At 37.2% G+C, this 144,179-nt stretch overlaps 5 protein-coding genes across 10 annotated transcripts in view; 3 read left to right on the top strand and 2 right to left on the bottom strand.

The window, feature by feature from the left end:
- The window catches only part of LOC131966984 (uncharacterized), a 39,537-nt gene extending 17,786 nt beyond the window's left edge, over window positions 1–21,751 (top strand). The window contains exons 6-10 of the mRNA XM_059328613.1: window positions 6,204–6,324; window positions 13,192–13,265; window positions 18,744–18,858; window positions 21,153–21,235; window positions 21,327–21,751. Coding sequence (XP_059184596.1) covers window positions 6,204–6,324; window positions 13,192–13,265; window positions 18,744–18,858; window positions 21,153–21,235; window positions 21,327–21,445 — 512 coding nt within the window. The 3' untranslated portion in view covers window positions 21,446–21,751. The remainder of the gene's footprint in view (window positions 1–6,203; window positions 6,325–13,191; window positions 13,266–18,743; window positions 18,859–21,152; window positions 21,236–21,326) is intronic.
- A 3,474-nt stretch (window positions 21,752–25,225) lies between these two features.
- On the bottom strand, window positions 25,226–46,657 carry LOC131989902 (meiosis regulator and mRNA stability factor 1). Of its 3 annotated transcripts, none has more exons than XM_059355295.1 (27): window positions 46,608–46,657; window positions 45,332–45,542; window positions 43,675–44,544; window positions 42,961–43,123; window positions 42,537–42,751; window positions 42,318–42,435; window positions 42,052–42,224; window positions 41,186–41,710; window positions 40,039–40,193; window positions 39,350–39,511; window positions 39,023–39,209; window positions 38,686–38,864; window positions 38,494–38,574; window positions 37,458–37,694; window positions 36,716–36,835; window positions 36,431–36,609; window positions 36,108–36,328; window positions 35,393–35,535; window positions 35,132–35,265; window positions 34,768–34,970; window positions 33,239–33,466; window positions 32,123–32,362; window positions 31,185–31,439; window positions 30,465–30,525; window positions 29,734–29,847; window positions 29,374–29,538; window positions 25,226–28,060 (listed from the first exon to the last, which is right to left on the bottom strand). In XM_059355295.1, the coding sequence occupies exons 2-27, from the start codon at window positions 45,485–45,487 to the stop codon at window positions 27,870–27,872; spliced, it is 5,475 nt and encodes a 1,824-aa protein (XP_059211278.1). In that variant the 5' UTR covers window positions 45,488–45,542; window positions 46,608–46,657; the 3' UTR covers window positions 25,226–27,869. The 3 variants fall into 3 exon arrangements, with proteins under 3 accessions (XP_059211278.1, XP_059211415.1, XP_059211346.1); XM_059355432.1 differs by having other exon boundaries at window positions 44,332–44,544; window positions 46,608–46,650; XM_059355363.1 differs by lacking the exon at window positions 41,186–41,710 and having other exon boundaries at window positions 46,608–46,650.
- A 2,073-nt stretch (window positions 46,658–48,730) lies between these two features.
- Window positions 48,731–58,144, top strand: LOC131990387 (pannexin-1-like). Its single transcript, XM_059355646.1, has 6 exons — window positions 48,731–49,000; window positions 52,218–52,339; window positions 54,396–54,595; window positions 55,404–55,905; window positions 56,981–57,143; window positions 57,239–58,144. The coding sequence occupies exons 1-5, from the start codon at window positions 48,820–48,822 to the stop codon at window positions 57,131–57,133; spliced, it is 1,158 nt and encodes a 385-aa protein (XP_059211629.1). The 5' UTR covers window positions 48,731–48,819; the 3' UTR covers window positions 57,134–57,143; window positions 57,239–58,144.
- Window positions 58,145–59,001: 857 nt separating this feature from the next.
- Window positions 59,002–68,977, top strand: LOC131990104 (nuclear distribution protein nudE homolog 1-like). Of its 3 annotated transcripts, none has more exons than XM_059355634.1 (9): window positions 59,002–59,182; window positions 59,573–59,663; window positions 61,931–62,084; window positions 62,930–63,078; window positions 63,462–63,598; window positions 65,174–65,350; window positions 66,237–66,322; window positions 66,432–66,586; window positions 68,063–68,977. In XM_059355634.1, exons 2-9 carry the CDS (start codon window positions 59,578–59,580, stop codon window positions 68,154–68,156), a joined length of 1,038 nt encoding a protein of 345 aa, XP_059211617.1. In that variant the 5' UTR covers window positions 59,002–59,182; window positions 59,573–59,577; the 3' UTR covers window positions 68,157–68,977. The 3 variants fall into 3 exon arrangements, with proteins under 3 accessions (XP_059211617.1, XP_059211579.1, XP_059211521.1); XM_059355596.1 differs by having other exon boundaries at window positions 59,570–59,663; XM_059355538.1 differs by having other exon boundaries at window positions 59,545–59,663.
- A 1,652-nt stretch (window positions 68,978–70,629) lies between these two features.
- myh11a (myosin, heavy chain 11a, smooth muscle) lies at window positions 70,630–135,876 on the bottom strand. 2 transcript variants are annotated; one of them, XM_059355113.1, is made up of 42 exons: window positions 135,656–135,876; window positions 129,089–129,454; window positions 127,643–127,799; window positions 118,087–118,114; window positions 110,982–111,081; window positions 110,093–110,119; window positions 103,072–103,164; window positions 102,919–102,982; window positions 101,312–101,410; window positions 99,619–99,762; window positions 98,489–98,584; window positions 97,634–97,752; window positions 97,363–97,515; window positions 96,315–96,488; window positions 95,977–96,150; window positions 94,868–94,982; window positions 94,088–94,281; window positions 93,386–93,507; window positions 92,221–92,290; window positions 91,946–92,106; window positions 91,365–91,473; window positions 90,345–90,476; window positions 88,394–88,600; window positions 87,628–87,765; window positions 87,024–87,147; window positions 86,742–86,913; window positions 85,315–85,527; window positions 84,704–84,848; window positions 83,730–83,936; window positions 83,529–83,633; window positions 82,527–82,679; window positions 81,076–81,324; window positions 80,732–80,944; window positions 79,596–79,808; window positions 78,771–78,932; window positions 77,827–77,955; window positions 76,432–76,520; window positions 76,215–76,338; window positions 74,672–74,880; window positions 74,473–74,581; window positions 73,578–73,750; window positions 70,630–71,248 (listed from the first exon to the last, which is right to left on the bottom strand). In XM_059355113.1, exons 2-42 carry the CDS (start codon window positions 129,428–129,430, stop codon window positions 71,119–71,121), a joined length of 5,937 nt encoding a protein of 1,978 aa, XP_059211096.1. In that variant the 5' UTR covers window positions 129,431–129,454; window positions 135,656–135,876; the 3' UTR covers window positions 70,630–71,118. The 2 variants fall into 2 exon arrangements, with proteins under 2 accessions (XP_059211096.1, XP_059211169.1); XM_059355186.1 differs by lacking the exon at window positions 110,093–110,119.
- Between the last annotated feature and the right edge of the window lie 8,303 nt (window positions 135,877–144,179).

The following is a 144,179-nucleotide window of genomic DNA, read 5'->3' as shown; positions in this document are numbered from 1 at the left end:
CAGGGTGTGCTTTAGGACGTGGCTACTTAAAGGCCTTCTAAGGAGTCGACTGTTCATTTAGACCAGAGGTGTCAAACTCAAATATACAGTGGGCCAAAATTTAAAACTTGGACAAAGTCGCGGGCCAACATTGATATTTATTGAAAAAATTGACCTAAATAAGTTCAAACGAAATGGAACAAGCAAAGCTTGATATAACTTAATATTACAAACATGCAAAATCGAATATCAAATAAAACAAACAAACACATCAATGGCATTCATTTCTTAAATAAAATTTAAATAAAAATCGTATGTCCCTTTATTTTATATGCGGCCTTCTTTAAATTTAAATTTAACAGTAATCTTTTTCCACAGGCTAAAAATAAATGTAAGAATAAAATAACAATAATAAACCAAATGACTAATAATAATATCCTTCAATGAATTTGCAACCGTTCAAGCCTTGGACTAGCAAGAAAAAGTGCATAAAGACAACTTTAATTGTTGCTCAGTTTGCTACACACTGATCTACTGTGTTCAAGCAAAAACACCAGCAGAGCATTCTGGGATTTGTAGTATTATTTGCGCTGTATAATACCGGCGGGCCAGCTCTGGTTGTCATTTGGTATTTCCTCACGGGCTAAATATAATTATACTGCGAGCCAAATTTGGCCCGCGGGCCAGAGTTTGACACCCCTGATTTAGACTAATGGATGGCCCTCACTTACCAAGCTACGCAGCTAGCACTAGCAGTAGCATTAGCACTAGCTTTAGTGTCAGCATTAGCTTATATGCTACACAGGGTCATTCCAGCTTTTGAGATGTTCAACGAAAAAACAAGATGGTCAAAATGCCAAACCTGAAGTATCAACACCAGATAGGGCTGGGCGATATGGACCAAAAGTCATATCCCGATGTATTGAGGCTGAATATCGATATACGACATATCTGTTTGTCTTATCTTTGTATCGCAACGTGAGAGCAAATGTTCAGTCAAAGTCAAAGCCAAATATGACATGTCACAAGTAGTTTTATTGAAACATTTAATTTAACTTAATGTAAATACTGTATAACAACAGGAGTACCTTTTTTTCCAAACCAAAGCTCCATAAAGCACATTTAAATTAAAAAAATGTGAAATAAAACAGGCCAATCTTTTTCTGAAATAAATATATTTCTATGAGAAAAGAATAACGCACATTTCAAAATAACTAAATATGACAAACCCTAGTAAAGGCACCATTTATATATAAAGAAATACTTTTTTTAAACTATATCGATATATGCGATATGGTCTAATTCCATATAACATTTAAAAATATATCGATATATCTTTTATATATATACCAGAGTCCAGGGTTATTTTCTCAAGCTTGACAAAGCACCATTCAGAGCCAAAGAAGACATTAAACAACTGTTTTCATAGGCTGATTAGTACTCATCATGAGGAGTAAAATTAAATTGTGTAACATTAGTGAAGTGCTTCTCTGCAAAGGAGACAGATTGGGATAATGCATGCTTGATGACATGCAACAAAAAGATGCTAAAAAGGAGGAAAGGAGGACAACACGCTGATTTACAATCAAATCTTTCTCCACTTGTGGAATATATTTGTATCTGCAAATAAAGATCCATACTGGTGCTTGTATGTTGTAAAGGTTGTGGTAAAGGTCAGTCTGTTGAAAGAGCAGCAGCATTTAGAGCGGTCAGTGCATTGATCAGTGCAGTAAGTGATGGTCAGTGAGGTAAGTGTTTGTTATCGGCACATATGGAGAGTGTGAGGTCAGTGGTCCAGTTCAGGGAGGAGAAAAAGCCACGGCTGCTCATTGATCCATGCAGTGGCGGTTCTACACAGGGGCCTAGAGCAGTAGTTCTCAACCTTTTTGAGTCGCGACCCCCAATTTAACATGCATGTTGTCCATGACCCCCGCTCACTGGACACAATCTAACACGCACAGTTCAGATCACCCAAAAAAGAAACAAAATGACCAAAAAAGACACACAATGACCAAAAAAAGAAACAAAATGACCAAAAAAGACACAAAATGACCAAAAAAACCCAAAATGACCAAAATAGACACAAATTGACTACAAAATGATCAAAAAAAGACACAAAATGACCTAAAAAGACACAAAATGACCAAAAAAGACACACAATGATCCAAAAAAGAAACAAAATGATCAAAAAAAGACACAAAATGATCTAAAAAGACACAAAATTACCATAAAAGACACAAAATTACCAAAAAAGACACAAAATTACCAAAAAAGACACAAAATTACCAAAAAAAGAAACAAAATGACCAAAATAGACACAAAATGACCTAAAAAGACACATAATGACCAAAAAAAGAAACAAAATGATCAAAAAAAGACACAAAATGACCTAAAAAGACACAAAATGACCAAAAAAAGACACACAATGACCAAAAAAAGAAACAAAATGATCAAAAAAAGACACAAAATGACCAAAAAAAGACACAAAATGACCTAAAAAGACACAAAATTACCAAAAAAATACACAAAATTACCAAAAAAGACACAAAATTACCAAAAAAAAAGAAATAAAATGATCAAAAAAAGACACAAAATGACGTAAAAAGACACAAAATGACAAAAAAAAGACATTAAGTGACCAAAAAGACTAAAACACATTAACACACGCTGACTTCCAAAATGATTTGGCGATCCCCAGAAATCATCTCGCGACCCCAATTGGGGTCCCAACCCCAAGGTTGAGAATAGCTGGCCTAGAGGGTCAAATTACTAATAAAATGATCAATTTATAACAATGAATGACGGAACAATTTTTACCTATTTTTTGTTCAAACAACATCTCATTGTACACAAAATGAACCCAGAATGTGTACATTGTATAATTGATGAATTGTGTAATAAAATATTGTGTGTATATATATATATATATATATATATATATATATATATATATATATATAAAGATCATTCTCACTGTACTGCACTTTCAAAATAAAAAAAAGTAATTGTGCACAAAAATGAGAAATGTCATTGTCATACAAAAATAGTTATTATTGTTGGTAAGTCTCATTGTTTCAATCAATGTTTTAGTATCTTCCAAATATACTTAAATTAGATTTTTAAATAACCTAAAATAAAGGTTTTGAATGTTTAAATATCATCTTTGCTGTTTTTTAATGTGCCCCTCTGATTAAACTAGTAAAACTGGTCTAGAACCGCCATTTGATCCATGTCAATATGAAGCTGTTTTTTTTTTTTCAGCTTTGAAAAAGGATCTTAAAGTGGCTGTATTACATGCTCTAATCCTGCCTTTCTTCGTGTCACACACAATTTCTTGTTCATTTTAATGCCTGGTACAACAAAAGGTACATTTTTTTGGACAAATATAATGATAACAACAAAAATAACTCATAAGAATTTAATTTAGGAGCTGATATCTAGACATTTTCCATTGTTTACTTGTTAATTATTTTGGTTATTACCAAGAAAACCATGGAAAATGTCTAGATATCCGCTCTAATCCTGCCTTTCTTCATGTCACACACAGTTTCACATCAGTGATTGAAGCCTTTTATTCCAAAGCTGGTAATGTGTGCCTGAGGAGCTGCTGCGACTTTAAAGACACAAATCACCTCTCTCAATTACACGCGCCGCTTTCTCTCCAAATATCATGTTCTTGGCTCGATGTGCGGTGACACGTCACGGGGAGACGAGGTGACAAATGTGTTTGCCAAGACGCTGACACTGTGAGAAAGTTTTCAAGGATTAAAAAGACAGACATTAGGGAGTCGTGGTTGCACTAGTCGCACGAAATCAACAGAAAAGAAATTAACATCTTGAATTAGATACAGGCGTCGTGCCACTGGGATCTGTAATTTGGTCGTGTGCAGAGAGGTTTCTGTCTGTCGGTATCATTTTAGTAGGGCTAATTACCAAAAAAAGACACAAAATTACTAAAAAAAGACACACAATTACCCAAAAAATACACAGTTACTAAAAAAGACACAAAAATATTAGAAAAAAGACACAAAATTACCAAAAAAAGACACAGTTACTAAAAAAGACACAAAAATATTAGAAAAAGACACAAAATTACAACAACAAAAAAGACACAAAATGACAGAAAAAACGAAATTACTTATAAAAGACACAAAATGACCAAAAAAAGACACAAAATGACTAAAAAAAGACACAAAATGACCATAAAAAGACACTAAGACACACAATTACCCAAAAAATACACAGTTACTAAAAAAGACACAAAACTATTAGAAAAAGACACAAAATGACCAAAAAAAGACACAAAATTACTGAAAAAAAAGACACAAAATGACAGAAAAAACTAAATTACTTATAAATGACACAAAATGACCAAAAAAAGACACAAAATAACAAAAAAAAAGACACAAAATAACTTGAAAAAACACACAAAATGACCAAAAAAAGACACAAAATGACCGCTTTCTCTCCAAATATCATGTTCTTGGCTCGATGTGCGGTGACACGTCACGGGGAGACGAGGTGACATATGTGTTTGCCAAGACGCTGACACTGTGAGAAAGTTTTCAAGGATTAAGAAGACAGACATTAGGGAGTCGTGGTTGCACTTGTCACACGAAATCAACAGAAAAGAAATTAACATCTTGAATTAGATACAGGCGTCGTGCTACTGGGATCTGTAATTTGGTCGTGTGCAGAGAGGTTTCTGTCTGTCGGTATCATCAGTAGATTTTAGTAGGGCTAATTACCAAAAAAAGACACAAAATTACAAAAAAAAAAGACATACAATTACCCCAAAAATACACAGTTACTAAAAAAGACACAAAAATATTAGGAAGACACAAAATTACAAAAAAAAGACACAGTTACTAAAAAAGACACAAAAATATTAGAAAAAGACACAAAATTACTAAAAAAAAAAGACACAAAATGACAGAAAAAACTAAATTACTTATAAAAGACACAAAATGACTAAAAAAAGACACAAAATGACCAAAAAATACACAAAATGACCAAAAAAATACAGTTACTAAAAAAAGACACAAAACTAATAGAAAAAGACACAAAATTACCAAAAAAGACACAAAATTACTGAAAAAAAAAAGACACACAATTACCCAAAAAATACACAGTTACTAAAAAAGACACAAAACTATTAGAAAAAGACACAAAATGACCAAAAAAAAGACACAAAATTACTAAAAAAAAGACACAAAATGACAGAAAAAACTAAATTACTTATAAATGACACAAAATGACCAAAAAAAAGACACAAAATAAATAAAAAAAAAGACACAAAATAACAAAAAAAAAGACACAAAATGACCAAAAAAAGACACAAAATGACCGCTTTCGCTCCAAATATCATGTTCTTGGCTCGATGTGCGGTGACACGTCACGGGGAGACGAGGTGACAAATGTGTTTGCCAAGACGCTGACACTGTGAGAAAGTTTTCAAGGATTAAAAAGACAGACATTAGGGAGTCGTGGTTGCACTAGTCGCACGAAATCAACAGAAAAGAAATTAACATCTTGAATTAGATACAGGCGTCGTGCTACTGGGATCTGTAATTTGGTCGTGTGCAGAGAGGTTTCTGTCTGTCGGTATCATCAGTAGATTTTAGTAGGGCTAATTACCAAAAAAAGACACAAAATTACAAAAAAAGGACACACAGTTACCCCAAAAATACACAGTTACTAAAAAATACACAAAACTATTAGAAAAAGACAGAAAATGACCAAAAAAAGACACAAAATTACTAAAAAAAAGACACAAAATGACAGAAAAAACTAAATTACTTATAAATGACACAAAATGACCAAAAAAAGACACAAAATAACAAAAAAAGACACAAAATGACCAAAAAAAGACACAAAGTGACTAAATATTTTAAGTTTTGTTTTTGAGTTTCCTCAACTCTGAATTTCTCTGGCACGATTGTACCGGCGCTATGAATGTCAGCTAATGTTGCGACCACAATTTTGAGTTAGCATTGATACGCTAATGGCTACTCTTGTAGCTGTAACAAGCAGCACCGCTAGCACCATATTTGGCTTTGACTGAACACTTGCTCTCACTTTGCGATAAAAGTATTGGGATAAATATCGATATTCAGCCTAAATATATCAGATTTTGGCTCATATCGCCCAGCCCAAGATGTTAGATGTTTTTTTCTTCTCCTGGTATCTTTTGACTCACCCAGCTTCCTCCCTCTGCCTCCCAGGTCACTCAGATGTGTCCATGGCGGAGAGCACCATGGCTCCAGAGGAGATCGAGATGGAGATGGCTCGTATCCAGCGCCTGAGAGAGGTCCTGGTACGCCGGGAGTCGGAGCTGCGCTTCATGTGAGTTTATAAAAACAAAAACATAAACAACAACAACAACAAGTGCTCTCTATATTCACAAAGATATCACAACAGATAGAAAAATAAACCACCATCCAAACCAAAATGAGTTCAAGTACCTCACAACTGACCTCACTCCAGAAAAAAAAATTAAAACCTAAGAAAGGCAGCAATAAAAGAAAAGGGAGAATAAAAAGGAGTCTCAGTCACCCCCAGCTGTCGTATCGGAGTAAAATTAGAAATGATACAAATACACAAGACAATAACAGGGTGGATGATGTAAATAAGAATGAATAATTAAATTAAATTAAATAAAGGCAGATAAAGAGTCAAATTTATTTTAATTTACCTAAATAAATTTTATTAAACCATCAGTAAGTACAAAAAAAAATATATATATATATATAAAAAAAATATATATATACATATATACATATATATATATATATATACATACATATATATACATATATATATATGCATAGATACACATATATATACACATATACATACATACACACACATACATACATACATACATATATACATATATACATACATACATACATATACATACATACATACATACATACATACATATCTATATATATACATATATACATACATACATACATACATATATACATATACACATACATACATACATACATACATATATACACATACATACATACATACATACACACATATATATATACATATATACACATACATACATATACACATACATACAAACATACATACATACATATACATACATACATATACACATACATACATACATACATATACACATATATACATATATACACATACATACATACATACATACATACATATACACATACATATATACATACAAACATACACACACACACACACACACACACACACATACATACATACATACATACATACATACATACATATATACACATATATACATATATACATATATACACATATATATTTATATATATATATATTTATACAATTAAATAGACAAATACAATCAAAGCAAAAATATAGAAAATATAAACTGTCAAGGTGCCAGACTGTCCCTCTCTGTGTTTTTCTAACACCAAAGGTAATAGAGTGACACAGATGGAATCGATAAAGCTTCATAACAACTCCTGCTGCTCTCCTTGAGTGGATAATGAGGTTTCCTGTACTGACACTTTGATGATGCACTGCAAAGACGTTCAAGTGTCCTTTCCTTGTCGAAGAAGTTGGCTTTTGAAGTCTGTTCAATTCAGAGAGAGGCGGCCCATTTGTCCATTGATTATGCAGGAGGCCAGATATGCCAATAGCAGCTGAGTGAGTCACCATGATGGACTCATTGGCTCCTTATCAACGTTAGCTTCAAGGATTATGGCTCAGTGTTTGGGATGACATGCTGTGTTTATTTCTTCTCTGTTTAAACCATCTCGCTGCCTTTGTCCTGGGAATATTGTGTCTGACAAATACTGAGTTTAATAGCAGAACACATTCTTTTGCAGAAACAATATGGTGTCTCAGACTAAGGCTGCAAATACCAATTATTTTCACAATGCAACTGTGGCAAATAGACCCTTTCACAACAAAAGTCTCTTGGTGTTTTTCCGCTTTTCATTCATGCCAAATGTGCAGATTAATAAATAAATATCCAGCACAACGCCTCACATCCAGCATGTGAGCAAAGAGGAGTAGAAGGAGAATGTCGAAAGCGTTTTGCCAGAAACTGTAAAAAACAAGAATAATTCAATATCAAATACAGTCCAATAACTAAAATATTCAGTTCATTTCAGTATAAGACAAGAAATAGCACCACATTTTGCAGCTGAAACCTGAAACCATTAAATATGTGTTTTTTTGCTTGAAAACTGACTAGAATAATTCATTGATTATAATTGATTAGTCTATTGCAGCTCTAATACAGACTCTATTGTGTCAGAACATTACAGACAATGTTTCAAATCATTGAACATAATTAATGAATGAATTAATCAGCAATAGAATTAAATAACTTTTAAAAATGATTAGTCATTAGACATTTTTCCATGGAGGATTACTGATTACTCAGAAAAGTCATCTTGAATCAGGGCCCCATTGTTTCATAATCCATGAGTTTCAGAATCATATCTTGTTGTTATTGATAAAATGTGAAGCAAAGCTTTTTGTCCTGGTTAAATATAATACACTAAGCATTTCAACTCTTTAAATCAGGGGTCTCAAACTCAAATTACCTGGGGGCCACTGGAGGCAGTATCAAAATGACCAAAAAAGACACAAAATAACTAAAAAAAAATCACAAAATGACCAAAAAAATACACAGTTACTAAAAAAGACAGAAAACTATTAGAAAAAGACACAAAATTACAAAAAAAAGACACAAAATGACATTACATAACATAACATAACATAACATTTCCACTTCTTCCGGTAACAACAACACTGCAAAAAAAGAAAAGTTGGGTGAACTCAAAATTTCAAGGCAACAAACTTCGATAAAATTTTAAATTGGACAATTAAACTAAATATTTTAAGTTTTGTTTTTGAGTTTGCTCAACTCTGAATTTCTCTGGCACGATTGTAACGCTGCTATGAATGTCAGCTAATATTGCGACCACAATTTTGAGTTAGCATTGATACGCTAATGGCTACTCTTGTAGCTGTAACAAGTAGCGCCGCTTGCATCAGTTAGCCGCTAGCATCAGTTAGCCGCTAGCATCAGTTAGCCGCTAGCTTTCGCTAATGACCGAATTTCACAACAAAGAAATAAGAGTTAGCAGAACTATTGTCCCTTGTTGTGAACCCCAACTTAAAGATATAAGTAACAACAACTCACCAACTTGTTTTTGAGCAGACAACTGGCTTCCTTACCTGTGCTAACTTACATTAATACCCTAAATGTCAGTAATTTATGTTTCCAAGTTTTACCAACTTAAATCACTGTTTTAGGCCAAAAAATACAAGTTGGCTTTTTTGCAGTGAACACGGCAGATAATGAACAAGGACAAAAAAAATATTGCACCTTTATAAAACTGAATTGAGGGTGGAACTACAAGGCGCTGTTTATTTCTATGTGTTCATCATTGTCTCAGCACATTAACACAATGGGACAGAACAGTGTGTTTTGTGTTTTGTGGGTCATTATGCCGCTAATATCTGCTGCGTGTTGGATGAAGCTGATACACATCTTACACAGCTCACTCAGTTGATAATGTTAATTCACACGCCCACTTGAAAGGCTTCATTAGGCCGCCATGCTGCTTACTGCTTACGTCTCTGTTGTCAGGCTCCGTGTGACTCACAAACACACACTCACACAGACACACACTCACACAGACACACACTCACAGAGCAGCAGATGGAGTGTCAGAGTGCACTGTAATAAATTATTCTGTAGTCATTAAATTTTACTTAATATATTTGATAAAATGTATTAAATATAAATGCATCCTTGATTTTGAGGGTGTTGTTTAAGGCAGTAGTTCTCAACCTTTTTTGTGGCGCGACCCCCAATTGAACATGCATGTTGTCTGCGACCCCCGCTCACTGAACAGAATCTCACACGCACAGTTCAGATCACCCAAAAAAAGAAACAAAATGACCAAAAAAAGGAAACAAAATGACCAAAAAAGACTCAAAATGACCAAAAAAGACACAAAATGACCAAAAAAGACTCAAAATGACCAAAAAAAGACACAAAATGACACAAAAAAGAAAAAAAATACCAAAAAAGACACAAAGTGACCAAAAAAAGAAACAAAATTAGCAAAAAAGACACAAAATGACCGGAAAAGACACAAAATGACCAAGAAGACACTAAATGACCAAAAAAGACTCAAAATGACACAAAAAAGAAAAAAAAATACCAAAAAGACACAAAATGACTAAAAAAAGACACAAAATGACCAAAAAAAGGAAACAAAATGACCAAAAAAGACACAAATTGACCAGAAAATGATCAAAAAAAGACACAAAATGACCCAAAAAAATGACCAAAAAGACTAAAACACATTAACACATGAACACTTTAACACAGTGGAGACAGAGCTGACTTCCAAAATGATTTGGCGACCCCCAGAAATCATCTCGCGACCCCAATTGGGGTCCCGACCCCAAGGTTGAGAATAGCTGGTTTAAGTAACTTTAACATAAAAATGTTTGAGATAGAATCTACTTATTTTGATCACATTAAATATAATCTTTATGTGTATGTAATTCTAAATCAAGAGAATTTTGAATGAATCCAACACAATATAATTAGTCTGTTTTTAATTAACACTTAACACTTCCTGTTAAGTTGTTATTAACTCAACTTGTAACGTAGTTAGATTTAATTAATAATATTGTGTACAATCTATTGCCTCAATTTTATTGAGTAGCTATTGTTTATCTTTTTTTACAGTGTGCAGAAGCTGCTGGAATCCACAGATAGCTTTGTAAGAGTGAAACACAAGGCAGGAAAACAGAGAGAGGAGGACAAGAAGGAGCTGAAGGGAGGGGTCAATTGAGGGGTGGCGGGGGGTGTAAAACGGAGCAACAGAGATAAATGCAGAGGGAGGAGGAGGAGGAGGAGGAGGAGGAGGAGGAGGAGGAGGAGGAGGAGGAGGAGGAGGAGGCTGTGGATGAGTCATCGAGCTGATCTATCACAGACAGAATTAAATCTGTGGTAGCTGCTGTCACAGCTCCGCAGAGAGAGACAGAGAGAGAGAGAGAGAGAGAGAGAGAGAGAGAGAGAGATTTGGTTGTTTTGTTTTTACTTTTATTTTTTCTTCTTCTTTGCTTGGACAGTTAGATTGTATGAATGATGGATTGATTGTAATTCAATGATTGTAAATATTGTTTTCTTTTATTGTTATTTTAGTTTTTCTTTTCTTTTAAAATGAATGATAGAATTATAATATATATAATATATTGCTTTCCTTACAGTTTTTTTTTTCTGACGCTTGCTTTGGCAATATGTACAGTGTTACGTCATGCCAGTAAAGCCAATTGAATTGAATTGAAAATTGAGAGAGAGAGAGAGAGAGAGAGAGAGAGAGAGGGAGAAAAAGAGAGAGAGAGAGAGAGAGAGAGAGAGATTTGGTTGTTTTGTTTTTACTTTTTATTTTTTCCTCTTTGCTGGGACAGTTAGATTGTATGAATGATAGATTGATTGTAATTCAGTGATGATGATAATCAATGATCAATGATAATGATGTTATTTTAGTTTTTCTTTTCTTTTAAAATGAATGATAGAATTATAATAATTTATTGTAAATATTGCTTTCCTTACTGTTATCTTTTTTTTTCTGACGCTTGCTTTGGCAATATGTACAGTGTTACGTCATGCCAGTAAAGCCAATTGAATTGAATTGAATTGAAAATTGAGAGAGAGAGAGAGAGAGAGAGAGAGAGAGAGAGCGAGGGATTGAGGAAGGAAGAGAGGAAGTGTAAAGGCTGAGACTGGAGGGCTGCAGGGGGCTCAGAGAGCAGCTCAGATTGATTTATGTTGCATGTTTTCCATCTGTACCCTCTCCTGATGTGTGGCCCCCCGGGGCCCGAGGCTGTGATGTGTTAATGACAAGTACAAGAGAGGATTTTAGTGTACGGCTCCAGGGATTAGTGCTGGAAGGATTTTTCTTCACTGATCAGTTATTCACCCGACAGAATTAGTGATTAAATGATATAGTGATTTATTAAACATTCTCATTCAGTTTGCAAAAGTGATGACATGATGCTTTTTTCCCCCTCTGATTTGTATTAACTGTTAATTGAATGTCTTGGTTTTATGTTTTAGGATTTATTAGGGCTGCTGGATTATGGCAGAAAATCAAGATTTTGGTCATATTGAGATAACGATTATTATTATTATTAACACAAATACTCATCTCTTAACAGTGAACCTTAGATATAATTCAACTGAAAAATAAATAAAAATATTGTAAAAATAAATAAATAAATAAAATGAATGATATAAAATATACACATTTATATACAGTTATATATATATATATATATATATATATATATATATATATATATAAATTACATTTAAAATCAAATAAAAGCTAAATTAATAAAAAATAATTAAATAAAAATAATAGTAGAAAATAATAAATAAAATAAATAATATAGACATTTATATACAGTTATATATATATATATATATATATATATATATATATATATAAATTTAATTTAAAATGAAATCAAATTTAAATTCATTAAAAATAATAAAATAAAACTCATTGTAAAAATTATTTAATAAAACAAATAATATAAAATATACACATTTATATACAGTTATATATACAGTTTTATATATATACATATATATATGACATTTAAAATAAAATAAAATCTAAATTAATTAAATCAAATATGTTGCAGTGCACTGCCACTTAAATATTAAAGGCAAAACACCCTCCCAGACCAAGGCCATATTATATTACCTAACAATTAGATAAAATAAATAACAATATCTCACCTTGCTTACAGTGTATTGAGTCATAACGCCACTGTATCATGAGATGTATCGTATCGTCTTGTTGGTAAACAGCCTTAGTGGGTTAATGAATATAGCAAACAAAATATTTAATATTATCTCATTTCATTTGTGTTCTGCATATTTAGGGTCATATTCAAGTTTTAAATTAACTTCTGTGCTTTTGGAAAATGACTGAATTTTTCAGAAAATTACATAAAATTGGTGCCAAGATTCTTCCCACAGATTTTGGGTCTGCAGCACAATACATCTCTGCCAAACATCATTCCAATCAGATAAAAAGTCTAAAGTGGAAGCAGCTAATAACATCTGCTGTCCTTTAATCCGATGGAGGCAACTCATTTACTGTTTTACTGTCTTCCTTTTTCTAGGATGGACGACATTCAGCTCTGCAAAGACATCATGAGTTTAAAGCAGGAGCTGAGACAGATTGTCACAGTACCAGGTACAGTCCACACACACACACACACACACATTCTTGTACTTCTATCTTTGTGAGGGCCCTCATTGGAATAGTGAATTCCCTTGCAAGGTTATAGTTTTGAATTTTTCATTAGTTTTAGTTTTTATTGGTTTTAGTTTTTTGTAATGGGGTATTTGTTGGGTTGGAGATTAAAAGAGGTCACAGTAAATTTCTCCTTTATTTCCTTTGTCTGATCCATCTTCATTATGTATGAAAAAAGTTGACAAAGACAAAAACGAGTTTCAGTTAGTTCATTAATTATCTTTTTTTAAACATAAACCTAATTGTAACCTGAACCCTTAAAACAAAGTCTGAAATCTCAAAAAAGCCTTTAAAGAAGTGAGGACCGGCCAAAATGTTCTCACTTTGCAAAAAATGTCCTCACTCTGTTGGTTAAAAACGTGTTGTGGTCCTCTTTATGTAGGAAGCACAAGAACACAGACACACAGACACACATTCTTGTACTTCAATCTCAGTGAGGGCCCTCATTGGAATAGTGAATTCCCTTGCAGGTTATAATATTTTTGGATTTTTCATTAGTTTTAGTTTTAATTTTGTTGTGAATTTTTGTTTGCAAATTCAGTTCATTTTAATTCGTTTTTAGAGTGAGTTTGCTAGTTTTAGTTTAGTATTTATTTTTTTGAAATGCTTCAGTTTTAGTTTTAGTTTGTATTAGTTTTAGTTTTTTGTAATGGGGTATTTGTTGGGTGGGAGATTAAAAGAGGCCACAGTAAATTTTTGCCTTTATTTCCTTTGTCTTATCCATCTTCATTATGTATGAAAAAAGTTCACAAAGACGAAAATGAAGGACATTTTCACTATAATTTTAGTTCGTTTTGTAACCACACAATACAGTTTCAGTTAATTATCATTATCATGTAACCTTTAACCCTTAAAACAAAGTCTGAAATCTCAAAAAAGCCTTTAAAGAAGTGAGGACCGGCTGAAATGTCCTCACTTTGCAAAAAATGTCCTCACTCTGTTGGTTAAAAACGTGTTCTGGTCCTCACTATGTAGTAAGTACAAGAACACACAAACACACACACACACACCTCCTTTCTGCTGAGGAAACCCAGCTGTAAGCATATCAGGAAATAAACCTCTCAGAATTGATCCTCTGTGTGCAAACCTGTCCACGCTCCCTGTGTGGACTCGACCAAAAATAGAGTTTTTGGCAGAAAGTGCTTCTGTTTGCAGCTCGCCAGACTCCCATAGCCTCAGCAGCCGTCACGATGATTTATAGAAGGAGTCGTTGGGCTAAACTACGCAGGATTGATCGTAAATCTCTGGGATGTGGTGGAGTTATGAGGGAGAAATAATCATACACACACAGACATCGACACTGTGAAAGCAATATGAGCCGAGGGAAGCTTTCCAGGCAAGATGTCCAAAATGAAATTCAGTAAACATTCATTTTGACTCCCTGGATGTTTCTGTGGTTTTTGAGTATAGAAGCAGATTTTACACTGTAACAGATTAAACAGCCAAATTGTGACAGGTATTATACTGTAGAAAACAATGCATTCTGGGCAATATTTGTAGGTAGCTTGCCGTTTCCCATAAAATATTATATTATTATATTATATCATATATATATATATATATATATATATATATATCATCCTGCATCATCCTTCTTGTCTTCTTCCATTTTCTCCTCTGTATATATATATATATATATATATATATATATATATGATATTTTCTAAGTCTCTTCTCATCCACATTTTTAATGGCTGTATTAACTAACTCATTCAGTATATGGTTTATTAAAATTACTGAGGTTACAGTGAAGACAGTGCTTAATTCGTAGTAATTGGCTTCCAGACAGTAATATGCTCTATTTACAAAAAAATGACTGCATTGTATACTGCAACAATATTGCAACTAGCTTCAGCACTATACTGTGTTTTAGTCTACTGTAAAAATCAATGAAATGCAGGATTTTACTGTAATTCAGTATGTAGTTTTATCACAGTAACATGCTATAAAGTAATTAACAGTAGAATGCTGGAACCCTGCTGCCAGTATTTTACTGTTAATTTACAAGACAATTGTTTACAGTGTAGTTTACGTCCTCAGTCAGTAATAGTGTCGTCCTTATCTGAAATGTAGCGAGAATGTGCTGAGCTGGTTCAGTGACCTCACACAGTAACACATACTGTATATGAAGCTCTGCGTGTGTGTGTGTGTGTGTGTGTGTAGGAGGAGCTGGTGTCGTGTTCAAGGACACACATGGATGTCCATCAGCTGTTTTAGGAACCAGCCCAGCTGTCTGTCAATCACAGGGTTTTTTTTAACCATTACACTGCAAAAAAAGAAAAGTTGGGTGAACTCAAAATTTCAAGGCAACAAACTTCGATAAAATTTTAAGTTGGACAATTAAACTAAATATTTTAAGTTTTGTTTTTGAGTTTGCTCAACTCTGAATTCAGATTTTTGTCAACTCAACTGTAAGTTGTACTAACTTATAATATTACATTGTAATAACTTTTAATCCTTACTTCTGCTAACTTCAGCAATGTGCTGAATTGGCACGATTGTAACGCCGCTATGAAATGTCAGCTAATGTTGCGACCATAATTTTGAGTTAGCATTGATACGCTAATGGCTACTCTCCTGTGACAAGCAGCGCCGCTAGCATCAGTTAGCCGCTAGCATCAGTTACCTGCTAGCATCAGTTAGCCGTTAGCATCAGTTAGCCGCTAGCTTTCGCTAATGACCGAATTTCACCGCTTTCCCGCGTTTCACAACAAAGAAATAAGAGTTATCAGAACTATTGTCCCTTGTTGTGAACCCCAACTTAAAGATATAAGTAACAACAACTCACAAACTTGTTTTTGAGCAGACAACTGGCTTCCTTTGTTGTGCTAACTTACATTATTGCCCTAAATGTCAATAATTTATATTTCCAAGTTTTACCAACTTAAATCACTGTTTTAGGCCAAAAAATACAAGTTGGCTTTTTTGCAGTGTATGCAGTTGCTGGGGGTCCTGGCAGCCTTTTATTCACTCACACAATGAGAGTCATGTGACAAACACACACTGCGGCCTCTCCGGCTCCTCTGACATTGGGATTTCTACGCTGTAGCCATGCACCCCTCAGACTGTTCTGCCCCGGGGGATTCACACTGGAGCTGCACTGCTCCACTTTGTTTCCGGATGGAAGGAAGAGCTGATGTGTGCAGTCATTTTTCAAACTCTTTCTCCCACCTAAACCTAGATACCAGCAGAGTTAGACAACCTGCCTCTGCAGCAGTCTGCGCATGTGTGTGTGTGTGTGTGTGTATACCCCGTGTTTGTTCTGTTTGTGTGTGTTTTCTTTCTGTGCTGCAGAGTGTGAAGGTTAGGGAAGTTAAACCTCTCAAGTCCAGGAGATTTTAGTTCAAATTTGTCAACTTCCTCTGCATTCATTTCTGTCTCTGTTCAGCATCTTTCAGTCTGTCCTTACATCACATGCATGGCTCCTTTTTCTCCACACAAACTTGGCTATCAGTCAGATTTTTCATTTTATTTTAATTAACAAAGTATAAAGCTGCCAGGAACCCAAAATACAAACAAAAGACACAGGTGTCTATGGAAATGTACCATTTTTTAAAACCATTTTTACACACAAAAACAGCAGAAAAATAAATAAACTTAAAAACATTCTTAAAAACATATTTATTCTCTTTGGCGTTCAGTCCCAGCTAGGCAAGAATCCTTGGCTTTCTTTTTTTTTTTTTTTTTTTTTTTTTTAACTTTTTTACCCTTTTATTTGTCTTTTTTATCTCTAACTCTGTTTTGGATTGAGTTTTTATTACTATTTTATTTAATTATTTTACTGTTTTTAGTATTTTATTGTTTTCATTGTTTTTATTTATACCTATTTGTGTATTATTTATTCTATTTTAATAACTGTACAGCAACTGAGGTTGTTTTTAAATGTGCTCTATAAATAAACTTTGACTTGACTTGAATAAACTACAAAACATTTTATTTACATGTAAATTAAAAATAGTAATAGTTTTTTTATTGTAGAAAGAAAATTCACATTTTAAAAATGGTCTAGAAACATAAATGTCACTGTGAAAGCTCCTATGATTGAACTTTCAACTGGCTTTCTCAGCTTGTCTACATATCATATATAAATAAAGTTATTACTGTAAATAAAACGTGTGTATTTTCAATAAATAGATGGACTCCAGAAGGTTAAAAAACAAAGCAAAGACGACGTTGTGCTCCTAGATCTCTGACTGGGAATGCAAATGCCTTCACCACAAATGAAACAAAACTCACGAGCATTTGCATAATTAAGAATGTGCTTTATTTGTTATAAATTATACATGAGGGGAGAATTAAGGGTCTGTTTGTGATATGACTCAGTGTTTAAGAGCCAGACGACTTTGCTGTAAGGTCAGCTTGTTAAGGTCAGTTGAAAGAAACAAAATGTACAAATCCTACATTTATATTTAATGTGGGGAAGTAGAATAATAGTTTTTTTCTGCTCAGTCTGAGAATCCTTCTCGTCATCTATTTATTTATATTATTTGTTCGTGACTAGGCCTGTCAAGACAATTACTATATTGACTTATCGTTCGATATATAAAAATGGAGTTATCTTCTATATTATATTGACTTTTTGTGCTTTTTTGTGTTGGGTTTGAAGTAATGCTGCAGATGTTTGACAGCAGTATAAATTGCCCCCCCAAAAATGTTTCCCAAGCAGCCATTTCAGTTATTTTAATAATAAAATAATATAATACATAATGATTATCTCATTGAAATGTTTTGTTAGCAGAGCCTGAAAGTCTATTTTATTTGTTTAGGTTGTAGTTTTTTTAATCCCATTTAAATAAAACATAAATAAATATTTATGTTTTATTTATATGGGATTATTTTAATATTTCTTTTCCACATTTCAATTCCAATGTTTGATATTCTTGAGATTTAAAAATTAATTGCTGTGGAAAAGGATGCACTTATTATGCTCTAATATCTTTATAAAACTAAAACAAGATTGATACAATGATACTATCATTAATAGTTATTTTGTGTCTTTTTTTTTAATTTTGTGTCTTTTTTTGGTCATTTTGTGTCTTTTTTAGTTATTTTGTGTCTTTTTTGGTCATTTTGTGTCTTTTTTTTTTAATTTTGTGTCTTTTTGGGTCATTTTGTGTCTTTTTTGGTCATTTTGTGTCTTTTTTTTTAGTAATTTTGTTTTTGTTTTAGTCATTTTGTGTCTCTCTTAGTCCTTTAGTCCAACATAAAATTATTCCACTCTTATACAGTCTACGATGAATACTCAATATTGAATCATTGGCAGATCAGAAAACAAAATTGGCTTCATTATTGCCATGCTTTTTCTGGGCTATAATTGAATTATTGTAATAATACATCACATACATTTGCCCATTATTTATCAGCTAAGTTTATATTGTGCATCCCTAAATGTTAATTCTGCTTCTTCGTGTCTCCCAGAGAAAGAAAAAAACAAGAAGCACAAGCAGCGGGAAGAAGAGCTGATCCTGAAGATTCATAAGCTGGTGCAGAAGAGGGATTTCCTGGTCGACGACGCCGAGGTGGAGAGATTAAGGTAGGAGATCGCTCCCACATGCAGCCGCGGTTAATATCCGGAATCTGCTGCAGCTGACTGACGGAGTGTTTGTTTGTTCAGACGGTGTTGAGCTGAACTCCATTCACTGTTTGATTCTTCATTTGATAGACACAGGACGGTTGGGAAACAGTGGGAAGAAGTCTCATTAGAGTAAATGTGAGCGTGACTGAAGGCAGGGGACAGGATGACTCCATCATCACTCCACTGCCTGCTGTGTGTGTGTGTGTGTGTGTGTATGACTGCGTGTGTGTGTGCATGAGTGTGTGTGTGTGTGTGTGTGTGTGTGTGTGTGCATGAGTGTGTGTACGTGTGTGTTTGTGTGTGCATGAGTGTGTGTGTGTGTGTGCATGAGTGTGTGTACGTGTGTGTTTGTGTGTGCATGAGTGTGTGTGTGTGTGTGTGTGCATGAGTGTGTGTGTGTGTGTGTGTGTGTGTGTGTGCGCATGAGTGTGTGTGTGTGCGCATGAGTGTGTGTGTGTGCATGAGTGTGTGTGTGTGTGTGAGTGTGTGTGCATGACTGTGTGTGTGCGCATGAGTGTTTGTGTGCGCATGAGTGTGTGTGTGTGCATGAGTGCGTGTGTGTGAGTGTTTGTGTGTCTGTGTTTGTGTGTGTGTGTGCATGAGTGTGTGTGAGCATGAGTGTGTGTGTGTGTGTGTGTGTGTGTGTGTGTGTGTGTGCGTGAGTGCGTGTGTGTGCATGAGTATGTGTGTGTGTGCATGAGTGTTTGTGTGTTTGTGTGTGTGTGCATGAGTGTGTGTGTGTGTGTGTGTGTGTGCATGAGTGTATGTGTGTGTGCATGAGTGTGTGTGTGTGTGTGTGTGTATGCGTGCGTGCGTGAGTGTGTGTGTGTGTGTGTGTGTGTGTGTGTGTGTGTGTGGGAGGCTGACTGATGACCGTGTCCCTGCATTGTCATTTTATCCTCCCTCCTCCTGCTCTGCTCTCTCAGATAACAGAGTGTGACACAGAGATAACTTCAGATAGACGTGATATTAAACGATGTGAAGTCACACGGCTGGTTCTAAAACACTGGATCAACAAACAGTGAAGTATTTGTGAGCAACTCTAAAGATTAAGTTTAAAAGTGGCCTATCTGATATGCTTTTGTTGGTTTATCTTGATAGGTTTCATCACAGTTATTCATCATGTTGCACTGTAGAAATAAGGATTATTCCCTTATATTTTAATTACTGTTGAGTTGCTTAGTTGTTTTCCCCCCAACTTTGTTCATTGCTTTTCTCAACAAAAACAGATAAGACAGACCAAAACACTAAACTGAAAATAGTTACACACGTGATATTATCACATTATTTCAAGATAATATTTTTTAAATGTTATTTCAAGATATTTTCATGTTATAACGTGATATATAGCATTAGCCCGCTAACCCTTATCAATCACATTTCAGTTAAACAAATCAAACAAATGAATGATACACGTTTTAGTTGGTCTCTCTCAACGGCACAGAGTTGGTCTTGTTAGCCCGCTAACGCTAGCACGCTATCGACCGCTGGCTAACGATAGCACACTATGATCGGCCACTAACCAATAACGTGAAATTATCTTGAAATAACGTGATAATATTAAATCAAATCATCAAATCAAACTTTATTTATATAGCGCTTTTCATACATAAAAATGCAACACAAAGTGCTTTACAAAAAAAAAAAGAATAAAAAACAATAAAAATGACAAAACCCACCCCTCCCTCCCCCACATACACAAGTATACATACACAAACATGCACACACACGCATTTAGTCATGCAAGCACACAAACACACACTCAGACTCACACACAGCACATATTGATTGACAGTGTAGAGACATGGCAAGGCACCGAGGATCCAGATGAGGGGAGGGAAGAAAAAAAACAAAAAAAACACATGCAGACATGTGCATCACTTTTAAGGCTCCTCTGGAAACACTTCTGTTGTGTTGTGGTCTATTTGCATCGCTTTTTCTAAATGCTGCGTTCATGTTGTCAAATTGATGAAGATGTTTGTCAATTTGCTTGTGTTTTATGTATTTGCATGTGTTTTCTTGCTCTCTCAGGGCTACCGTACATAACAGTCAGCCAGTTTGTACAATAGCATGACCCTAACACATAATTTTAATATTTACACCTGTGCTTTTCTTACTGAAGACATGTCAAAACATCTATGAAAAAGACCTTTTAAGAGGCACAAATTGCAAATCAGACAAAGTAATTCAGAATATAAAACCACCCTCTGACTGTATTAAAAAAAAACTATGTGACTGTCTCTTGAACTCAGGGAGCAAGAAGAGGACAAGGAGATGGCTGAGTACCTCAGACTGAAGCTCATGCCTCTGGAGAAGAAGCTCAAAGTCACACAAAGTGAGTAAAAAAAAAAAAAAAGGCAGGATTATTATTCACTTTGACTTCCCCGGTGTGACAGTCTGTTTCTCCTCTCTTTCTTTATGTCAAGATCCTCCAAAGCCCAAGAGACAAATCCCCGAGCCGCCTCCGAACAAACCATCCATCACCAAGTCAGGAGTGGCCATCATCAAGGATTGCTGTGGAGCCACCCAGTGTGCCGTCATGTAACTGACACGGACTCTTTATGACCCCGTGTCAGAAACAACACACATCACATCACATTATGGAAGTAAATCTGTGTCTTCGGAGTTTAAAATAAAAAAGACGTTGAATTTCTAGCACTGAATATTTCTGCATTGAAATTATGTATCTGAATGTTTTTCAACGTTAAAAATTCAACCTCAAAAAATTCAACCGCAAAAAATTCAACCTTAAAAAATTCAACTGCAAAAAATTCAACCTCAAAAAATTCAACCGCAAAAAATTCAACCTCAAAAAATTCAACTGCAAAAAATTCAACCTAAAAATTTGTGTTTTAATTTTTTGCGGTTGAATTTCTAGCCCATGCATTGAAATTATGTATCTGAATGTTTTTCAACGTTAAAAATTCAACCTCAAAAAATTAAACCGCAAAAAATTAAACCGCAAAAAATTAAACCTAAAAATTTGCGTTTTAATTTTTTGAGGTTGAATTTTTTGCGGTTTAATTTTTTGAGGTTGAATTTTTAACGTTGAAAAACATTCAGATACATAATTTCAATGCATAAATATTCAGTGCTAGAAATTCAACGTCTTTTTTATGTCAAACTCCGAAGACACAGATTTACTTCCATATCACATGCCATACATCGTTTCCTGTGAGTCAGAGAAGCTCGATTGACTGCGTTTCCTCCTCGAAACTGTCCAGGAATCATACAGAAAATAAAGTTTCAGTGTAGGAGCTGATCCCTGATCAGTGGTCGAGGGAAACCGTCCAATAAGGAGCTTCTGTAAGTGAAGACACTTGTCCTCAGCTTTATGAAGGGAAAGGGAATTGTAAATAAAAAATCTGATAAATAAATGTCTTAAATTACAATCAGATTTGGTCATGTAACCTGCAGGTCTGGCATTTACAGAGCTACAAGCACAATGTCCATAAAGTGAAGTATAAATGCTGGAGTTCTCTGTCTGACAGGAAAAAAAACATCTGTTATCAGGTATTTATTTTTCCATTTCAGCCTCTTGCACTTTCAGCAGGCCCCACAACTCTGCCTTTTTATCAGGTGGGACGAACACATCAGTCTCAGAGAAACAATATGGCTGCCGATAAAGTGACTGGTATCTAAATAGTTTGTACTGGAGCTGAGCAATATTTTTGACTTCATGTATAAAGTTCAAACAGCAGTTTAATTCTCCATCTGTGATTCTGTAATATCTGCTGTACTGGATTAAAAGCTTCAGCAGAGTAAAAAAAAAAAAAAAATCTGTGGTGGTCGTTGAAAGTTAAAACAGAAAATAGATGAAAATGGACTTCAGTGATTTAAAATTCACTGCAACATTGCTACAGGGTCTGGTCATTTTAGGTGTGTGTCCATTTGCATTTCACCCTATAGAGATGGATGCTTCCTGGCATCGAATTTCATATGGCCCACTTTCACAGCTGTCCACTGGTTCACAACCCTGGCATTATTTTTGGTTAACTACGGTGGCCCTGAGAGCTCACAGCACTTAAGAAAACACATGCAAATACACAAAACACAAGCAAATTGAGAAAACATCTTCATCAATTTGACAACACAAACGTAGCATTTAGAAAATGCGTTGCAAAGACCACAACACAACACAAGTGTTTTCAGAGGACACATAAAAGTGATGCACACGTCTAGCCGGCGATCGATAGCATGCTAACGTTAGCGGGCTAGCAAAACCAAGACCAACTGTGCCCTTGAGACAAACTAATAATAATAAATTTTATTTGGAAGGCGCCTTTCTTGGCACTCAAGGACACCGTACAAAAAGATAGAAAAAGAAACAATATAATATACAGAATTAAGAATACAATAAAATAGATTAGACAGGGCAATTGTCATCTCAGGGAACAGGCAGTTTTAAACAGATGTGTTTTGAGTTGTGACTTAAATTGGGGGAGTGAGTCAATGTTTCTGAGTTGGGGTGGTAGTGAGTTCCAGAGGCGGGGAGCAACTAAAACATGTATCATTCATTTATTTGATTTGTTTAACTGCAATGTGATTTATACGGGCTAGCAGGCTAACGCTATATATCACATTATAACAGGAAATTATCATTATCTTGAAATAACTTAATATCACATTGGTGTCCAGACAGTTGCATCACTTATCAGGTGGAAACACTTCTGTTGTGGCCTTTGCATCACTTTTTCTAAATGGTGTACTTGTGCTGTCAGATTGATGAAGAGGTTTTCTCAATTTGCTTGTGTTTTGAGTATTTGCATGTGTATTTTAAGTTGCAGCGCTGTGAGCTCTCAGGGCCACCGTAGTTAACTCCTGTATATGCCATCACTTAACCCATTGAAGCCTAAAACGCCTGTAAAAAATGCCTGCAAAACCCTGGGCGATTTTAAAATAACCCCCTAAAACCTGAAGTTTTTCCGGAAATTCAACAGAAGTGTCAACGCTTCTACTAAATAGATTTTTTTTAAGAAATGAAATTCAAAAAGTATTTGAGAGCTTATACAAATACTACGAAACAACGTATCCGCTTTCCAGGCTTCAATGGGTTAAAGTAAGTAAAGATTTTGTTGAAGCACTATTGCTGAATGAGTGATTGAACCTATAGTCCAATTAGAAAAGCTCTTGCATTTACAGTGTTACAAACTGGGTGTCTGGAGACATTCCCAAGAAAAATACATAAATCACAAGAGTGAGTGACTGTTAATAATCCAGAAGTGTTTTGTCTGCCAGAGAGCGTGGGCGTAGTCACTTAGTACTGGCCAAATAAACAGAAAAGAGAGATAGCAAAGTGAAAGTAGGATCCAAAAACACGTGTAATTACCACTTATTGCCACAGGCGGCTCCAGAGAGAACGAAACAAAGCTGAGATTTCAACCTGAACCAGTTCATTCAACATGGTGGGGTGTTTTTATATAGTTCACTATGCTTGCTCATTCCTCAGAGTCACCACATCACCGGCCATACTAACATCATCTCAGCCATCAGCTACCGGGAATTGTTGACTGTGGTAGTGTGACATCATTCATAGTTATTATGGATATTGCTGACAAACAACCTGCATCCTCTGAATTAAGTCTTGCGTTTTTATGATAAAACACGAGGAAATTAATGCAACTCTTGTAAATGCCTACAATAGACGGTGTATGTTTGAGTTTATTTAGGACATTAGTGACTCCTGTCAAGCAAAGTGTTGCTCTTTGTCACTTTACCTTCCTTCTGATAACTTAGCGTTCTGTAGTAGTAGTGAATTTATGAAGGTCCTTATGTTAAATATTGAACAAATATGCAGAAAATAAGCTGAAACTACCTGTACATACATGTTTAAATAAAGAGCATCTTTCAGGAACACACTGGCTGATTTGATTCTCTCCACATAAAACATCGTGGTAACACTTTACAATAACCATCATTTATAGATGTAAATAGACCATTTATAAATGATAAACAGATAGTTTATTAATGTTTAATCATCATTAATCATCATTTATAAACTGTATATAGGCCATTGAGAATGGTGAATAGAAAATGTAATAATGTTGAACTATATTTTATAAATGCCAAATAGATTACCATAAACAAACATAAATTAGTTTAATAGCTTTACAGTCATAACATTTTTAACACCATATTAAGTATGTAAATGATTTCAAAATGATTCATATACCTTTAAGAAATTGCTTGAAAACATTTAAAGATTAAATATGTATAGAATTTTGTAAATGGTTAATAATAATTGGTTTATAAACCATCTATAAACATCACTTAGATGGTTATTGTAAAGTGTTACCAACATCGTAAACATTGAGACGAGGCAGAGTTGATGCTTGTGAAATTTATTAACGTAAATCTTTCTTGGTCCCTTCAACAACATTTAGACTGTTAGTGACGAGGCAGTAAAATGGTTGACAGAGCGGGGAGGTGAGACACATCAGTGAGACAGTTGTAAACAAAAAAATACATTTTAAGGACACTGCTGAATAAAGGAGACAGTTTCTTTGTGAAATGTGAAAAAAAACAACTGAATAAGCAGATACAGTTAAACAGAAACTGAGGTAAAGACACAAAACCATGTTTCAACCTCTCCCAGTCTGCTACCAAATTTCACATCTATATTTCACAAACCAAAACTATGCAAAAGTGCATATTTTGACAGGTACAATAGCTTCTCACTGATGTAAAAACAAAGAGAGCTAAACAGAGAAGTTAAATTAATTCCTCTGAGTTAGTTGCCACTGCAGTACTCTGAGGGAGAGCTAGGGTTTGCTCAAAGTCACAAAAAACATTACTGCCAAAGATAAATATAGACATTTCTTGTGAGCTCTTTTTTTTATCAATCATTAATCTAAATCATTAATGAGCCGCTCATTGTTTAATCAAAGAGGTTTCCAGACAGTCTGTAAAAGCAGGAGAGACCTGAACCCCAACAGTTCTAATTAAAAACATTTTGATTGGCATTTCAGACATGTTTGGCGAGTTGGCAGGTGGAATCTCTCAGCTTTAAAAAGGCTTTTCATAACAAGTCAAAATCCAGTCTGACAAAGGAAATTAATAACACTGGCTAAACACAGAAACTGGACAGAAACTGATTAAATGGGCTCTTTCCCATTTCTTTGAACCTTTTCTCTGAACACAAACACTAACTCTTAGACTTCAGCAGCGCCTCAGTCGTGCTAAACTTCATGGCAGCCGTTAATCGATGGCAGTTCAGCAGCCTTGTAACACTCGAGACGCAGTAAATAACAGAAAAAACCAACACATCAATAAGTAAAAACTCCTCTGTGTAAGACGTGAAGGGATGGGGAGATCCGATGGCGGTTTCCTTTGGCGCCGCGGCAAATACAAGCCATTGTAAAAGCCCGGCAGGTTCCAGAGAGCCGCAGAGGGTCCTCTGTGTTCACGTCACAGTCTGTACAGGAGTGTGCTCCTCCCACCGCCTCCTGACCCGTCTCTTTTCCCTAAAATCTCACAACCAATCACCTTGTCGTTTAAAAATCAAAAACTCAGGAGTGCTACTGCTCCCCTCGAACTCTTCAACTCAGGCAGTGGGCGTCGCCACGGACGCAGCAGTGCTAACGTGGAACAAGGTTAACTCTAAAAACCTTGAGCATTTTATGTGGCAACTGCAAAGGGGCGACGCCGACTCTAAGATCCCTAAAACATGGTGGAAATAAAAGACCGATCTTAAAGAATGTCTTACCATCATCATCTGTTCCAGTCTGCTCCTCCTGGGCTTACACCATGCATAAACTCATTTATGCACACCATGCATATTTCACACCACCTACTCCAGTGTAAACCACATACAGACATAACACAGCTAAAAGAACACAAACGCGCCGGCTGCTGGCTTTAAAGCCCAATATCTCAGTTCCTGCTGCCTGAGCACACATCTGGCCCGAGTATTAAAGAGCCCCCCTTTTCCCTTTCAGGCCTTCATTAGTGGCCCTGGAGAGACGAGCCAAAATCTTTGCAATAAATTAAGTCAAAGTACAACAAGAATAAAAATTCCTGAGAGCAGTGCTAGTCGCAATTTCAATCAAAACCTCACCATCGATGCCTCGTATGTCCAAAAACCTTTGGCTTCTGGTCACAAAAAGCCACAATGTGAACAGCTACACTAATGTTCAGTCCCGTCATTGAATTGCCACCAGACACACCACACATTGAGGCCAAACTCTTCCACAGACTACTAAATACTCTGCGTAATACAAAAGGAACTGAAAATCCTGTCCTGAGGCTAGTAAACGGAGACAAAAAGACGAGAATATACCTCAAAGAGAAGCTACCTCTTAAGAAATCCAAGAGAAGAGTGAAAGAATGAAACGGGCAGGTGTTCAGCGGACAAATTGGTCTACAGGTCTACAGTTATCTACAAAGCAAAACCTCACACAGTTTAAAAATTAAATGCTTCATCTTTGGGGATACAGCAAGGAAGTACACATGGAGGGTTCTAAATATGAACAAAACGTCTCTTTAAACCGTCGATTTGTCAATTATATAATCTGAGAATACCAGTAACTAAATATCGGAAGATTTAAGAGAGAAAACTTAGTTACTCCTCCCTAGCGTTCCTCCTAATACTTTTGTAAAACAGTGGCAACCAACTCATCTTTAGCATTCATCGTGAGCCAGCCAGTGTTCTTTGACACAGTGTGGCTCGGAGCTGAAGATGCACATCGTGGAGATATAATTTAACTTCCGTTGAGGTGAAATCAAACAGGTTACAGCAGATGAATTTGGCAAATTAAAAGAATTGCAGAAAATCTGCAAGAAGAAAATCACAGCTTGGTGAACATCACTGATTGTGAAATAGGCAACAGAGATAGCAACAGCCTGCTGAGGAAGAAGAGGGGCCGCCAGTGTTCCTCTGGGGTCACTTCTGTGTTCAGTGTAAGTCAACTCTGGGATTTAGAGTTACACGGTGTGTGGACTGGTATTGCTTTGTGTGTGTGTGATGAGGATCAGAGACCTGCAGTGAATGAGAAGTTGGCAGCGAGTTTAATTCTGCTGCGTGAGGCTCTTCTGCCGGGGCTGTCTGTGGACAAGGGGGGCTTCACATCAGGAGGAGGTGGAGGGTCGGTGGCTGCAGAGTCGTCTGTGCTGCCAGGTGGATCACATGCACCGTCAGCTGCCTCGTCAGGTGCATCGCTCACTGAAATCACACACAAGTACAGACTGAGCTCACACCTAATGAACGTCAGGAACGGTGCAAATAAAAGGTGTGATGTACTCATTAAAATGCATTTTTGTTCTTCCTTGCTCTGCCCACGGCTAATGTTGTTCTTCCTCCGTGAAAGAGAGCAGTCAGAGCACATGTTTGCACCAAGGTCACTAATCCTCTTATTTGTCCTTTTGTTTTAACCCAGGGGTCAGCAACCTTTACTTACAAAAGATCCATTGTTGGCCAAAACAAAACGTGAAAAAAAAAAAAGGTCGCAATTGAGCTGCAAACCTGTTTTTTGAGCCTGACAATGAAGATAAAACAGCACACAACAGCAAGTCTAAATAGCCTACTGGCGTTACTAAAATGTCTTAATGAACATTGACAAGTGCAACTCAATGAATTTGAATATCATAGAAAAGCTAATTTATGACAGTAATTCAATTCAAAAAGTGGAAATAACACATGATATAGATCCATTAATTTATTTATTTATTCTAAATATAATGATTATGGCTTACATTTAACGAAGACCTAAAATCCAGTGTCTCAAAAAGTAGAATATTACAAAAGATACATTTTAAAAAGTATGTTTAATATGTAAATGTTGGCCTCTGAAAGTATGTCCATCTATGACTCAATACTTGGTTGGGGCTGTTTGACTTGAACTACTGGAAATTGACTTTTCTATCATATTCTAATGTATTGAGATGAACCTGTATTAATACGATTTTGTAAGAATGCAGTGAGGACCCAAGTGCAAATGATAGACTGGACACTGAGGAAATCTCTCGGGGGATTTGGAATGGAAAGCTAACCTAGGTAGAGCAACTCAAAACTAGAGTTGATTGATGCACATTTTAGTTAATTAAAATGATACATTTGTACAATTGAATAATTCAAAATGCTTTGGGCCTACATCAATGATAAATGACCATTAAATTGCAAAGTTTCATTTTGTATATTTTTTTATCACAGCCACAGGGAGCCACTGCAGATGGCCTGAAGAGCCTCAGGTTTCCTAACTCTGGTTTAACTGATGCTTTGGAGAGAGCAGAGACAGTGGCTTTACACTTTATTATGGTAGAATATTTCCATTTGGGATAAGAGGCAAAAATATGTATTGGCATATACCTTCTTGTGTCAAATCAAGGGTGCAATTATCTTTGGGAATGTTGAGAACTGGATTTCTTTTTTTATTTACTCGTTATTTGTTTTTCCACAGTCAAATAGAATTTGTGCCCTTGTTAAGAAATAAGTCACCCTTCTGTTTAATTAGAAAAACTGAAACATGAAAAACTGACCTGCTGGTGGAGTTTTCTCCTCAAAGTGAATCAGATCTGCCTCCTGGAGGAGAACGGGGTCTGGGTAGAGCTGAGGGGACGGTAGACAGGATGGTACAGGACCACACAGCAGATCTACTGGTGACGTCAGACACAGCAGCTCAGACTCTGCTGCTCCGTCGCCACCTGGCAGGAAAAACAACGTGATTACCACAGAGATTTTATCTGAGAAAGGCTGACAGAGCAGAGCTATTTTCATCTTATTTTTCCTTTCTTTGGGGAACCGTTTTTATAATTTTTAATTACTTTGCAGTATTTTAAAATAAACCACGTAATTGGAATAAAGAAATCTTGAGCAGTCTATGAAAACCCTGGTGTTACCCGTGTTCCCTGGACTCTGGGTCCCAGACGTGGTGTGGCTGACGGGGCTGTCCCTCGGGCTCTCTGTGCTCTCTCCTGGCTGGGGGCTGCAGGGGACTGAAGGGCTTGCCCTTGCTAAACAAAAAAAACATCCCAATGTTAAACAGCTTTCATGCACCATTTAGTCAATATAATTTTTAAATGTGATATGCAATTAGAGAAAAAATTGAACTATATTGATATATGCAATATGGTCTCACTTTATATATAAATGCTGCCCTTACTGGGTTTGTCATATTTAGTTATTTTGTAATGTTCGTTATTCTTTTCTTGATTGGCCCATTTTATTTCTATAATTTTGTAGCATTTTCAGTTATTATTTATTTTTATACTTATTTATTACATCACTTTTTATTTAAATGTACACTTTATGGAGCTTTGATTGTTACACAGTATTTATGTTCACTTAAATAAATGGTTTCAATAAAACTACTTGAAACATGTCATATTTGACTTTGACTGAAAATTTGCTATATCGATATTCATATTCATATATCGATATTCAGCCTAAATATATTGGGATATGACTTTTGGTCCATATCTCCCAGCCCTAGCTGGGAGCACCTGCAATTTAGATCAGTCATATGATCACTTCTACCAGCTGCCAGTATTTACAGTCTGTATGTTTGTTATTGAATGCAACTGATATGCTTGGCTTTAATAAGTAGAGCATGCTATGTCGCCACCTTTACCCTTCATATCGTTCTTCAAAACGATAATCCTCTTGTGACCGTGTCCTTTGATCCACACCACCTGATGACATCACAAAACAAACTCAATATGCAGAACTAAAAAAAAAAAAATCAACCATGTAAAAGTTTATGTGTTAAGCTCCAGATGTGCTACAGTTAGGCCTGTCACGATAATTACTATATCGACTTATCGTTTGATATATAAAAATGGATACAACCTTTTTTTTCTGGACTCAAAAAAGCACAAAGTCACGCATGTAAACCACAATATATTGTGTTGTTTAAAGTAATGCTGCAAATGTTTGACAGGCAGCACGAACTGTCGAAATAAAACTATATTTCCCAAGCAGCAATTCCAGCTGAGTATGTTATTTTAATAATACAATAATATAATACATAATGATTATCTTATGCAATGTTTTGTTAACAAAGCCTGAAAATCTATTGTATTTGTTTTTTTGTAGTTTTTACATTTTATTTATCTAGGATATATTAATATTTATTTTTTCACATTTCTATTCCAATGTCTAATATTCTTGAGATTTAAACATTCATTGCTGTGAAAAAGGATGTACTTATTATGCTCCAATATTATTATAAAACTAAAATGACATCGATACAACAATCCTATCATTTACCGTGATAGTTTCTGGGAAAAAAAAATGTGTAATGGTGACAGGCCTAGCTACAGTTATAGTATGTAATGAGATTTATTCTCACCTGTGGAATGGCGCTGAGCAGCTCGTCAGCGCTGGTGTATCCGTAGAAACGTGGTTCAAGGCTGCAGCCTGTAAACTTGTTATAAGCCCCCTGGAACTCCGTCAGGAAGATCTGGTTGTAATGGTACGTGTTGAGCAGGCCGCGTACGTTACGGGCAAACTGGTAAAGCCTGGTCAGCCTCACCCACTCCTCATCATCATGACTACTGACACTGCTGCCAGCGTTGTTGTTGTCATCACTTTCTTCATGATACAACTGTGAAAGAAGAAAAATCAGTCAGCTCTGCATCCGTATGGAGTACAGGTAAACACTGCATTAAAAATAGAAGCACAGTTAGGTGGAGAGAAATGTGAGGACAGGATAATGTGGAAGACTTAACCCTCTGGAGTCCATCTATTTATTGAAAATACACATGTTTTATTTACAGTAATAACTTAATTTATATATGATATGTAGACAAGCTGAGAAAGACAGTTGAAAGTACAATCATAGGAGCTTTCACAGTGTGCCATTTAAGTTTCTAGACCATTTTTAAATTCTGAATTTTCTTTCTACAATGAAAACTATTACTATTTTTAATTTACATGCAAATAGACTGTTTTGTAGTTTTATTATTTATTCTTTTTTCTGCTGTTTTTGTGTGTATAAATGGTAAAAAAAAAAAAAAAAAGGTACATTTCCATAGACACCTGTGTCTTTTGTTTGTATTTTCGGTTCCTGGCAGATTTATACTTTGTTAATTAAAATAAAATGAAAAATCTGACTGATAGCCAAGTTTGTGTGGAGAAAAAGGAGCCATGCATGTGATGTAAGGACAGACTGAAAGATGCTGAACAGAGACAGAAATGAATGCAGAGGAAGTTGACAAGTTTGAACCAAAATCTCCTGGACTTCAGAGGTTTAAAGGAGTTTTAAGATAAAAAAGTTGTTTCAGTTACCTCCACTAGGTAGGGCAGGCTCTTGAGTAACTCGCTGAGGGAGAGGAACCCATATTCACATGGGTTGAGTGGGGCTCCATGGATAATGTGGTAATGCTGGCTCAGCTCCTCCACTTTGAGCCCCCTGGTGACTTGCTCCTCCACTTGGGACATGAGCAGAGCCAGTAGCTGGGAGGTCAGAGAGCGCAAAGATTTCCTGTTGATCAGCTGCACTTCCCGACCCCCTGAGCCATCCACCACCTGGAAACAGGAAGAAAGCAGCTCTACTTTGATAATTGGTATTTTACTTGTGATTTAGAAAAACCTGGTGTCACCAAGTGAGGAGGGCGCTGTGATTAGTCACCATCAACAGTGAAGTAAAGTATCCCTCAAAAAAACAAAACCACACATTTTCAATGATGTGATCTAACGTGCCGATAATAAAAATTACGATGTTAGTGGGGTAGTAAGACATGTTTCAATGAGACCTGAGGAATTCATTTCTGATCACCAGACTCCCCTCTCTGTTGTTTCTAGGTAGTAAGACATGTTTCTTAGAAAAAGAAAAAAAAAAGGTTGTTCAATCGGTTTACCATGTACTATGTGGAATAGGGATGGGCAATAAAAAAAATATATCAATACATTTCTAAATGCGATATGGAATTAGACCATATCGCATATATCGATATAGTTAAAAACAATCCTCTTCAATTAAAGAGATATACAATTTATTTATTTTTTTATATATATATATTTTTTTAAATGTGCACTTTATGGAGCTTTGATTTTAAAAACGGTACAATGGTTGAACAGTATTTATATTAATTTAAATAAACGGATTCAAGGGATATATCGTATATCAATATTCAGCCTAAATATATCAAGATATGACTTTTCGTCCATATCGCCCAGCCCTAATGTAGAACTATAATCTACTGTAAAGTACACCGAGACTTTCTTGGCTTTTGTTATTTATTCCAGGAGCAAAAAACCTTCGGTGCATTTGTAACCTCACCTGGGAAACCTCAACTTTCCATATAGAAAGAACTTCTCCTCAACGGCTATTATCCTGAATATATGATGACAGCCTTGTTGGACTTGCCAAAGACAACAACTAATCCTTGAGGTGTTCTTTACCTTGACAACATGGCACAGTTTGATCAGCAGAGCCGGCAGGGAGCTGGCATCGTAGTCCTGCAGGCGTAGACCATAACCGAAGGTCTTGCTGTACTCTGTGAGCAGCTGGCTGACAGGAAGGCTGGAGTTCTTTTGAGCTCGGAGCAGCTTGACCAGCTGAGCTGCCAGAGCTTTGATACGCTCCACTTCCGTCAGAGTCAGCACTTTTTCCTCACCACACTCCAACACCTGGCGGAGGTAGGAGACAGCTGTTAAATTAGTGTTCAGGCAGAGACAAAAGGATAATAGTAGTCAATTAAAAGATGGATCATATAACCAGGTTCAATCCCTCGACATATGAGGAAAGCCAAGGAGGAAGTTGTTCTGTGCAAATAATAGCGGAGTAGCAACTACCACCAACTATTATCAGATCAGTTTGAATTAGCAGTCAGTTCTATGAAGCCAATAGAAATTCATGACTGAAATATATAATAACTGACTGGAAATTGCCATCATTGCTCTTGGCTGCACAACCTGGAGGAACCATTATTACACACCGAAAATAAACAGATTCCTTCGCAGTTGTGGTCTACGGTAGCCTGGCTAACACTGGACTAATCACAAATGAGATATATAGTCTGGATACTACCAATTAATTTTTCCGTAGAGGAGGCGTGGTTTACAATCCTCCAGAGCAGTTTATTGGGCGCTAAGAATGTCTATAAGCGTCTGTACGTAGCTCTTAGCCAATCGTATCAGTTATACCAGACGACGTATGTAGAGCAACAGAAATTAATGTTTACATAGCCAGACTAGCCCATCTCTACTTTGGGACTAAAATGCTAAATTCTGCTTCTGCAACGTTTTTCCTGCAGCATGTTCTGACTCTGGCTGCTCACAGTCTACCAGCAGTGTTGGTGTGTGTCTGTGTGTGTGTGTGTGTGTCTGTGAGAGAGTGTTGCTTGTTGCTTTGCTTCTTCAGTTCTCGCTTTCTGAAAGTTTATTTATTTTTACACCTTATTCCCCCTCATGTCATTCAGCCACACATCCACTGATTTTATGGTCAATAGACGAGCTGCTGCGGGTCTCTGGGGGCTCCGCTGTACTGGCTCGTAGCCAGATCACTGGTGTTACAGCAGCGAGCGGTAGCGGGGTTAGTTGGTAGATTAGGCTTTTGCCAAATCCTGTCGGAAGCAAGGCTAAAACATCCTTTTTGGTGGTGAAACAGGAGGAGTGTAAAGTCAAACGTTCTTTTAAAATTCTAAACTATCTTGAACACTGTCTACAGCTAGATGCAAAGAGAGCTTCGAGTCTGCAGCAGCCATGTTGGATCCGTAAGAAAACTACAAGCTTCTGTCTGTCCAATTGTACGCGTCATCGTCTTGCTGTCCCTCCCAGTTCTGTGATTGGATCCCTAAAACAGGGCTAAGAAACGGCCTTAGACAGCAGACTGTGTGCAGGTTTGAAATTAAATTGAGAGTGCAAGGCAGTATGGGTATACCCAGGCTAGGTTTATGGTGCTTCAACCAATAACAGTGTTCCTGACTCACCATCAGCACGTTGGGGATTGCCTCGAAGAGCTCCATGAGCTTTGTGAAGCCGTAGTAGCTGAGCTTGCACTGACGGCCGAAGTGATGGTGGTAGGTGGGGATGAACTTGCTGAAGGCCATTCGGCAGTGAGGCTGGTGACGGAGAAGGTCCACCACCTCCTTCCCAAACTGCTTGGTGCGCTCCATTTCCTCCACGGTACGCTCTGTAGGTGAATAAGAGGGAATTCAGTCAATAGAGGAAAAAATAAAACTTCAAATTATTCATACTGCAGGGGTTTTCAACCTTGTAATATTCATAGAGATTTGGGAACATAACTAAAGCTGCCTTCCAAATAAGTCTATTTAATAACTGGTTTAACCAGACCTCTCTTGGGAACAGAGATGATTGTGTCCGTTTCCTGATGTGTAATAGTGATGGTGGTGTCAGGGATCTCAGTCAGCAGGTCCATCAGGTCACAGATGCCATAGTCCATCACCCTCCAGTCTCTGGAGAAGCACCTGATACACAAGGTACAAGAAGACATTACAAACATTCACATCACTGATGATCCATATACATGTTCAATACTTTTCTACAATTTTTATTGAGGGAATCCTGAAGGCAAAGTGCCAGCTGTTGACTGACCAATGGTATGCCTGCATGAAGTCTTTGATTGCCACTTGTTTGCTGGCTTGGAATTTAAGCAGTTTGAGCAGGTCTTGGGTGAAGCGTTTCACTTGAGCACGATGAGTCAGAGTTAGTAACCGCTTGGTACCCATACCCAAGATCTGTAGGTAAAGAAAATTAGAATAAAAACATAATTTATGTAGAATACAAACAAAAAAAGCACAATCAATCAGACTTTATTTGTATAGCACTTTTCATACAAGAGAAATGTAACACAAAATGCTTCACAGAAAAAAATAATAAAAAATGGAAACAAGAAAACACCCTCCATCCCACCCATCCAATTAAAAACAAAGCCCAAACTGAGGAAGTGTCATCTAAACGTCAAGCAGTGAGGAAACACTGGAGGCAGGATAGAAATTATTAGATGAAAAATAAAGTAAGGTAAGATAAAAAAAAAAAAAAAAAAAAAGTAAAAATGCTTTTTTTAATATATATATATATATATATATATATATATATATATATATATATATATATATATATATATATATATATATATATATATATATATATATAAATAAATAAATAAAAGATGTAACACTAAGAAGCATGAGCAAAGAAAATATTTAAAAATGGCTCAAATAAAAGCCAAATTAAAAAGATAAGTCTTAAGTTTGCTCTTAAAAATATGAACTGTCTTTGATGTCAAGATCCCTTTTAATTACAATACCTGCAGGACATGGGGCACAGCCTCCAGAAGCTCCAGCAGCTTGGAGTAGCCGTAGTCAGAGACGCGGCACTGCTTGGCGAAGTGATGGTGGTATGAGGGTATAAACTTGCTCATGGGCATAATGCAAGACGGCTGACTCTTCAAGAGGTCAATAATCTCTCTGCTGAATTGGATGAGCTGTGGGTTTCCAACCGGGCTCTTGCAGCGCTGAATCCATGGCTCTACACAATGAAATATTCATGTCTGAATTAATTGGTAAAGACAGCACCATGTAGGTATAGAAACCTCAACAAACTAAAAAAAGTTTTAAGTGTTATTCCTACCAGAGTTTGGTGCTGGTGGTTTGTTGTGGATCCACTTGATGACTTTGAAGCCGTTCTGAGCGGTGACTATTGTGATACTGGGGACACAGGTAATGAGGTGCTCCAGAGGAACGCCACCCTCCAGTGTCTCATTACCCAGCTGCAGAGGGCTGAATTTTGCTGCATAGCAGTCTGGGAAACTATATGGAAAAAAATAAACTTCATTATGGACTGCATAATGTGTGAAAACCTGCTCTGTTTGACAAAAAAAAAAGTTACTATATGGTTAAAAGAGCTGGTTGTCACCTGAGTAATGGAAGAGTTCCTTCATGTGACTGCAGCAGACTGTGGACCTCAGAGGCCAAGGTGCTCAGAGACACCACGACAAAGGGTATTTTATAGGAGTCTGGGTCAAAGTCAGCCTCACTAAAAGTGATTAAAAAAACAAAAAAAATCAGTGATAACACAGAGTTGTCAGACTTTATTCTCACAGTTCTCTAAACTGACTGATTATTCACACCTTCAGCACAAATGAGAGACAGGTACATGACAGGTCAATAGCTACCAATGGGTCAGCAATACAGGAGTACTATCAACCCATTTAAGCCGGGAAGCATTATCGCATTTCTACCATTAAAACTGGGGGCGCTCTTGCGTTATTCTACCATTAAAGCCGGGAAATCGGATATGTCGTTTTGTAGTATTTGTAGTTATTTCCAACTATTTTCGGTCTCTTGGCCAATGAAATGCATCAGAATACATGTGGAAGTGTTGCAATAATCATGGCGGAAGACGACTATAGCGGAGGGAGCTCATATAACAGGTATAAGCTCTCAAATACTTTTTGAATTTGGGGTCATTTTAAAATCGCCCATAGGTTTTACAGGCATTTTTTCGAGGCGTTTCAGGCCTAAATGGGTTAAACTGGGCGATATTATATAATTTCATGATCAAGATAAGTTTCACAAGAAGCAGCATGTGTTAACCACTTACTCTGAAAGTTATATGTACACTATGTGCATGAATTTCATGTAAAAAATGTAATAACCTGAAGTCCCGCTGTATGTAGTGTTCCCTGCAGACAGGTTCGTGGTACTCCAGCTCCTCAAACACCACGGGGCTGCCACTAGTAGAAGAACCCTCTTGGGACTGGGAAGACCCCAGTGGGCTCTGACGGATTTGGCTGCTGGGCAAAAGGCACACGAGCCTCGAGCCCCCCTGTTCCCGCACGGAAACCACCTCTGGTAGCCTGTACAGATCCCCAACCACAAGTTTGCGGGAAAACCTGGAGTAGGAAAAAAATAAAAATAAAACGAGCGTATAGTTTTGGAACACAAACTGCACTGAAATCCATCCATCCATTTTCCTCCGCTTATCCGGGGCCGGGTCGCGGGGGCAGCAGGCTAAGCAGGGCATTCCAGACGTCCCTCTCCCCAGCCACAACGTCCAGCTCCTCCTGGGGGACCCCGAGGCGTTCCCAGGCCAGGAGAGAGATATAATCCCTCCACCGTGTTCTAGGTCTTCCCCGGGGCCTCCTACCAGTTGGATGTGCCCAGAACACCTCTAACGGGAGGCGCCCGGGAGGATCCTTACCAGATGCCCAAACCACCTCAGCTGACTCCTTTCGACGAGAAGGAGCAGCGGCTCTACTCCGAGCTCCCTCCGGATGTCTGAGCTCCTCCCCCTATCTCTAAGGCTGAGCCCAGCCACCCTACGGAGGAAGCTCATTTCAGCTGCGATCTTGCTCTTTCGGTCACTACCCAAAGCTCATGACCATAGGTGAGAGTTGGAAAATAGATGGAGCGGTAAATCGAGAGCTTTGCCTTCAGGCTCAGCTCCTTCTTCACCACGACGGTCCGGTACAAAGCCTGCATCACTGCAGACACCGCACCAAACCGCCTGTCCATCTCACGCTCCGTTCTACCCTCACTCGTGAACAAGACCCCGAGATACTTTAACTCCTTCACTTGAGGCAGTAAATGCACACATCATTTTGGAATCGCTTTACTCCAAGTATGAATGTTGGACGAAGTTGTATGTTTGAGTAGTTCATTTTTCAAAGCAATAAGTTAAAAACTACTTACTTTTTCTCATAGATCTCTGTGAACTTAAAGAGGGGAAGGCAGTTGGCAGGTGCATCCTGAAGAATAGTAATGATCTCGGTGCTGTAAAATTAAAATCTGAAGTTACAACAGCAATCCAAAACACATTAAAATATGTATTTGCATTTCTTATCTGAAAATGCCATGAACCCCCTAAACTATACGCTACTGTACCTGAGCATAACAAGAGATTTGCTGCTGCCACCAGTGATCAGTGACACCTGAATGCGCTTGCCTCCGATCTTATAGCGGTGCAGGCCACTGACGGCACTTATGGCCTGCTGCAGGGAAAGCATTTGGATTGTGGCCTTCAGCTGATAGTCAGTATGGGGGCTAAGCTCCACAGCTTTCACCTAGACAAAACAATTGACACCACAAGGAGACGATTTGAGATAAGGGTGAATCTCAACATTCCATCATTACAGCCTGTTATTATGAACTGGCATGTTAGGAGGATACAGGCTTATTAGATCATTTATCAGCACAATAAAGTCACTGAAGAAGGCCTTACCCGCCCGTAACGGGAGAAGGTGTCATGCAGAGTCTGCTGCAGATCCTTGCGGGACAATCTGTAGTCCAGGTTGGCTACCTGGACCTCAGCCCCATCTGAAAAAGGCTCAGAAGGACCTTCAGGACACGGGCTACGAGGGCCAGCCAGGAGGGGGGAGGACCGGCTGGACAGGCAGGGCGACGCACTCCTTTGAGAGGAGAGACAAATTTAAAAATAATCAACATTACATCTTATATTATGAGGATTTGGAGAGTTTATATGTATTGCTAGCAGTATGCCACCTGCATAACAATCAGTGCCACTGGTTAACTTAATCAAATATGTCACCTGGATGACCAGGAGCCCTGGGACAGGATCAGAGGACTGAAGCTCCTGTGCAGGTTCAACTTGCTGAAGGCAGAGGGTGTGCTAATCTGGAACTCCTCTGAGCTCCTGTCTCCTTGTTCTACAGGGGATTCAGTCATGCTGCGAGGGTAGGAGCCATCTCTTCTACATGGAGAGAAGAGGCAGGAAAACAAAAGGGACACGTGTAAGTGCAACATCCTTTGCTGTACAGGGCTTGAAAATAGTTTTTCCCTTTACGGCAATGTTGGAAAACATTTATTTGTTATAGGACAAAGACACAATTCTATCAAACAAAATATGTTACTTTGATTTGCTAGAAAATAAACAAGAGATAGAATATCCTCACTAGGAGATATTCTAGGTTAAAGCTAGAACTTATTATAGCACATCTTATAATGGATGGATGCTTACATAGCTCAAATTATCAAATTAGTTTTTATCTTGTTATCAAGTAACATTCATCTCAGCCTACAACCTGCATTCAAAAGAAATTGTCTAAAATGTAAAGAATAATGTGCTAATATTTAATAAGTGTACAAAATATAATTCTTTTATATTCAAAGTTTTGAAATTCTGTTTATGAAAGTCTCAATTTAAAGCATTCTGGTTATTATTTTTTTTACAGTGTTTTTTGCAGTCAGGTTTGTGATGGCCCTCCTCCCTGTGTGTACCTCCTCCTGTATAGAGATTCTCCAGTCAGGCCAGGCTTGGACAGCTGCTCAGGGGCTCCTGTCTCACAGTTACTGTGGGGGGAAGAGGAAGCAGCACGTCCTTTCTCCAGGTGGTGGAAGCCCATTCTGGGCTTGCCCTCCAAACTACCCAGCTCCTGGATCAGACAGAGGCAGCAGATGTTAATACTGTAGCTGTTGACTGGCTCCATACGGTTTGTGTTGGTGTACGTGCATGCATGCATGCATGCATGCTTGTATGTAAAGCTCAATAGGAATGTCACAAACTAATGCTCTGAGGTTTAACGAGGGATTTGCATTTTAAAGTCGACTAGAAAAAAGCAGAAGTCACCACCAGCTGACTATTTGAATTTATTTCCATGGCTTTACAACTGACAGATTTATGATGGTTACTTGTCATCAGTACTTTGACCCACAGTACATAGCTGATGATTTAGACACGTGTACTTTAACAAAATGTTTAATAATCATGTCCTATGATGAAATGTTTCTACAGTACTCCAATAGTGCAGTTTCTGTCATTAGTGTTTGTCTGCAATCTTTAAGTTACTTTAATATTCTTGGTGTTTTGATATTTTCTTTGTGGTGCTGAATGGGACCAATATTGGACAAATCCAACCTGAAATGTCTCTTTACTGTCCAACAACACACAAAAGTTAAAATGCTCATCCCTAGTTTATTTTAAAATACATTTAAGTCACTTTACCTTTGATTACAATCAAGAAGTAAAAGCAAAAGCCAAGCCAATCATTCCAGCCACCAGGTCAGTTTTATCAGATTGGAAAACTGAGTAAGCCAAACCAAATTAATAGCAGCATGGAACAGACAAAACACAGAACTAGGCTGGTCACAGGAAGCAGCATATCAGCACTGATACACTGTACAAAACAGTCAGAAAAGGGCACAAAAGCTACAGGCTAATTCATGCAAAAACACGATGAATGACCAATGAACATGCAGGACAACAGGGAAGCACTAATGACAACCAGAACATGCTAGCACAGGCAGACAAATGAAGCTTAGCGAGCAGCTATAAGCAGTTAGTCAAAGCAGCAGTTAGTGGGACACTGGGGGGTTGATTTACACAGCAGCCCAGACAAGGACAGACGGCGCTGGCGAGTCTGCTGACCTGATGGGGCTTGGCTGGAGCACCACCGGGAGGCCCACTGCACCCCCTCCTGGGGCTGTAGGGCCTTTCAGGCACTGGGCCAGGAGTGTGGCACGGGCGGGTTGCTCGCCGTGGCCTCCTGGGTGACCTGGGCTTCTCCAGGGGCAGAAAGGAGAAGGAGGATAATGGCGGGGGAGGGCCGAACAACAAATCCTGGCTGTGATAGGTGTGGGGCAGAGTCTGAGGCTGAGGCAAGTGATGGGGCCGAGCCTGAAGCTCAAGCTCAGGACTTGCATCATCTCTGGGCCGTGGGGAGAAGGAGAGGCTGATTCGGTGGCCAAACACATCCTCATTTTCCATTCGCTTGCGGGCACGCGCAGCTGCCTCAGTGCTGCCAAAACGGAGGACTGCTGTGCCCTGGGCCATGCCCAGCACTTTGCCACCACAGTTGTCTGACAGACGGCGGAGCCGGAGCTTCACAGCGTTTCGCAGGCTCTTGTCACAGTTGACAGGGAGGTTGTGCACATAGAGGAGGTTGAAACTGGGCTGAGGGAGGGAAGAGACAGCGCGCCTGTCTGGTTTGTATAATTTACATTTTAAATATTAAAGCAGTAGCCGTCCTTTTAGTTAAAAAAGGAAAAAAAAAAAACACAATTTGAAGAATGGCTAAGAGTTGTCTAGGTAAGGAAAAATTGTAATGACCCCTAAAATAAAACAATTGTGAAGCTGATCAAATTCACATTCCAACTGCATCTCTACCCTCATGATAAGTCCACACTTAAATTAAAATTCTTTGGTTAATTTTGCCAGCAACTACTTACCTCATTTAATACAGAATAGATCAAAAACTGTTTTTCATATCCTAACGAAGCATCAGTGAGGCCTACCTGTGCTTTGACAAGCATACGTGGTGGCAGATCAGCCGTGATCTCCTGGAAGGCCACATGGCGATTGGCGTGCTGCAGGAGGGCTGAAGATGTACGGTTGCCATGGACCAGGATAACCTGGAAACCGTGGCGATGGCGCAGGTCACTCAGCTCACTTGCAAAGTTCACATCAGCTTTTAAAAACAAAAAACATAACACGTGTTATCACAAAAACCATTGAGGCATCAAGAGTGTAGGTGATTATAGTGGATCTCAGTTGCACTCACAGGATACTAGTACAACAGTAGCAGGTGCAGTGTGGGTCTCAGCGAAGCGCCGCAGGCTCTGGCGAAGCTTGTCATCTGCAGCGTTCTTGGCTGTGGCGTTGATGTGTGCAACAGTAACCTGATGAAGCAAAATTGTACATGGCTTAATACATTACCATTGTTTTTTCGGCAGGGAGGATTACTTGACATGCTCATGTAAACTTAGACATTTGCTGGTACCTGGCAATTGTTGAGCTCCTGGATGACAGCTTTATTCTCTTTGCTGATATCACAGACACAAATGAATTCTGCTTCACGGTGGCCCTGAAAGAAATGACCACGAATACGCTGCACCACAGCTGCAGCAGATCGTCCGCTGGGCACGCTGCAGTTCTCAATGTCCCAGAAGACACCCACTGGAGGGATGTTCTCAGGACCACCATTCTCAGGAGAACCTAGCAGACAGTTTGCAAGGCATCTTAACAGCTTCAACTAGTATAAAGAAGTATATAGTCCTTTGTTGTTGTTAGTCAATTTGGATGGACGAACATTATATATATTCACTCAAATTCCAAAAAGTTGCTCTTTCAAACAGTCCAATCAAGATCAATACCAAAAAAGCAAAATATACAGTATATATGCAGGAATTCAAGAGTCCACTAACCATTCTTATGTCCAGTCTTGCCAAGGCTGGTTGATGGCATGAGCATCATGCCATCGGAGGACGTGCCACAGCCATTACAAATGGGAATAGGAATAGGAGCAGTCTGGGGAAGAGGAACATTTGGCCACACCTTGTCTGACTCTGATGCCAGACCATTCACTGGCTGCAAAAAGGTACACATTAATACAGCTGTCAGAGAAAACAGAAATAATAGACAAACAGCAAGCAATACTATACAAAGGGCTGGGCAATATGACGTTTTATATTCTCAAAACAAAAATGTCAATCATGCATGTATTTTCATATTGATTTTTTATTGCAACAGCGGCTGAACTATGGAAGAATATTTGGACAATGACTAATTTCCTGATCTTTGCTCATGGGAGTGAAGCTTTTGCCAACATGGAGTACAAAAAATTAGGCTTTACCATTTGGCTGTTCAATAGACTTTTTTTTTTTTTTTTAAAGGACCAGAAGTCATGTTATACTGAGATATGTAGTATTTTCTGGATATGAAATTATCTATATAGGGATCTATTTTGGCCATATCGCCCAGCCATAACACCAAATTTATTTTACAACAACTAAAATACAAAACCAGTCTCACACACCTAAAGTCATCGCTGCATATAGAATAAAGTTACCGACACTGATCTCCGTGTCACACACACATATACAAGACAGGCTACAGAGATTGAAGTGAACTCCACCAACCTTCAACAGGCAGTCCTGGCAGTAGTGTCCCCCCTTCACACAAACCGTGCGTTCTACATTTAGGTGCATAGGATTAGAGCAGAAGTGTGCTGAGGTGGTTGTAGTGGTGATGGTGGTAGTGGTTTGGTGATCACCGAGTGTGCTTCTCTGGGATCTCCTGGCTGAAGGGCAGCAGTCCACACCACAGGTGTAGTAGCCAGAAGAAGCCAGGCAAGAGCCGTGCAAGGGAGCGGGTAGAGAGGAAACACAAGGGAGAGAAGACGCCAGAGGTGCTGAGGTGGGAAACAAGCTGGGTTGACTGCATGGGAGTGGTACAGCTGGGTAGGTGTGAAGAAGCCCTGAGCAGCAGGAGAGGTAGGGGTGTGATGAAACCGGCTGAGAGGTAGCAACGGAAGAGGACAGCTGAGGTTTGTAACCCAGATCAAGAACTTCACCTCCGCTTCCGCAGCTCATCTGATGCTTATACTGATGAACAGATGAAGCTACAGCGCAAGGCCTGCTAATACTGCTGCTGCTTATAGGTGCTCCCATAGAGCCTGGGGCCATGTAGAGCGAGACAACACCGGCAATGCTGCTACTGCTACCAACAACATTTCCACCACCTAATAACCCATAGCTGTCTGTGCTGCAGTAGTCACAGTGCGTATAAATGCTTACTTTGGGGCTAGCCCCCTCTTGTTGCTGCTGTGGTGGTGGCTGTTGTTGGTGGGGTTCTTGTGTAAGCTGTGTGGGAGGCAAGCAGGGAGGAGGCATGGGGACAGGGGCCAGAGAGAAGGGCTGGGATGATTGGGAAGAGGAAGTATGGTGCGGAGGAGGAGGAGGGACATCTTTCAGTTCCAGCACGGCCCTTCTGCTATCCATGTAGTTGTTCTGAAACGCAAAAAAGGACCAGCAAATTATTTCACATGAAGTAAAAATGTTCTGTGGATTGTTGCGTATTCATAAAATCACTTTGAATCTTAAAGCAAAAGGCATACGTTGTTTCACCTAAATGGGTAGGAATTGTAATAACAGCTCCTTCAAGGCAGGAGACAACCAGAATTAGCAAATTTCAGATGGCTTATTGTGGTATAATATCAAAATGTTAAATTATTCTATTCTCTTCCATCTCTGCAAACACCCAAATGTGGAGAAAAGCTAAATTGGTCAAGCCAAAGGTTACCCCAGTCTCCCAACCTGCTGCTGATTGTTTATCAGCTGACATAGATTAAGGTCATGCCCAAGGCCTCATATGCCACCTGCACCGCATTTAACTATGTTATTGAGGGCTGCACCATTCGGAAAGACTGTTACGATTACAATAGTTTTGTGGCTCTTATGTAAAGCCTTTGTCCTTTTAGTAGAGAGTTCACAATGAAAATTAATTTACCTTCCTGCCCTCTACTCTACATTTAGTCATTTAGCAGACGCTTTTATCCAAAGCGACTTACAGAAAGAGTAAAAGCAAACAATCAAGGTATAGTGCAATAAGAGCTATTAGTGCATCAATAAGTGCTAGTGACAATTCTTTAAGGAGTAGAATTATCGTGTGGAGCTAGGAGAGAAGATGCTCTCTGAAGAGATGGGTCTTCAGGAGTTTTTTTTAAAGGTAGACAAAGGTAGACTCTACATGCCAGTAGGGTAGAGGCACTTGAACTATAAACAGATTTGTACCTACTTCTTTATCTGTGTGATGAGCGGAGGTTGTCTCATTGGTAGGGAAGCAGTCTTTGAGTTTCCATAGCAGGGTTGAGGCCTCTGTTTTGGGGTGACTGAGCCATGGGAAGGGTCTAGAGCTGCCTATAGATCTCTCCTTTCCCAGTCCTTCCATCATACAACCCAGAGAGGTCTTTCACCATACTTTCACCTCTCTTCTCTCTCATGCTTTCCTTTAAAAAAAGAAACGAAAGTTAAAAGTGCAAACTGGCTGGTTGCGGTTTCATCACCTCTCAATGACCCGGTGCGGAAACATGTCTGTTAACCCTATAAAGCCAAGTGTATCACATTTGATACACATGTTGTTGAGACCTCTACATCATCAGTCTGATATATTTTTTTCCTGAAAAACCTGATGTATACATGTGTTAGAGATTAAAAACAAACAAACTGAGCAACAAATTGCACAAAAAAAACAGATGTAGCAAAAATGATACAGGTTCATTGCTGGGTGAAAACTTCATATCAGCAGATAAATAATTTTTTTCTTGCATATTTGAATTAAATGTTAAAAGGAAAGTCTTAATAGGATAAAAATGCTAGGTTTTTATGTTTTTGTTAGTTCAAGAAAAACAAACTGAGCAACAAATTGCACAAAAGGACCTGATGTATCAAATATGATACAAATTAGAATTCATATATGCAAATGTATTTATTTATTTTTGTCAGCAGGTTCAATAAATACTCAAGTTTTAAAAAAATATAATTTTCTGGCAATTATTTCACGGTTCAGGCTTTATAGGGTTAACAATAACTAAGTCCTTACCGACTCATTTAAGATGACACAGGTGCGTTTGACTCCACGCAGTTAACGTCACGAGACATTAAATAAATAAAGGGGGAAGTCTGTGTGAATAAAGTTAACGTTTCCACTCTGTGAGTTTGTTTACCTGAAGCTAACTAACGCCACAGCTGCATTTCAACACAGCGAAACTGAAGTAAAATTAGCCGCAAGCTAGCTCACACTAATGCCATTGATTGTATTAACGTTAACTCTGGTTTGTGGCGGAAGTAGCTAGCTAACTAGCTGAAATGCTAACTGTCCGAAATTAGCTAAACTAACGGTAGCGTATAAATGTTTGCCCGCGAGCTATAGGCTAACAACAGGCACCATCTCTTAGCTTGTTTATTAACAGCAGATATCCGCTCCTCCTTCCTGCTACCGTCCACTGTTAAAATAACCGGTAGTTGGTAATAGTGAGAAATGTCCTAAATAGTTCGTTAGTTCCTCTAAATACCTGAGAAGGTCTCGTCTTTCACATCTTTCTCAAAGGACCGTCTGTCTCCCTAGAAACCCGCACCTTTTTGTAACCTACTTTAGCCGGAAAGCAAGCCCAGCTGTCGCAAACTGTCGCAAAAAGTGATTGTGATAATACACCACGACTGGCACGTAGAAATGCCTAATATTTACAATAATAATAATAATAATAATAATACATTTTATTTGGAGGCGCCTTTCTTGGCACTCAATGACACCGTACAAAGAAGATAGAAAAGATTCAGCAATAAAATACAATAAAATACACAGAATTAATAACAATACACAGAATTAATAACAATGTTTATATAATCATACATTTGGTACATTGAATTAGCTTTACATGGAAGTGATAGATTATGATTTTTATCAATATATATGATAATGTGTTCCATTAGCCGATAGATACACAACCTCATGTATTGATTGCAAATGGACAACATTTAATTTATTCTGTTGCATTTCATCATCTTTTAATTCATTTTTTTTTTCATAAAAAGTCAATATTTCATGGTTGTAAAAAAAAAGCAATCACTCTCTTACATTTTCTGTTTAAGTATGTATTATCAAGTATTAAATGCAGTTTTGAGTATTCCCATTTAATGCTACTATTTGCTTCTTCTAATTCCCTGAAACTCAGATGGAAATTTTTACTCTACTACATTTATATTCATAGTATTATCTTTACTAGTATAGTTACATAAATATACTGATTTGTTATAGATTAAAGTTGTAGACATCTCCACCTCGACCACCTACAAAATTAGAATACTGACTGATTAATGAATCATTTATGATAAACAGTAATACTATAGTACTTTAAAGGGGAACATAATACATACTTTAAAGTACTCATTATTGCAATGACTTATTTTAGTCACAAAAAGCTGATCACATTACTGTGTATAACTAAAGCAGCAGTGTCCCACCCAATGAAATAGATTATATCTCACTTGTACATTTTATCTTAATCTCACACACACACACACACACACACACACACACACACACACACACAAACATATATATATATATATATATATATATATGTATATATATATATATTAATCCCACAAGGGGCAATTCATTTTGAGCAGCAGGTTGTCGTGGTTCATACGGCCTATGATAGCCTACTGCATAGAGATTATCTATAAGCCACATTGCTTTGAGAATTTAAGAAATAAGGGGAAAAGAAGGAAAAAAAAGTAAATAAATAAAAATTTTAAAAAGTCTTAGTGCAAGGGGGACGAATGACTTGAAGAAGTAATTTGTTTTTCCACCTAGGAGGTGCATAAGAGCACCCTGAAGGTAAAGTATATATATATATATATATATATATATATATATATATATATATATATATATGTGTGTGTGTATATATATATAACTATATATATATATATATAGTTATATATGTATACACACATATATATAGTTATATATATATATGAGAATAAGATATATATATGTCTTATTTATAGTTATATATATATATAACTATAACTATCACTATCACTATAACTATATATAACTATAACTATATACTATATATGTATAAATATATCTTATTCTCAGTGTTGGAAGAAGTATTCAGATCCTTTACATACCTCACTGTGAAATTACTACACTACAAGTAAAAGTCCTGCATTCAAAACTTACTGAAGTAAAAGTACAAAAGTATCAGCATCAAAATGTAACATTAATTGCAAGAAGTAATTTGTGCATTTTTACCATAGACTATATAATTTTTTCCTTTATTTTACACTGCACTTCAAGATTTCATGCTCAAATGCATCTAGTTGTACTGAGGGCCACTTCAAGTGAGGGTGCGGGCCGTATGCGGCCCCCGGGCCTCCAGTTGCCCCTCCCTGCTCTAGAGCCATGTTCCCACCGTGTGTAGGACCCATCAGGGACTTGTTGCCGGCCCCGCAGCGCCTCCTGGCGGCTGGCAGCCGGCCTGTCCCCCTGTTGCCTGTGTACCGGGACAGCAGCAGGTTCAACCATCACCCAGCAGTGAATGAGATGGTCTATAACTATAACGGTCCAGTCTGATACATTATTCACAGGTCTACCCTGCGGGAGGTTTCTCTCTTTATTCATTTAAACCTCAGCCGTTTGCTTCTGGCTAATTGAAAAAGATCCCTGACTCTTCCGTCAATTAGACAACACCGTTTTTTTTGTTCCCCTCCGTCATGGCGATTGCTCACGTAGCCACCGAGTACGTTTTTTCTGACTTTTTGTTGAAGGATCCCACGGAGGCCAAGTACAAAGGGGTGCGTCTGGAGCTGGCCGTGGACAAAATAGTCACGTTTCTAGCGGTGGGGCTGCCTTTGTTTCTCATCTCCCTCGCTTTTGCTCAGGAGGTTTCAGTTGGTGAGTTTTTTTTTTTTAATTTGTGAGCAGATATCCTGCCGGGAGCAACCTTCACCAGGCTGATCTTTTTAATTTCATCATGTAGAATAACGCAGAGCAGAGGCAAGTCTGTCCAGGCGATGGATGAGATCCAGGCGGAGCTTCTTTGTCTCTGTGCATCTAAAAACTGATGGAGCACATTTGTTTCTATTAGCCACACGCACACACAGGCAGTAGTGCATGCTTCAATGTGATATTCATGCATGTAGGGAGTTATATTCAGTAAATGCTTTGGAAAAAAGAGGTGTGAATTGTGGAGAAGGTGTGGTTTAAGTCTCCACCCTTCTGCTTTTCTCACGCCCAGACAGTGATGCAGCCATACACTGCTGTTACTGCTGATAATAATAATAATAATAATAATAATAATAATAATAATAATAATTGGAAACATTGGGCACATTAGGGCTTTTTTGATTTTGACCAAAAGTCATATTCAGATATATTTAAGCTGAATATAAGCGATATATTTGATATATATCCCGATATTGTATTGTACTAGGGCTGCAACTAACGATTATTTTAATTATCGATTAATATGTTGATTATTTAAATGATTAATCGATTAGTTGTTTGGTCAATAAAATGTTGAAAAATATCGATCAGTGTTTCCCAAACCACAAGAAGACGTCCTCAAATCTCTTGTTTTGTCCAGAAAACCAAAGAGATATTCAGTTTATTGTCATAAAGGAACAAAGAAACCAGAAATATTCACACTGAAGAAGCTGAAATCACTGCTCAAACCAGTTATTCGATTATCAAAATTAATTTAATAATTGCTTATTGTTCGATTAGTCGAAAAATTGTTGCAGCTCTAATTGAAACCGTTTATTTAAGAGAACATGAATACTGTGTAACAACAGGAGTAACTTTTTTTTTTTTTTTAAATCTGAGCTCCATAAAGTGCACATTTAAAGAAACAAAATATCTTAAATAAAAACAACCTATGAAATAAAATAGGCCAATCTTTTTCCTGAAATAAATATATTTATATGAGAAAAGAATAACGGACATTACAAAATAACTAAATATGACAAACTCTATTAAGGGCAGCATTTATATATAAAAGGAAAAAAACTGTATCAATATATGCAAAATGGTCTAATTCCATATCACATTTAAAAGTATATTGATATAAAATATATATCGCCACAATTGCATGGCAGTTTATAAGCTGGTGCCTTATGGACTTGAGTTACTGTAAAGTACAAGAGAATACCTCACACAAATCCCCCTTTTGTGTAAAAACAAAATACTTAAAGCTCCATCAGCAGTTTAGTAAATGTAATCTTCTTAGGTCATAATGCCTGCAGTCTGTTGTTATCATTAACCTCAGACAGCATGGATCTGCGAGCCTAAAGACACAATTATTATGGACAGGTAATGTTATCATACACTAGGAATGAAGTTAATGCACATTATGGCACAAACCCCACATTGATTTTTTTTAATGAAATCAATAGCAGTCTCAAAGGAGATGCAGAGGAAGTATATGGACTTTTCCACATGAGGCAAAGTACACTGCAAAAAAAGAAAAGTTGGGTGAACTCAAAATTTCAAGGCAACAAACTTCGATAAAATTTTAAGTTAAGCAATTAAACTAAATATTTTAAGTTTTGTTTTTGAGTTTGCTCAACACTGAATTCAGATTTTTGTCAACTCAACTGTAAATTGTACTAACTTATAATTTTACATTGTAATAACTTTTAATCCTTACTTCTGCTAACTTCTGCAATGTGCTGAATTGGCACGATTGTAACACCGCTATGAAACGTCAGCTAATGTTGCGACCACAATTTTGAGTTAGCATTGATACGCTAATGGCTACTCTTGTAGCTGTAACAAGCAGCGCCGCTAGCATCAGTTAGCCGCTAGCTTTCGCTAATGACCGAATTTCACAGCTTTCCCGCATTTCACAACAAAGAAATAAGAGTTATCAGAACTATTGTCCCTTGTTGTGAACCCCAACTTAAAGATATAAGTAACAACAACTCACAAAGTTGTTTTTGAGCATATAACTGGCTTCCTTTGTTGTGCTAACTTACATTATTGCCCTAAATATCAATAATTTATATTTCCAAGTTTTAACAACTTAAATCACTGTTTAAGGCCAAAAAATACAGGTTGGCTTTTTTTGCAGTGTAGATGTAAGCTTATTTTCACAGCATTTTGACTTGGCTGGCAGGAAAAGCACAGGCGTTACTAATAGTGTCAACAATGGCTTTGTTCTATTCAAGTGTCCCAGTGAAACCTGACAGTGTAACGGTTTCTTCTTCTTCTTCTGACAGGTGTTTCTAATATATTATCCACCCCAGTTATCCCATCGGGGGTAGACTAAATGTGAGAAACACCTCCAAGTTTAACACATTACATTACAAAACACCTTTTTTGCAGCAGACATTTGACTTATGTTGAATTTAAAGGGATAGTTAGGATTTTTTTAAAGTTGAGTTGTATGAGGTACTAATCCATAATCAAGCAATATCAGCTTAAATTAACCCTTTATCAGGCAAAGAACTATATTTGGTAGTTAGAGTCAGGTAATATTTCGAGAAAAAAGTTGCAAATTTACTAGATTAAAGTGGTAAACCTACAAGAAAAAAAGTCGCAGATTTAAGAGATTTAAAGTGGCTAATCTGCGATTTACGAGAAAAAAGTGTGAAAAAAGCAACTTTTTTCTCCCAGATTCACCACTTTAAATCTGCACATTTTTTTCTCGTAGATCTGCCACTTTAATCTCGTACTTTTACTTCAGTAAGATATCTGAATACTTCTTCCACCACTGTATGTTAGCCCAGTACTTCATGTGGTAAAACCTTTCTGATACTATAATTGATACTTGGCGGACTATAAGTAATAGATAAAAATAATGAGAATGTGCTGAGTTTGCTCAAATCATCATTCTGTTATATTAATATGACAGCAGCAGTGCTGCCAAAATATTACTGTCTGGTGACTATCTGGGTCATTTGGGACTTGTACATGCCTGATTGGGCTTCCCATTAACCATATAGGGGATGGTATAATTATTGACACAATGCAAGATGAGAGCAACCCAACAACAAATTAGACCATGAGAGCAGAGGAGGGAGGGCTGACAAGTGTTGCAGTGTTTGTTTCTTTTAGCTGAATCATCAAAATGTCTGTCAGCTGTGACTAATTCTCCACTTTCCTCCCCCAGGTACCCAGATCAGCTGCTTTGCTCCCACTAACTTCTCTTGGAGACAGGCGGCTTATGTGGACTCATTTTGTTGGGCAGCAGTACAGCAACAAGCTGACAGCTCACCACTATGGCTGCACAAGGTACAGACTTCTACCCAGCATGCACTGCCAGTAAGAATCATCAGTGCTGACAGTTTGATTGTGTGGGTATTGGGATGTTTTTTAAAGTCCTAATATTAAGGGCTGTTTCCATTACAGCAGGGGTGTCAAACTCAAATACACAATGGGCCAAAATTTAAAACTTATGATTATTTAAAAATGAAATCGCGGGCCAACATTGAACAAATAAACCTTTTAATATATACCAAACATGTTTTGCTTTAACATTAAATATGGAACCAGCAACGCTTATAAACATGCAATATATAACTAAAAAGTGCAAACATGCAAAATCAAATTTCAAATGAGAAACACATCAATGTCATTAATTTATTAAATAAAAATTAAATAAAAATCGTATGCCTCTTTTCTATTTGCATCCTTCTGATTTAAATATCAAAATAAACTTTTTCAACAAGTTAATAAATTCTGCCTTTCTTTTCGCCATTTTTGGGAAGGGGTAGCTCGGAGACAGCTCTAGCTTGAGGTTGCTATGACGACTGTCACAGAGGAGCGCGTTTCTGGGTCCTGTCCTGATTGACGCGCCAAAACAACAGCAGGGCATTGTGGGATTTGTAGTATTAGCTGTAAATGGGCCGTATAATACCGGCGGGTCAGCTTTTATAGTACAATAATAAGATAATAATTTGGTATTGCCTCGCGGGCCAGAGTTTGACACCCCTGCATTACAGTCCAATACCCGGAATGAGGCGAGTCTCACTTGCCTAAACGCCCCTAATTTGAATATGAGCCGCCCTGAGCGTTCTTTTGACCAGACTTTTTTTGGTCCTGTCGAAGAGCAGGGCCGTTTTTCTCCCCTGAAAAAAGTCTTGTTGCTGATTGGATAGAAGGCTTAGCAGGATGTGACATAGTACTTGACCCACAAGAACCCGCGCCATTTCTAAAAGCCTGCGAACTAGCGAGTAGTCACAAGCGACAATAAACATAAGCCCCTTTCATAGTGAGGTCCCGCAAATCCTGCTATACTGCTGGAAAGATCTGTGCCAGCTCTTCATCTTAGGGCGTTCATAGTGATTCTGCAAAGGCGAAGTGATTTCCTGCCCTTTCATAGCGCAGTCCTGCTTTGCGGAACGAGTTGCACAGTAGCACAGTGCTAATAGGCTAACAGTTGGAGCGACACAACAACAAGCGCCATTTGTAAAAGCCGGCGAAGCAGTGTTGCCAACTTCGCGACTTTGTTGCTATATGTAGTGACTTTTCAGACCCCCTTGGCGACTATTTTTCAGAAAAAGCGACTGGAGACAAATCCAGTGACTTTTTCTGGTGTTATTGGAGACTTTTAGAGACTCCTTCTTAATCTTCTTAACGAGCCACCGGCCCCCGAGAGTAGAGTAAGAATGAGTTGAAGCGGCACAGTCCTCCTGCAGCAGTCTCTCCCAGCTGCAGAGCCAGAGGGGATGTTAACCCCTTAACGTCCAGTCGGCAGATTGTTAACAGTTAGCTCTGTAGCAGTACAGTGTGTATGTGCTGCTGCTGCAGGAGGTTTTTTACTTAGAGATCTCTTTTTGTTTACAACAAGCACCGGACACTCTGTGCACAGTTAGCAATGCTGGTTTGTTTATGATCAGCGGAGACACTGTGCACAGTTAGCAACGGCAGCCACAGTTGCTTCTCCCGTGTTAAAACCGTTGCTTATGAGACGTCACGGTCGAAACTGTCGCTAAGCGATTACGCAATGATCGGAAACCATACGTCATCTCTGGAGTCTCTTAAATCCCTCTGGGGCCTTTTTTGTAATGGAGACATGCTGAGTGAGTGGACATTTGAGAGGGCGTGGCCTGAGACTTTCCCAGAGGTCACTCTTTCCCCTAATGGAAACACGGCTATTGTTAAGCCGTAATCAGTATTATTTAATCTAGGAATGGCCAAGCCTTTGTCCATAATTAAGGCATCCAAAGTAGTTTTCCCCCCCTAAAAACATAACTGCATCCTTTCTAATGTTGAAGTTATACCGATAATGTCCAGAAATCACTTCATGATGCAGCTTTTTCTCTTCTCCTTTCTGTGATTCCCTCAGTTCTTCCCATACATCCTGCTCTTGCTGGCCATCCTCATGTATATCCCGGCCTTGTTCTGGCGTTTCACTGCAGCGCCACACCTCTCCTCTGACCTGAACTTCATCATGGAGGAGCTCGACCGCTTTTATAATCGTGCAATCAGACTGGCCAAGAATATAGCATCCATAGATTGCAAAAGTGCATGTGAGGACACCCAGAGGTAAAAACCTTGTTATTACTCACTCCTATATACTCGTTAGCAGGAGATGTGACAATGATTTACATTTGTTTGAAACATTTGCTTTAGTTTCTTGAGTGTGTGTTGTTGCCGTGTTGAAAATGTCGGTTTACAGGTAAGAGAGAGAATAAGTTGTGGCAGACCAAATACAGGAGCATCTCAATAAATTAGAATATGATGTAAAAGTCCATTTCCAGTAGTTCAAGTCAAATAGCCCCAACCAAGTATTGAGTCATATAGATGGACATACTTTTCAGAGGCCAACATTTCCATATTAAACATACTTTTTAAAATTGGTCTTTTATAATATTAAACTTTTTGAGAAACTGAATTTTAGGTCTTCATTAAATGTAAGCCATAATCATTATAATTAGAAGAAATTGAATAAATTAAGACATGAAGTGTTTCATTCTGTGTGTAATGGATCTATATAATGTGTTATTTCCACTTTTTGAATTGAATTACTGACATAAATAAACTTTTCTATGATATTCTAGTTTATTGAGATGCACCTGTATATAAACAAATCCTCTCAGAAATTATTATTACATAATCATTGCCAGTGAACGACATTGCCATTTGTTTGTGGACATTAATACTAGATTTATAAATAATAAATAGAGAGTCGATTGTAAAACAGCTTTCTATAAGCATAAATGAACGTTTTTTGTCATTGGTTAGTATAAAAAAAAAGTCGGTTTTGTAGGAATGTTTCCTTCAGATAATCCTGTTGTAGGGAAATGTATTTCTTACAGGTCTTTTTATACTAAATGTCTTCTTTCTGCTGCAGTGCTTTGGATGTGACTGAGAGTTGCTTCAAATACCCTTTAGTGGAGCAGTATCTGAAGACCAAGCGCTTCTCTCACAGCCTGGTGATAAAGTACCTCTCCTGTCGGGGTCTGACTCTGCTGATCCTCCTGCTGGCCTGCATCTACCTGGGCTACTACATCCGTCTGGCCTCCCTCACTGACGAGTTCCCCTGTGACCTGCGTACAGGGGTGCTGAAGAACGACAGCATGGTGCCGGCTGCGGTGCAGTGTAAGCTGGTGGCGGTGGGCGTCTTCAGGCTGCTCAGCTACATCAACCTGGGGGTTTATATCCTTCTGGCTCCGCTGGTAGTCTACGCCGCTCTGGGACCAGCTCGCCAGAGCTCCAGCTTCCTCCGGCCTTATGAGCTGCTGCCGGGCTTTGGTGCTTTGGGCGTGGTCACGCCCTTCTACAATGACCTCAGCATCTACCTGTTGTTCCTGCAGGAGAACCTGAGTGAACTGAAATCATATAAGTGTCTGCAGGTGGGTCCCAGCACAGATACTGTACAGGAGCATCTCAATACATTAGACTATGATGGAAAAGTCCATTTCCAGTAGCTCAAGTCAAACAGACCCAACCAAGTATTGAGTCATATAGATGGACATACTCTTCAGAGGCAAACATTTCCATATTAAGCATACTTTTAAAATTGGTCTTTTGCAATATTAGATAAAAGTCCTAATTATAAGATAAAAATGATTAGATTAAAGTCGAAATTATGAGATAAAAAAAGTCAAAGTGATGAGATAAAAGTTGTAATTATGAGATTAACGTCAAAATGATGACATAAAAAAGTCATAATTATGGGATAAAAAGTCATAATTTTGAGGGGGAAAAGTCATAATTTTGAGATTAAAAAAGGCAAAATGATGAGATAAAAGTCATAATTATGAGATTAAAGTAAAAAATGATGAGATGAAAAAAGTCATAATTATGAGATTAAAGTCAAAATTATGAGATAAAAAGTTGAAATAAGTAGAAGAAAAAGTCATAATTGTGGGATAAAAAGTCATACTTTTGAGGGGGGAAAGTCATAATTTTGAGATAGAAAAAAAGGCCAAATTATGAGATAAAAGTCATAATTATGAGATTATAGTCAAAATGATGAGATAAAAAAAGTCATAATTATGAGATAAAAAGTTTAAATTTTGAGATAAAAAAGTTGAAATTATGAGATAAAAAGTCATATAAATGGACATACTATTCAGAGGCCAACATTTCCATATTAAACACACTTTTTAAAATTGGTCTTTCGTAATATCACATTTTTTTTGAGACACTGAATTTATTTTAGCTCTTCATTAAATGTAAGCCATAATCATTATAATAAATAGAAATTAAATAAATTAAGACATGAAATGTTTCATTCTGTGTGTAATGGATCTATATAATGTGTTATTTCCACTTTTTGCATTTAATTTCTGACATAAATAAACTTTCCTGTGATATTCTAATTTATTGAGATGCACCTGTAGGTCCAGTACTATGTTAAAATATGTCACCTGTGCTTTCACTGATGCTTTTGCTTTGAAAAAGAATAACATATCTTATTTTTAGGTGCTGGAGTTGTTGCAAGAGGCTGGTGATGATGAGGGCTTTGACACCATGTGCCTGCTGCGAACTCTGGGTCAGGTGAAGACTGACGTGATAGACAGTAAGAAGACGTGCTCACGCAAAAACAACAAAGAAACTAATAAAGCAGAGGAGTGATTCCTCTAAGGTAAGGACGTTTATTTAGTCTTCTGATAGTGGCTTTAGTGAAATTAACTGATTATGCGGTGGATTTAACCCAGAGCTTGTTCTGTTTTCCTTCAGATCTTTCTGCCTTCTTCCTGTGTGATTGACCTGAAGATGATAAGCTCTGCTGTGGTGGAAAAGAAGAACTGTGAGAAAGAAAAAAACTGTGCACTTACATTATCTGAATTCCTGCTGGTGAACTGACCAAGAACAGTTTTAATCCATATCAAAAACAGAGGAGGTTCAATATTAATTCACAAAGTCTCTAGTTTGGTCAAAAGAAATGTTACCTCTCAGATGTCTTATTTGTAGTAAATGTGAAAACTCCAAGGACCAGTGTTTCAGGTCTGGGTCAATCTGCTGCATTTTTGTTTTTTTCTGAAATGAAATTCCTATGTTTCTATGTTTTCTATGGTAATGCTACTTTTCTCAGGACCTTAAATGCCTTCCAATCATAATTTAATATAAGCCATGATCCTTGTACTGAAATCTGTACATTCATTTTCCAGTTGCAAGAGCCAACTTCCTGCCCTTTTATGTTAGAATAAAAGACGTTTCTGAACACAGGGTTCAGATGTGTTTATAGTTGGGTATAAGAACACCTGGAGCAGCTTTGTCTGGACTGTAAGGGATGTGATACTTTATGCATAACTGTGCTGTTAACAACAGGTGGTAGACTGTATGTGAATGTTGAGAATAAAACAAGACCCAAGGTTGTAACTTATGCACTGGTGGCAGTTCTCCATTTTCCATTAAAGATGAATGAGTAGTCATTGGGGCAATAAAATGCCAATATGGATTGTTGTCAGAGGTAAAGCCTTTCAAGGGCCTTATGATATATATGTATGAGCCCAGTACAGACAAATATGAGTAAATTCTATTTCACTTTCCTTGTCAAAAATACTGATTTCCATTTGAAACATGTGAATCAAGCATCTGTACAGTACAATACAATATAATGCAAATAACTGCCCTGCAATAAATATGATACATAAAGTCATTGTTTGTGCCTTGATTTAGAAATAAGTATCTAGGTGTTTACCTGGATAATAAGTTGGACTGGTCCCTAAACACAGACGCTCTCTACAAAAAGGGGCAGAGCTAACTCTTTTTCTTAAGGAAGCTCAGATCTCTGGACATCTGTAGTAAGATGCTGCAGGTGTTTTATCAGTCTGTGGTGGTAGTGTGTTGTTTTATGCTGCAGTCTGCTGGGGAGGCAGCATCACACACAGAGATGATCAGACTGGTCTAAAGAGCTGTTTCTGTGGTTGGAGCCAGGTTGGACACACTGGAGGAGGTGGTGGAGAGATGACCTGTCAAGATTTTCGAGGCCATCTTGAAATAGCCGGATCATCCGCTACACAAAACCTTTATGGACCAAAAAAAAACAGCAGTCCGTTGCAGGACGGAGAGATACAAAAAAAAGCCGTTGCTCCTACATCCATCAGGCTGTCTAGATCTAACAGTTACCAGACTAACTGAATTTCCGCTCAGGGATAAATTAAGTGATTTTGATTTTGATTTAGATTGATTGATTTTAATCTCTGCTGCAGCTAGGCTTTACTTTTTTGGTAGTGTTTATTAGAGTGCATTAATGTTAGAAACATCCTGCAACATGCTAATAAAAGTCAAAGATTAAATTCTAAATTTAACCATAGACTGTATAAATAATTTTTTTTGTGTAAATTTTTAATGGTAGTCATCCCTTTTTAAATGATTATAACAACAGTCAACAGGGGGAGACAGCAGGACCACTTTCTGCCCCTCCGCAGCTGCAAGTTCGTTGTGAAATATGATTGGATAATATTTTGAACACGTCATCTTTGTTGTCCAATGGGATTGCAGAACCGGGGTTGGTTTATATTCGGTTGGTGAGCCGAGCAGCTCCGTCTTAACGTAATGAGAGATTAGTTTGTGCTATCACAATACGTCTGTTCCACAAGTCCGGAACATTTAGCCTTAAGTTACCTCGATATACATTCCCTTAGCTGTAGCATGTTGTAATCGTCCCCTTACATGCGGGTGAGTTCGCCTAGTTCATGTTTTTTACTGTGTTGGGAGAATTCATTGTGGCTCGGTATAAGTTGTCTAGCTAGCTACATTAGCTTAGCTGAAAAGCTTAGACAGACTTTACAGCACCGCTGTGAGCTTCAAAAAGTAGCTAACGCGTTCAGTTCACAGCTTTACTTTACCGTAGGCGATAGAAGTAAATGTATAAACACATTTCTGCAGTTTTACTGTTTCCAGCCTTAGTGTACTTAATATGCACAGCGCTGTAGGTTGCTAACGGTGTTAGCATTCGCTAACCGTAACAGTTGTGAGGATGTTGGTACTCTTGTGAAATATAGTACCGGTATTAGAAGCTGTACTGTTTCGCGTTACAGTTTGGTCTATCATCCCGACACAAAGCAGCAGACATGGTAGAGCCATCAACATACAAGTTTACATCCCTAGAAGAGGAGCTGGGCTTCTGGAAGGAGCAGGCAGAGGCTCATCAGCAAAGGTAACATCAACAGACACAGTAGTGCTTTAGGAAATCACTATTTTAACCCATAAGAACCCATGGTGACACCCATATAACAAACACTTTAACCCTATAAAGCCAAGTGTATCATATTTGATACACAAGTTTTTGAGACCTATACATCATCAGTATGATATTTTTTTCCTGAAAAATCTGACATGTGTTGAAAAAAAACAACAACTGAGCAACAAATTGCACAAAAATACAAGATATAGCTAAATTTATATGCAGGTTCCACTGGTGGATCAGTCATTGCTGCGTGAAAACTTCATATCAGCAGATGTATGATGTTGTGTTATATGGAAAAAAATATTTTGCATGTTTGAGGAAAATGTTAAAAGAAAGTAAAGCCTTAAAAGGTTAAAAATGTTGGGTTTTATATGTTTTTGTTAGTTCAAGAAAAACAAACTGTGAGCAACAAATTGCACAAAAAGAACTGATGTATCAAATATGATACAAATTAGAATCATATATCCCTATTGTTTTTGGATTTTTTTTTAAATTATCTGTCAGCAGGTTCAATAAACACTCAAGTTTAAAAAAAAAAAAAAATTCTGGCAATTATTTAATGTTTCAGGCTTTATAGGGTTAAATCTTCTAGAATCTCCCATATTCAGCTTTATGCTTCACCTTAACCCTCTGGAGTCTGGGGTAGGGGTGTGCCATATCGTATTGTTCACGATAATATCGGTATATTTCTTTCATGGTTAAAAAAAATGCATATCATGATATTGGCAACATTCCTACTTCTTGATGTAGTGGCGTAAGGTTAACATTAACTAACAATTAAAGTTGTTTTAATCACAAAAAGTTACTCTGTCGCTAAACACATGCAGCTTTCAAAATAAGAGCACAGTGTGTTAACAGAATCCACCACAGAACTTACAAGAAGACTGTCAAAATAAGATGCCTTAAATAAAACATACAAAAACCTTTATTTTCCTTTACAAAATGTCATTAAAATATGCCCCCGGAACCCCTAAATGGTTATTTTTATTATTTTCGCATACATTTTTTTTTTTTTTGGCAACTGTTGAGAATTGCACTTCACACTACATTTTAGATTTTTATTTATTTATACAGACTAAAAAAAACATATTCTCTATATCTTTTTAAGTATTTCGTAATATCGTCAAGAATATCATTATCGCAAAAATAGCCTGAAATATCGTGATATTCTTTTAGGGCCATATTGCCCACCCCTAGTCTGGGGCTATTTTGGCCGTTATTTAATCCTTTTCATTCTGACTGTATATAACATTTAAAACAATGTTTACCATGTCATGTCGGGTTTTTTTTATCAGCACAACCTCACCTTTATGACCTGACCATTATTTTTTCACTTTTTAATTACTGGATCAACATTTTGAACCCAGAGAAACACAACAAAATGTTGAAAATGTGGGCACACGTTGCATATAAGAGGTAAAATGAGGAGAACATCTAGTTCTATATTTTAATACTAAATATATTACCTTATCTCTGGTTTTACTTGGCCTATCATCATCTAAATAAAACTGGCCGCATGGAGTTTTAAGCCAGTATTTTAGAGGAAAGTTGATGGCAGCGAAACACACTGCTTCGTTTTTACACCATGACATCATGAAGAAGCAATATAATTTGATAATGTTGGCGTGATTGGTGACTCCAGAGGGTTAACTCTGGTGTGGTGGTCATGTGACTTTGACAAGAAGTGACTTCTCCAAAATGTGGGTGTGACTGAGGGTGTCCTGTATTGCATTTAACTTGTTCTGACCACATTTCCTGAACAAATTAAAGTCACAATTTTGATATATGTTATGGAGATGCAAACAAAAAGGCAAATGGTTATTTGTTTTATTGATTTATTATTATTTTGTTACTTAAAAACAAATCTGAGAAAGAACTTGTTGTTAAACAGCACTATTAATGTCACAACTTTGATAAATGTTGTAGAAATGCAAACCAAAAGGCAAATCTGTGTTTCTGTAAGCAGAAGCATAAGAAATATTATAAACATAAATACCATAAACACCCATTGTATTGTGTATATGTCACATCACAGATCTTTGACATTTAGGGGTAGTTTTTGTTTTTAAAACATCATAAATGTGTTCCATGTGTTCCACTTGGTCTGTGGTATATCCCCTATAATTTTCATTTTAGGATAACTGGGTCTGGGTTCTTATGGTTAAATAATAATCATGCATCATAGTTATACACATCGTACAGGATGGTGAGTGAGTTATTTTTGTTTTTGTCATCAGGGCTGATGAGGCTCATTTGGAGCTGCAGGAATTTCAACAGATGAGTCGAGACTATGAAGCAGAACTGGAAACGGAGCTGAAGCAGTGTGAGGGTCGAAACAAAGAGCTGCTCTTTGACAACAACCGACTCCGTATTGAACTGGAAAATATAAAGGTAGAGCACCTTGAATATAAATAGGTCTTGGTCCCTACAGAGCTGGATAAGCTCTGGTGCTCCAGTTAGTGATAAAGTAACAGAGACACACACACCCACAGCCAGCCTAAGTTCACTCTCCATGTATTATCACCGCTGTGAGGCAGCTGACTGCTATTTTTGTTCAGTGGTCCGTGGGGAAATAAATGCAGGATTGTGCTAAAAACCTCTGATTGCTCAAAAGGCTCTTGGAGAAATGACATTTAATGGGATTTTTGTCATAGCTAGCATTTAAAAAAAAAAAAAAAAGAAAAAAATGCTTATTTATATTAGGGCTGGGCGATATGGACCAAAAGTCATATCCCGATATATTTAGGCTGAATATCGATATACGATATATATCCCGATATTTTTATCGCAAAGTGAGAGCAAATGTTCAGTCAAAGTCAAAGCCAAATATGACATGTCAAAAGTAGTTTTATTGAAACTGTTTAAGTGAACATAAATACTGTATAACAGGAGTACCTTTTTTTAAAATAAATAAAAATAGCCTATGAAATAAAATGGGCCAGTCTTTTTTCTGAAATAAATATATTTATATGAGAAAAGAATAACGAACATTACAAAAGAACTAAATATGACAAACCCTAGTAAGGGCAGCATTTATATATAAAGAAAGGGGGGGGGGAAATCAAACTATATCGATATATGCAATATGGTCTAATTCCATATCACATTAAAAATATATCAATATATCGCCCAGGTCTGATTTATATATATTTGCAGCTGCATTGATTTATCTGCCATCACCCTGCAAAGCTGGCATTGTCATGTCACTTTATTTGATTTCTCTGTGTTGTTTGCAGGAGAAATTCGAAACCCAGCATTCTGATGCTTTTAGGCACATTTCTACCATGGAGGAAGAGCTGGCCCAAACCAAAGCAGTGAGAGATCACCTGCAGAAATACATCAGAGAGCTAGAACAGTCCAATGACGACCTGGAGAGGACCAAAAGGTCAGTGTCAAAGATGACATCATCTCACATACACACACATGATTTGACTATAGGATGCAACGCCAACATCCAACATTTGGTTGAATTGTGTGCATGTGTGGTTGTGGGAGTGGGTGCACATGTGTGAGTAAGTAAGTGTATATGTGGTGAATATGGAATAGCTTGTCTACCTGCACTCTTCAATTCATTTGTAATCGATTTTTGTTTGGTTTTTCTGTGTTTTTTGTTGTTGTTGTTTTTTTTAACTGTAATTATGTGTATACATTGTGAAGCACATTGAGTCTGCCTTGTGCATGAAATGCGCTCTATAAATAAAGTTGAATTGAATTGAATTGAATCCAGTGTTGTTAGCTAACATTGGCCCTCCTGTCTGCCTGCTCCAGGGCCACCATCATGTCTCTGGAGGACTTTGAGCAGCGGATGAACCATGTCATTGAGAGGAATGCCTTTCTTGAAAGCGAGCTGGATGAGAAAGAGAACCTGCTTGAGTCTGTTCAGAGGCTGAAGGATGAAGCCAGAGGTGAACGCACAAATGCACACTCACTCACTGTAGCTTCTCAAGTTTACAGGAACTGCTGATTTCTCTACAAAGTGACACTTGTGCCTGCCTCAGCGAATTTTGATAGCTGGATATATCCTCTGAATCCTGTCTGTCCTGTCTATTCTTCCTGTTTGTCCTGTATCTGAACTATTGTGCAGTTGTATTCTAATATAGTTTTGAACTGTCATGGTCATTAGAAAAAGCTAAACCTATTTTATTTTTTGTCTGTGAGCTGGACACAGCAACTGGAACTGTGTTTGAGCTGATGTAATACTTATCGAATGATTGAGCATCTTTAGTTGTTGGCAGAGGCAGCCGACGACGAGAGCTCTCTGCTTCTGCTTTTACTTTCTTTTCTTTTTTTTTTTTTACTTTTTATTTAACCATTTTAATAATTTTACATAACATTTCCTGACAGAATTGGAAGTAAGAGACATCACAATAAACATCCTGAGCATCATACAAGAAAAAAGTGTTAAGACATTACAATAAATAAATTAAATACAGAAATAAGTAGTTCTGACATAACATAGTTATAAAGTTAGTGTTAATCTTGTAAATAAATAAAAAGAAATGGTGCTTTTACTTTCATCGTCCACAAAGAAAGCACAGGTGGACAGGCTGACAATGTGATTGGTGTAATGATACAGAGATCTGTATCTGACGATATATTGATTCAGTGTTCACCAATTTTTTGTTCCAATTAATTTATTTAGTATGCACTTTAGGGATGGGAATAATTAATTGATGACGATTAATGGTCATTAAGAATCTGGTCGATCACGTGGAATTTTTAATCAATCTGTGTATTTTGTGTGTTCAGTGTTCAGTTCTGCAGCCGTACGTGAATAAGCCAACGAGCTGAGAATTAAGTTGGATAAAGCTACAGTTTGTAAACTGAAATTTGCAATAACAATTATAAAACACACAGAAATACAAGAGTATTGATTTGAGCAGAACTAGCTGACTATAACAAACCTTGCTAGCATGAATTACGTTACGAGATTAATTTGATCCAAAACTTATTTAAACATAAACATTTAAATATGCAAGATTACTGTGAAAACTAACCCCATGCCTCTTCGGGGGCTGAAACATAAAACATTGAACTTCTTGACGTTTTCTTTACAATTTAATCTCATTTGAGTTAGTTATGATCGACAGGAAGTCTCTTTGCATCTTTTCAAAATAAAAATGTCAGTTATCAAAACAGGCTCTTGCATAGTACTTTATATATATATTTCTTTCATTTTGCCCATGTATGCATGTTTTTACACATACTGGGCTATGTATAAAAATATAGCGATTAATTGATCGTTAACGTTATAGATTTTCGAGTTGGCAGGTTTCTTCCAAACGTCCCTAATGCACTTGTTGACGACTTCATGATAACCTATTTTAGGTCATTTCAAGTTTCTGCACTTTCAGTTTTTTACTTGAACTTAATGTTTCCAAGCATATGTTGCTGTTGTTGTTTATCAAGCCTATAGCCCTGGAATATGTGTTATTTACAACAAGCTGACTCACAGTATACCTATTTCCTGTTTGTGTCAGACCTTCGGCAGGAGCTGGCTGTCCGTCAGAAGGAGAGGCGGCCGTCCAGCAGCCTGGGCAAAGACGGAGATCGAGGAGATCTGGCGTGTCCCTCAGCTGGTCTCACATCCATCCCCGTCACGCCCTCCAAACCTATCAGCTCGTTTGCCACGCCGCCTGCTTCTAGTATCCGACGAGGTAAATAGAAAAACTTTGACTACATTAACAACTGCAGTGATGGTGAATATACTACATACGTATAACTAGGGCTGCACGATTATGTCCAAAATGATAATCACGATTATTTTTGATCAATATTTTAATCACTATTATTAATCACGATTATTCATCATGTTAGGGAAAACATCTGTATTTTTATTGCACTACTATAGTAGTTTTTAGTGTCTGGTGCTTGCTGTAAACAAACAGAGGTCGCTAAGTGAACACCTCCTGCAGCACATACACACTGTACTGCTACAGAGCTAACTGTTAGCAATCTGCAGACTGGACGCTAAGGGGTTAACATCCCCTCCGGCTCTGCAGCTGGGAGAGACTGCTGCAGGAGGACTGTGCCGCTTCAACTCATTCTTACTCTACTCTCGGTGGCTCCTTAAGAAGATTAAGAAGGAGTCTCTAAAAGTCTCCAATAACACCAGAAAAAGTCGCTGGATTTGTCTCCAGTCGCTTTTTTGAAAAATAGTCGCTAAGGGGGTCTGAAAAGTTGGTAAATATAGCAATAAAGTCGCAAAGTTGGCAACACTGCTTCGCCGGCTTTTACAAATGGTGCGTGTTGTTGTGGCGTCGAGTACTACGTCACATCCTGCTTAGCGTTCTATCCAATCAGCAACCAGGCTTTTGTCAGGGGAGAAAACGGCCCCGCCCCCTGGTGGTTGGTGGACTACTGGTGTAGAACATGTTGATTAGATATGCAGGAGAGACGCATTTTAAAATGGAAATATCGCTGACGATCAGGATAATTTAATCGTGGCGGCCAAAATTGTGATCACGATTAAAATTCAATTAATTGTGCAGCCCTACGTATAACATATTATGTGTTCACCTGTTTTTATCTGTTTTCTTTTAGGTGATGGTCTAACAGGGACTCCCCTCACTACGTCTGCTAGAATATCTGCACTCAACATTGTAGGAGAGCTGTTGAGAAAAGTCGGGGTAAGTTTGTAATGTTTCCACAGTGAACACCTGCTGCACAGAAACTGTCTCATCACTGAATGGAATCACTACGAGTATGAGCTGACTATTTTTTTAATATCCCTTCTAGAATCTGGAGTCAAAGTTGGCGTCCTGTCGAGACTTTGTGTACGACACTTCTGTTAGCAGACCAGCACTTCCGGCGGGTCCTGGTAGCCCCTCTGCTTTAGAGGGAGGCCCCGAGGTCCAAGCTAGCAGCATGAGCCCCCCTCCTCAGTACGACAGGTGAGGAAACCAGCAGCAGCTCAGTCAGTGTGTTTACATGCACAGTTTAATGGAGCTATGCTTTAAAATTTGATTTTGGTGTCTAATCTAAAGGACTTCTGTCCTTGTCCCAGTTTACATGCAACTGGGAAAATCTAATAACTGATGGGAACGTGTCCTCCTCCTCAACACTAGGTGGCGATATGCGTCGTTTCAACGGGTTAATACCAAGGTTATTATAATTAACGAAAACTAACGAAATAACGAAAACTAGAATTGAAAAAACATTTTCGTTTACTGAAACAAAAATAAAAATGAGTTTTTAAAAAAAATGATAACCAACTGAAACTGTATTTTGTGGTTACAAAACTATCTAAAACTAACTGAAATTATAGTGAAAATGTCCTTAGTTTTCATCTTTGTCAACTTTTTTCATACGTAAACCTTTTTGGTTGATTTGAAATCTATTTCATCTATCTGGTTTTATGACTTAATAAACTTATTGGGGCTGAGATGGATCAGACAAAGGAAATAAAGGAAACATTTATTGTGACCTTATTGAATCTCGCACCCAACAAATACCCCATTACAAAAAAACAACTACTACTAAAACTAATAAAAACTAAACTAAAACTAAGCATTTTCTCAAAAATAAAAACTAATTAAAACTAGCAAACACACTCTAAAAACTAATTAAAACTAACTGAATTTGAAAACAAAAATTTACATTTTAAAACTATTATAACCTTGGTTAATACGGCCCCCTTTCCAGTTGAGCTATTATGTCATATAAAACAAGTGGAGATAGGCGGGAAACTGGCATTTACAAACAACAAAAGCAACAGGATGGATGGTGGTTTTGAGGGGCAGACAAGAACGCTGAATGCTGTTAGAGGGCTACAACAGAAGCCTGTCTGTGGTTCGACACTTTGTGCCGTTGCTACTGACCCGCTAATGTGACCGGCTTTCTTGGATGATTTTGTTCCGGGGTCATACACCAGTGTGGGGGGTGGGGCGGTGGAGCATTCGTTTTCTCTGCTTCATTCTGGGACTTCAAGAGAGAAAATAACACTTTACAGTCACCAACATTTATGTAAACTTATTAACTCTATGCTTATGTATACTGACACTGTGTCAATTAGCGTAATATGGGCATACTACGTGCCTGATTTATTTATTTATTTACGTTGTTTATAATCATTAACGTGACGTCAGCCTTTAATTGCTAGCTGCGGCTAATGGCTAATAATAACACGGCCAACATTAATGTAACATCAGTAATAGGTCAGTTTGAAACGAAAGACACTAACCTGTGGAAATTCACTGTGTTCACTGGCTATCGATACTTTTGAAAATGAGTATCGTATCCGGATACAACGTTTTAGTATCGATACTTTCGACAACCCTAAAATCCAACAAATATTTGGAATAAGAAGTTTTATCTTCATTGTATGTGAGGCTTACTCATGACTGTATGTGCTATATTTTGTCTTGCAGTTTAGTGAAGCGGTTAGAGTTCGGACCAGCTCCTCCGAGAGGCGTCTCTCAGGGCGCCCAGTCTCCGCAGGGAGGAGTCAAGATTCTGCTATGAGAGAAGAAGAAGGCGAACCCCTCCCTCCTTTCATAATACAGACCCCCCCCATCCCATCCCATCCCCTCCTTCTTCATCCTGAATAAACTGCAGCAAAGGGACTTTGAACTGAACTGACTTCCCTTGTCGCCACGTGCCCTGCTGAACTATTTTGAACAAGAAAGCCACTCTCCTTGCTCCGTGTCCTACATATTCAGCGCATGGACTCTTGCTGCCTCAGGCTAGTATCACTCCACATCTATCATAGGAAGCAGCGTTACAGCTTGTGTAAGATCAAAGAACGGAGAAACAACCGCTCACAATATATCTTCTGCTGTATCTTTGACACTGTGGTGAGTAGCATCTAAAAAAACCCTTCTGTGTCTCCTGATTTGCTTTCTGTGATGGATCAACAGGGCTGTAAAAGCATTACTGCTCCTAGGAAACACATTCAGGTTGTTTTTTCAGTGTTGATCATGAAATAGAGACCCAATAAGAGGCAGTAAGTACCAATGACTGATGGAGGGACCAAGAAACTGGAGCTTCATTTATAAAAAAGGTTTGATCGTAGAAATATTATGACCAAAGTTCAAACCAAAGCTTTGGTAGATGAAAAAAAGGATCAAAGATAAATGTAACGGGTAAGGGTTTTTATTTTTAAATATGATATAGAGATATGATAAAACTTAAAAGAAAACAAATAGAGACTTGTTACTGAATTAATTAACTGTGGGCTTGAATTATGTAGCACTGTCGGGTGAGAAGGTGGTTTAAATAATTTTTAATTTGTCTTCTAGAAGAGAGTCAATATTTTCCAATGCTACAAAATGTTTAGTTGCTGCCAGGAAAAAGTGTTTATGGAAGCTTGTTTCCACCAATGTGATGAGAAAAACCAGCCAATCTGAGAAACTTGTCAAATTATTGAATTTAGAAATAAATAAGTCGTTTAAGTTTCTCACTTTAACTTCTTCCAAGCTCTTTTTTTCCCCCATCAGATTGGTGGAAATCGGCTCCTATAGGTGTTAACATTTTAGCCATTGCTGCCTTCACCAATATTATTACCTCTTCAGTTTGTAGGCCTTGCTTTGCCGTAACATTTCAAACAAATGAACAAAATGGTTTATCTATTCCTCATGCTGCGAGGCATCTAGAAATGAGAATATGTCACGTCCCTTCAGGCTAGTTTATCCTCACACCGACCCGGGTTGTTTTTTTCCAATCACCTCCTCCCTGTTGTTGCACAGACTTGTTTTTAGTTGACTCATTATTATCTGGTATGCAAGGCTTATGAATGTGAAGTACAGGAGTAGGTTTTCTGCCTCACAGATGAAATGTTAATTTTTGTTTTCATGCAGCAGCACATTAATGATCTAGTGTAACTTTTATACTGATTGACTGTAGGAGTTAGATCATGTTCACTACTGAATGTAAAGTAATAATTCCCTAATAGGTGTGAGACCTCCTGCGTGCCATCAGGAGTTATACGGTGGGCTGACGAGGGAAAAAGACCAAGCAATAATAGATTTTAACAGGTCAAAGATAAGCACAGTAATAGTATATTTGTGTAGGTATATAGAGTCTTTATTGAATCCCCTTTTCCTGCCTTTTAGTGAGAGATATCGTGAATGGGGAAATGGAGTGATTTAATGTTTTTCACTGAAATGTTTCTGGTTAATCTGGAGCTGTCATTCCTGCCATCCAGCAGCTCATTCCACAAATATTACATTACATATCTAAATATCACATTTCTACAGCTGTTGTGTACAGTTAACTTGTGGGTAATACACATGAGAACTGGATTTCCTGCTGTTTAACGTCCCTTGAACTAACATGAGCTGACTGTAGTTGTAACCCACTGTGACCACTGTGTAACTGGGTGTTTGTTTGTACACAGCACCTCTGCAACTGCTTCTGTATTTGGACTCTAAACTGTATGTGCCTGAGGTACTATACCCAACTTTTATCCTGTTGGTTTGCAGTTGTTGTTGTTTTTTCTATTGAACTGAACAGATGAGAATTCTGATGATATTTGAACCAAGACGGAAACATTAAAAGGAGAAAAAAGCTGTGTTTTTTTTTAAAGATCTTTATTTCTTGTGCAGGTGGTTCAACAGTTAATAGATACGTTTGGTGTCATGTAAACATCGCTTGATTACATATATGATCAAATGAGAAATAGTTGGTTCTGGGGTAATTGGGGGATATATATATTTTTTTAAACATGTACAGTAAATCAGGACAAAATGGGGAAAAATCCAAAATTAAGATGCCCAATACTATAATGTGGCTTGTGTTGTTAAGGTTACCCTAAACCTTGTCTGACATTACTAACTAATCTAGACATATCTGGGCACAAGAAAGGTGCAAATAATATAAAACGGTGACTTTAGAACATGTTCAACAGCTAAATATTTGTTTGTTGGGGTACAAACGGCAGCACTGACTGGACAGAGACCGAGTATAGAAATATCTTTCAACACATCCAATCTGTCGGTCAGTGCTGCTCTGAAACACTAACAGCAGTCACAGGCAACAGGACGACAGGAGTTACACATCCACAGATTTCCACGATGTCTCTGCTTTAAGTTGTGGTGACTTCTTGAGACCCGAGGCTTTGCTGGCAGGTTAGCGTGGTAATTAGAGGCACCTATGTTTGTGTACAAAACCTTGCATAAGAAGGAATCAGTCATTCAGTGCAGTACAAAACAGTGTAACTTAAAAAATAAAATAAAAAGGAACAGCAAATCACACATCAGCAGAGCCACCAAAACAACTCCCCTCGTTGATATCAAGTCCTTCTGATTATTGTGTGTCAAGAAAAAGGTGCTCTGAAACAAGACGACAGATCTATTGGAAGTTGGAGAAAATATATATTTTGAAGTGATATGGAAGAACGAGATAGCATAACAGGCTTTGAAGTTATTAAGTGGCAGGCCGTGCCCTGGTAGGTGATTCTCATATGTGGTTATTTTTGGCGTCCCCCTCACTCCGCAGACTTGGTTCCGTTGTAGTCGCCCTGGGAGTCGGCCTCCTCCTCCGAGGCGTCCTCCACCACCCTCCGGCCTCCACCCATACGCCGAGGTGCGCTGCCGAAGGAGGGCTCGTTTCCACGCCTAAAAAGGCCACAGAGATGGACACACAGAGACAGAGATACGAACACAGAGACAGAGAGATATCCCGGCAGTGAGAGGAGTGATATGTGACGAGAGTCCGAGCGGGTTAGGGTTTGTTTGAAAACCACTCGGGGTGTTTTAAAATGAAACAGAATGTACAGCTTGTGCTTTGGTTACAGGCTAAGCACGCTGGTTATCTTTGTAACTCATATGACTCCTGGCTCAGGAGAATGAGTTTGGTTTATGGCAACTAAACCAAGCACTGAGAAAAATATGACCACCAGGTAGAAATTGGTAGAACTCATATATATGCTGTCTAATGTTTTTAGTTTTTCTAAGGAAATCAAGGTAGCTCATATTTCTCTCAGTTAGCCTCAATGAAAGAAATGATAGCATTAAGAGTGTGCATGGGGGAATGAAAAGTTACAGTAAGTTCATAAGAAATGGTGATGGGGTAACTTTTAGGCGCAGAGGTACCTGCTGTGTTACTCCTTGGGTTCAGGGTTGCCTCTGGAATAGAGATGGACACCATTGTTGTGCTTGTGCTCAGTAAAACTAAATTCTACTCAACTTTTAATTAGGGGTGCACCGATTACAATTTTCTGGCCGATCACCGATTTTAAAAAAGCCTGACCTGCTGATTCCGTTTTTTTTTTATAACTCACAGCATACACCTTCAATGTTTGATCTTATTTTATTGAAAAACAATAACACAACAGTATTTTCTATAACAAATAAAGGAAATCACAATGTCTGATGTAGTTAATAAAATATTGAATTTAAAATAAATACTTTCAGACATTTGCGGAGATCGCTAGATAACATCGGTTTGACATAATAGAATCGGCCGATCCCACAAAATGAAGGAAATCGGTGCCGATGGATCGGTGCACCCCTACTTTTAATGCTTTAAATGTGTCTACAACCCTGTGAGGACAGCTGTAATGACCAGGTGCTCCAGCGTTGCCAGATGTACGATAATTATTATATTTGTACAATAATTTGGCCCTCTGTACAATGTATGATCAATATTGCCAAATCATTTTTTTGGCTTCTGTATATCTGGACTTTAAACTGTATGTGCCTGAGGTACTATACCCAACTTTTATCCTGTTGGTTTGTAAGCTTTTCAAAAAGTCATTTAAATACTTAATATGTAATTGTAAAATTGCAGATTTACAACTCTTTGTACAATAATATTCCCCAATATACGGTCATGGAAACAATTAGACAACCCTTGTTTTCTTCACTTTATTGTTCATTTTAATGCCTGGTACAACTAAAGGTACGTTTGTTTGGACAAATATAATGATAACAACAGAAATAGCTCATAAGAGTTTGATTTAAGAGCTGATATCTAGACATTTTCCATGGTTTTCTTGAGAATGATTTTGGTTATTATCAAGAAAACCATGGAAAATGGCTGGATATCATAAATCATAAATGCACCTTTATTTGTACCAGACATTAAAATGAACAAGAAATCGAAGAAAAATCTAAAAAAGTGTTTCCATGACTGTAGGATAATGTAAACCCTCTAGTATGACAGTTAAACATTTCCTATCTGGCAACGCTGATGGCTCTTTAGCACTCAGATGTAAGTGACCTGAGAAAGATACTTGATTTCTTTTGTGCAAAAAGATGTAATAAATTAGTAAAATATGCAACTTTTTCCACACAAATCCTTCTGATGGTGACTATTGTTATGACAAAGTGCCATGCGTATGCATTTTCACATAACTTTCTGAACATTTTCACATAACTTTATATCATTTACCCTTTTCATCCTGTTATCGTACAGGATGAAAAGGGCGGATTGTGTTCACATGAAAATGATATAAAGTTATGTGAAAATTATATAAAGTTATGTGAAAATGTTCAGAAAGTTATGTGAAAATGATATAAAGTTATGTGAAAATGATATAAAGTTATGTGAAAATGTTCAGAAAGTTATGTGAAAATGATATAAAGTTATGTGAAAATGATATAAAGTTATGTGAAAATGTTCAGAAAGTTATGTGAAAATGATATAAAGTTATGTGAAAATGTTCAGAAAGTTATGTGAAAATGATATAAAGTTATGTGAAAATGTTCAGAAAGTTATGTGAAAATGATATAAAGTTATGTGAAAATGTTCACAAAGTTATGTGAAAATGCATACGCATGGCACTTTGTCATAACATTATTTACCCTTGTGTTACCTTTCTTACTGCAGAGTCTGTGTGCTGATGTAGCGCCACATAAATAAAAGGTGAACAAGACACTGCTAGCCCAGACAGACAGACAGACAGACAGACAGACAGACAGACAGGAAGTCTCTTTGTTTTACCTGAGCTTGGTCTTGAGAGAGTTGATTTCGCGGCTCATGGTGTCGCTGGCCTCGGTGGCTTCGTCCAGCTCCCGCTGCAGCTTCCTGCGGGCGGCTGTAGCGCGCTGAGACTCCTCCTCCGACTCTTCTAGCTGCCGCTTCAGCTGCTTCATGCGAGTATTCGCCTTTTCCGCCTGGTGATGGAACAGAGGAAACATACAAACTTGTGATAGGCCATCGGCATGTGTGTTTATCTGAAGGGGGTATTCTCATCACCTAATATTGCTGTTTGCACACTTTGTCTTGCATTTTTGTGGACATTTACTCTTCTTTTTTTAAAAACAGACCCTACAAGCAGTCTATCTTGACTCAAAAGACTGTTTTTGCACATTTTAGCCAATATAAGCAAAATCTCATGTACAGTACAGGCCAAAAGTTTGGACACACCTTCTCATTCAATGTGTTTCCTTTATTTTCATGACTATTTACATTGTAGATTCATCAAAACTATTAATGAACACGTGGAATTATGTACTTAACAAAAAAGTGTGAAATAAAAAATAAAACATGTCTTATATTCTAGTAAGCAAAGGGTGGTTACTTTGAGGAATCTAAAATACAAGACATGTTTTCAGTTATTTCACACTTTTTTTGTTAAGTACATAATTCCATATGTGTTCATTCATAGTTTTGATGCCTTCAGTGAGAATCTACAATGTAAATAGTCATGAAAATAAAGAAAAACGCAATGAATGAGAAGGTGTGCCCAAACTTTTGGCCTGTACTGTATAATTTTCATTCTTTCCCGTATTTTAGATTTAGATTCTCTGGACCCTGGACTCTGAATATTCTTCCACTCACACGTACGGATGCACACACAAAAATGGACCAAATTGGAGGCTTTAAATGATTGTACCTGGTCTTTGTACTGCTCCCCTTGTTTCCTTTCATCCTCCACCTGCATTATCAGGTCCTTGAGCTTCTTGTCCTTCTGGCGCACACTCTTAGCAGACAGCTGCTTGTCTCTGAGAGGACAGAAGAGTTCACAGAGGAACATTAGAATTACTTATATAAATGGAGAAACACTTTATTCAGACATGATCTTTGACTCTGACCTGTTCTCCTGCTCCAGCTGCTCCTCCAGCTGTGCCACTTTAGCCTCCAAGGCAGTGATAGAAGACTTGAACTTGGACTTGACCTGGTTCTCCATCTCCTGCAGCTTGGCCTTCAGCTCCTTGTTCTGGCGCTCCATCTGCTGCCGAGCGCTCTCGTTCTTCTGGGAGGTGCTGCGCTCCGTCTGCAGCTCGTTGTTCAGCTGATCCGCCTGTGGAAGGAGACCATGCAGAAAGAGAGACATGAGGCCTCAGTCGGCACCTTTTGAGGCCTTTTATGACTCAAGTTTTCATCTCTAAACTTGACTACTGTAACGCCTCCTGACAGGCTGCCAGCCTGCACAGTAAAACCGCTTCAGATGATCTAGAACTTGGTGCTCCTGGTCTACAACCAGCCAGAAAGGTCACATGTCACACCACTGCTCATTGAGCTCCACTGGCTACCTGCTGCAGCATCAAATTCAAATCTCTAATGCTGCCTACAAAGCTGTCTCTGGTACTGCTCCTACCTACCTGAACCTGATTCAGACATATGCTACCTCACCACCATTGCGCTCTTCCAATGAACGGCGCCTGGCTCTGCCCCCTGTTGGTCCAAGACAATCCAGACTCTTTGCATTTCTTGTTCCCCACTGGTGGAACCACTACCAGTTCCAACCAGAGCAGGGGCGTCCCTCTCTACCTTTAAAAACCTCCTGAAGACCTTCAGAGAGCATCTTCTCTCCTAGCACCACACGATAATTCTACTCCTTAAAGCAGCTATTCTCAACCTTGGGGTCTCGACCCCAATTGGGGTCGCGAGATGATTTCTGGGGGTCGCCAAATCATTTTGGAAGTCAGCTCTGTCTCCACTGTGTTAAAGTGTTCATGTGTTAATGGTTTTTAGTCTTTTTGGTCATTTAATGTCTTTTTTTTTGGTAATTTTGTGTCTTTTTTTGTCATTTTGTATCTTTTTTTGTCATTTTGTGTCTTTTTTTTGTCATTTTGTGCCTTTTTTGGTCATTTTGTTTCTTTTTTGGTCATTTTGTGTCTTTTTTTGGTCATTTTGTGTCTTTTGTGGTCATTTTGTGTCTTTTTTGGTCATTTTGTGTCTTTTTTGGTCACTTTGCTTCCTTTTTTTGGTCATTTTGTTTCTTTTTTGGTCATTTTGTGTCTTTTTTGGTCATTTTGTGTCTTTTTTTGGTCATTTTGTGGTCAATTTGTGTCTTTTTTGGTCACTTTGTTTCTTTTTTTAGGGTCATTTTGTGCTTCATTATTTGTCCAAAATTTGTTGTATCAACTGAGTTTGTGTGATCTGAACTGTGCGTGTGATTTTCTGTTCAGTGAGCGGGGGTCGCGGACAAAAAGCATGTTAAATTGGGGGTCGCGACTCAAAAAGGTTGAGAACTACTGCCTTAAAGAACTGTCACTAGCAGGTATTGATGCACTCATAGCTCTTACTGCACTATACGTTGATTGTTTGCTTTTATTCTTCCTGTAAGTCGCTTTGGATAAAAGCGTCTGCTAAATGACTAAATGTAAATGTAAATGTCGAGTAGCTGCTCACCTGCTGCGTGCTCTTCCTCAGCCTGTCGTTGAGGATCTCCATGTTGCTCTGCTCCTCCTCCAGCTCCTCCTCCAGCTGGGAGATCTTGGCCTCCAGGCGACGTTTCTCATCCGCCAAGGCTGACCTGCACACAAGGAGCACACCGTGTAACCACGTAACTTAAGTCTTCTGCTTTCATTTCACAGAGGAAGCAACAGAGTGAAATCTCTCCACCTACTTTCCGGAGGAGTTGCTGGCCAGCTCGTCAGACAGCTCGTCTCTCTCGGCCTCCGCCTGCTTCCTCGCTCTCTCAGCTGCAGCCATTTCCTACAAACATGAAGTTTGAAGTTTTTTATTTTGCACAATAATAAGACAAAAAAATAAATGACAACAAAAGAAAGTGTGTGTACTACTCAGGCGGCAACCGGGCGCTAAGTGTGGCTGCAATAACATTTCTGTCCATTCAGTTCAATACAAAATGCACAAAAAAACGTTTCACTTGATTTATTACCTCAGAATTTTTTTTAGGACAACACTATGGTCTCAATCGCTATAAAAAAATCTACTTTAAGACAATTTGATGTCAATAGTGTAAATAATGGCCAAGAATCGTATGCTAGCTTTAATTGACAGGTGGCTAACAAGGCGAGCCGTCATCGGGAGAGAAGCAGAAAAATGCGTATCCACGGCAACGTGTCAATAAAGTTATATGTAACGTTATATAGATATAAAAAGGACGTTTACCGATTTGGTCTCATAACTTTGACCCTTTCACTGTATTTTCATTTAATGACAGTTTATTTGAACGTTTTGTTCATTAAATGTCTTGTTCAGTGTTTGGTTGGACTAACAGACACTCCAAGGAGTCGCTGCTCAGTTTTCTGAGGTAAATAACATACATTTTGTTTTGTTTTTTGGCCAAAACTAACATCCCAGTTAATGCTCCAGTTAATGCTAACATGAATTAGCAGCAGCTTCTCTCAGTCAGGTTGAGGTGTAGAGAGGCTGTAGTCAGTGATCAGATCCCTCTCCTCCTCCACAGTCCAGATATGGTCTGCTCCCCATATCGGAAACAAGATGGTGACGAGTATAACGCTGAACTTGATGCCTCAAACGGCCACAAACCAACAGGTGACATCATGGTCACTACACTATACAGTCTATGGTACTACTTAATGACCTGAGCAATCACAGCCACTAAACTGCTCTTGTATGTGTGTATATTGTATGTTAAGAGAGGAAAACTGTATTGAACTATTAAATTGATCATTTAAAGTATTGTACCTCTGTATTTTAAGGAAAACTGACCAAGGGTAGAACGACAGTGAGGAGGTGAAATCTTGTCAGTTGTCTAGTTTTGTACTTATGTCATTGTGAGTTGACTTGGAAATACTCACTGAAAGCTTTAGGAATGCGATTGAACTATATATATACTTAAGATAAAAATGCATATTTGGTATATATTGATCTGAAAATGTGTCATTATCTATCAGAAGGATCTAGTTGTTTAGAAAATGTGGCAGTTCTAACAAATCTTTTCTGAAGGAGATAAATACTATGGAGGGGGGAATCCTTTATTTCAAGCCTCAGCTCTCAAACTACCTGCTGCCTTGTTGGGAACTGAATGTGTTACCTCCTGCAGCTGCATGAGCTCGGCCTCCAGACCCTTGGCCTTCTTCTCACTCTCCTTTGCGGTAGTCAGCACCTCCTCTTTGGCAGCGCGGGCGTCTTCCAACTCCCTCTGGTAGTCCTTCATCTGGGCCTGGTGGCAGGAAGAGAGCGTTACAATGTGATTGATTTAACCAGTTACCATTCAAGGGCCTTTTTTTGGAGAATTGGTGGTTGTGTTTAGGGGGAGATAGCAGGTCAACAATAAATGCCACATATAAGTGGTGACATCATCTGTGAACCTGAAGATTCATTCGATGTGTGTCAAGTTGTTCTGGTCAAAAATATCTGATAAATTGACTTATATTAATGTTATGAACCCCTTATACACCTGAATAGGTTTAAATAAATAAATAAATATGTCCCTTAGAAGTCCATTTCTATGTTCAACTATGTTCCATAAGTTTTGGGTTGATACCATTTGTTACGCACATTTGTTGCTGAATTATGCAATATTATTCATATGAAGAATGGATAAAAATGGTGTAAAAGACCCTCCAGAATATAACCTGAATTTTAACAGGTTAACAGGTATATATACAGTCTAGCCATTGTCCATGGTTTTCTTGATAATAACCAAAATCATTATCAAGAAAACAATGGAAAATGTCTAGATATCAGCTCTTAAATGAAACTCTTATGAGTTATTTTTGTTATCATTATTAGCATTAAAATAAACAAGAAAGGGAAGAAAACAAGGGTCTAATTTTTTTTCTTCCATGACTGTACTACGGCCGAGATTTAACTTTTTTCACTCTGGAGGGTGGTTTCAGATTTTTGCGTTTTTAAGCCCCAAAAACGGCGTCAACGTCTAAACGAAAGGCACTTCCGATAAAATATTTTGACGTTTTTACCCGCAAGCGTCCTGGTGTAAACGGGGCCTTGATGAGTAAGTCCCTTCATTCTCACCTGGAGCTTGCGGAGCTGCTTGATGGCCTCGTCTCGTCCCTTACTGGCCGTCTCGATCTGTCCCTCCAGGTCTTTCATGTCTGTCTCCAGCTTCTTCTTGGCTGCTGTTGCTGAGGCCCTCTGCTTACGCTCGTCCTCCAACTCTGTCTCCAACTCACGCACCTGAAATCAGTACGCATGGTGATTAGATTACTGACGCATCTCTCTGATGGAGGATCACATCACATACTTTCATTTGAGTCAGGATATTTTCAATCAATCAATCAGTCTTTCAATCAATCAATCAATAAGTCTTTTGTTTGTATTTTGGTATTTTTGGTTCCTGGCAGCTTTATACTTTGTTAATTAAAATAAAATGAAAAATCTGACTGATAGCCAAGTTTGTGTGGAGAAAAAGGAGCCATGCATGTGATGTAAGGACAGACTGAAAGATGCTGAACAGAGACAGAAATGAATGCATAGGAAGATGTAAATTTACTAGATTAAAGTGGCAAATCTACAAGAAAAAAAGTTGCAGATTTAAGAGATTTAAAGTGGCAAATCTGCGCGAAAAAAGTCACAGATTTCCGAGAAAAAAGTGGGGAAAAAAACACCTTTTTTCTCCCAGATTCATCACTTTAAATCTCATAAATCTGCAAATTTTTTCTGGTAGATTTGCCACTTTAATCTCCTAAACTTTTTTCTCAAAATATTACCCCCTTCTACACACTCCACAGTCCACATTCTGGCTGTATGTATTATCCTCCAATATTCTCTAGGGTTGAAATTTGGAATTTGCAAGTATTTCAATGAGCCCTATTAAGGGTTAAAGGAGAGCCTCTTCACCTGTTTGACGAGCTGTCTCTTCTTCTCCTCTCCCATCTCGTCTCGTCCTTGGAGGTCCCTGTCGAACTGAGCCTTCAGGGCCTGCATGTTGACCTCCAGACGCAGCTTAGCGTCCTCAGCCGCCTGCAGCTCGTCCTCCAGCTCCTCCAGCTGAGTCTTCATCTCCTCCACCTGGGCCTCCAGGCCTCGTTTGGACTTCTCCAGCTCGTGGACCTGCCATCAATATATATATTACTAAATTACTGACCATATTTTCATGTAATTAGCATAAAGAAATAAGCCCAGTGGACTTTCAGCCTAAAACTCAAATCCAGTCAAATCAAATCAAATAGTCTTTATTGTCATTATATACACTACTGGTCAAAAGTTTTAGAACACACCAACTTTTCCAGAATTTAATTGAAAATTATGCAGTTTAGTGTCTCAGTGTACTCTGAAATTAATGCACATTTGCGACATTTAAAATTCTTTATTGAGCATGATAGTGTTTTGAAAATAAAAAAAGAACTAAAGGACTAAAAAAAGACACAAAATGACAAAAAAAGACACAAAATGACTTACAAAGACATGAAAAGAATTCAAAAATGGACAAAATAGCCCAAGACTCCATAGAGTTAAGTTGTTAACCCATTTCTTGATCCCTGAAAAAAGGCCTACTTGCATAATTCTGAAATGTAGCCTACATTATTTTTCAGTTTTGGTTAACCTTACCTTTTTTTATTTACCTCTGGCAGTTCACCACTTACCTTCGTACTCTTTCAAGCTGTTCATTTGACTTGAACTGCTTGAATTTCAATAAAAAAATGGAAAAATTGGGGTGTTCTAAAACTTTTGACCGGTAGTGTAGTTCACTATACAACTAAATTGAAAGTGCAGCTGCATAAGGTGCATAGTTATGACAATCATAACACAAAACAACATGAGTAAAAACATTTAAAAAAATACCGAGCTAAGCAAGGACAAAAACAAGAACAAGGACATGTGATGTAATAAATAAGTATAAAAATACATAAATGGCGACTGAAAATGCTATAATTTATAGATGAGGTAAATTGAGTGTTTTGCACATATTAATCGTATTGCATCCAGTCAAACATTCTGTGATGTTTTTAGTGAAACGCTGCTCCAGCACTCACATTTTTCCCCACGTCGTCCTTGGAGCTGATCAGGTCCTCCATCTCCATCTTCAGGGCCTTGTTGGCTCTCTCCAGCTCCTCCTTTGAGCCCTGGGCCTCGTCCAGAGCTCTGGCCAGGGACAGAGCCTTGGTCTCCTTCTCTCTGGCCTCAGCTTCGGCACGGTCTCTTTCATCGGCGTATTTACTGGAGATGCTCTTCTCCTCGGCCAGCATCTGGAGACCAGAAATGACAGAAAACGATGGATTATATGGGACATTTTAGGCTGGAATGCTAAAGTAATGTAGCAGAATTTTTTCATGTGTAATTTATTAGTCTTATTATGCAAATAGTGTTGTTATGGCACCTGGTCAAACTTCTTCTGCTTCTTCTCCAGGTTGGACACATTCTGCCTCTGGTTGTCCAGGTCCATCAGCGTGTCCTCCAGCTCCTGCTGCAGACGGTTTTTGGTCTTCTCCAGCTTGTCGTATGCGGAGGCCTTCTCCTCAAACTGAGTGTTTGCTGCCTCCAGATCTCTCTGCAGACGTTTCTTACCTTCCTCCAGCAGTTCGACGTTTCCCGCCATTTCATCAAGCTTCTTCTTGGAATCTGACAACTGTTGACAGAAGGAGACTTTGTTCAGGCTCTGATCATGGAGACTGTATACTCCTTTTTCATCTTCTAATGTCACTGACATCTCTCTGTAATGTCTAATGCTGGGCTTACACCAAAAGATTTCCCCAGTCCCAGACTAAAAACTAAGAAGTCTTTAGTAAATCTAGGAGTTTTACTGGAGTCACGGCGCTCCCGTCATCTCCATCGGTAAGTTTCAGGATGTAATCTGCTCTGTTTCATATCATATCAAACGTGTTTGATATTATCTCAAGTCGCAGTGATGTAACATCACAATAATGCTAGTAAGCTCAGTCCTAAATAAAAATATAGTGATGTCATATATTTAGATTTTTGGGGGCGCTGTTTCTTAGTAAAGAGAACAGTAAGGAGACACAGTTAACCCTTTATCGGGCGAAGAACCGCATTTGGTAACTTCAGTGGATATCCAATAAAAAATAAAAACATTTAGAGAAAAAAGTTGCAAATTTACTAGATTAAAGTGGCAGATCTACATGGGAAAAAAGCAACTTTTCACCACTTTAAATCTTGTAAATCTGCGACTTTTTCCACGCAGATTTGCCTCTTTCATCTAGTAAATGTGCAACGATTTTGATATCTACTGAAGTTACCAAATATAGTTCTTCGCCTGATAAAGGGTTAAATGTATAAATAAATGTATACATAAATAAGTAATAAATAATCGATGATTAATGTATGATTAACTAAATGAAAGTTGATAGAGCTGATAAATATAATTATTCAATTAAACAAATTATAATTAAATAGGACATAATGTATATCATGAATTCATTTCTAAATGTTCCTTTCCTTTATTCTTTCTTATATCTATTTTTACTGTAAAATAGTCAACTTTTCATGTCATGTCAGCAGCTGGAGCCAAAAGCTGCTTCTCCTCCGTTTGGTAAGTTTTTATCAAGAGCATGATAGGAAAAAAAATGCTAAAAGAATCTAGTTGTAGTCTTGTAAATAGATTCACAGTCTGTCTAAAATCTCAGTGTGAGACTAAAAACTCTGAACACTTTAGGTGTGAGCTGATAGTTCTCCTGTAGTCTTTTCCAAATATTTTCAAAGTCTTCTGATTTATAGGTAGCATTAGTTCTTTTTTTTCTGTGATATTTTCTGGTCTCACGTCCAAATTATAGATGAACCTGTGAATAATTGACCCCTAGTGTGAACTCTGACCTGGATGGTGAGGGTGGACACGTGTCTCTCCACGTTCCTCTTGGCCTCCATCTCCTCCTCCAGCTGCTCCTGCAGGCTGTTCTTGTCGTCCTCCGCTTGCCGCAGCTTTGCCGAGAACTGCAGTTTCTGACGCGTCTCCTCAGCCAGCAGTTCCTGTAGCAGCACACCAGGTCAAAGGTCAACGCTTTATTTCTGACTCAATGTCAGCACGTTTTGTGTAGTATGTTTAATTGTGACAGTAAAGGATAGATAGAGATAGATAGATAGATAGATAGATAGATAGATAGATAGATAGATAGATAGATAGATAGATAGATAGATAGATAGATAGATAGATAGATAGATAGATAGATAGATAGATAGATAGATAGATAACTTATTCATCCCCGAAGGGAAGTTCGGTTGTCACAGCAGTCTGGTATTAAAGTACAATAAAATACAATATAATAAAATACTGAGGTAGAATACACAAAAAAAACAAAAGAAAACAACACATAATAGAAAAAGGACACTTAAGAAGTTAAAAAGAAGATCAGTTGGTAGGTAAGGTACAGTGGCAAGATGATGGTAATTGTACTGATGATATGATGGAAATAATGCTATTGTGACTAGACAGTATATAATAATACAGTATATATATAGTATATAATATATAACAATATGATAATATAATATGTAATAATAAGAAGAATAAGAATAAGGCCAGTGTAATAATAATAGTATATATCACAGTATATAGCAAAAATAGTAATGGCATCAACAATATATGTATATAATAATAATAACAGTAGTAGTTATAGTAGTAGTAGTAATAATAATAATAATAATAATAATGCATGACATTGCAATGTGTCATATGTTTAGCCTGTGCAGGGTGTGCATACATACATAATATATAATATGTAATATATATATATATATATATATATATATATATATATATATATATATATATATATATATATAATATATAACACATATTTCTGCTAAGTGTCCAGTTACCTGTGAGTCTTGGAGTTGGGAGGTAAGACTGGAAACATCTTTGCTCAGTTTTATGTTCTTGCCCTCTGCTTCGTTTAGTAGGTTTGTCACACTCTCCAGTTCAATCTGTATGGAGATTTAATTACATTAATTTTCAGAATATCAGTCTGACAGCTTTCAAAAATGCACACTACTGATTGAACTACTTAAAAAGTCACTTACAGTGATCTTGGAGCAGCGTTCTCCCAGCTCGGCCTTCTGCTTCTCGCTGTCGGTGAAGCGTGACTGCAGATCCGTCACCTGACCTTCCAGCTTCTTCCTCTTGTGCTCCCCGTCTTGTTTGGCCTGGCTGAGCGAGCGCACCTCCATGGTCAACTCTGATGTCTCCTTCTCCAGAGCTTGTTTAGCCTTCTCCAGGTTCGACTTCACCTGAACAGATGAGAGAACATACAAGATCAACATCCTGCGTATTGTATAACTACGGAGCCCCAGACATGACATGGTAAAAAAAAATTAAATTGTGGCCACAATATAGCTATAACGTGCGCACGAAATATTAATTTGTGGCCACAAAATACTAATTTGTGGCCACAAAATACTAAATTGTGGCCACAAAATACTAATTTGTGGCCACAAAATACTAAATTGTGGCCACAAAATACTAATTTGTGGCCACGAAATACTAAATTGTGGCCACAATATACAAAATTGTGGCCAAGAAATACTAATTTGTGGCCACAAAATACTAAATTGTGGCTACGAAATACTAATTTGTGGCCACGAAGTAGGTATAATGTGCGCATGAAATACTAATTAATAATATTAATATCATTCCTGGACAGCTGGGTACGCAAATCGAGCACACCTTCTCTACTCTAGGAACTGCAATAGCCTACGTGATGTCCTTAAGGTGAGTGTCTTTTCTTATTCTGTTCAATATCTTGTTATCCCGCATTTAGGCAATTTAATTTGGCCTATGTTTGATACTTTGTTACAACGGGTAGCCTATCTGCTGACGTCTCACCCGACTTACAGACGTGTTATCCTCATCATGTTACTACACTTTGTTTTGAGAGTTTCAGCTTGAAATCAGATAAAACAATTTTTTTTTTTTTTTACCATGTCATGTCTGGGGCTCCGTATACAACAAAGGTTGAAAAGCTTGATTTTTTTTAGAAACATGATGCGGGCCGTACTCGTTTGGACTGCTCCAGCTGCTCTGTGAGCTCCTCCACAGCCTGGGTGTGTTTCTGTCTCATCTCCTGGACCTGGGACTCGTGGGTGCGGTTCTCGTCATCCATGGCTCTCTTCAGCAGGTTCACCTCCTGCTCACGTTTGGCCCTGGATGGATGGGTCATGCAGATGTTTGTTTATTTTACAAATATGACAAAGATATCACGAATGTCTCACACCTCTTTCAGAATCACTTTATTAGTCCCTTGAAGGGAGATTTGTTTTGCAGCAGGACACACAAGACAAGGTACACAACGATAACAGAATAAGACCCAATAAAAGTCTAATAAAACACAGTCAAAGAAACGCCATACGCATATATAAAAAATATTTATTTATATTTATATATATTTTAAAATATAAAAAATATATATATATCATATACCGATATTCAGCATAAATATATCAGGATATGACTTTTGGTCCATATCGCCCAGCCCTAGTTAAAATGAGAAAACAATGCGTAGGGTTGCATGGGAATTCAGAAAGAAATAAAGTCACTGTAAAAAAAAAAAACACCAGCAAATTCCTGTCTTCAACCAATGTTGTTCCGTATTGTTATTGTCTGACCGACCTGAGTTCCTGCTGTGTGGCAGTGGTGTCCAAGGTGTCCTCCAGCTCTGATTTGAGGGCCTCCAGCTCCTCTCCGAGGTCCCGTTTGATCTTCTCTGCCTTGTTCCTCGCCGCGCGCTCAGAGTCGAGGTCTTCCTGCAGGTCGGAGATGTGTCCCTCCAGCTCTCTGATCTTCTTCAGAGCGTTGTTCTTCTGAGCTGTCTCATCTTCTAACCTGAGTGGAAGAAAAGGGCATCGATGAGGATATTTGTCAGCATGACAGTAATAGCACCCAAGAAGCTAAAAGGTGATGTGGTGTACAGCAGCTATTCTCAACCTTGGGGTCCCGACCCCAATTGGGGTCGCGAGATGATTTCTGGGGGTCGCCAAATCATTTTGGAAATCAGCTCTGTCTCCACTGTGTTAAAGTGTTCATGTGTTAATGTGTTTTAGTCTTAATAGTAATGTCTTTATTTGGTCAATTTTGTCTTTTTTTGGTCATTTTGTGTCTTTTTTTTGGTCATTTTGTGTCTTTTCTGGTCATTTTGTGTCTTTTTTGGTCATTTTGTGTCTTTTTTTGGTCATTTTGTGTCTTTTGTTATCATTTTGTGGTCAATTTGTGTATTTTTTTGGTCATTTTGTGTCTTTTCTGGTCATTTTGTGTCTTTTTTGGTCATTTTGTGTCTTCTTTGGTCATTTTGTGTCTTTTTTGGTCATTTTGTGTCTTTTCTGGTCATTTTGTGTCTTTTTTGGTCATTTTGTGTCTTTTGTTATCATTTTGTGGTCAATTTGTGTATTTTTTTGTCATTTTGTTTCCTTTTTTAGTCATTCTGTGTCTTTTGTTGGTCACTTCGTTTCTTTTCAAGCTATTCAACTGTTGAATATGGTGAGTTTTTACCTAAAATGTTGGTTCCAATTGAGAGTTTTAGTTTAATTAGTTATTTAGTATTTTAGTTAATTCAAATATTGCTGGCTTATTTTAATGTTAATACAGTTGAGCTAATCAAGCCACAATTACTCAAAATAACTATATATGGACTTCTTTCAACATATCATTGGTTTTTCCAGTGCCTAGATAGTTTTACTTATTTAAATAATTCTTACAAAGAAACATTTACTTACTGCACTGGCAGATAATTGTATTTGTTTCAACATGTATTTGCTTAAGTTGAGAGTGAGTTTTGATCTCTTGACCTTTGCAAGAATAAAACTCTGCTGCATGAACCTCTGAACGAATCTCCTGCTACTTTTTTGATTCTATCATTTTTGAGTCTTAGAGTCGGGGGAAGATTTTGGTGTTTATGTTGTTGGCAAGTTGGGACGCTCTCTGCCTGTCTAATCTGACCTTTGACCTGTCTTCATTTGCCACTACTTTTCCTCACATGTATTGAGTTACTGGGCTTTGTAGATTTAGGTTGTTGATATTTCTGTCACTTTCCATGACTTTACCTGGCCAAGGCGTTCTGTAACTCCTCCTCCTTCTTTGCCAGCTGGGCTTTGAGCTCAGCGATCTGTGCCTGCAGGTCGGCTATCTGCTCCTGCATGTCGTTGGACTCGGCTTCCAGCTTACGCTTCGCTTTATCCAGCTCCTGTCGACCCTTCTCCTCCTTTTTCAAGCGGACTATAAGTACAGCGGAGAGACAACAATTAGCATGAATGTTGTTTTGCTCAAATCGTGACATAATGGGTTTGAGGAAATTAATGCATGATAATCTATAAGGGATGATTTACCCTCTAGCTCAGAGATCATAGACTCATGTTTGTTTTTGAGCTTGGTGAGGTTCTTTGACTTCTCCTCTTCCTCTGCCAGGTTCGAACTGAAGTCTGCGATCCGCTCCTCCATCAGCTTCCTCTCCTACAAAACACCAAGAACGCAATCTATTTGCAAAAATCTACTTTCTTCCCAAAAGCAATAACAACCCTGAACTCTCATATGCACTGACTTTCCATATGGACTTTATTACTGTGCAATATTACTTCGGCAATGTGCAATAATTTGTGCAATAAATTGTGCAATAAATTGTCCTTCAATGTGCAATATATTTATGAACACTAAATAGCATCATCACCCTTTCTTGCCCATGTTTTACATTATATCTTTTTTTTTTTTTCTTTACATTTACTTGCCTAAGTAGGTGTATGTTTATGTTTATGTTGTATGTATTTTATTTATTGTCGCACTGCTTTCTGGAGTCAGCTCTTAAATCTCATTGTACATGTGTATAGTGACAATAAAGGCATTCTATTCTATTCTCTATTCTATTTTTATACAGTAGTTCTCTTAATAAGTGACTGACCAATATAACTGATAAACATGCTGTTTGTTTGTATTTACCTTCAGCAGCTTGTTGTTGTGGTCTTCCATCACCAAGATGTCGTCCTCCAGCTTTTTAATCTTCCCTTCGCAGGTCACCTTCTCCAGCTGCAGCTTTTGACGAGCATCTTCTTCCTCCTCCAAATGTTCCTCCAGTTCCTACAAATAGAAATAATGCAGCTTTAGTTTCACACATTACCTGAGCATGAAGCTTTTCAACTATACAGGTACATCTAAAGAAAATTAGAATATCATGAAAAAGTTCAACATTTTTTGTCACTCATTTCAGAAAGTGAACTCATACATTATATAGATTCATTAAAGTAGAGTGAAATATTTCAAGCCTGTTTTTCTTGTAATTTTGATGATTCTGGCTTAGAGATAATGAAAACTCAAAACTCATTCATGCAAAAGGAGCCCAACCAAGCATTGATGGATAGAAATGAACAGACTTTTCAGAAGCCTGACATTTGTGTTTAAAATATCCTTTTTTTTTTTTTAAATTGATCTTATGTAATATTCTAATTTTCTGAGATTTTCTTGTGTTTTTTTGTGGGTTTTTTTATTATCTCTAAGCCAGAATCATCAAAATGATAAAATGAAAGACATACAGGCTTCAAATATTTCACTCTATGTGTAATGAATCTATATAATATACGAGTTTCACTTTCTGAAATAATTGACAAAAAATATTGAACTTTTTCACGATACTCACATTTTTTGAGTTGTACCCGTACAAAGGTTATCAGGGACAATAACATATGAACAAAAAAACAGATGTATAGACCTGCATCTGCTGCTGCATCTTCTTCTTATCCACCAACAGCGCCTGAGCCCGTTCTTCCTCTTCATCCAGCCTCGCCTCCATCTCATGGAGGATCTCCTCCAACTCCTGCTTCTTGGCCCCCAGACGGACCCTCATCTCCTCGGCCTCGGCGTACAGCTCTGTCTCAGCTTGGAGCTGCTCCTGCAGTGCGTTCCTCTCTTCCAAAACCTGAACGGACAGACTAGTTCAACTTGGGCTCAGCTTCATAGTCAGTAGATTCCTGGTCGACCTTTACCAGGAGTTCATTGTTATTAGTTTTACCTATGTACTGAATTAACCCCTTATGATTCTGCCCCTTTTTATTGAGAATTGGGGGTTGTGGGCAGTGGACTTTTAGGGGGAGATAACAGGTTTACAATTAATGTACATTTGTACATGAATGCTGCTGCTAAATGTCTTAGAATGATTGATACTGTTTATCATGCTTGTTCGAGGTTCATTACTAACTGTAAGATGTCCACTCACCATTGTGAATTATCCTCTGGGGTAGGATGGCCTGCTCTGGCCACTCCAAGGGCTAGTCATTGGTATACTTTCATTTATATAAGGCAATATTGGGACTGCTGCCTTCGTACATTTGCAGCTTAATTACTGTGAGAAATGCAGGATCTTATTCTCTTCGTTCACAAGATCAATTGTTGCTTTCTGTCCCTTATGCTCGTACGGAGTTGGGTAAAAGGGCATTTGTTTACTCTGCACCTTATGTATGGAATATGCGCCAGAAAGAATGGAAATTAACTGAATTTGTTTCTTTGAGCACTTTTAAATCCAAACTAAGAGTTATTGAGGCCAATTCCACAACATGTACTTGTTTCTCATGACGTGTTTAAGGTCTGTATGTTATGTAAATATGTAACTGTATTCTGTGTTTGCTGCCTCTTGGCCAGGGCTCCCTTGAAAAAGAGGTTCTTAATCTCAATGGGATATTCCCTGGTTAAATAAAGGTTAAATAAAAAAAATATTAAAAAGTAATATTAAAAAATATTAAATGCCCCATAGAGGTGTTGTACATCATCTGAAAGCAGGTGATCTGAGGATTAATTTGGGATGCAGCTTAGCACTGTGTTGTTTTGGTCATAAATCACTAATAAATTGACTTAACAATTCATTAAACCTATTAACAAGGGTTCAGAACATCAATGTATTGCTTTCTGAAGTCCATTTGGCTGTTTAGGGACCACAATATGTACAGTTTTTTTAAAAAAATGCAATAAGCATGCATGTTATCATAATAAAGCATGTAAGGGAACACTTGTGGGAACCCATAAAATCCCATTTTCATTCATAAATTATAACGTCAGAGGTCAGAGGATCAATTACTTAAAAAAATAGGCTAACTCTGCAGTGTTTTGCCAACCTCCAAACAAAATACCCTGACATGCTTGGTACTAATGGATTCTTTAGATCTTATGTTTCATATGATATTAATATCTTCTCTGTATGAAAAATTAAGCCTACTATACTGCCCTACAAAGCCTAACTGCAGTAACTACACACAGGGTAAAACTGAGAAAAACTGCTTTAAAGTTTTTTAATGTTTTTAAACTGGCCAGCCAAATGGGTGATAGGTAGATAAGTGATATGACACTTGTTTCTACATGTACCGATGATGTAATTTTTATGCTAATAAAATCATGACAACTTATTTGACCTTTGACCCCAAAAATGAAGTTACTGCACTCTGGTTTTGCTGTAAAAGGTTCTAATAGTAATGCACAAACAGAGTGCAGTAACTGCTGTGTTGTCGTCTTCTTTCAGCTTTTATATTTTGTTTTCAGTGAATAAACATTTTCTAATAGACTTTGTTATATCAGTGTATTTAAAAGTGTTTAACAACTTTTTAGACTTAATTTTGACAGCAAAAGGAAGCTGAGAAACATGTTTGTGTCATTGTTGCAGATTTAGTCTTTACCGATGCGTGTTTCAGTGTGATCTCCTTCAGCTCAGATTCAACCTTTACAGCGACTTCTTTGGCTCTCTGCAGCTCTTCCTCCTTCAGACCCATCTCCTCCTCCTGTCGGGTCACTTGCAGCAGAGGCTTGACCTGTGGTTCAAATAGTGTAAAGGCAATCAATCAGACTTTATTTGTATAGCACTTTTCATACAAGAGAAATGTAACACAAAGTGCTTCACATAAAAAAGGAATAAATAAATAAATAAATAAATAAATAAATAAATAAATAATGAAACATAGAAACAAGCAAACCCCCTCCATCCAACCATCCTATTATAAACAAAGCAAAAATTGAGGAAGCTCCATCTCAATGAGGAGCAGTGAGGAAACACTGGAGGCAGGTTAGAAATGAATTAGATAATTAGAAACAAAATTAAATAATAATAACAATAAAAATTAAAAGAGCGAGAGATAAAAAAGATGGAAACAATAAATAAATAATTAAAAAGTAGAGCATGATAAAATATATATGTATAAAAATAGACTAATAAATAATAGCAAACAAATAAATAAAAGAGAAGATGTTGTAACACTAAAATGCATGAGCAGAAAAATATTTAGGAGGCTGTTCCACAAACGTGGACCACAGAGAGAAAATTACAAATCACCGTGGTTTTTCATTCTAACTTTTTTGGTTTTATTAAAAGGCCACAACCAGAAGGCCTGAGGGTCCTCGAGGGTTCATAGGATAAAAGTAAATCAGATAAATAGGCTGGACTAAGACCATTAAGAGATTTAAAAACCAGTAAAATAAGTGCACAGGCAGCCAATGCAGAGACTTTATAATAAGTGTAATATGAGCTCTCTTTCTGGTCTTTGTCAACAGACGAGCAGCTGAGTTTTGTAATAACTGTAAACGATCTAATTTAAAGGTTAAGTTTGTAATTTACAAAAGTAGCCTAAGGAATATTATAAAAGCCTGAAATACCACATTTTACTGTGGTTCTGTTTCATGACTGTGCAGAATGATTATCTGACCTTTGTGAAGAGCCTCCACCACTGCCAGTTCCTGAGTTTGAGGTAGGCAGCACAGTTCCTCTGGATCACTTTCATGGCTGTGAGCTGCTGTTGCCTCTTGGCGAATGCCCTTTAAAAACACAACAGCGAAAACAATATATGATATCAATGACAATATCATGAAAAGTGTTTCTAATTAACAGCGTGACTTAGACAGCAATTTATAAGAGGGTGACGTATGGAAAAAATTATTAGACCACCATTGTTTTCTTCAGTTTTTCTTGTTCATTTTAATGGCTGGTACAACGAAATGTACATCTGTTTAGACAAATATAATAAAAACAACAAAAATAGCTCATAAGAGTTTAATTTAAGAGCTGATATCTGGACATTTTCCATGGTTCTTGATAATGATTTTGGTTATTATGAAGAAAATCATGTTAAATGTCTATATATCAGCTCTTAAATTAAACTCTTATGAGCTATTTTTGTTGTTATCATTATAATTGTCCAAACAAATGTACCTTTAGTTGTACCAGCCATTAAAATGAACAAGAAATTGGACCATGACTGTATGTGAGGGGAGGCTTGTGTTTTCATACTTCCTGGCCAGGAAGCCTCTAGCCTGAGCCTGGAAAGCGATGATGACCACAGTGATCTTCAGATCTCTCTCCTCCTCCAGCTGGGCCAGCACTCCTGTGCGGAAAAAGATCTTACTCTGGCCGATCCGGTACAGGTTGGGGTCCAAGTCCAGATGTTTGATCTAAACAGAGAGGAGATCAGTCAGAGAGAAGTAGGCTCACTCTGGGTATGAGAACGTCTGAATAAATGCACACACGGACAGGAGTATTGAACTTCTTCAACTCTTTTTTTTTACCATGAGGCAGCAAGCTTGTTTGCCATCCATGAAACCTTTGGGAATAGCACCAGCTGCCAGGATCTCATAGCTGTGGGACGAGATAAAAGAGACAAATAGATGCTTATTATGGCAAGAAAGGTTTGCAGCGACTACTGGAGACAGATATTACAGTTATTACAGTCCATAGACACTTTAAATAAAGGACTAAAAACTTTTCTTTTTAGCAAAACCTTTGGTTCCTCCCGTCCAGATGGTTAATATATATATTGCTTGTTTAATTGTTAATACCTTTCTTATATATTTCTAGTTTATACTACTTGTTTACTATTTATTGTTATTTTTATTGAAGCTTCTCTCTATCTTTCCACTTTGCTGGATTAATAAAGGAAAATCTTCTCTTCTCTATTATCAGTGGGGCTTTAGTTCTTAGTACAGTTTTAACTCAAAGGATAAATAAGAATGACAGAGATGTATACTTTTTCCTCTGTTTTTAGCTGGTTTATCATTTTTTATCCTTTTTATAATTAGACTGTTATGCCTTTAACCTGTAGCACTTTGAGATTTCCTTTATTGTAAAGTGCATTACAAACATTTTTCATAATTATATTTGATGTATTTTCACTATAGCACCTGGCTTTCACACAGCCATCTTTGATGTACCACCTCCAGGCTGCAAAGTCTCAAATTTGCAAAGTCTGCTTGCATGCAGACTCATACTTTTTAATTGGAAATCAAATACAACAATTCACCCAATTCCTGTCTAACTATTTTTGTATTGTTTTTGTATTTTTTTGTGATTTAATTTTATTTTATTTAAAGAGTGTAGAGGGGGGAGTGGGCCGGGGGGATGTATCTCTTTTTGTGTCTATGCTTGTAAGTTGTATGTTTGTTAATGAAAAACTGCAAAATTAAGTTTTAAAAAAGAAGAAAGTTTTGCAGAATAATTATAAACTATAGGAGGGCTGTGAGATTAAAGAAACAAATTGTATTTTTAATCACTATTTTGGCTTCCAACATTTATGAAAACATGAAAATCGGAACAAAAATGATCATTGTACCACATTCTGTTTATCAATGATGCTCTCATTTTGAATTTAGTTGTTTTAGTTGTTGTGGAAATGCACAAACATGAATTATTTAGATCAAATTAATGTATTATTTATTATTAATTTCTCCCGCTCACCGTTGGCGGAACTCCTGGAAGACGATTCTGTTGGGGAATCCTTGTCTGCAGATTCTGATCCCCTCCAACACGCCGTTACACCTCAGCTGCTCCAGCACCAGGTTAGCATCCAGCTTACCAGCCTGAGGAGAATATCACATTGGGTTTATTGAAGGAAATACACATAGATCACTCAGTACTGAACAGGTGCTGCATTTAGGGGGATAATTGTTATTTATGTAACATGATTGATGTTATGGCTTCAGGAATACACACTGTGATTGTGCTTTAAGGTAACAGAACAAAGTGCTGGGCATTTTTTTCTGTCTTTTTATTTTTTTTAACACATTCAGAGAGGACACAGCTACCCTTCTCTTCTTTTTGTTGTTGTTTTTTTCCAACACAAACCACTGAACACACTAGAGCAGCTGGAGCCAAAAGCTGCTCCATTTTGTAAGTTTTTACTAAGAGCATGATGGGAAAAAAAATTCACGGTAGGAAAAAAATGCTAAAAGAATCTAGTTGCAAGCTGCAAGATTCACATCCTGTCTAAAATCTCAGTGTGAGACTAGGCTGGGACTAAAAACTCTAAACACTTGTCTTTAGATGTGAGCTGATAGTTTTCCAGGAGTCTTTTCCAAGTCTTCTGATGTACAGGTAGCATAAGATCTCCTCACAATGTTCCTCTTTGCCAAAAGTTACGAGTGTTAATGTGTTCTTTACCCTCTTCTCGTGGTTGGGGATGATACATCTGACGAAGTTGGGCTGGGTGTTGTGCAGTGTGGTCATAAGTTTGGCCAGAGACTCTTTGTAGAGCTGTCCCACTGTTCGGAACATTCCCTTCTTGGTTTTTGAGCCGCTCGGCATGGAGCTGTCTGTCATCTTGGCTAACGTGTCGAGACCCACCACCCTGTCGGCTGAAACACAGAACAAAACATTATGTTAACCATCAAAACTGTGTATCAATCGATCGATCAATCGATCGATCGATCGATAGATAGATAGATAGATAGATAGATAGATAGATAGATAGATAGATAGATAGATAGATAGATAGATAAATAGATATTGACCTTATGTAATATTCTAATTTTCTGAGACACTGAATTATGGGTTTTCATTATCTCTAAGCCAGAATCATCAAAATTACAAGAAAAACAGACTTGAAATATTTAACTCTATGTGATAAATCTATATAATGTACGAGTTTCACTTTCTGAAATAATAGACAAAAAATATTGAATTTTTTCACAATATTGTAATTTTCTGAGATGCACCTGTATATCTTTCCATATAAACAGTGACTGTAATGTTTACTTGCTATCACAGTGTATTTTATTATTAAATACAACTGCAGGTAATAATCTAAAATACAGATTTTTTTTTCAGTATTACTTAAATGCCTTAACAGATTTATTAAGCACACTTACATGTTTTCCATGTAAGTCAACCATTTGAATTGGTAAAGTGTTTGTTTAACACCAGCAGAGTGAGACATCTCACCATCTTTCCAGAGGTCTTGCACAAACGGGTTGGAGGAGTTGTTGAGCAGCGACGTGACGTTGTCGTTCAGAGGGTCCATGTTCTTGGTCAACCAGGCCGTGGCGTTATAGTCCACCTTTAAACAAAACAACATCAAAGTTATATGAGCTTCACAGAAACATTTTTTATGTCAGTAATCATACAAGCAAATCTATTTTCAATCAAGTGAGCCAAATTATAACTAAATGAAGAGAGTATTTGGAATATATTCCCTCTACATCAGGGGTCTCAAACTCAAATTACCTGGGGGCCGCTGGAGGCAGTTTCAAAATGACCAAAGATAGACACAAAATTACAACAAAAAAAAGACACAAAACTACAAAAAAGACACAAAATGACTGAAAAACACTGAATTACTTTAAAAAAGACACAAAATTACAAAAAAGAGACACAAAATTACTAAAAAAAGACACAAAATAATTTTAAAGACACAAAATGACCCAAAAAAGACAAAAACACCAAAAAAGACACAAAATAATTTAAAAAAGACACAAAATGACCCAAAAAATACACAAAATGACCACAAAATGACTGAAAAACACTAAATTACTTTAAAAAAAGACACAAAATGACTGAAAAACACTGAATTACTTTAAAAAAGACACAAAATTACAAAAAAGACAGAAAAAACGAAATTACTTAAAAATTACCAAAAAAAAGACACAAAATAATTTTAAAAAGACACAAAATGATCCAAAAAAAGACACAGAATTACCAAAAAAAGACACAAAATAATTTTAAAAAGACACAAAATGACCCAAAGTAGACACAAATTGACCACAAAAAGACACAAAATGCTTTAAAAAAAGACACAATATTATTAAAAAAGACACACAATTAAAAAAAAAAGCCAAAATTATTTTAAAAAAGACACAAAATGACCAAAAAAAGGAATCAAAAGGACCTTATTCACACAACACGGTAAAGTGCCATTCATATAAAACTCACATTAAACTTTCATATCAAGGTGGGGGCCACAAAATATCGCCACGAGGGCCGCAATTGGCCCACGGGCCGCGAGTTTGAGACCCATGCTCTACATCATATTATACCCAACCCCTCATTCTCACCTTGCCAGCGTAATGTAAAATAGAGAACTCTGTCTTGTCTTTGAGCTGTTTCGGTTTGGCGAATTTCACGTGGTTCCCTTGTGTGTTCATGAGTTTCTCCACGAAGGAGACGTCTGTGGCTTTGGGGAACCAGCACTCCTCGTCCAGCAGGGCCAGGATGCCTGGAGGGTTGTTCTGCAGAGAATACAGGTATTACTTAGTTTGACCAAAATTTAATTTACACTAATCATACTAAATCCCAAAATATCTGCGCTAGGCAGGAGAGCGTGCTTAAGCTGGACTCATGAGTAAAATGGATTTAAATATCATTGTGCTTTTATGGCCTTGAGGCCACTCACCGGCCTCTCGATGAGCTCGATGCAGGGCTGCAGGTCGAGGCCGAAGTCGATGAAGTTCCACTCGATGCCCTCCCGCTGGTACTCCTCCTGCTCCAGGATGAACATGGTGTGGTTGAAGAGCTGCTGCAGCTTCTCGTTGGTGTAGTTGATGCACAGCTGCTCAAAGGAGTTGTCCTGCAACAGCCAAAGACACCAAGACAACTCAGGAACCATGGACGCTACAGGACAAACGTTTGGAAGAAAAGTTTTTTACAAAAAAGATCATCATTGCTACACTTTGCAACAAAATAAACATGATTATTATATAAAGAGTCACTTATTAGAACACATTTTTACTCTGATTATCAGGTCTTTTGGTTTTTATTGTTTAGACTTTTATTGTACGGGCAGTCCGTGGAATCGGGCTTGTAACTTGAGAGTCCCGGGTTCGAATCCCGGTACTGACAGGTCAAGGACTGAAGTGCCGTTGAGCAAGGCACCTAACCCCCCTGCACAGCTCCCCGGGCGCAGCAATGTACTGCCCACTGCTCCTTGCATGGTTTGTTCACTTGTGTGTAAAAAAGGGTTAAATGCAGAGGTTGAATTTCCCCATTGTGGGAATAATAAAGTAATCTTCTTCTGTATAAATCTGTACTCTTGTTTCTTTTGTCAGAGTATGAACAGTTGAGATTTATTAGGATTTTTGTATCTAAACTCTCAAAAGCCAAAGGGTTAAAGTGAAACATTCAAACTGTGATTTGTTTATTTTACTTTTGCACTAAAGTTGTGACTCTTCCCAAAACTTATTTTATTTAGTTAACATTTATTTAGCAATGGTAACATCAATGTATACCTAAAGGTAAATTGAGGAAAATGGTTCAATTCAATGAAAGTTAAGTAGGATCGTACAGTAAACACATCCAAAAATCCGAGGAATCCATACTGGTTTTTAAGAAAGCCATAATGAACAGAAAATTTAAGTTGCTTCCAAACTCTTGGCCTGTAGTGTTTCTCTGACTTAATAAGCTGCAACAACTTGTTTGTTTCTGACTCGTTAACACGTCCACACCTCAAAGATCTCAAAGCCAGCGATGTCGAGGATTCCCAGGAAGGAAGCTCCCTGGCGTTTGGTTTTGTCCAGGGCCTTGTTGACTCGGGCCAGGATCCAGCGGAAGAGACGCTCAAACACGGCTTTAGCCAGGGCTTCAATAGCAAAGTCAGCCTAATAAACACACAGACAGAGAAAATATCTGATGAGGGATCAGAGTGATGAAGTTGATTTAAACTCTGATGACAGGCTTGGGAAGTGGTCATTAAATGTTGTGGTTTCTCTGTGGTACCTGCTCTTTGGTCTGGGCCTTCTGCACCACCTCTCTGCCCACTTTGATCCGAGGGGTGAGGATGGCGCGGGTGAAGTCTGTCACATTGATGCCCTGCAGGTGACACACCTTCTGGGCCGCTGAAGGAGAAATATGAAGGTACACTTAACACAGGCACTTGTTGAAGTCAATTTAATGTCTGTGAAACTGTTAATCCTTTATCAGGCAAAGAACTATATTTGGTAACTTCAGGTAATATTTCGAGAAAAAAGTTTACTAGATAAATTTGGCAAATCTACAAGAAAAAAAGTTGCAGATTTACGAGAAAAAAATTGGGAAAAAGCAACTTTTCTCTCCCAGATTCACCACTTTAAATCTCATAGATCTACGCATTTTTTTCTCGTTGATTTGCCACTTTAACCCTTAATAGGGCACTCATTGAAATACTTGCAAATTCCAAATTTCAACCCTGGAGAATAATGGAGGATATTACATACTGCCAGAATGTGTAAAAAAAAACCCATATGAAAGTTATATTTTGAGAAAAAAATTTACGAGATTAAAGTGGCAAATCTACGAGAAAAAAATGTGCAGATTTATGAGATTTAAAGTGGTGAATCTGGGAGAAAAAAGTTGCTTTTTTCCCACTTTTTTCTTGTAAATCTGTGACTTTTTCCACACAGATTTGCCACTTTAAATCTCTTAAATCTGCGACTTTTTTTCTTGTAGATTTGCCACATTAATCTAGTAAATTTGTAAATCTTTTTTCTCAAAATATTACCTGAAGTTACCAAATATAGTTCTTTGCCTGATAAAGGGTTAAAAGTTGAAAACGTGTGAACAACTTTGTAACAATGAAAGGTTTTGTTGTCTGACCGGTGTTGTCTGGCATAGTGGCCTGCTCCTGGTTCCTCTCTTTGTTGAACTTAATGTTTCCCAGCTGCATGACGGTGGAGCACACCTTCAGGATATCTGAAACATGAGGACACGACAGTGAGCGTCAAAGAGAAACAACAGTGGCACATCCAAGTTGCTTATCTCAGTGATTCCCAACCTTTTTCTTGAGGGAACCACATTTTTATCATTGTAAACTTTGGACTACTCCACCCAGAGTTTTGGTGTGAAGTGTGCTGTGACTTTTCTAAGGGTTTCGACAAATGGTTTTCAAATTATTTGGAAATAAAAACACTTAAAAAAATTCCCCCAATGTTAACCTATGGAGAGGCTAGAGTGGATGATGTCATCGCTAGAGTGCAGAGGGAGAGAAAAATTTGTCCCAAAAAAAGAACTGCAAACTGCGCTTGTGGCTGCAGATACCACTCTACAGAAATAATTTATACATAGAAACATAGTAAAATGTGTCTTCTCTAGGGTTGTCAAAAATATCGATACTCAAAAAAGTATCGATACTAAAACGTTGTATCCGGATACAATACTCATTTTCAAAAGTATCGAGTATCTGAAGCTTGTTATCATAGTTGCAGTTTCTTTTTGCACAACTGTTTTTTACTCTAAATATTTAACCTGTGGTTCTGTTCATTTTTCTTGTTAATAAAAATATTTCTGTTAAATTTTGGGGTCTTTGTTTTTATCCTTGTGGTATCGAAAATGGTATTTTTTTGGCAAGTTTTCGCTGCACAGTGATGTGATACACATATCTTTGTAATCAGCGTAGTTTCTGCTAGTAGTTTGTGTGGACTTTCGGTTTTAAGAGGTTAAATTTACACTTATATGTTAAATTACTTTTGAAAAAAGCAGACATTCAAACTTGCATGAAGCCTTGCCATCTGTTGTAAGGTTGTAGATTGGCCTTTTTCAAATGTATAGGCATAGATGTATATATTTAACCCATTAGATTTATTACACCCCTTAAATTAAGAGGGCTTTGTGAACCCCCGTGGATCTTTGGCGCCCCCCTGGGGGGGTCGGACCCCTCCGGTTGGGAATCCCTGGCTTATCCGACTCTCTTTAAGTAGAGTTGAGATCAGAGATATTATTGCTGATACCGATTCTCTCCTCTTCGGTGAGTCCCATGATGTTCATGGCCTCCATGGTCTCTTCATACATCTCATCGTCCTCCTGGCCGGTGACCTGAACGTGACCCGCGCTCAGGAAGCGGTAATTACCGAAGGGCTCCAGAAGAAGCTCCTCTGAAAACAAAACACAAGATGATAAGATGAGATGAGATTTACTGATCCCAGACTGGGGCTCACAGCAGCTCATGAGTCAAAAAAAGCAGATTAAAAAAGAACTCTTATTCTGAAAATAACTCTATGGAGTCTTGGGCTATTTTGTCTATTTTTTTCGTTTTATTTAAGTAATTTTGTGTCTTTTTTGGTCATTTGTGTCTTTTTTGTGTCTTTTTTGGTCATTTGTGTCTTTTTTGTGTCTTTTGGTTATTTTGTGTCTGTCGTTGTCTTTTTTAGTTATTTTGTGTCTTTTTTTGTCATTTCGTGTCTTTCTTGTTAATTTGTGTCTTTTTGTGTCTTTTTTGGTAATTTTGTGTCTGTTGTTGTGTCTTTTTTTGTTATTTTGTGTCTTTTTTGTCATTCTGTGTCTTTTTTAGTCATTTGTGTCTTTTTTGTGTCTTTTTTTTGTCATTTTGTGTCTTTTTTTGGTCATTCTGTCTTTTTTTGTCATTTTGTGTCTTCTGTGTTTTTTTTTTTGGTTATTCTGTCTTCTCATTTTGTGTCTTTTTTGGTTATTTTGTGTCTTTTTTAGTCATTTTGTGTCTTTTTTGGTAATTTGTGTCTTTTCTTGATCATTTTGTGTCTTTTTTTGTCATTTTGTGTCTTTTTTGTTCATTTGTGTCTTTTTTGGTCATTTTGTGTCTGTTGTGTCTTTTTTTGTTATTTTGTGTCTTTTTTTTGTCATTCTGTGTCTTTTTTAGTCATTTGTGTCTTTTTTGGTCATTTGTGTCTTTTTGTGTCTTCTTTTGTCATTCTGTGTCTTTTTTAGTCATTTGTGTCTTTTTTGGTCATTCTGTCTTTTTTTGTCATTTTGTGTCTTCTGTGTTTTTTTTTGTGGTTATTCTGTCTTCTCATTTTGTATCTTTTTTGGTAATTTTGTGTCTTTTTTAGTTATTTTGTGTCTTTTTAAGTCATTTTGTGTCTTTTTTGTTCATTTGTGTCTTTTTGTGTCTTTTTTGGTCATTTTGTGTCTGTAGTTGTGTCTTTTTTAGTTATTTTGTGTCTTTTTTTGGTCATTCTGTCTTTTTTTGTCATTTTGTGTCTTTTTTGGTAATTTGTGTCTTTTTTGGTCATTTTGTGTCTGTTGTTGTGTCTTTTTTAGTTATTTTGTGTCTTTTCTTGATCATTTTGTGTCTTTTTTTTTGTCATTTTGTGTCTTTTTTTGTCATTTTGTGTCTTTTTTTAGTCTGCTTTGTTTTTACGTCTGGATGTGATGAAGAAGCCATGCTTTGGCGCTTTTGGAGACGAGGATTAACAAAACAAAACAAGACAAAAATATGAATGAATCAAAAAATGAATTGCCCATGGTAATTTTAATAAAAGACTTAAGTTATCCTGACTCAAATTAACTCATAACATTGATTTATCCCCCAGCTCTAAATCCACATTTGATTTTTCTGTTTATGAAAGTCTAAATCTCAGTTCCCTTGTATCTTTTACAGATATCCCAGGCACTTATAATATTTGACTGAGATTATGGAAAAGAGAAAAGCGTTATGTTTTAACTCACCACGCAGTTTGTCCTTGACACCAGCAATCATGTAGTAGAAGATGTGAAAAGCTCTTTCTGTCTTTGCTTGTCTGATACAGCGAGACTTCTCCAGCAGGTCTGACGGTTTCAGGTGTTAAAGAATATAAAGACGCACTGAGGAGGGTTCAGAAGAATGAACCTGTGTTCAGCCCACGTGAAAAGATCGGTGTCATTTTTTGTCTAACCTTCTTCCTCTCTGTGACCTCTCTCTTACGTGAATAAGAAGACAAAAATACAAACCAATAAGAATAATAATCTACAGGCAGCTTACATTTTACACACACATGTGGAACATGAGCACACATTTACAAAGTTAATCTAAAAAAAAATACTGTCAAATTTCTACAATGCATGTTTTGAGTGATGCGATACTTTAAAAAAGAGGGAAGAGTATAGGGAACCAATAGCAAAGCTTTAAAATGTCACATGACTTCCAGGCGGCCATATTGAAACCAAAGGAAACAGCTTTGCCATTTTGAGCCACAAAAAAACACTCAAAACGTCATTTCCTGGCCCTTTTCCATCTGGAAAAAAATATATTCCTACTGATCGGTTAGTTAGCCTTCATTTTTGATAGTTTCATACACTTAGACTGTTCAAGAAATTCATTTCAATGGGTCGTTGGTTCAATGGTACAATGTTTCCTACAGGCAACATTCAGACAAGAAACTGGTTAAAAAAGTTCCTTTTATAATGTTTTTAAATTTAAAATGATATGTATTGTACCCTGTTGAAGCTATTGAATCTTTTACACATGTTTATTAAATAAATTATGTTAAAATTAATTTTAAAAACTTTCTTTTTCACTTGTGCACCGTTATGGTACAATGTTCCCTACGGCAACAAACCCTAAAAACTAAAAAAAAAAAAAAAAAAGAATTATAAAATTTCTTCAGATTATCTTTATTTAGTCTATTTTAAGACAAAAAAAAACACTCCAAACATTTTTTTCCCCTAACTGCCATCATAATGCGTACCATAGAGGGTTAAAAAACAAATAAACATTTTGAATTAGAAGTGATGTTAAATTGCTACTAAATTCAAGACATGATGAGACTTGACTGAATTTGGCAGATCAGCTTTTTCTATAAGAGCCACTAATTATTGGAACTTAGTATCAAATGAGATCAGAGACATCAGCACATTCGTTGGTTTTAAATCTAAAATAAAATCATGGCTTAAATCCACTCAATCATGCACCCACCAACTATAAACTCAAACATTCACGTTCACTATTTTGCAATCTCTTTAGTGTTGTATTTGAACATTGTTTTGTGTTGTGACTTTACCCTGCTGTCGTCCTGTGTTCTATTGTGTTTTAAGAGTGTGAAACTTTGTTGTTGCTGTTTGAAAGGCTTGTTTGTTTGTGTTAGATTGATGTTATTTGTTCCTGCTCAGGGACAACAGATGAAATTTAGCTAGTAGCTAATTCTGGTACGGCTGAGAGCCATGCACTGTCCCTGTTAAATAAACGAATAAATGAAATGAAATGATGGGATTTAAATTTCTTGAACAAATGTGCCTTCTTGCCCAAACAAAAGCCCAGTTTCCCCCCAGAGCAAGAAAACCCCACACAAGCAGGATACAAGTCTCAATGTTGGCTCCAACAATGTAGCCAGTCACATCAAAGTTGATACGGATGAATTTACCCTGTGGGAGAGACGGGGAAGGAAGATGTTACAGGAGGAAATGCTGTGATTCACAAAAACTACTCCTACTTCTGGAAATAGCAAACTCACAAATCGGGAGGAGTTGTCATTTTTGATGGTCTTGGCATTTCCGAAGGCCTCCAGGATGGGATTGGCCTGCAGGAGCTGCTTCTCCAGCTCCCCCTGGTGACAACATTGGTATACAGAAACATCTCTGTTATTCACTGGTTGAATGCTGGAGGTGCACTGCAAAAAGGCCAACTTGTATTTTTTGGCCTAAAACAGTGATTTAAGTTGGTAAAACTTGGAAATATAAATTATTGACATTTATGGCAGTTATGTAAGTATGTAACAAAGGAAGCCAGTTGTCTGCTGAAAAACAAGTTGGAGAGTTGTTGGTACTTCTTTAATAATAATTAATTAATTATTCATTTATATCTTTAAGTTGGGGTTCACAACAAGGGACAATAGTTCTGCTAACTCTTATTTCTTTGTTGTGAAATGCGGGAAAGCGGTGAAATTCGGTCATTAGCGAAAGCTAGTGGCTAACTGATGCTAGCGGCTAACTGATGCTAGAATATTATCACTGATGTGATAATAAGTGGCTGTAATATGACATTTATTCCTTACTAACCTTGCAGACTTTCTTTGATATATAACTCCAGATACTTACTGTTCATGACATCAATATCTCTCAAATATGTGTCTGTCTGTTGAGCACTTTAAAACATTATTAAAAACATATTTATTCTCCTTGCCGTTCAGTCCCAGCTAGGCAAGAATCCTCTGCTTTTTTTACTTTTTTACCCTTTGTTTTCTTTTTTTTTTAATCTCTAACTCTGTTTTTGGATTGAGTTTTTATTACTATTTTATTGTTTTACTGTTTTTAGTATTTTATTGTTTTCATTGTTTTTATTTATAACTGTATTTGTGTATGATTTGTATTGTATTTTAATAACTGTACAGCACTTTGGTCAACTGAGGTTGTTTTTAAATGTGCTCTATAAATAAACTTTGACTTGACTTATTTTTAAGGTATATTCAGATCATGAAAACTTTCCAAAGCACTTTAAGACTTATTTTAAATTTAATTCTCATGTTCACTCTGATCCAATGCGTCAATCTTTAGATCTTCATCTTCCAATCTTCATCTTACATGCAGAGGTCAATTTATTGTTCAATTTAGGGACCAAATTATGCAAAACCTTTTCCCATCTGGCAAAGAACTCCATCTCTATAAAATGTTTCAAAAGATGTCTAAAATCCCATTTAACTGCTGTTTTAAAATTATAATTCACACACAAATACACTTTTATATCATGTTCATATTTGGTTTTATATTATTTTTGTTATTGTCGTTATAACTTGTTATTGATGTTATACATATGTATTTTCTATTTTCAGTTTATTACTTTCTAATAACTACACTGTAAAAAAAATCTGTTTAATTTATGGTAAAATACCGGCAGCTGTGGTTGCCAGAACTTCACTGTAAGAAATACAGTGAGCATATGTACATGTAAATATCAGCAAAAACTGTAATTTATACTGAACAATCCCATTACTTTCAGGATAAGTGTGTCATCATAATATTTCTCCATTCATTTTACATGAAAATTGTTTTTTACATTTACATTTTTACAGCACAACTGTGTGTTTTCTACAGTTTATGACAGTAGAATTTAAAGTTTTATGCTATTCTTTGATTTACAGTAATTAAAAGTATCTACTACGGTGATGTACAATGTTCAATTTTACGACCTATTTCTGATGCAATTTGACAATGTTTTACTGTAATTTCTACAAACATTTTTTACAGTGTATGACATTTTAGGTGGAGGCTTTAAATAAGCCCATCTGGGCTTTCTGCCTCTCCCTGCACTTTACACAATTTGTTATCTTTGTCATTTTATGTAATTCTAACTGTGCAAATAAAGCTAAACCTTATTATGTAACACAGAGACATAGCCTAAAGACATCTCCATGAGTTTCTGAGAAAGTGTTCAAATGGGAAGAAGCTGTTGTTGTTGGTGTGGAAACAGAGAGGAGATGGGAAAGTGAGGTTATGTCGGGTCAGACGAGGCATCTGAATAAATCTAACATTACAAAACCTTTGATGATTCCTGCCAAAGTCTGCATGTTGGCCAGTTTAAAACGATTGTGATTCACAAGCAGCCTTCTGGAGATGTGATTTGCTTCCAGCGTGACTTCAGATGGGTGGAGCTGCTTAACGCTCGGTAAACGAGGCAGACACCCCGTCACTCTGCATCCAGCTAATCCCACTGATCAAAGGGGTCTGTGTTAGCGTAGCATCAAGGTCAGGTGCTGGAGATCTCTACGTTAAAATACTCTCGCCTAAAAAACACTCCTTCTGCTAGCCTGTAAACGAGCTAAAGCCACGGAGAGGAGAGGGGCAAGTCCTGTGTTATTATTCTGATCAAACATGTCGTAGGTGAGGGTCCCACAATTTCAGACTGGATAGGAACAGTTGAAGACATCTATAATATGGAAAGTTTAACATTTTCCCTGACAAACAATACTAAAAAAAGGTGACCAATACTGGAAAAAATGGAGGGACTACATATATGAGAGGTGATTGCATATTCTGTGTGGGAAAATCTGTATTTTTTATTTTATATTATTGTATTTTTCCCCTGGGTCAGGAGCGTTTCTCCCCTAGTGGAAAAAAAAAAAAAAAAAAAAAAAAAAAATATATATATATATATATATATATATACTGTATATATATTCCATTTCCGCTTGTTATTGTTGGTTTTTTTTTGTTTGTTTTTCACAGACGAAGGTATTTTGTGTCTCTGTGGACCGAGAGAGACTAGAGAACTGTGGGTGCCTTAAAGCCCCTATTATAGTGAAATAATAATTTATTGATGGAAATGCACAGTAGAGTAGGTTATGTAAACTTTTAGTGAAACTTATGATTATTATGATGATTATTATTATTATTATTATTATTATTATTATTATTATTTTTATTTTTATTTTTATTTTTATTTTTTTCCTCTTGAAATGAGGCCTCATTTTGTATATTTGACTAAAATTGGCCAATAATAATGAAAAAAATATGAAAATTAAATATCAATTCATTGGTCAAGAGTTACCTTAAAAGGTGAAAAAAAAAAAGTTGGTAATATTTTTTTTCTACATGTCCTAAAACGAACAAATGTCATGGGGTCCTTTTTGACCCCTGAGGATTATGGGTGCTATAAAAATGTATAAAACACATAAAAATGTATGAAGAAAGTTGAAATGTATATTATCTATAAAGGATGCAGAGGGGCACACATGCTGAAAATTCAAGCAATTCTATGAAAGTTAACCTATATTAGTGGTATGATGAAAATGATTTAGGGTCAAAAAGGACCCCAGGACTACAGGAGGGTTAATATACTCTTTAAAAAGTCCATAAATGTTAATGTGTGCATGTGTTAAAAAGGAAAAACAGGAAAGATACAGACCAGCTGAAGAGGTGCAGTTCAGAGTTGGCAGAGCAGAGAGTAGCGTCCTGTTCTGTTAAGTCACTGGGGGAAAGAAAGGAGAAACAGAGCAGAGCAAAATAGCAAGAAAGCAAAGAGAGCTGATGGAAAGGATTGTTCCTAAGACACTGTTTAAATAAAACGCTCAAGCAGGTAGCTAATGAGCAGCTGGCAGAGTCACAATAGTGACTGAGGAAGAGAGAAAATGAGAGCAGGGAAAAGAGAGAGAGACAGGGCTGTTTCTTTTCTTCAGTGAGCCTTGAACAGTGGTGGAAAAAGTGTTCAGATCCTTTATTTAAGTGAAAGTACTATTACCACACTGTGAAATTACTCCACTACAAGTAAAAGTTCTGAATTCAAAACTTACTGAAGCAAAAGTACAGAAGTATCAGCATCAAAATGTACTTAAAGTATCAAAAGTAAAAGTACTTGTTAAGCAGAATGGACCCACTAAGATTGTCCAAATATATATTATTGTATTATTATTTTTGATGCATTTATGTAAGCTTTAATTTACTGTTGTCAAAGTAGGGCTAATTTTAACTACTTAATATACTTTTATGTGGTTCAATTAATATAAATGTATTATGTTTTATGTTAAATCTCAACCTGAAAAGTAACTAAAGCTATTGGCTAAATGTAGTGGAGTAAAAAGTCCAATATTTGACTATAAATGTAGTGGAGTAGAAGTATAAAGTCACATAAAATGGACTCGTCATGCAGAATGAACCCAATCAGATTGTTTTATATATTCTAAATATAGTATTGGTATATTATTAATGATGCAATTATGTAAGCAGTATTTGAGGGCTCATTTAAACTACTTAATATACTGGTATGAGGTTTAATTTAAAAAAATGTCTCATGTCAAAAGTATCAGCATCAAAATGTACTTAAAGTATCAAAAGTAAAAGTAGTCGTTATGCAGAATGGACCAATTTACAGTGTTATTTTTCTACATATTCCAAAAATATTATTGAATTATTATTGATTTATTTCAATTTTCTAAAGGTTGGACTCATTTTAACTACTTAACATACTGTTATGAGGTTTAATTTTAAGAATATGTCTAATCACTTTAAATTTATTATGTTTTTTGTGTTAAATCTCGATCTAAAAAGTAACTAAAGCTGTCATCTAAATGTAGAGGAGTATGGTATTGGTGTATCTATAAATTATAGCATTTTATCTATAAATTATAGCATTTTCAGTAGCCATTTATTTATTTTTATACTTACATCACATGTCCTTGTTCTTGTTTTTGTCCTTATGATTGTCATAACTATGCACCTTATGCAGTGGCACTTTCAATTTTGTTGTATAGTGAACTATATAATGACAATAAAGACTATTTGATTTGATTTGATTTGATTTAAAAAGTACAATATTTGTCTCTAAATGTAGTGGAGTAGAAGTTTAAAGTTATGTAAAATGAAGGTACAAGTACCTTAAAATTGTACTTAAGTACAGTACTTGAGTTAATGCATTACATTACATGTCATTTAGCTGACGCTTTTGTCCAAAGCGACTTACAATAAGTGCATTCAACCTGAAGGTACTAGACATAGACCATAGGAATCAAATAAGTACACAACTTTAAGAGCCAACTGTCATCGCTAAAGGAGTGCTATATGTTAAAGAAGAAAAGAAGAGAAGAAGAGAAAAGAAGAAGAGCATTTTTTGCATTTTTATTTATTAATTTTTTAAATATATATATATATATGTTAGGTGACCATGACTTAACCATCTATTGTTGGAAGAAGTAGGTCTTCAGCCTGCGGCACTTAGTTACTTTCTACCACTGGCCTTGAAGTCCAACTGAGGAAGCATTGCTTTGTCCCACAAATAAATCCTTCACCAGAAAAACACCACAAACCATCAACGTCTAGTCAGGAGCCTGGGACGCCGTCTGACTCATCCTGACTGAAAGTGCTGTTCAAAAACAGCCGACGAACGCCGAAACTCAGGGCAAACGGCAGGTGAGAGGACGACGAGGGGGGGAGGGGAGGAACGGAGAGGAAGAGTGGGGAAGTCGGTGCTGAATAGATGAGAAACGGACATGGGCATGCTCACACGGTGCTCTTTGATCTGTGAGAGACCCTGTCACTGCCAGGGAGCCTCCAGTCTCCTCCGCCGGCAGTGAAAGGGTGTTTATAATGACACAAAACTCCACACGATGAAACCAGTTCAGGAGTACCAAACACTACACCAGGGGTGGACAACCTTTACTAATAAAGAGCCACTGTTGGCCTAAAAAAGGAGAGAAAATGCACTAAATCTATGCACTAAATCTACGCACGACACTTTGCTATGCTATTAATATTATTACTGTTATTATTATTATATATACTGTTGCTGCCATTACTATTATTACTATATACTGTAATATACTACTATTATTATTATACCGGCCTTATTTATTTATTATTATTATTATTACTATTATTATTATATATCATATTATATATCATATTATTTTACTTATTATTACTTTATTTATATTTTTCATTTTATTTTTATATTGTTATCTATTATTACATATTATATTGTATACTGTACTATTATTATTATTATATACCGTCTAGTCACTATAGCATTGTTGCCATCATATCATATCACCAGTTTAATTATTACCATCATCTTGTCAACCATCCTACCAACTGATCTGCTTTTTTTAACTTCTTAAGTGTCCTTGTTCTATTCTGTGTTTTTTTCTATTGTTGTTTTTATTTATGCTACCTCAGTATTTTATTCTATTGTATGTTATTGTACTTGAATACCGGACTGCTGTGACAACCAAATTTCCCTTCAGGGATGAATAAAGTAATCTATCTATCTATCTATCTAAATCGCGGAATGGAGCCGCAAACCTTATATTGAGCCTAGAATGAAAATTAAACAGCCTAATAAGTCTAAATTAGCCTACCAACATTGTTAATAGTCATATTGAGCATTTATTAATATGATTTTGAAAGCTAGTCTATCTCGGGGAACTCAAAACTAAACTCAAAGTTGGCAAAATTTAAAAGTTAAGGTGCCGGACCGGAGACTTTCATTAAGCTATGAAGCACATTTTAGTTGACTTTAATGTCAAAACTTTTTTTAATATGCTGTAAAAAGGCTATACAATTTTACAATTGGAGATTACAAATATTTTATGATCTACACCATTGATAAATGAAATTTTTAATGTAAAAATATATATATAATTTTTTTGTCTCAGCCACTGGGAGACCCTGCAGGCGGCCTAAAGAGCCACATGAGGCTCTGGAGCCACAGGTTGACCACCCCTGCACTACACTTTCTCACTGAACATTCGTCAGGTTTGGAAAAGTGACTGCGAGTCAGTACTATGATGATGGTCATGCAGTCTAAATCAGCTGTTGTTGGGTTTAAGATAGAGAAAACGACAAATGTTAGGGGGTAAACACCTTCTAACTGAAGAGCAGTAAGATCTGGGATCTTGACCCTCGGTGTCAAAAAATCATCACGAACAGAAACAAAAACGTTTGGATTACTCAGTGACACTTTCTTCATGCATATTTCTAACCTACGGAAGGAAAACACACACAAACACTACACACAGAAACACACTCCAGGCATTCCCCTTTACTCACGTAGGCAAACTGTGATCCTGCTTGTTGCTATTTGGAGGGAAATGGCGATATAAGGGTTAAACGGGGCAGTTTCCTACATATGATGAAGAGTGTGGGAAGTGGCTGACACACCCTAACTTTTGATGAACCTGGTCTCACAGAAATCCGTGAAATAGCCACGGATTCGCTTAACTCAAAATCCGTGGAATAGCCACGGATTCACTCAAATTTCCGTGAAACTGACACGGATTTCGCTACCAAGTTTGTTCCAAGTCACGTGACTTTTAAGGTCCCGGCGGTCAGAATAAAAAACATGGTGGACAGATCTCTCATTTTTAGTGAAAAAATCAATATTTTGACTTAGTTTCTGCATAAAAATGGGTTTTGATCACATTTCTAGCGAGAAATATATGTTATATGGAATAGCCATGGGATATGACTGTCAGATTCACTCAAATTTCCGTGAAACTGACACGGATTTCGCTACGATGCAAGTTAATGACAGTCATATCCCGTGGCTATTCCAACATACAAAGTGTTTATGTACATTCACTGAGTGAATATTTCGAAAATAAAACATATATTTCTTGCTAGAAATGTGATCAAAACCCATTTTTATGCAGAAACTAAGTCAAAATATTGATTTTTTCACTAAAAATGAGAGAACTGTCCGCCATGTTTTTTATTCTGACTGCCGGGACCTTGAAAGTCACGTGACTTGGAACAAACCAATAGGAAAAAATATTAACTTGCATTGTAGCGAAATCCGTGTCAGTTTCATGGAAATTTGAGTGAATCCGTGGCTATTCCACGGATTTTGAGTTAAGCGAATCCGTGGCTATTTCACGGATTCCTGTGAGACCATGTTGCTTTTGATACAACAACATGATCCCCTCACACAGATACTTACAGCACTGCTGTCCTTCTTGCCTTTATGTGAGGAGGCCACGACAGCCAGATACTGGATGACCTTCTTGGTGTTCTCCGTCTTCCCAGCGCCAGACTCTCCACTAGAGGGGAAAAAGATGGAGAAGGGGATTAAAAGATGCAGAGGAGAGATAGTAGATAGAGAACAAGATGATAAGCAGCACTGACAGCTACTCCGTTCACACTTCAATAACCCAGTTTAATTGAATGGAAATCATGTGCAGCAGAGATAGCTGCAGCATGACGCAAAGCATAATGTTATTGTTCCGTCTGCCTACTACGTTCTGATCCCCATGAGCCCAGGTCCTATCCTCTTCATAATCCATACCTATTTACTCTAGAATTAACCCTCGCCACCTGTCTTACAGCTTTAAAGGAATAGTTCTGGGGTTATGGGCAAGCTGGGCTGTTTTTCTAAAGAAGATTTTTCTTGGCATTTTTCTTGGCAAACTGTGTAGAGATTGACAGGAAATGTGGGGAAAGAGTATGACGCTAGTGATGGGAATAACGTTTTTTTTTTTGTGTGAGCCGGATCATTTGGCTCGCAAATGGCTCTTCATTTTACCACTTACACTACCGGTCAAAAGTTTTAGAACACCCCAATTTTTCCAGTTTTTTATTGAAAATCAAGCAGTTCAAGTCAAATCAACAGCTTGAAAGGGTACAAAGGTAAGTGGTGAACGGCCAGAGGTAAATAAAAAAAGGTAAAATATAACGTACATTTCAGAATTATACAAGTAGGCCTTTTTTCAGGGAACAAGAAGTGGGTTAACAACTTAACTCTATGGAGTCTTGGGCTATTTTGTCCATTTTTTTATTCTTTTCATGTCTTTGTAAGTCATTTTGTGTCTTTTTTTGGTCATTTTGTGTCTTTTTTTAGTCATTTTGTGTCTTTTGGTGTCTTTTTTGTCATTTTGTGTCTTTTTTTGGTCATTTTGTGTCTTTTTTTTAGTCCTTTAGTCCAACATAAAATGTGATTTTGAATCTTTTTTTTAACTTCAAAACACTATCATGCTCAATAAAGAATTTTAAATGTTGCAAATGTGCATTAATTTCAGAGTACACTGAGACATTAAACTGCATAATTTTCAATTAAATTCTGGAAAAGTTGGTGTGTTCTAAAACTTTTGACCAGTAGTGTATATCTTTTATAATTCAGCCAAATTTAGCAGCTGTTTTGACATGTGATTTGTATTTGAACACATATATCACTTAAATTTCAATAAATTGCTGTAGCCAATTGCATTTACAGTTGTAAATCCTACCTTGGAAATACACCTGTGTTCAACAGAAGGACTTACATTAAATTTCAAATGATGCCATTTGCTATAAATGCTCTCGAAAATGCAAACCCATCTTTGTCATCATTTTCATTTTCCCATTACAATTCATAACTAATAATGTCCACTGGCACCCATTGCAACTACCATGCCACTGCATGCTACAAATGTGGAAGTTACTTTAACCAATAGGCTAAAGCCAGGCTAGGTTTCTAGTCTAAATGCTAAGCTAAGCTAACAGGCTGCTCTTCTCATCTAACTCTCTGCAGAAAATCAAATCTGCATCTTACAAAATGCTACTTTATGTAATAACTCTCTATCTGTAAGCAGCACAGAACGGATGGCCTGACACTTCATAAGTGTGTGTACAGCTGGAAGAAACCTCTTAACCTCAAAATGATTAGGAGTATTATGATAAATACCCTCAAACTTGTCAAAAACTGAGAAGTAAAAGATCTACTGTCTCTTAAAAGACATTTTATAACGCAAACCTTTTCAAACAGAAGCAAGAAGACATTCTTTCCAGAAAATGATCCTGGATACTTAGAAAGACAAAGTTGAATGATACCAGAGCCACCAGTCACACACATCCACAGACACGGCTCCATAAAAGGCCTGGGATGCTCCCTGTGTTAGGGCTTGGCAGCCCTGAGAGGAATCTAATGACTCGGTCCTGTTCAGGTTTGGAAAAGGACATACAACATCCAGGCTCCTGCTGCAGCCAGCTGTTAGTGCAGAATAAACTCTGATGGGAGTTTTTCCTCCTAACGCTCCATCAAAATGACTCTTGTTGCATGTCATGCTCACCATCAGTAACAGTTTTTTCAAATCGCCGTAACAAAAAACGAGGTCACGTGGAGCGCTGCTGTCGATTTCACTCCAAATAACAGACTTGAAACTTTCTCCAGTTTTTTTGTTTGACGTTCCGAGGTCATGTAGAACCAAAGATATGATGGTTTTAATTTGATAGTACTAAAATATTTATTCAAGTGTAAAAGTAGGATGGGACGAGGCAGGCGTGGCATTTTGTAAAAATGGAGAAAAGGGGTCTAATCATCTAACACTGTTCCTACAAATAAACATGTTTTATGGTATTTTTTTGTGTATAGTTTTTATCATTATTTTTATATTAAAAAGTCACAAAATTATTTGAAAAAATAAAAAAATTACCAAAAAAGACACAAAATTATTTTTAAAAAGACACAAAATGATTAAACACACAAAATTATATAAAAAAGACACAATTATTTAAAAAAAGACACATAATTACCAAAAAAGACACAAAATGATTAAACACACAAAATTATTTAAAAAAAACCCACATAATTACCAAAAAAAGACAGAATGGCCAAAAAAGCCACAAAATTATTTGAAAAAAAAGACACAATATTACTAAAAAAAGACACATAATTACCAAAAAAAGACACATAATTACCAAAAAAGACACAAAATTATTTTTTAAAAACACACAAAATTATTAAAGACACAAAATCATTAAAAAAAAGACACGATTAAAAAAAAGACACAAAATTACCAAAAAAAAGACACAAAATTACCAAAAAAGTAATTAAAGGGACCTTCCACACACAACACGGTAAAATGCCATTCATATAAAACTCACATCAAACTTTCATATCACAAAATATCGTCACGAGGGCCGCAATTGGCCCGCGGGCCGCAAGTTTGAGACCCCCGATTTAAAGGGTTACACACAACGTTGAGATCAACAGTTGTGGAAAACACAAACTCTTAAACTCTCAGTGATCCGAGGAAAGGAAATCCCTGAAGTCGAGCTCAGTAAAAGATCCGTCAGTTAATACACATGATGCATTCAAGGCCTCAGCAGAGTCAGAAAAGGCTGCGAATCTGAACTCTTCAACGACATCCTGCCACTGTATGACCACTGTGTATTCCATCAGTCCCGTCTTTCACACACGCAATGAATAACATTATGCCAAGGAAACTGTTGACCCTGCTCAGATGAAATGTCAACATCTCAAGAATGGATTTAGCAGACTCCAAGCTATTTCCCATGACAAATTCTTGCTACCGTGAGGAGGAATTTGAAGAATATAATGACTGCTAGAATTACCAGAATGCACATTGTATAAACCTCTATTAAAGCTAATGCAATAGAGTACAACAACTCATTTTTTGATAATGTCTCAGGCTGAAATTTGTGTTGTTCTTTATTAAGATTTCATAAACACTGTCCTGGTCTTTGAGTATATATTAAACCAGACATTTCGTTCTAACCAACTCCATATTATTAACCTTATTTAAAAATATTTCTATGACAGCATACATACCTGTCTGCATGTTAAACAGGTGCACCTCAATGAATTAGAATATCATAGAAAATTTCATTTATGTCAGTAATTCAATTCAAATAGTGGAAATAACACATTATATAGATCCATTACACACAGGATGAAACATATATATATATATATATATATATATATATATGTATGTATATGTGCATACACAAAATATCCAAGGTTTTTATTTATTTACTATATATATATTTATTTTTATTATATATATAATATAAATATAATAAATAAATAATAATATAATAAATGTATTTTATTTATCATGTACATTTATGATATATATATATATATACATATATATATAATACATTTATTTATATATATAAAATAAATAAATAAAAACCTTGGATAAAAAAATATAATAATAATTACATATATATGTTATTATTATTATTTTTTTAAATTATTATTGTTTGTGTGTCTGTTTGTTAATTCACTGTTAAAAAAAAGAAGTATGTCTAATATAGAAATGTTGGCCTCTGAAGAGTATGTCCATCCATATGACTCAATACTTAGTTGGGGCTGTTTGACTTGAACTAGTGAAAATGGACTTTTCCATCATATTCTAATGTATTGAGATACACCTGTACATGCTGGACTGTGTGTTCTGCGTGATACATAAATTAAAAAGGCCTCAAGGAACAAACTCAACCCACACTTATGCAGCAAGCTTCACAGAAATCTTCTCAGATTAGATTTTATCTATACGGAAGCATGTCATACTGAAAAGCGAAGTTAAAACAGGAAATCCCTCAAACTTAAGTTACACAAGTCTCCCATGACAAAAACAATATTAACAAATACTTCTAAACTTCTACTAAACTTCACGCCATAAAAAGACAAAGCCTAAGTGATGGATGGATGTAAAAACAATAGTGCCGAGGAACGTTCAGTGCAATTAAACACGTGTAAAAACACACATGCAGGAGGAGAATCTCATACATGACATTCCATGTATCGCAGCAGAAACATTTCTCCCATATATGGCTCCAGAGGAGGCTGAGACCAGCTGTAGCTCAAACTCAAATTTTGACCTGACTAATGTTCCACAGAGAGGGCAGTTTCTCACTATAAACTGTTTTAAATAGCGCTTTGTGTACGTTTTCTCATGTTAGAACGGTAAATGATGACCTTCCCACACACACAGACTGGGATAAAGAACTTTTCCAGAGGTTCCCCCTGATAAAGGAAGCCTAATAGTTGAGGAAATGGGCTGGTGAGATGAAAGAATCTGCAGCATCCTGGCATCTATAATATTTAGAGTGGAGAAAGTCTTGAGGGGAAAGAGCCCTTCCTTTTATTTTGTTTACTGGGACCGCTGGATGCTGAGCAGCAAAGGTGACAATGTTTACTCAGAACTAACTCGGGGAATGCTGCAATTTGTATGTTAAATAATATTCTTTCTATTATAGTTACCACGTGAAACTGCTGGATGATGATTTCTGGAAAGAGACATTCACAAGTCTTTACTTTTTTGTTTTGTTTTTTTGGCTGTAACTCTATGGAGTCTTGGGCTATTTTGTCCATTTTTGAATCCTTTTCATGTCTTTTTGTGTCTTTGTAAGTCATTTTGTGTCTTTATTGGTAATTTGTGTCATTTTGTGTCTTCTGTGGGTCATTCTGTCTTCTCATTTTGTCTTTTTTGGTCATTTTGTGTCTTTCTTTGGTCATGTTGTGTCTGTCTTTGGTCATTTTGTGTCTTTTTTGTCATTTTGTGTCCTTTTTTTTGTCATTTTGTGTCTGTTGTTGTGTCTTTTTTAGTTATTTTGTGTCTTTTTTGTCATTTTGTGTCTTTTTTTAGTAATTTTGTGTCTTTTTTTTAGTAATTTTGTGTCTTTTTTGGTCATTTTGTATGTTTTTTCTATCATTTTGTGTCTTCTGTGTTTTTTTTGGTCATTTTGTCTCTATTTTAAGTCATTTTGTGTCTTTTTTTAGTCATTTCGTGTCTTTTCTTGGTCATTTTGTGTCTTTTTTTAGTCATTGTGTGTCTTTTTTTTGTCATTTTGTGTCTTTTTCTGGTCATTTTGTGTCTTTTTTGGTCCTTTAGTCCAACATAAAATGTGATATGAATCTTTTTTTTTAACTTTCAAAACACTATCATGCTCAATAAAGAATTTGAAATGTTGCAAATGTGAACAAAGGTTGCAAATATAACATATAAAAGGGTTCCATCCAGTTCTATCATTTTATACTGAATCTATTTGAGCTTGTCTCCAGTTTTACTTGGTATATCATCATCAAACTGAAACTGGCCTCATGGAGTTTACAGCCAGAACTTTAGAGGTAAATTTACAGTAGGGCTCCACGCTGCTTTGTTTTCTAGTCTGGATGTGATGAAGAAGTCTGGATTTGGTGATTTTGGAGACTCCAGAGGGTTAAGCAAAAGAAATGTAGTTCCATAATATTTAAGACAGACGTCTTTACGTCCGATATCTCCAACACTCTGCAACTCACACCAAGTCAGCCTAGACTGATAAATGGCTCTACAGGTAAGAGGAAAAATATGCATTTTTGATTAAGGGATGAGCCGTTTCTCTTTTTCCTGCAGCAGCTCCTCAATACTAATCAGTCAAATGAAAATGACTGCAGTGTATTTAGGAACAGATAACACTGCAGGTCCATTTAGGGTGCACTATCTCTACTTGATTTAGTACATAAAAGACCGCCCTCTCCAAAGTTTTCCTTCTGATGACGTTCGCATGCAGAACATTTTTGTGCAAGTGGACAAAGATAAACATAGAACACAAGCCAGTGGGATGTTCAGTATGTGAGAATGGAAACTTAGTTTCTAGAGAGCAGCCTAAGAGGAAAAAGTTCCTAGAAGAAGTAGTGAATACACACAGTTTGAGTCACGACTTATGACCTTTGCACACATACAACATTTGTACAAAATGCAAAGCCTGTTATGCTTCTAAAACGAGTAAAGGAAAAACAAATTAACAGGTTGATTAACCAGGATAGTTTAAGCTGTTGCGTCGAGAGAGAAAAAAAGCTTGTTTGTCCCTGGGCGTCCGATTGATGTCAAAGTTCTCAATAATTAGTTTAAAAAAAATAAACAAACAAAATGGAGCCCAAACATTTGGAGAGCTAATCTGGTTCTCCCATCAGCACACGGAGCATACTTCCTGACCGAGGGTCTGAGAGCGGAGCGGGGCCACGGCCCTCTGGGACGCAGCAAGGCTCGTCCAGTTCAGCTCCGTTTGAATAAAGGACAATTCACTGCAACGTTATCCAACAAACTAAAGCGTAATCCATCCAGCCACTAGATTCTGAGTGATTACTTGCTAGTTGAGGCTGGATGCCGGGACACCAGAGTGGTATCTGATTTGTTTAACTCTGTGTTTACACAAGCATTATGTAACTGTTCCTCCACACACACACACACACACACACACAGATTCCCACTCAGCCTTTCTACTGGCAAAGAAGAAGACGACAGAGGACAGTTTGGAGGTGACAGATCGTTACTTACGTGCAGAGAATGGACTGGTCCTCACGATCTGTAGAGACAAACACAGTTCATACTGTTATACAATTTGTCTCATTCACAAATAACACATTTAGTGTTCAAATCACGTATAAAAGGCATCAAGCGTCTGTGTGTGTGTGTGTGTGTGTGTGTGTCTAGGTCATATCTCTCTGACCGTTAGTCAGACTTCGTATGTAGCTTGCGCATGGCACAAAGGTGTGCATCCTCGATTTTTAAGATTTTTGAATTCAAAAAATCATATCGTCACCCTGTTAAAATAAACACCTAGGTCATTTTTTCAAGTTTTGCAAGAGACACAAAAAACTTCACCAAAAGTGTAACATATGACATTTATTGATCATTTCACTCAAAAAGGATGTAACAAAGGATGGCTATTGGCATAGTAATAACACTGTGTGTAAATTATGTAACTTAAGAGAAATAAATGACTTAGGCAATTTTTTGAACATGCCTTTGTGACTTAAGCAAGATATGGTAACACTTTATTTTGAAGGTGTCTACATAAGAGTCACACAAGCCTGTCAGAAACATGACATGACAAGTATCATGAGCATTAATGTTACTTCAAAGTGTCATTAATGTTCATGACACATCCCATGTCATGTTGCTTAAGTCACAAAGGCATGTTCAAAAAATTGCCTAAGTCACATTTTATTTTGATTTAGGCATAATAAATCCACTTAAGTCACACACTTGACATAGGCCATTATCTTAAAGGGGTAAAATCACATGATCTGATCAACTGAGGATGTAGGAGATGTTACCATAGGTGGCCGGCGTCATGAAGAGATGATTTCGGCAACAAAAAAAAATTGACTTAGGCGATTATTTTAACAGTGTGACGATTTGGAGCTCCGCCCCATTGTGTGATAGGCCTACACCTGGTCAGTAACACAATTCACTCTGGATTTCCACCCTGACTCATCTCCTCTGTAATTCTATTTAGCCTACCTATCTTTAGGAGTTCTAAAGTGGCTACAAGGTTCGATTTTCCAATAATATTCAGATAGTTTCCAGCGAATATCAATGTTCAATGTGTATGTGCTGGATGGTGTGGTACCTTATGAAAAGTAAGTGTTTTATGGAGTTGCAGACGTTGTAGTGGTCTGCATGTAATGTGCATATTCTGTCATTCACGATTAGCATGCTAAGTGAATATTTAGCTTTATTCACTTCTTATTGTATATGAATACATACTTCATACGAGCACTGCACTAGTACAAATGATGAGGTAAACCAAAGGAATCTACAACAACCAAAGTACAAATATGTAATTTTTTATCGTGTTTTACAAGCACGTGGATTATATTTTCTTCTTCCCCCACGTTTGGCCTGAGGATGTGTGCACAGTCATGCACAATAGCTCAGCACTCTACTGTACATACCACATGTGAAACCACAAGTCTTTATTTCCAGGAATAAAGATCAAACTAGTGTTAAACTTAAGACACCAGCTGGGACTCAGTTCAAGACTCAGAGGAGGCTGTGTGATTTGCGAAGGCTCCACCGTGCCTAAAGAAACATGTCACTCCCACAAATACTTTGATTTTTAACCCTGAAAATCAACTCTGAATGTGCTGAGCAATGAGTCATTACACCGGCTCCAAAAATACTCCTGTGAGAATACAGTGAGTCCATGTAAGGCTATTTTGTAACTGTATCCTTCAATTCGAACCAATCCTGGGGGAGTACAGGGAGTTCTGCTGGGAGAAAAGATAACTTTGCTGTCAGTTTTCCACATGGAACCTCTTAGTTAATGGCACATGAAAGCTTAACTGCAAAAATGACACAACACAGAGCATTCGCCGGCAATTCCTCATCTTCATACAGTAAAGAGCGTCATTCGTGTGCAGCGTCATGATTACCATACTGTCATTTATCACTGTGCTTTACAGTACACAGCCTGCCCTGAACTGTAAACTAGCACGGATGCTGTTTCACCGTTTGAACTCGACTTTGGCCGCAGTTCCACTAGTTCCATTCCTCGCATACACACACAAAATGCAGCCTGTTCCCTCTCTGCACTTCCTAATTAAGGCAGATGGAGGGAGAGAGAGAGAGAGAGGGAGAGAGAGAAAGAGGTGGCTGGAGTCGTCAGCTTTTGTAAAACGTCCAAAAACAACACCCAGTTTTGAGACTCAGAGAGAAGAGATGCTGCAAAATATGAAGAATATTTTTGTGAACTGGAAGTCACTGTACCATGTTCTACCATTGTGCTACTCCTGAATGATACCACCTCATGTACCACAATTGACATGCTGGAAAAGACGTATTCTCCTAACGGGCATCACTGCTGCCAAAAAGATGCTGGCTTTACGCTGGAAACCTCCACATACAGTCACCAAACCCCATTGGATTAACACATGCATTGACATAATAAATATGGAGCTTTCAGTGGCAAGAATGCACGGTGCTGGAGCTGATACTATTCTAGCATGGCAAACAATGGCAGATAAGATCAAGGAATTGCTGTAATCAATATTTGTATTTGCATTACTTGAACACGGTCTCTCATATCCTGTGAGAGTTTTATAGAGATCCAAGTTGGGGGGGTGGGGGGTCGTCGCCTGGTCCCTTTTATTTTTTAATTTTTAATTTTTAATTTTTTAATTTTTTAATTTTATTATTTTATTATTTTATTATTTTATTATTTTATTATTTTATTTTAATTTATTTTAATTTTAATTTTAATTTTAATTTTTTTATTTTTTTATTTTTAATTTTTTTTTAAATTATTTTTATTTTATTTTATTTTATTTTATTTTCCCTATATATATATATTTTCTTTCTATCTATTTCATTATTTATTATTATTATTATTATTTTGAATAAGACTGTAATGTACCTTTTAATTTTATCGGACTGCTGTACTTGTTCTGTCTTTAAAAGCAATAAAAAAGTTGTTCACACAAAAAAAAAAGAATATTTTTGTGATTTTCTGATTCCATCATGTGAAGTAAAACTGAAATTGACATGTTGTCAATGTCTCTGCACCTGTCTGACAGATACAAATACGATGGGAGCACAGAAATCTTCTGCAAGTGAATCAGTCAAAGGGACAGCAAACTCCCCGCGGGAATTTCACATTTTTATCTCCTTGGACATCAAAGGCTGAGGCACAATTTCGGGAGAATGGGATCTCAGCCAAGACTGCAGGAAGAATGTCTCCGAGCTTAGACGAGTTATCTGGATTTGCTGTAGTTATGCACCACTTCCACTCTTACATGAGAACTGTCCATGCAGTACTATAGCACTCAGCGTAGACATCCTGCATCATTAGTCACTACTTCATGGGAAATCCCACTAATACATCAACAATAACAACTCCCTGCCAGCCACAGTGTTTATAATAAAGGCTCAAAAGGGGCTTATAGATGTGTAGATTTAGTCTTAACCTTTTGCTGGATGAGAACTCTTTTGTGCAGAGGCTTATTGAAAGCATTTATACTAAGACCATCCTAGAGCTATGCAGTTCTTGGGTGTAGTTTACATTATTCTGCTGTTTAAAGTAGTTTTAGATTACATATTGAGACGTCAACGACTACATTAATTTGTGATCATAATATGAGACAAACAAATGAAAATTTGCAGTTAATCCCTTCTTCTAAACAAGGGAAAATATCAGGGGACAGTCCCTTCTGACTGAGCCTACGTCTGGATTAAAAAACAAGAGGTGATTTTTTCTAAGACAGGTATCCCAGGCTTTGAAACAACTTTTCTAAAGAGGTTAAAAGAGATGTTAAAAAAGATGTTAAAATCTCCAATATTTTAAGTCACATCTTAAAAGTCAGGTTTAAAGATTTATTTTCATGTGATTTCTTTAAATTAAGTGTTAATTTCCTCCTTTTATAGTTTAACTTTCTTGCATTTATTAACTGACAATGCTGACAGTCTATTTTGTTTCATTTTATTTATTTATTCTATTTTTATTTTCTATTTTTTTTCCATGTATGTATATATATATTTTGAGTTTCTTATTTTGCACCAATGGGAGTTGCACTCCAATTTCGTTGTATATATACAATGACAATAAAGGCTATTCTATTCTATTCTATTCTATTCTATTCTGTCATTGCTTTCACTGTATTTCTTTGTCATGAAAAAGCAGTTAAAAGCATTTTTTTTTTTTACATTTCTAAACAGAATGGGTGGTCCACGAGCTTAAACAGCAATCGTCGTCATTTCATATATCTTATATCTTATATAAACTTCTGTTTGTTTAGTCTGAAATAAATGCAGCAAATCACAACACACTGTTTCTCATGTGCACACAGTGTTCTGGGTGGTAACAAGCGTGTGATTCTCCCACACCCTGAAAACGAAAAAGTCTCCAACTTGCAGCTGTATGGGTTCTTGTGCAGGGATAAACTGAAGAGGTGAAATCCAAACACCGATCAATCCTCCCCCTTCTTGTTTACTTGTGACACCATGTTTACACACAATAGCTTAATACAATAACTTCCTGTGTATCGGCCTGTTGGAACTTTAAATCCTCCAATGTACACATGTTAGTGACACTTGCATTTAAAGTAAAAGACATCATTAGGCCTTAATCCACATGATCAAAGAGCCAAAACAGATTTAGGGTATTTATAATGGCAATGCCAAAAGATCTGGATAGATCTTAATGTTAAATCTGATGTTAACCACTTACTATTCGGAGAATTGGTGGTTGTGGGCAGTGGATGTTTAGGGGGAGATAGCAGGTCAACAAAATGCCACATAGAAGTGATGACATCATCAGCTGTGAACCTGAAGATTATTTTGAGATGCAGCACTGTGTGTCAAGTTTTTCTGGTAAAAATCTAATAAAAAGTGACTTAATTAACTAATTAATGAATGAATTAATTAATTAATTAAAGTCTATCTAATTGAGAGATTAGAGTTGGGTATTGTTGAATCTGCATTTCTTAGGCTTCTTCCTTTCATCGTGTTTTGCTAAACACACTAAAATATTATGTCCCACATATTTACCTTTTTTTTTTTTCACTATTTCCTGTAAAAACAGTAGGTAGTGGGGGACTTGTTGCGGATATACACTAATGTTTATGGTAGCAAATCTCTTCAAATGTCCATTATGCCCTCCAAATTTTAGATTGACATGTTGAGCTACTACAGCAATGGGCAACTTAATTGCTGGAGGGGGCCACAATTTTTCATGTTCACTACCACAGGGCCACATATAGGAGCGTGCACTTAACCAGATATGATGAAACTGCAATTTTAAATATGTTTACAGTGCAATAACTTAACATATTTCATGCTTAAATGCATGTATAACAGTATAAATAGGAGTACAAAAGGTTTGAAGCGAATAAAAAATAACCACTGACTGTGATTTTTTTTATCAGTGCAAGAACAGCAGACCAATATAAATGCAAGAAGTAATTTTGTGCATTTTTACACTGCACTTTTAAGATTTCATGCTCAAATGCATGTAGTTGTACTGAGGGCCACTTCAAGTGAGGGTGCGGGCCGTATGCGGCCCCCGGGCCTCCAGTTGCCCATCCCTGAGCTACTATATCCAAAGCTTGCAGTTCTGCTGGTGAAGGAGAGACGCAGGTTCATTCCAATGGTAAACTTGTTTGTTTCCAGGATTGACAAACTCGAAAATATAATTTGAAAAAAAGTTTTTCTTGTCAGTGTTGGGTGACGATCAGCGCTGGATGTGTGAACATGTATTTTGATTTCATAGAAACTTTATTATACATTATATTATATTAGATGAATGAACTGTGTTGATAATAATATAAGAATCATTTTTTTATTTTTCCTCAAACTGGGAAATATGAAGGCAAAATGAATGTTAACTGAGCCGTTTATATCATAAAGTATATTGATTCAGTACAATAAAAAAAGCTAAGTTAGTGCTTTTCTTGGGTCAAACCCTCCATATCATCCTGACTGAGTGACTTCAATGAGTGAGCAGTTATATCAGCTTCTTTCTTTGCAGCCACAGAGATTTCGGATAATCCCACTTTCTTTGGAGCTCTCTAAACAATTACTTCCGAACGTTACTGTAAGTCCTGTCCAAACATCCTGTTTCATTGGGAAACTCATCAAACCAAAACAGAAAACTACAATCTCAAACCCATTTAATGGGAACTTTAAACCCAGCTCTTCAGAGAGCATCTTCTCTCCTAGCACCACACGATAGTTCTACTCCTTAAAGAACTGTCACTAGCACTTATTGCTGCACTAACGCCTCTTATTGCACTATACATTGATTGTTTGCTCTTTTCTTCCTGTAAGTCGCTTTGGATAAAAGCGTCTGCTAAATCAGCTATTCTCAACCTTGGGGTCCCGACCCCAATTGGGGTCGCGAGATGATTTCTGGGGGTCACCAAATCATTTTGGAAGTCAGCTCTGTCTCCACTGTGTTAAAGTGTTCATGTGTTTTAGTCTTTTTTGGTAATTTTTTGTCTTTTTTTTGGCCATTTTGTGTTTTTAAAAAAAATCATTTTGTGTCTTTTTGGTCGTTTTGTGCCTTTTTTTTGGTCATTTTGTCTTTTTGGTCATTTTGTGTCTTTTTTTGATCATTTTGTGGTCAATTTGTGTCTTTTTTGGTCATTTTTTTTCCCCTTTTTTGTCAATTTTATGTTCTTTTTTTAGTCATTTTGTGTCTTTTTTGGTCATTTTGTTACATTTTTGCTTAATTTTGTCTTTTTTTTTGGTCATTTTGTGTCTTTTTTGATCATTTTGAGCATTTTGTGGTTCAGTGATTAGGGGTCGTGGACAACATGCATGTCAAATTGGGGGTCGCGACTCAAAAAGGTTGAGAACTACTGTGCTAAATGACTAAATGTAAATGTAAACTCGACTTTCTCGCACAAGATAAAAAAAATCTTTGGTATGCACACTGACCAAAACAGTCATGAGACTTGAATGAGGAAGCGGAGGCTGCTGAAACAGGAAATGTTTTACTGCCCCCCACCCATCTCTCAATCCAGATGTCAACTCCTCTGAGAGAACATCCCCACATCAACACGGAGTCCAGTGGGCACGACCCCCTGGAAGCACGAGAGACAGATTCTCTGGGAAACCAGCTGCTCTAAAATCAAACCACAGCAGGCTTATCCATGAGCCATTTACTGTAAGCACGACTCTGCCAAGGCCACTATCGTCACCTCTACAAGACACTGACTCTCAAATAGGCCATAAAACACCCAATCAGATCACATTCTCTTCTTCACACTGTAACCACCTTACTTTGGCATGAATATGCAGCAGATAGGTGGAGTTATGAGGCCGATTCTGGACTACAGTACAGGCCAAAAGTTTGGTCACACACCTTCTCATTCAATGCGTTTTTCTTTCTTTTCAGGACTATTTACATTGTAGATTCTCACTGAAGGCATCAATACTACGAATGAACACATATGGAATTATGTACTTAACAAAAAAAGTGTGAAATAACTGAAAACATGTCTTGTATTTTAGATTCCTCAAAGTAGCCACCCTTTGCTTACTAGAATATAAGACATGTTTTCAGTTATTTCACACTTTTTTGTTAAGTACATAATTCCACATGTGTTCATTAATAGTTTTGATGCATTTACAATGTCAATAGTCATGAAAATAAAGGAAACACATTGAATGAGAATGAGAAACTTTTGACCTGTACTGTATGTGTAATATAATAAACACTGTTCTGCATTTTAAACTATCGGCTGACAGCTTTGGACTGTTTGTGGTTTATCAACATGACGAAGCTAAACGCTGCCAGCTGTCAACACTCAGACAGAAGCAAGACTTTTGACAGCTGATACCACAGCTCACCCACACTAAGCTTTTCAAAGCTACCAGCTAACACTTTAGTTTGACAGAAATATTTGAAAAAACACATGAGGTCAGCAGCTTGCAACTGCTACAGTTTGCTTGGTTATTTGTGAGAGCTGTCAGTGCAACCTGGTCTCACAGGAATCCGTGAAATAGCCACAGATTCGCTTAACTCAAAATCCGTGGAATAGCCACGGAATCACTCAAATTTCCATGAAACTGACACGGATTTCGCTACAATGCAAGTTAATGACAGTCATATCCCGTGGCTATTCCAACATACAAAGTGATTATGTACATTCACTGAGTGAATATTTAGAAAATAAAACATATATTTCTTGCAAGAAATGTGATCAAAATCCATTTTTATGCAGAAACTAAGTCAAAATATAGATTTTTTCACTAAAAATGAGAGAACTGTTTCATATTTTTTGTTCTGACCGCCGGGACCTTGAAAGTCACGTGACTTGGAACAAACCAATAGGAAAAAATATTAACTTGCGTTGTAGCAAAATCCGTGTCAGTTTCACGGAAATTCACGGAGTGATTCCGTGGCTATTCCACGGATTTTGAGTTAAGCGAATCCGTGGCTATTTCACGGATTCCTGTGAGACCAGGTTAGTCAGTGAGTTATATAGCTCCTATGATGCTTTGTCAGTTTGATATTAATCATTCATTAATATGATTTGATCAGTTTTAGTAACTGGATGATGCAGTCTATCACGAGAAGTTCTGGGCAGAGTAAGTCTGGACATCCTCCTAATCATTATGTGATTTGCATGTTTATGTACTGTGGGATAATTAATGTATTACAAATACTGGGATAACAAAAAAATTCCACAAGCAGACTGGAGCGAGGCCTGTCTAAAAGCCCCAAAACAAACCATAAATACGCAGCTTAAGTTACTACAATTTAAATGGTTAACGAGGGTTTATATAACCCCTGAAAAACGTAATCGTATGTCGATACATCGATACATGTGCTCAATGCCAATATAATAAAGGTACTCTTATTCACTGTCTGTGGGAATGTTCAAAGATACAAAGACTCTGGAATGAGGTTATGGTGTTTAGAGTCAGGATTCCCTTCTGTGCAAAACTTTGTATACTGGGAATTTATCGCAAAGATTTTAAACATAAGAAACAGACTAAAGTGTTGGACTTCGGACTTTTGCATGCCAGGAGAGCTATTGGCTTGAATTGGAAGAGCATGGAGGCTCCTTCTATAAAACAAAAATGGAAAAAAGAACTATCAGAGTGCATTGGATTGGAAAGACTGACTTACATTACCAAAGGAAAGCTGGAATTTTGTACAATTGGTGGTGACGTAAAAGTCGTGCAACTGTGGTGAAAACCAAATCACAGCATGGATTTTTTATGTTGTTCCAAAGGTCTTGGTGTATTTATGTAACATTCAGGAGGGATTTTATAAAAATAAAAAAAAAACAATCCCTAAATGTGTGTAGCAAAAGGTAGTACGGATAGAGTACGGATAAGCGGTTAAGGATAATGAACATCATAAAAGGGTTGTTTTTTAATTTAGGAATTAGTACAATTATGTGAACATTATAGCATCTGGAAAATACGTTCATACAATTTAAATTATCTTTATTATTATTATGTGTATATGTTTACGTGTATGTATAAGTATGTATATGAAAACTAATAAAAATATTGATTAAAATAAATAAAAAACTCCACAAAGAAAGATATGAAGCTATCTTGCCACTAGAAAAATGAGTGATGTGCAACATCCTACCTTGCATCATGTTCCTGTAGGCGTTATCAGCAATGGAGTAGATGTGAGGGGGGATTTCATGTCGTTTCTTCCCTTTGTACATGTCAACGATCTTCTCTGAGTAAATGGGCAGCATTTTATAGGGATTCACCACCACGCAGAACAGGCCGGAGTATGTCTGAGAGAAAAAGACAAGAAAATTAGCGTGTGTGACTGTTTGTGTGCGTGCATTTTTTAAGGACAACTCAGGGACAGAAAGATTAAACACTGTAAAAATGCACAAGTACGAGGACATTTGGCTGTGCCTCAGGTTTTATACAAGGCTTAAGAAGAATGAGGATTTGCATAAACATTTATCTTTATTACCTCCGCAAAGAGAGTTATATTTTTCATTTTGGTTGTTTTGTTTGTAGTGTATGTCAGCTGTATTACAGGAAAACTATTGGCCTGATTTTCCTGAAACTTGTTGGAAAGGTGTAGCATGGGCCGAGGATGATCCCATTAAATTTAGCAGAACACCTGATTAATGGGGCAGATGCATAAATGAGTTTTCTCTTTCACTAACATTGTGACGCAGGGCATGGGCTTGGCACTCTCCCTTTTAGTGCCCTTCTATAATTAGCGTTAAGATTAGAGGATTAGATTGAAACAAGAATTAGGGGTTAGGTAATGAATAAAGTCACTAAAGTGCTTTAAAAACAAACATCTGTGTGTAATTATCCCTCTATGGTACAGTGTTGCCTTCAGGTAACATACCCATTTTTGGCCTGGCTAATGTCTACAATGCATGTTTAAGAGGGAAGAGTATAGGGAACCAATAGCAATGCTTTAATTTGTCACATGACCTCCAGGAGGCCATATTGAAACCCTATTTTGCAGACTTTTCCAAAGGCTTTTTTTGCAAACAGCTTTGCCATTTTGCGCCACAAAAAAATCACTCAAAACGTCATTTCCTGGCCCTTTTCCATCTGAGAAAAAAAAAATATTCCTACTGATAGGTGAGTAAATATTCATTATCAACAGTTTCATACACTTAGACTGTTCAAGACAATAATTCCAATGGGTCGTTGGTTCAATTGTACAATGTTTCCTACAGGCAACATTCAGACAAGAAACCGGCTTAAAAAGTTCCTTTTATAATGTTTTTAAATTTAAAATGTTATGTATTGTACCCTGTTGAAGCTACTGAATCTTTAACATGTGTTTATTATATAAATGATGCTAAAATTAATTTTAAAAACTTTCTTTTTCACTTGTGCACCATTATGGTACAAAACAAAACCCCAGAAACTTCCCCCCAAAAAAAAGAATTATAAAATTTCTTTAGATTATTTATTTATTTAGTCTATTCTAAGACAAAAAAAACACTCCAAACATTTTTTTCCTAACATCATAATGCGTACCATAGAGGGTTAAACATTGTTTAAGGCTGTGAGTGAATGATTGTGTGTTTCACTGTATACTTACATAAATGAGGCCAGAGAAGTACCTCTCACGGATGTTGTGCAACACGGAGGCTTCGTTCAGGCAGGTGAGCTCGGCCATGTCCTCCACCTTGCTGAACTTGGGCGGGTTCATCTTCTGGATGTCGTCCTTGTTGACTGTCACCTTCTTGCCGTTGTCAGCCAGCTCCACCAGCACCTCGTCGCCGTGCTCCTCCTTGACGCTGGCCGCCTCGAAGCCATGCTTCTCTGACGGGATCCACACCAGCTTCTTGGCCGACCAGTCGGCCTGAGCCATGGGGCTGTTCAGCAGGTCTTTGTCCACAAAGAGGAACTTCTCGTCCTCGGTCGGGGCCTTCTTGGACATCTTGGGTTTAGGGTGGAGGGCCAACTGTTGGAGGGAACCAGGGAACTGGATGTTAGAAAAGAGTGAACTATAAGGGAGGTGAAAAGGAAGGAAGGAAGGAAGGAAGGAAGTAACACAGGAAGGAAGAGATGCAAGAGGGAACAAAGCAAGGCAGGAAAGCAGAAAAAAAGGCATATTCATATTGCAGGGATGCATAAATTATAACTACAATATTTTAAAGACACATTTCATAACTCAAACTTTATATTAGACAAAATATATGGAAGAGATGCAAGAGGGAACAAAGCAGAAAAAAGGCATATTCATATTGCAGGGATGCATAAATTATAACTACAATATTTTAAAGATACATTTCATAAGTCAAACTTTATATTCGACAAAATATATGGAAGAGATGCAAAAGGGAACAAAGCAAAGCAGGAAAGCAGAAAAAAGGCATATTCATATTGCAGGGATGCTTAAATTATAACTACAATATTTTAAAGACACATTTCATATGTCAAACGTTATATTAGATAAAATATATGAATTAAAACCCTGCAGCTAGTATTCTGTTTTTCTTTTCAGGCAAAAAGACAATGGTCTGTTCCCAGGGTTAAGCAATGGGTCTCTTGCTGCTAAAGTTACCTCCTGCCTGTGATTGTAACTCGAAGGGTTAACATGTTTTATCCATCGGGGAGTTCCAGAGAGCAGTCATTCTCACAGACCTCCACCCCTTCTCGACCCTACACTTTCACATACGCCACAAGGGAGACGACAAACAATCCCCTCCCTAGTTTAGATAGAAAGATTGAGGCTGGGAAATTGATTGTAATTAAAGTCAGTAACAAAAGACCGGCGCATTTTCTCTACAGCTTTATGTGAAACATCCCATAACTTTTAATGCTTGCTGACATTTACTCATACTCAGTCATTAAATCAGTGCATAATTGACAACATCCATGTTTTCCGTGTCTTTCCCCCTCCATCTCTCTCTCTCTCTCTCTCTCTCCCTGTCTCTCTGCTAGGAGGCTTCAGTCTCGTGCTGTGATGACCATATATGGGCCCCTTCTCTGGAGCAGGACTCTTTTTCTGCGGACCTAAACAGCAAGGCAAGTGAACTCCCAAACAAAGCCCATATAGGGAATAGTATGTCTCTTGCTGGCCTCGTCGTTTACTTCAAAATGATAACAGCGAGGCGGTGAGGCTGAGGGGGGCCGGGGGCTTTAACAATCAGGCTTCGTATGGGCCCCTAGCGACATTCATTTTTAAATGCAACAGGCAGTGGAGAACTTAATAACAAGTGTTTGGGACTCGATCATGTCTGGGAGCTGCACTGGGAGCTACTGTTAAATGGAAAGATGCAGGAATTGTACCTGAACTGTATTAACCCATTCAGGCCTAAAACGGCTGTAAAAACTGCCTGTAAAACCTCTGGGCGATTTTAAAATAAGCCCCTTCCTTTCTGGAAATTCAACAGAAGTGTCAACTCTTCTACTAAATAATAGATTTTTCAGCCTCTGTAGCAGATAGAAATGAAATTCAAAAAGTATTTGAGAGCTTATACAAATACTACAAAACGACGTATCCGCTTTCCAGGCTTCAATGGGTTAAAATATAAAGTAAACTATATATTCAACTATAATTATATCAAAATGTGAGTAGAAATGTAGCTTGGTAGTAAGGCTGCAACTTTAAATGATTTTCATGATTGGTTAATCAGCAGATTATTCTCTTAATTATTCTTTTGGTCTAAAAAAAAATGAAGGTCCGTCCCATTTTCTTGAGTCAAAAGTGATGTTTTAAATGTCTAAAAAAAGGAAATATCTATCATTGAGGCTGAAAACAGCATTGTTTTCATTTTTGCAACGATTAATCAGTTACCAAAATAGTTTAAGCGATTATTCGACTAATCGTTGCAACTAGAGCCTGACTGATGTGAGATTTTTGAGGCCAATACCGATACAAAATTGTATTGACTACCAATATGGCTGATGATATAGAGAATCTCTGAGCTTTAATGGAAATAGACCTTTTCTTTGTGAATGGTACACTGATTTTGCACCAATTTAACTCTGCTGAGCAATCAGGAGGCTGCTTTCCTAAACAAATAACTTAAAAAAAGAATATTTATCATTATTATATATTTTATGCAGTACATTATAGATTGAATGTAGAACATTGTCAACCAATTATGGAAATGATAACTAAGAAAATAAAGAATAAATTGAAATTTAAAAAAAAATAGCTGAATAAACAGTGTACGCTGCGTGTTGAGTATTAGTCAACTTTAATAAATAATTAAATTAATTTAATACCCGAGCATTGTTTTCTGAATTATATATTGTGTAAAAAACAAAAACATTTTTCATATAATATAATACAACATGTAAACCTATACTGATAGATAGAAATAAGCTTTTGACAGTGTCAGTCAAGTTGCAGCTTTGTTGCATTATATGTCTGAATGTGCAAACAAAATTGATTTAGTCAGTCTAATATTACTTTTTAAAAAAACAAGGTCACATGGAGCATTGCTATCAACTGAAATTTCAACTAACTATCGACCTGAAACTTCCTAGACATTCCTCGGTCATGTAAAACCGAAGATATGACAGTTTTAATTTGATAGTACAGAAATATTTGAGTGTTGGTGTAACTCTCTGTGTAATTCCACACATAGTTTATTTTGAAGAGTTGCAGCTAACAGGGAAAAAACGCCTCTAAATATACATGTTTTTATGGGACTTTTTTGTATATATTCTTATTTTATTAAAATGTTTACTTTTTTATATGTTCATATTTGTATCCTATGTTTACATTTTCCAAGTTCCAAAACAGTTTATTGAGCATATTTGTGGTTTTTATTGTAGTAAATAGTATCATTTTTCAACTCGGATTTCAGGATTTTTGGTAAAGTAGGTTAAAGTGAGAAAATAATTTTTGGATTATATAGGTGAAGAAAAAATGGATACCAAATATGGGTATTGTAAACATTTTTTTATGTGGTACATGAAGGGCAAAATCAAAATTATTTAAAAAACGGCCAAAATGGGCTCAGACCCCAGAGGGTTAAACCATATTATGATCTGGAACACTGACTCAGTTTTCCACTAAGTAGAAAACTTAGTGGTCCCTGGATTACAGACAGTCACTCATGTCCACTGTAGGCTATAACTTCACCCCCCCTCCCTTCATCCCTCCATCCCTCTGTACACTGAGACTGGCACACACTTTAATTTAGTGGGAACTATGTAAAAAAGCCACTAAGCCTACTGAGAAAGCCTATAAATGTACCCCAGGGAAGCAGCCAAACCAAACCACCCAGAAACTTCTGAAAGATACGGCATAAATATTAGCTGGAGGCACAGACAGACACTTCCTATTTATCAAAAACCCGCAGAGCCGGCGGATAAGTCCAGCGAGCTGAGCACAGTTCTGAGGAAACCAGGAAGGGACCAGCTGATGCTTTGATGAACAGCTATTCCTGCGGATAAAAGTAAACAGACTTTTCCTGACACTCCCACCGTGCTGAAGCATGAGCAGCCAATCAAAGCCCTTCTCTTCAACCCCTTTAACTTTCCTCACCACTGAGGCTTAATACCTTGGTAAAGCCCCCGCTCTCTATCTGTGTTGTGTCAACACAGCTTTGTACCCAGCCAGTTGTATCTTGAAGACAGCTGTCTGAAGTGGGGTTGACAAGATAACAGGTTGATACAGACTGGCTGGAAATGTAAAAGATCTGTTTGTCACCACATGGATCACTGACCGAGAAACTAATCTCCATTAGAACCAATGTGTTCACAGTCATTCCATTAACTACCATAGAGATAATATCAATTTAACTCACAGTAAAACAGGAAAAACATATTTAGCATACAGTCTCACTGACCTTATTACACTGTAAAAAAAAATCTGTTTAATTTACGGTAAAATACCGGCAGCTGTGGTTGCCAGAACTTCACCGTAAGAAATACAGTGAGCGTATGTAAATGTAAATATCAGCAAAAAAACTGTAATTTATACTGAATAATCCCATTACTTTCAGGATAATTGTGTCATCATGGTATTTCTCCATTCATTTTACATGAAAATTGTTTATTTTTACAGCACAACTGTGTGTTTTCTACAGTTTATGACAGTAGAATTTAAAGTTTTATGCTATTCTTTGATTTACAGTAATTAAAAGTATCTACTACGGTGATGTACAATGTTTAATTTTACGACCTATTTCTGATGTAATTTGACAGTGTTTTACTGTAATTTCTACAAACATTTTTTACAGTGTAGGTCACTCCAAACTCAAAGCAGCATCACATTTCTGTTCAAATCATCAAATCCTTCACAATCACGATCTATGATGAGTCCAATAACAATGACTCTGTTTACAATCTCTATTTAAAATGACAATAAACAAGTGGAAATCTCACCCAAGAGACTAATCACCTATTTCTATTTGTGGGTGAAAGAGGTTGACCTGCAGGGCCTGTGAATGATTTCACTCATTTCCTCTCTTGGCTGTTTCACAAACATTCTTCCTGTTATCATCTTCCTAATAATGCATTTGTACAGAATGATGATTCGGATTACAACATTAAAATAATTAAATTATGAAGACTAAAATAGACTTGTGACGACACTTGTGGTTTGTGCCATTAGATTAAAAAAAAAGTCCTTTGGCATACAGCATGTAAACAACTGTCCGTTTAAATATAAATAAGGTATAAAAAAAATACTTAAAACACTTAACTTCCTTCTTTCTCGGAAATGCCTTTATGTTAAAAATGAGAAGTCATAGGTTACACTGCTCGTCTTATTATGGGCATCTGTGCCTGAAACAGTTTCTCATGTTGTGGTCGGTAATCCCACAAGTCTGGTATCAGAAGTTATTGAAGTGAAACATAATTATTCTTTGAATTGATAACATGTCATATCACTGAACTAGTCATTATAGTACTTAATTATAGAGAGCACTAACTGACTAACTAACATTTAACTGGTATAAAATGAAACCAGACTATCAAGAAGATTAAACCTCTGAAATCCAGGAGATTGTGGTTAAAATTTGTCAACTTCCTATGCATTCATTTCTGTCTCTGTTTAGCATCTTTCAGTCTGTCCTTACATCACATGCATGGCTCCTTTTTCTCCACACAAACTTGGCTATCAGTCAGATTTTTCATTTTATTTTAATTAACAAAGTAAAAAGCTGCCAGGAACCGGAAATACAAACAAAAGGCACAGGTGTCTATGAAAATGTACCTTTTTTTTTTTAACCATTTATACACACAAAAACAGCAGAAAAAATAAATAAATAATAAAACTACAAAACAGTCTATTTGCATGTAAAAATAGTAATAGTTTTCATTGTAGAAAGAAAATGCACATTTTATAATGGTCTAGAAACATAAATGTCACACTGTGAAAGCTCCTATGATTGCACTTTCAACTGTCTTTCTCAGCTTGTCTACATATCATATATAAATAAAGTTATTACTGTAAATAGAACATGTATTTTCAATAAATAGATGGACTCCAGGGGGTTAAATCAACTGTAACACCATCACTGATGTGTCATTGGTGTCGTGCGAACACTGTCAGTTGTCACTGAAGCGTCTGCATCTTTCAGCCACAACAGTTTCAGCAGTTTGACAAACTAGCAGCTTTATACAACCATATTTGGGAAACAGGAAACTCCATGGTTAGAGTAGTGCCGGAGACAATCAGACCTAACTTCCTCTTACTTCCTTACTATACAGACTACAGCACCACGGTGCACTGAAAGCAGCACGAGTTATTTTTTATATTTTTACAATGTTCATATACACAATACATATAATTAAACACACAAAGGTAGTATTAAAGTATTAATAAACTCAATGCAAAATGCACTATATACCTGAGCTCCTCTGTGAGAACTAAATGGTGTCTCTGTCTTCAATAAGAAACTTAAAGAAGTGATGCAAATTACAAAATAAGACGCTATCATAAAAATATAAGCTTCTCTAAACAATGGCTTCAACCAGCAGGCTAAAGGAGTGGCAGTTCCTGATAAGTTTTTTTTATTTTTTATCATAATGTTTAAAGTTTTACTTTATTATTTTAAAACACAGAGGTAAACCAAAACCATGAGTTTCTCTTCCTCAAACGCAGTTAAAGTTAGCAAGGTGTGTGAGAGAGATGCGGTTTGACAAGTGCACGAGCTCAAAGCATCTCCGCCCGTTAAAGAGAAGACGACAAACTTACATAATGTGAAGAAATTTGAGTTCAGGGGCGCTTTGGGTTCGGAAAGTCAGGGTCTCTGGAGCGTCCGGCGTTGACGAGGTACTCCCAAAACCAACAGTCCAAATGACCCCCGTCACATTCAGACACTTACCATTTAAACTGCGGGAGGGTGGAGCCGCGGAGCTGCACCTCCTCCTGCAGCATCGTCCAGCTGCAGGCAGCATCCGCGAGCCGAGCAGGAGGCAGCGGACATGCGCACTGCGGAGCTCTGAGGAGTCACAGGGAGGCTCGATGTGAATGAAAAAGGTGCTGAATGGAGACAACTTTACATGTCGTCACACTGTTAAAATAATCGCCTAATTCATTTTTTCAAGTTTTGCAGGAAACACAAAAAACTTCAACAAAAGTGTAACATATCATTCTTTCCCTAATTGAGTCTATTTCATCGTTAGATGATTAACATAGAGGGTTCTAATTAAGATAAATTGATATAACTTTTAGATAGCCAGCAATTGTTTTTAGTATACTGATTTGGTGGTCAAACTCTAGGCACAATATATACAAATTGTTATGGCTATTTTTTCTTTGTTTTTTTCCAAGCATTCTGTATATCTCCTCTAAATGTCCCTTTTTATTTTATTTATTTATTTAGTATTATTATTATTTGTTTGGTTTTATGTGTATGTATACGTATGTATGTATATATGTATATTTTTATTTTTATTTTTCGTTTTTTTATTATTGTTTATTTGGCTACTGTTCACCCCTCCTGTTTTTCTCATTATTATTACTATTTATTGTTTTTTGCTTATTTTATGTGAATGTAACTCTCTGGTTCGGGGGGCGGGGGGTTGTTCTAAAAGGGGGGAAATTGGGTGAATTGTATCTTTTCTGATTGAATATGTATTATGTCCTGACAACCCAATAAAGATATATATGGAAAAAAAAAGTGTAACATATGACATTTATTGATCATTTCACTCATAAAGGATGTAACAAAGGATGGCTATTGGCATAGTAATAACAATGTGTGTAAATTATGTAACTTAAGAGAAATAAATGACTTAGGCATTTTTTTGAACATGCCTTTGTGACATGACAAGTATCATGAGCATTAATGTTACTTCAAAGTGTCATTAATGTTCATGACACATCCCATGTCATGTTTATGACACGCTCATGTCACTCTTATGTAGACACCTTCCTCTTGACAACAGCCCATAGACTCCTATGGGGTTCAGGTCAGCCCAGTAACACCATGGTCATTGAAGCAGCTTTTGGTACCTTTCCAGTGTGGGCAGGTGCCAAGTCCTGCTGGAAAATGAAAGCAGCATCTCCAAAGAGCTTGTGGAAGCATGAAGACTCTAAAATGTCCTGCTAGATGGCTGCTATGTTGACTGTGGACTTCAGAAAACACAGTGGACCAACAGCAGCAGAGGACATGGCCCCAAACCACCACTGACCCAGGACAATCATATTCATCTTCTGATCAATATTCTAATTTTCTGAGACACTGAGTTTTGTGTTTTTATTATCTCTAAGCCAGAATCATCAAAATTACAAGATAAACAGGCTTGAAATATTTCACTCTACGCGTAATAAATCTATATAATGTATGAGTTTCACTTTCTGAAATGATTGAGATGTACCTGTCAACTATTGATGTTTATTTATCCCACTATACCCCATTATATTATTACTTTATGTATGTATTTCAATTCATTTTCAATTCTCTGTAGCATTATTTTCTATAATATGTCTGCATTTTCAGAAGAAATATTGAGAGAAAAAAAGAGAAAGTGCTGCTGATAAAATGTTTAATAAAAAAACAATATTCACAGACAAACAAGCCGATAATAATATTAAAAAATGTAGAGCATAAAAAACACAAACAATTTACAAGTAGCAATTAAAGACCAATGCACAAGACAATAAAAATTATGTTTTAAGAGCTATAATAACAATAATAATAATAATAATACATTTTATTTATAGGGGTTTATAATTTATAATAATATAAAAAGGCAAAACAACAAAAAATAAGATTGACAAGAGGGATGATAAAAAAATTAATAATAATAAAATAATGGATAATTATTATTTTTTTTAATTTTACAACAAAATAATGTTGATAAACCATTCTTAATCAAATGTCTGGCTGAATAGATCAGTTTTAAGTTAGTATTTAGAAAAGTCAACACCACCAGCTGCTCTCAGATCCTCAGGCAGACTGTTCCAGCGGTTCGGATCATAAAAATGTTTTTAATGTAGGGCATTTACTTTTAAAAGTAATAGTTTTATGGTGGAAGAAGCACATGTGTTACTAGTTATGAGTTCAACCATTATAAAAATTATTTACACCTGTGTGTTTACTACTGTGACATGCCAAAATGTCTTCTTTGAAAACTGCCTATTTATTTCCCCCTCATAGGGGAGGTTGTCCATTTTTCCCTTTTGAGTTGAAAATTTTGTAAAAGTCATAAAAACTGTGTGAATCACAGTGCATGCTGTATTTTCAGTTTTATCATCTAGGCTCAGGATCATACAGGGTGCAGGTAAAAAAAAATGTGTATTTTTTTGTCCCTTTCTGTCTGTTTGTGTCTTATCTTCCTCTTATTCAATTTTTATTATTATTATTATGTATTTATATATTTTTCTATTTTTTTATTTTATAATTTTCTCATATGTTTATCTTCATTCATTTATTTGTTTTTGTTTTTTCTATTTGTTTTGTTTTTGTATTTTTTGACTATAACTTTGGTGTTTTCATATATTTTGAACTTGCCTAGTCTATGGATGTATTGGATAAACTGATGTGTGCTCTGACAGCTGATATAATTATGCATCCAAGGAAAATCCAATAAAAATAATTTTGAAAGAAAGAAAAAAAAATTCGTAAAAAAAACCCCTAAAAAGGTATGACTAGGGCTGGGCGATATATCGATATAAAAGATATATTGATATATTTTTAATTGATATGGAATTAGACCATATTGCATATATCAATATAGTTAATATATAAATGCTGCCCCTACTAGGGTTTATCATATTTAGTTATTTTGTCATATAAATATATTTATTTAAAAAGATTGGTCTATTTTATTTCATAGGCTATTTTATTTATAAAAGATAAGATATTTTTTTATTTAAATGTGCACTTTATGGAGCTTTGATTTGGAAAAAAAGGTACTCCTGTTGTTATACAGTATTTATATTCACTTAAATAAACAGTTTCAATAAAACTACTTGTGACATGTCATATTTGGCTTTGACTTTGACTGAACATTTGCTCTCACTTTGTGATAAAAATATCAGGATATAGATAGATAGATAGATAGATAGATAGATAGATAGATAGATAGATAGATAGATAGATAGATAGATAGATAGATAGATAGATAGATAGATAGATAGATAGATAGATAGATAGATAGACTTTATTTATTTATTTATATCGTATATCGGTATTCAGCCTAAATATATCAGGATATGACTTTTGGTCCATATCGCCCAGCCCTAGATATCACTAATACAGTATATGATGGCAACACAATAAAACCCAGTGGCTGTGAGCTCCACTCCCACACCCTGCAGGGTTTATGGATTATGCAATCTGCTCCCACTCCTCATAAGGCAAGCTGTCCCCAGCTCAGCACAGGAATCCCCTTCTACCGCTTGTAACCGCTCCAGAGAGATTCCCCCCTAAACATAACTCAGAAAAACAAGACGAATGTGTGTGTGTACGTCCCGTACGTCTCCTAACGTTACGCACATCGCATTCCACAATCACAAACAGCCCCTCCCCCCTCCATCCCTCTCCTGCTGCATCCCTCCTGTTTCCAGCTTCTGTCCAATGGAACTTCCTATATAAGGACACCGATCTATTTGCCCCAATAAATCAAGCTGCTGGTTGATAGCTGGGGCCTGTTTGTGTGTGTGTGTGTGTGTGTGTGTGTGTGTGTTCTTGTACTTCCTACATAGTGAGGACCAGAACACGTTTTTAACCAACAGAGTGAGGACATTTTTTGCAAAGTAAGGACATTTCGGCCAGTCCTCACTTCTTTAAAGGCTTTTTTGAGATTTCAGACTTTGTTTAAGGGTTAAAGGTTACATGATAATGATAACTAACTGAAACTGTGTGGTTACAAAACTAACTAAAATTATAGTGAAAATGTCCTTCGTTTTCTTCTTTGTCAACTTTTTTCATACATAATGAAGAAGGAAATAAAGACAAAATTTACTGTGGCCTCTTTTAATCTCCCACCCAACAAATACCCCATTACAAAAACCTAAAACTAATAAAAATTAAACTAAAACTAAAGCAATTCAAAAAATAAATACTAAACTAAAACTAGCAAACTCACACTAAAAATTCAGTAAAAACAACTGAAATTCACAACAAAATTAAAACTAAAACTAATGAAAAATCCAAAACTATTATAACCTTGCAAGGGAATCCACTGTTCCAATGAGGCCCCTCACGAAGATAGAAGTACAAAAATGTGTGTGTGTGTGTGTGTGTGTGTGTGTGTGAAACCTGAAGGCAAACCAAAGCAGCAACATGGAGGACCTCAGGGCTCCCTCTGGCCAACATCAAGGAGGCGGGGTGCCGTTACCAAAAGAGAGACGAGGGTTGAAAAACTCAGGGAGAGACAGGGTGAGAGACAAGGCAGAGGGAGGGATGAAGAACGAGATGAAGAGGAGGAGGAGGAGGAGGAGGAGGAGGAGGAGGAGGAGAGGGAGACAAAGCAGCAGATACACTGAACAGAGAGGTTGCAGTGTGCCATATAAGGACAGTGGGGTCTGTATGGAATCTCGGCAGCTTTCTGTGTTACTTTCAAAGTCTAGCAGAGGCAAGCACCCCGAGCCCCAGTGACTAAATATGGTCCAGCAGCAACAGCATTGTTCAAACAAACAACGTTGTTTCTTTACCTGAAAGTTAACTGCGACTCACAAATGCATTATGGCTTATCAATACATGGTTCGGCAAGGCAACACGGGAGGGAATATGCTCTGAAGAAGTGTAGATTTCTCTTGTTGTCGTATGAAAGATGTTTAAGTATTAAACAGGTAATATGAGTCTCCTGCTCTTGATTAAATACAGACTGTTAGATGAATTCTGCACTAAACTTTGTGCCCTCTAATCCCGGCAGGTATATTCATTACTGATTGCTGTCAGAGAAAAGGTCGCTCCTATATTTCTCTTTAATGCGATGTATGTTGATCCACGCAAGAAGAAGGAGAAGGGAGGACAGGAATGTTAAAAAGCTCGGAGGTTTTAAGTGGAAGTATATGGGGGCACTGTGTGCTGACAAAATGAGTCTGTGCTAAAGTTTGGACAGAACATTTATACTCCCCCGTTTCTCTGGGACAGAGAATCATTTACAAGTGATCCTTCACAGAGTGATTAAACCAAGAAGGCGACAGTGAGAAAGCAGCTGATGTAGGACTGAATCATTGTTTTTTCAAGTTATAAGTAGTAGATATCAAGTCTTTGTACTCAGGTCCCAAGTCAAGACTGAAAAGTCCTGAGTCAAGTCCCAAGTTCTAAACTTTCAGTTTCATGTCCCAAAAAAGTAAAAAAAGTGTCCTTCACCAAATACAATGGCATTTTAACAACACAGTAATAATATATGTTACATTGTATTTTCACTGTGCCCTTTTTAAATAATATTCTTTGTATTCTTTAGGTTTGGGGGAAGGTACAAATTAATTTTAAGTCAAAGGGCTAAAGTCCAAGTGAAGTCATGAGGCATTGGTGTTAAAAGTCCAAGTCAAGTTCTTTTTTTATTTGGTCAAGTTGAGTCTAAAGCAATCTCAATTCCACTTACAGTACAGGCCAAAAGTTTGGACACACCATCTCATTCAATGCGTTTCCTTTATTTTCATGACTATTTACATTGTAAATTCATCAAAACTATTAATGAACACATGTGGAATTATGTACTCAACAAAAAAGTGTGAAATAACTGAAAACATGTCTTATATTCTAGTAAGCAAAGGGTGGTTACTTTGAGGAATCTAAAATACAAGACATGTTTTCAGTTATTTCACACTTTTTTGTTAAGTACATAATGTGTTCATTCATAGTTTTGATGCCTTCAGTGAGAATCTACAATGTAAATAGTCATGAAAATAAAGAAAACGCATTGAATGAGAAGGTGTGTGTCCAAACTTTTGGCCTGTACTGTACATGCAAAGAGGGGAGGAGGCAGTGGGAGTGAATATGGATGAAGTGAATCAAGAATTGGACTTAAAATCATACTGAATAAATCTAAATACAATCCTAATATTTTCTGTAATATTAAAACGTGATTGCAAGTAAATGAATGCAACAAATGACTGAAGTTCTGTGACTCACATTTCCCAACTAAAGCAGCGACAATGACAGCTGACAAGTGTACATGTGGCCTGTCCTTCAACACTACATGGAAGAATAAATATACATTAAAAAGAGCATGAACTGAACTGCAGAGATCTCTTACATACAGTATGTTTTATGTTTTTCTTCACCTTCATGTCCATAGATGGCCATCTATTGGAGAGAAAATATGTTTATGGATATGTTTGACCCTCGTGGAATGCAATTGCTTTCTAATTTGAGCCCAGGGGCAAACATCAGTTCACTCCGCTGCAGTCAAAAGACCACTGCATTTAATACTATTTATACAGCTGTCCCTTTTACACACAACTACATTATACAGTGGAGGACAAATGCTACCTATTATAGGGCACCCTGCCAATCGAACAATCAAGTTCCATTGTTCAACTTCCTCCGCTTATATAGCCATTTTCAAGACCGATATCTGGTGCCAATAAACTAGACGCCTCAGGGCCACAGCTTTTAAGGGTGAATAATGTTTGCTCCAAGGAAGTGATGTGAAATCAGACTGCAAATGTCCCTGATGTGGCTCACTGTGGCTCTACAAGTAAGCATCAGCTCTCAACAACACATTTAGGTTTCTAATGGGACTCAGAAGCAATACATTAGGACACTGTATAAAGTTAAGGTACATTACTTCTTGTTGCACAAACTGCACTGATGGTAAATGCCTACATTTGGTCTTTACAGTTACTTGCTCCATCAGACGCTCGGGTAAATTCAGCAAAATAACAGTGTGCTGCACTTTATGACCTCACTCTTTCAACGAGCTAATTTAAGGACGATGACCTCATCCATCAAAGCTTCTACAATCAAGAATGAGAGATGCAGATATGGTCGAGGAGACAGGATAAGCAGACTTTTAAAACCTAAAAATAATTTAGACATGGATTATGTTCAACTCCAGTGACCAGCATCAGAAATCAGGCTGAGAAAAAAAATGGCTGGACCCGTCGATAATCAGTTCCAGAAACTTGTGGCTTTAAGTCCTGTGAGATAAGACTTACTATTTCCCATAAATGGCGAGAGAGGAAGTGAGATGTGAATCAAGTCATCATCAACACTCCTGCTTGGGGAGTTCAATATTCATGTTGACTCCCCCAGCTGCACATTTGCCACTGAATTTTTAACTCTATCATGGGCAAAACGTATACCATCATGTTTCAGAACACCAAACCAGTGAGTCCACCAGCCCTGACAACATGTCCTCCCATCTGGCCACTAGTCCACCAGACCCACCAGTGGACAGCCTGGTAGCCCACTACAATGCTGCTCTGTCTCTCAGCCATAACTCTCTCGGCCCTCTCAGAACCCAGACCGTCTCCTTCTCCAGTCCTGCTCCCTGGTTCAAAGCCGAGCTCTGCACTTTGAAAGCCACTGGGCGTCGAGTAGATCGGCTCTACAGGAAATCAGGCCTCACGTCCACCAGGAGGCATACAAAGACCTCGTCAGCTCCTATAAGCCAGCCCTCAGTAACACCAAAACACAATATTATTCCACCCTAATCAGCAACCATCACAACTAACCCAAAATGCTGTTCTCCACTATTCACCGTCTGATCCGCCCCATTGACCGCCTTTGATACAGTTTCCCACACCAATTATCTGACCTCCTAGGCCTCATCTGATCAGCTCTCACCTGGTTTCACTCTTATCTCACCAACAGGAATCAGTTCGTCAACATCAACCAAGGCGTCCCACAAGGATCTGTGCTTGGACCCCTCATATACATGCTGATTTATCCGTCAGCATGGCCTCAACTTCCACTTCTACGCCGATGACACACAGCTCTACATAAGCACCAAATCTTCCACCGGCCTCCCCCCGTTATTTTCATTGTCTCCATGAAATCTAAATCTGGATGTCAGATAACCTCCTTAAACTCAACAACAGCAAAAGTGAACTCATGGTTGTGGCCCCCAAGGCTCTGCTCCAGAAGGTTGGAGATCTCCTGGATGTGGACGCTGCACCATCTGCCTCTCCACTGAAGTCCGCAAACTGGGCGTCATTCTAGACCAGCGTGTCCAAACTATTCCACAAAGGGCTGTGTGGCTGCAGCTTTTCGTTTCAACCAAGCAAAAGCACACAGTTTGACCAATCAACTGTCTGAAGACTGAGATCGGTTGATTAACTGAGTCAAGTCTGGTGTGCTGCTGCTTGGTTG

Source organism: Centropristis striata, chromosome 1, assembly GCF_030273125.1.
Source record: "Centropristis striata isolate RG_2023a ecotype Rhode Island chromosome 1, C.striata_1.0, whole genome shotgun sequence".
In the NCBI taxonomy this organism is placed as follows: Eukaryota; Metazoa; Chordata; class Actinopteri; order Perciformes; family Serranidae; genus Centropristis; species Centropristis striata.
This window is presented reverse-complemented; position numbering and strand designations above follow the sequence as displayed.

What these genes read in the sequence shown, in the direction of transcription:
- LOC131990104 (XM_059355538.1), top strand. An exon ending in TTGAACTGGAAAATATAAAG is followed by an intron (nt 62,085 to 62,929) that starts GTAGAGCACCTT and finishes TGTTGTTTGCAG; the next exon opens with GAGAAATTCGAAACCCAGCA. An exon ending in AGCTGTTGAGAAAAGTCGGG is followed by an intron (nt 66,323 to 66,431) that starts GTAAGTTTGTAA and finishes TATCCCTTCTAG; the next exon opens with AATCTGGAGTCAAAGTTGGC.
- LOC131990387 (XM_059355646.1), top strand. Translation starts at nt 48,820, where the DNA reads ATGGCGATTGCTCACGTAGCCACCGAGTACGTTTTTTCTGACTTTTTG. An exon ending in CACCACTATGGCTGCACAAG is followed by an intron (nt 52,340 to 54,395) that starts GTACAGACTTCT and finishes TGATTCCCTCAG; the next exon opens with TTCTTCCCATACATCCTGCT. An exon ending in AATCATATAAGTGTCTGCAG is followed by an intron (nt 55,906 to 56,980) that starts GTGGGTCCCAGC and finishes TCTTATTTTTAG; the next exon opens with GTGCTGGAGTTGTTGCAAGA.
- myh11a (XM_059355113.1), bottom strand. Translation starts at nt 129,430, where the DNA reads ATGTCCAAGAAGGCCCCGACCGAGGACGAGAAGTTCCTCTTTGTGGAC. An exon ending in ACTTCTCTGGCCTCATTTAT is followed by an intron (nt 127,800 to 129,088) that starts GTAAGTATACAG and finishes TTTTTCTCTCAG; the next exon opens with ACATACTCCGGCCTGTTCTG. An exon ending in AACAAGCTTGCTGCCTCATG is followed by an intron (nt 92,107 to 92,220) that starts GTAAAAAAAAAG and finishes CTCTCTGTTTAG; the next exon opens with ATCAAACATCTGGACTTGGA.
- LOC131989902 (XM_059355295.1), bottom strand. Translation starts at nt 45,487, where the DNA reads ATGATGGAAGGACTGGGAAAGGAGAGATCTATAGGCAGCTCTAGACCC. An exon ending in CTCCAGCCAAGCCCCATCAG is followed by an intron (nt 40,194 to 41,185) that starts GTCAGCAGACTC and finishes TGTCTGATCCAG; the next exon opens with GAGCTGGGTAGTTTGGAGGG. An exon ending in TTCATGCAGGCATACCATTG is followed by an intron (nt 35,266 to 35,392) that starts GTCAGTCAACAG and finishes CTTGTGTATCAG; the next exon opens with GTGCTTCTCCAGAGACTGGA.